At 43.4% G+C, this 144179-nt stretch overlaps 1 protein-coding gene across 1 annotated transcript; it reads left to right on the top strand.

The window, feature by feature from the left end:
- The first annotated feature begins 37057 nt into the window (after nt 1-37057).
- LOC115129515 (protocadherin Fat 4-like) lies at nt 37058-133464 on the top strand. The gene is given in 18 exon segments (XM_029659934.2): nt 37058-42623; nt 91580-91711; nt 95625-95886; nt 96230-96580; nt 100661-101583; nt 102354-102528; nt 115809-115989; nt 116992-117242; nt 117470-121816; nt 123004-123108; nt 123383-123690; nt 125977-126062; nt 126592-126771; nt 127164-127288; nt 127397-127614; nt 128931-129192; nt 130390-131682; nt 131685-133464. Coding segments are annotated over 18 exon segments (14907 nt in total). The 5' UTR covers nt 37058-37517; the 3' UTR covers nt 132287-133464.
- Nucleotides 133465-144179: the final 10715 nt, after the last annotated feature.

Genomic DNA, 144179 nt, shown 5'->3' with positions numbered 1-144179 from the left:
AATTCTCATTGTAAATTCATAACCCCTTGAGTGCTGAATTATTAACTCTAAAATAACAGAAGAAGACATCAAACAATAACATGTCATCTTCAGAAATCTAGGACGTGGAAATTGGATCGTGAGAATTGTAAAACAATGCAGATTTTAATCATTTATAAAGACTTGGTGGAATCGAAGGCCTAGTGATAGGCCAACTGACTGGCCTAGTGATAGGCCAACTGACTGGCCTAGTGATAGGCCAACTGACTGCGGTGGATACTCATAATAGAGTATTAGTTGTCTGTTTCTATGTCTCTCTGACTCCTTTGAAAAAAATAACTGATTTGTCCCTGTGCATTTTGCTTACCTAACCGGCTCATCCAAGAGCTACAAGTTTCACACCTCTCTTTGCTTCCGTACTTTCCCCTTATTAGATCTATGAGATAGGAGCGCCTGTGGAGGAAAAATATATTGTGCAATGACTCTTTTTCATCATAGTGCACTAGCATGTCCCTTGAGACAAACCCAAAGAAGGGAAAAAAAGGATGTTCACAATGAAAGAGCACTGCATTCTCTCTGGGTGCGGAGTGATGCCCTCATGCAATATTTCTGGGTGCAGGGTGATGACATCATACAGAGAGAATAAACTCTTGGTGCTTCACTACACCGTGACACCATTGTTTGCATGGTAATTGACACCATTAGGATTCCTCACATTGCACAAAGGACTAGAACTCATTTACGTAGTGGTTAGAATATGTAAGACATTCTAGTTGCAAAATGGATCTGAATGGAGGCCAACAGGTTGCGGGTTGAGACCTTTGTTGGCCAAAAACATACAGTAATTACTCATATATTACTAGTAATTAGAAATGCATTATGAGCGTTAATGTAACATTAATCATTTGGGCCACAAGGTCTGCAGCACTGCTGGTTTGCATTCTTCCCCACTAATCAGGGGTTGATTCAGACCTATGGCACCAGCAGATTAGACTTTCTGGCCTGCTGGTGATATAAATAAATCAAACCAGGGAGAAATGAGGCATAATAAGTCATTTGATTAGAACTCTTAGAACTGCAGAAGTGATTAGGGGCGGATGGATACCTTAGCTGCTTCTCCGTCCAGACAGTCCCACTTCCTTCCCCTTGCAGTGACCTCCAACTGACCTGGAGGTGACATGGCTATCTGTTGTGTTGCCACACTGCTGCCCAGTTTAACGACTGGTTCAGCTCCCAGCACGTTGTGTTTGTGCAGGCCATAAAGTCTGAGGTCGCGAGCTGCCTATTTTTATAGTTTTCCTGGGACAATGTGAATTTGGTGCCATTTAAAAAGGAGAAGGATGCTGGGAAGGATCTTCACTATAAGAGAGAACATTCGAAAATGTGTGAGAAGACAGGCGACAAAGGTTTTAATGTCTCTTGCATTTGTCTTATTAGCTTAGTCTGACTATCAAGGTTAGTGATGGCTGGAGAGAGACCACCAGGGATACCAGCACCATGGTGACCCTCTCAACAAATGGTCCAGTTACCGGAGAGGCCGAGGTTGTACCAGGCGTCATGCATTCTCTGATTAACCACACACACACGCACGCACGCACGCACGCACGCACGCACGCACGCACGCACGCACGCACGCACGCACGCACGCACGCACGCACGCACGCACACACACACACACACACACACACACACACACACACACACACACACACACACACACACACACACACACACACACACACACCAAGAGGTCAAAGGTTGCCACACTTGCAGAAGTCTTAATATGTTTAACAGAACCTGTGACTAATTTGATGGTTTAACAACCATTGCCTTGCCCTCCACTGGGAGTGAAACTTAAGCATGCCAAATGCCTCTGCAATAAAATTGACATGATAGACACAATGCAATGGAAAATGTTTAGATTCAGTTGTTGATTTGCAATGTTATGTGTATAACACTTCCATTACACCTCAACAATTTAGACTTATCCTCACACTGTTAGGGTATGGAGTGTTAATTTATCACCACCTTAATTCTACCCTCTACGATTCCAAGGCTCCGCACTAGTGTTGTCGGTGTTTTCAGAAACATACAATGATGCCTGCATCGCTTCTCTCTCGTTAACCATGTTTCAACATACCTTCAACAGTGGTTTCAGTGTTGCTGAGGAGATTACACTGTCAGGCCCTCGTAAGGTAGCCATTCACAGGGTGGCATTTGATTTCCCTTCCTCACTATGCAATTACTGCCTTAACTGGGCTCTGTCTGAAGCCTTACCAGGTGCTGTTGGAAATTGTGTGTTTGGCAAGAATTCCATCCGTTCAGGCAATACCAACATTATCGTCTCCCTTCCAGGCCTTTTATGGATCTCTGTCATTGATAAAGGTTATGAAACACAGTTGAAGCCATTGAAAAAGGGCCATATTGAATATTCTAAATGCACTGTTAGGCCATGGATGAACATACTGTATATTGTCATGAAGGTGGCCATGAATCCATGTCATTTTATCTCAGTAGATCCAAACTGCATTCACAGTGTAGGCTACCCATCTGGCCCTGGCACAATACTTCACTGTACAGTGGCGTGAAGAATGGCCTGTTGACAAATGGACCAGGTCTACTGGAGCTCTTCCGTCACTTATTTACCTCCCCCTCAACAGGGGCAAAAGCATGCTGGCTACAGAAAAGCTCGCTTCATGTCCAGATGGCCATGCCATGTCGTTGAATGGTCTCCATTGAGAGTGAAAGAAGGGTGGTTTCTGTCATCTTTCTTGTGTGAGGAAAATTTCTAATTATAAAATGGTGTGTACTCAACAAAACAGTGTTCACCACGTAAAACAGAAAAAGTCATTTTAATTCAAACATGCTTTTCTTTATTATTCATTTAGACTTATTGCAGAACCGATCACCCTCATTTATATGAACCGTCCATTCTGAGTGGGAGAGGACGACAAGGGATAGGGGGGCCTCAAAGCCGTGGAACATAACATGACTACGTGGAAGCCAGAAGAAGTGGCAGAGGAAGTGAGATCCTAGATCCATGTTGTTCTCTCGACCATCTGGAGATATATGGAAGCCAGTCGTATGGCTGTGCTCTGCTGCATAGGTGGAAGAAAGAGAACATATGGCTTGTGAACCTCACCAATGGGGGTCTATGAATGCTGTGATGTCAGGCGTTCAAGCCTACTCAAACATGTTCTCCTGCTCGTTAAAAGAGAGAAGAAGTGGAAAGAGGGTTTAACGAAGGATTTCTCACCGTTGTTTTGCTCTCTGTGGTGCTGTGAAGAGTTAACAAATGCAAATCGTGTTCGTGGATCATTTGATTTCCAGGCTTCATCTAGCTACAAGCCAACAAAATTCCCCGGGAAAAGAGTTAATGTGGCCGAATCTATGTCAAATGCTTCAACTGAAGATCATTGTCATGTTTTGCCACACGATGACCGTTCAATAAGGTAATTGTATCTTAAGCAAAAGCCTAGACGTTTTCCCGGTGTCCACACGTCATTACTAGTTGGCAACATTGTGTCACATGAATGTGGAGCAAGAGGTCACCTCGACTGGAGGAGTGCGTTTAGCGCCAGCGCTGAATATTGACACAGTACAAAAGAAGCCAAGTTTCACCAGCTATCCGTCACATCTCGGAGGCATGTGAACTATGCATGACGAAGTAGGGATCTGTAGGGAGCCGTAAGTGGACGTCGAGCTCACAAGTGTGTATTGTTTAATTACAGCCCAAGTGTGGATGATGGAGTCAGAGGGTGTTTGTTTGACTGAGTAGCCAGAGGACAGTTTGGAATAGCATGACCTTTTCAGCATTGCCAATTATGTTAATGTGTTTTTGTCTATCTGCTTGTTGTATAATTCGGTGTTATATCATGCTTGTTACTAACATCAAAAAGCAGTTTTCCGACTTTGTCTGTAACAGTTGTGAAATTTGATTGAGTCTGTTATTTTTTGTTGTTGTTGAGTATAGAAATACACCCAGGAATTGAGACAGATACACAACAGATCCAACAAATGTTTGATAGTAGCCTCAGGGTTGCCTGTGAGCTGTCCTTGTCAGCGCCGGTCGAGGTTAGAAACTTAACGCTTTCACACTTATTTAGTCTGTTGTCATTTTGTTGTTTACTTTACAGTATGCATACTGATATGAGAAAAAACTCTACATCATAAAATGTGACAGTTGTCAAATAAAAAGGTTATCTCCTATTTTTTACAAAACCACGTTTGGAGAAAATGCGTTATTTATAGAATTGAGTTTGAATTTATGAGGCATTCTCAGTTCAATTATGAATTGAGCCCAACCCTGACGCACGCACACAGGCCGTCACTGTCACAACAAACATACTCGCCCACTGGTAGTGCAATAGGTCAGGCTTCACCTGAGACTGTCCCCTGTGTTACAAAGCGTGGCGAGAGTATCGAATCACCATAATGCACATATATAGATTTTTTTCTAAAATGTTTTGCCAGCTACAGCCCAATAATGTTACACTATGCAGTACCAGTCAAAGTTTGGACACACCTACTCATTCAAGGGTTTTTCTTAACTATTTTCTAACCTGTAGAATAACAGTGAAGAAATCAAAACTATGAAACAACACATATGGATGTAGTAATGGATGTAGTAACCAAAAAAGTGTTAAACAAATCCAAATATATGTTATATAGTAAAGTAGCCACCCTTTGCCTTGATGACAGCTTTGCACACAACGGCTCAGCCGTGAAGTGATAGGCCACACTTGCTCACAGAATGGAACCGCCCAGTGCTGAAGCGTGTAGCGCGTAGAAATCCCCTGTCCTCAGTTGCAACACTCACTACCAAGTTCTAAACTGCCCCTGGAAGCAACGTCAGGACAAGAACTGTTCGCCAGGAGCTTCATGAAAGGGGTTTCCATAGCCGAGCAGCCGCACACAAGCCTATGATCTCCATACGCAATGTCAAGCGTCGGCTCAAGTGGTGTAAAGCTCGCCGCCATTGGACTTTATGTTCTCTGGAGTGATGAATCACACTTCACCATCTGGCAGGCCGACGGAGGAATCTGAGTTTGCGGATTCCAGGAGAACCCTACCTGCCCCAATGCATAGTGCCATCTGTAAAGTTTGGTGGAGGAGGAATAATTGTCTGGGGCTGTTTCTCATGGTTCGGGCTAGGCCCCTTATTTCCAGTGAAGGGAAATCTTAATGCTACAGCATACAATGACATTCTAGACAATTCTGTGCTTCCAACTTTGTGGCAAAAGTTTGGGGAAGGCACTTTTCTGTTTCAGCATGACAATGCCTCCGTGCACAAAGCGAGATCCATACAGAAATGGTTTGTTGAGATTGGTATGGAAGAACTTGACTGGCCTGCACAGAGCCCTGACATCAACCCCATCGAACACCTTTCAGATGAATCGGAACGGCGACTGCGAGCCAGGCCTAATCGCCCAACATCAGTGCCTGGCCACACTAATGCTCTTGTGGCTGAATGGAAGTAAGTCCCCTCAGCAATGTTTCGACTTCACAATATGTGTCCTTTTTCTCTATATTTCCTACATACAGTATTTATCAAATTCTTCAGTATGCAGGTATAAAAGTAGTCTTCAGGTGGTCTCTGGATACATGCCCATCAACCGTAGACAGCAATGAAGCATGTCATTGGCTCACTAATAGGGGGATCATGGATGGCTGTATAATGAGAGCAGAGTCCTGTCAGTGGCCGTCTGCAGGCGTCCTTCCCAACCTGGCTTGCAGCAGTACCACCCAGCGCTGTCGAAGGCTCTAAATCTCCTCTGCTGCTCTGCTGATGAGCCAAAGGCGTCCATCTCCCACAGACAAAAGCTATTAGGTTTCCACTGAATCCCCAGTATACTGGAGGACAGGAGTTTGCCTCTCTCCATCCAGCTCTGAATCAAACTCCATCCTGTCAGGCAAAGGGTGGTGTGTTTGTGTGTGTATGTGTGTGTGTGTGTGCGCGTGCGCGCGCTAAGTTCATAGCCATTAAGGGCATTCTCTGTGTTCTGTCATTTCACTATTACGGACAGTAGACAGAAGTAGGGCAACAGGAAGCAAAACATTTTTGGCCAAAAACACTGGTCTGGCTTACAGGCAGAAGTAACGTTTTTGGTTTGGTCCAAAATCTGAAATGATGTATCTCCGAGAGTATTTTCTAGGCCAGTACTGTAAGCCAGAGTCATAGCAAAACACACTAGGCCTGTAAGGAAGCAAATCCATCTTGGCATTTCTCTTCCTGCAACACCAGCACAAAGCCTTACTCTATATGTTCTTGTCCACTCTAATTCTTGCATGTCTAATCGGTTCCAGAAGTTCAGAAACATCTGCTGTCAGAAGTTAGCTGGTGTCAAACTAGGCTGGCTGCAGTGAGTATCAAACAAAACGTCCGAGTCGAGATAAGCATGGTGCTGGGAAATGAAGAGCAGTAGAGGTCCACCAGCTGACACATTCTCGATCAGAAGGACTGGGCTGTAAACAGGGGTTAACTAATTCAGATCTACTGATAGTGTCCATGAGAAACGCTGCAGCTGCCTCCTCATTGAGGTTGTTCAGAGGGAGAAAAAACATGTCTCTTAACGTTAGACGCTAATATTTGTTGAACATACTATTTTTTACATGGTACGGGCAAAGCATCACATAGATAACATAATACAACATATGGGCAGCACACCAGAAAGTAATGGACCAGCTTCATTTAATTAAAACCTCTACAGGATCGGTGGGTCCCCCGCGGGACAGTTGAGCTAATGTAGGCTAATGCGATTAGCATGAGGTTGTAAGTAACAAGAACATTTCCCAGGACATAGACATATCTGATATTGTCAGAAAGCTTAAAATCTTGTTAATCTAACTGCACTGTCCAATTTACAGTAGCTATTACGGTGAAATAATACCATGCTATTGTTTGAGGAGAATGCACAGTTAGGAACTTGAAAAGTTATAAATAAACCAATTAGACACATTTGGGCATTCTTGATACAAAATTTTGAACAGAAATGCAATGGTTCATTAGATGAGTCTAAAACTTTGCACATACACTGCTGCCCTCTTGTGGCCAAAATCTAAATTGTGCCTGGGCTGGAATAATACATTATGGTGTTTCTGTTGCATTTCAAAGATGATGGTACAAAAAAAACACAAACAACTGTTGCTTTTTTCTTTCTAAACTCAGATACAAAGAACATCCCTTTTTCAGGACCCTGTCTTTCAAAGATAATTTGTAAAAATCCAAATAACTTCACAGATCTTCATTGCAAAGGGTTTAAACATGGTTTCCCATGCTTGTTCAATGAACCATAAACAATTAATGAACATGCACCTTTAGAACGGTCGTTAAGACACTAACAGCTTACAGACCGTAGGCAATTAAGGTCACAGTTATGAAAACTTAGGACACTAAAGAGGCCTTTCTAGTGACTCTCAAAAAAACTAAAAGAAAGAGGGTCCTTGCTCATCTGCGTGAACGTGCCTTAGGCATGCTGCAAGGAGGCATGAGGACTGCAGATGTGGCCAGGGCAATAAATTGCAATGTCCGTACTGTAGACGCCTAAGGCAGCGCTACAGGGAGACAGGACGAACAGCTGATCATCCTCCCTGTTGTAAGGCAGGTCCTCACCAGATATCACCGGCAACAACGCCGCCTATGGGCACAAACCCATCGTCGCTGGACCAGACAGGACTGGTAAAAAGTGCTCTTCACAAACTATTCACGTGATAGGGTGATGGTCGGATTCGCGTTTATCGTCGAAGGAATGCCCATTACACCGAGGCCTGTACTCTGGAGAGGGATTGATTTGGAGGTGAAGGGTCCGTCATGGTCTGGGGCGGTGTGTCACAGCATCATCGGACTGAGCTTGTTGTCATTGCAGGCATTCTCAACGCTGTGCGTTACAGGGAAGACATCCTACTCCCTCATGTGGTACCCTTCCTGCAGGCTCATCCTGACATGACCCTCCATCATGACAATGCCACCAGCCATACTGCTCGTTCTGTGCGTAATTTACTGCAAGACAGGAATGTCAGTGTCCTGCCATGGCCAGTGAAGAGCCCGGATCTCAATCCCATTCAGCACGTCTGGGACCTGTTAGATTGTAGGGTGAGGGCTAGGGCCGTTCCCCCCAAAAATGTCTGGGAACTTGCAGGTGCCTTGGTGGAAGAGGGGGTGTAACATCTCACAGCAAGAACTGGCAAATCTGGTGCAGTCCATGATGAGGAGATGCACTGCAGTACTTAATGCAGCTGGTGGCCACACCAGATACTGACAGTTTTTTAAATATTTTGACCCCCCCCTTTATTCAGGAATACATTTCTGTTAGTCACATGTCTGTGGAACTTGTTCAGTTTATGTCTCAGTTGTTGAGTATTATTATGTTCATACAGATGTTAAGTTTGCTGAAAATTAAATTGCTCCTACCCTCTACTTTTTTGAACATTTTGTTAAAAATCGCGCAACATTTCAGCGCCCTGCTACTCATGCCAGGAATATAGTACGTTCATATGGTTAGAATGTGTGGATAGAAAACACTCGGACGTTTTTAAAACTGGTTAAATCACGACTGTGGCTATAACATAACGTGCGTTACATCGGAAAGCGCAGGAAAACCTGATCACAGAAAATGGAAATAAATATCCTTGCGCCACTTCCAGCAATTGTTCACAGTGAGCCGAATTAGATAAGACCGAGGATAAGACCAACTCCCACAGCATCCCCATGTTGTCTAGAGTCTTGTGAATTGAATCATCTTTGATTCTTGGTTGAACCGAATCAGGGGAACCACTTACCTCCAGTCTCCGCCCAGATCATTTGGAAGAGCTCTCTCGTGAAATTTTTTCCAAGACGACAGCTAATGATTTTTACATCGCCTCCTGATGATTTTTATCGCTTATTAACGTTTACTAATACCTAAAGTAGCATTACAAACGTATTTCGAAGTGTTTTGTGAAAGTTTATCGTCTACTTTTTGAATTTTAAAAAATGACGTTACGTTGTGAAATCGCTGTTTTTTTCGCTTATCACACAGTCTACATATAACGAAATCTTGGCTTTATATGGCCCGATTTAATCGAAATAAAGACCCAATAGTGTTTATGGGACATCTAGGAGTGCCAACAAAGAAGATGGTGAAAGGTAATGACTGTTTTTATTTTATTGTGCGGTTTGTGTAACGCCGAAATGCTAATTATTTTGTTTACGTCCCCTGCTGTGCTTTTGTGTTGTAGTGTATTGGTGCATGCTATCAGATAATAGCTTCTCATGCTGTCGCCGAAAAGCATTTTAAAAATCTGACTTGTTGCCTGGATTCACAACGAGTGTAGCTTTAATTCGATACCCTGCATGTGTATTTTAATGAACGTTTGAGTTTTAACTAATACTATTAGCATTTAGCGTAGCACATTTGCATTTCCAGAGCTCTAGTTGGGACGCAAGCGTCCCGAGTAGAGGGAAGAGGTTAACGCAATTGACAGTGAGAGGACGTTTCATTTTTTGCTGAGTTTATTATCTTTTACCAGATCTAATATGTTATATTCTTCTACATTAATTTCGCATTTCTACAAACTTCAAAGTGTTTTCTTTCAAATGGTATCAAGAATATGCATTTCCTTGCTTCAGGTCCTGAGCTACAGGCAGTTAGATTTGGGTATGTCATTTTGGTCTAAAATGTCAAAAAAGGGGCGGATCCTTAAGAAGTTTTTAAGCTAGCTAGCTACTTATCCCGCCTGCTGTGTACCTGAGTCCTATCTTGCTCACTAGCTAGGTAGAACCCAGTGTCCTAAAAGTCTGCCAAACTACTGCCCTCACCAACAGCGGGAGCGAAGAACACTGTTTACCGTTGTCCCAGCTAGCTAGTTATCGTTGCCTCTTCTTGTGTGGGATTTATCATGGTTGGTATCCAATGTTATGGTGCATTACCGCCACCTACTGTACTTGAGCACCCCTGCCTCTAGCCTGTGTACCTGAGTCCTAGCTTAAAAATGGACCAATAGAGTATAAAGAGGGGCTCCTGCAGATGCAGGAATGCCCGAAATTGCTGGAGGCAATTGCACACTTCTCAAATTTCTAGGCAGGACGTCAAAATTGGCATATCCCAATCCCATGTATCCTTTGCCGATTAGGCTATCCCATAACACCTGGCGGCGCAGCAAAAATGCGGAAATATTTTCCAGAAGAATAAGGAATAACTTTGTGAAATGTAAGCAGAATGCGTATTTGTTCACCAAATTATGTTCAAATTACTTTTGTATGAAATTTGAATTCAAATGTTGAGCAAATGGTGTTAATCAGCCCGTTCCCAAGCTAGCTAGCTAAGGCAATCTCATTGTGAAAATTGGCTTTTTACAGATGAACAACTAAACTAACTAATCAGAGTTTCTGCAATGTGTCAATTGTCAAGACCCGGACAGTTTTTAAATCATGAATCAGTGAACTTGCTAGCCAGCTAAAGACATATAGTAAATCGTTTTTCCCCCATTTGTTTTCGGGGACTAAAGTCGGCACCTGATCGCCTTTCACACTATTGCATTAGGTAATGCATTTAAACAACATCTGATGAAAAGCTTAGGAAATGCAGGCAGCTGTATTCTGTTCAATCTAGGCTTTCTAGCCAAGTTATTATTTGTGCATTCTGTTGATGTGTCTGTTTTACTAGCTGCATGCAGTGTCTGTTTACCTAGCTAACATTAGCTAACTTTCTCTTGCCACTTTCCCTTCCCCTATTGTGTTGCAAATCAAATCAAACTTTATTTGCCACATGCGCCGAATACAAGTGTAGACTTTACCGTGAAGTACTTACTTACAAGCCCTTAACCAACAGTGCAGTTAAAGAAGAAAAAAATATTTACCAAGTAGGCTAAAATAAAATGTAATAATAAAAAGTAACACAATAAAAGTAACAATAACGAGGCTATATGCAGGGGGCACCAGTACCGAGTCAATGTGCAGGGGTACAGGCTAGTTGAGGTAATCTGTACATGTAGGTGGGGGGGGCAAAGTGACTATGCATAGGTAACAAACAAACAGCGATGGTATGTTTCAACCATGGATAGTTCGTTGGTGATGTGGACACCAAGGAACTTGAAACTCTCGACCCGCTCCACTACAGCACCATCGATGTTAATGGGGGCCTGTTCGGCCCACCTTTTCCTGAAGTCCACGATCAGCTCCTTTGTCTTGCTCACATTGAGGGAGAGGTTGTCGTCCTGGTATCACACTGCCAGTTCTCTGACCTCCTCCCTATAGGCCGTCTCATCGCTGTCGATGATCAGGCCTACCACTGTTGCGTCGTGAGCAGACTTAATAATGCTAAGGATCAGCATGGCAGATGTGTTGTTGCCTACTCTTTCTTACCAACTGGGGGCGGCCCGTCAGGAAGTCCAGGATCCAGTTTCAGAGGGAGGTGTTTAGTCCCAGAGTCTTTAGCTTATTGATGAGCTTCGTGGGCACTATGGTGTTGATCGCTGAGCTGTAGTCAATGAACAGCATTCTCACATACGTGTTCCTTTTGTCCAGGTGAGAAAGGGCAGTGTAGAGTGAGATTGAGATTGCGTCATCTGTGGATCTGTTGTGGCGGTATGCAAATTGGAGTAGGTCTAGGGTTTCCGGGAGGATGCTGTTGATGTGAGCCATGACCAGCCGTTCAAAGCACTTCATGGCTAATGATGTGAGTGCCACAGGGGGGGTAATGATTTAGGTAGGTTACCTTCGCTTTCTTGGGCACAGGGACTACGGGTGTCTGCTTGAAACATGTATGTATTTCAGACTCAGTCAGGGAGAGGTTGAAAATGTCAGGGAAGACACTTGACAGTTGGTCTGAGCATGCTTTGAGGACACGTCCTGGTAATCCGTCTGGCCCAGCGGATTTGTGAATGTTGACCTGTTTAAAGGTTTTGTTCACATCGGCTACCGAGAGCGTTATAACACAGTCATCCAGAACAGCTGGTGCTCTCGTGCATGTTTCAGTGTTGCTTGCCTTGAAGCGAGCATAAAAGGCATTCAGCTCATCTGGTAGGCTCCCGTCACTGGGCAGCTTGCGTCTGGGTTTCCCTTTGTAGCCTGTCATAGTTTTCAAGCCCTGCCACATCCGACGAGCGTCAGAGCCGGTGTAGTAGGATTCAATCTTTCTCCTGTATTGAGACTTTGCTTGCTTGATGGTTCGTCTAAGGGCATAGCAGGATTTCTTATAAGCGTCCGGATTAGTCTCCCGCTCCTTGAAAGCGGCAGCTCTAGCCTTTAGCTCGATGCGAATGTTGCATGTAATCCATGGCTATGTACGTACAATCACTGTGGGGATGACATCATCGATGCACTTATTGATGAAGCCAATGACTGAGGTGATGCATTCCTCAATGCCATTGGATAAATACCGGAACACATTCCAGTCTGTGCTAGCAAAACATCATCTGACCACTTCCGTATTGAGCTAGTCACGGATACTTCCGTGGGGAAAGCTTTCTTTGCATCTCTTTGCGTGGAGTAAAGGTGGTCTAGGATTTTTTCCCCCTGGTTGCACATGTGACTTGCTGGTAAAAATTTGGTAAAACTGATTTAAGTTTGTCTGCATTAAGTCCCCGGCCACTAAGAGAGCTGCTTCTGGATGAGCATTGTCTTCTTTACTTATGGCCTTATAGAGTTGGTTGAGAGCGGTCTTAGTGCCAGCTTCACTTTGTGGTGGTAAATAGATGGCTACGAATAATACAGATCAGAACTCTCTTGGTAGATAGTGTGGTCGACAGCTTATCATAAGGTACTCTACCTCAGGCGAGCAATACCTTGACACTTCTTTAATATTAGACATCGCGCACCAGCTGTTATTCACAAAATAACACACCCCCACCCTTCGTCTAACCAGGGGTAGCATCTCTGTTCTGCCGGTGCATGGAAAATCCAGCCAATTCTATATTGTCTATATTGCACCATTCGAGTTGGTGTTACTAGTTCAAATTAGAGGCTAAATTATTTTACTCTTACTGTAAACAACTTGACCAAGCCTAAAAATATGCAAAACTGTTAACAAAACGATTGAAACTTAGTAAAGGTAGTTGTGGCTTCAGCAACTTCAACCATCACTGAAATTTGAGCAGTGAAGTGAATTTCTCTCCCCTTGTCTCTGCTTGTTCCAGGTTGAAGGACATCCCACCCTGACACCCTGTAGATGTAAACAACTTGTTGTGAATCTCGCCGCCACCAGGATAATCCCAGGATATTACTCAGGAATGTGCACCAACATCACAAAGTTAGATAGAAATAGATTCACCCATGTTATTGTTTATCATGCAGATTTGTCAGGACATTGTAACTTATTAAACTCATTCTAAAATACTGACATTATTTCTGTCCCAGGGATTGCACGGTGTGCAAGTCTTCAATTTTAACCACAATTAGTTGAATTGGGTGTTAGTGAAGGGCTAGAACAAATACCTGTTAACTGCTGTCCTGTCTATTAAAAGAAAACTGCTGGTAATGATAAAATTGTGCCTCATGTACCGAACAAGCTTATGAATGTTCGAGGTTGATCTCCTTGATGTACCTCACTTGGGAATTACTTATTTTGTGCAATGGACTGTGTTTTAAGGACTAATGCACAGATACAGGAAAATCAGTTCAAATTGTTTAATTTCTAAAATAGTTGGTCTCCACATTTTTCTGGTTTTGAGGCTTGGGTATCTGGTGACTGCAGTTCCGAAGCGTGCTGCTCAGACCAATGCACTATGGCAGTTCACAATGCTCTTGCAAGCCGTGAGAATACTTGATGACACTCGATGGTATGAGGTCGGTTGTTTTGCAGAGCCTTCCCCAAACCATAGCCCCCTAAGGACGATACTGCATTGTATAGCCCACAAACACTGCTTCCAGCTGCTCCCTGGCAGCGATTCTAAATATTAAAAATGAATTCTCCTGCTGCAGGACTATTTTCCTCCTGCAATGAAATGGGTCATATTAAGATCCAACATCTGTAATGCGTGACTCATGCCTCTTTGATGTCTATTTATGCAGATCGTGATCTGGTCTTGCCAGTCTGTGTGATCTATATTTCCATGCCTAGAATTGTATAATTGCAGGCTATGCTGTTTCTATTTTAGATGCCTCTTTAAGCCGTGATGGCCCAGGGAGAACAAATGTAGACCATGCTGTAAAGAACCACCCAAACTGACTGAATAGGGAATATACTGAAATTACTGTACATCAAAACACAGCTTCAACATAGAAATGTGAGAGTGCTTTATAGTGATTGAAATCTTTGTTGGCTGCCATACATTCTAAATCTTTTCAGTATTGCCATTCAACCTTGGATGTGCCTCAGCACGATGTTTGTTTGGACTACATGGGAGAGCATTTTTAATGGTTTACCCACTTGGCACAGACATCATTTCCATATCTAGTTTTGATTTACATTTGGTTGAGTTGTCAACTAACATGAATTCAAATACTTATGGTAATATATATATATATTTTTATATACATGTAAGTAGAAGTTTACATGTATATAAAGTAGCTATAACTATATGTCAAGAATCAACGAACATCAGTGTAGTGGTAGTAATACATTTAATCTATAATCATTTTAGCAACAACATATGTGTGTGGGGGAGCAGTAGTTCTTAGCCAACAGTCTTATGGCCGGGGTTAAGAGTCTGTTGGTCTGAGCCTTGATGCACCGGTACCGCCTGCTGGATGGGAGCATGGAGAGCAATCCATGTCTCGGATGGCTGGAAATGTTGTGATTTTTTGTGTGTCTTTCTCAGACACGGCCTGAGAAAGAACGTCCTGGATGGCTGGGAGATCACCCCCAGTGATGCGCTGGGCAATCCGCACCACCCTCTGTAAGACCATCGAGGGCTGTGCAGTTGCCATACTAGACGGTGATACAACCAGTTAGGATGCTCTCCATGGTGCAGTTGTAAAAGTTCCTAAGGATCTGACAGGACATACCAAATTGTTTCAGCCTTCTGAGGGAGAAGAGGCACTGCTGTGCCTTCCTCACGAGTGTGCTGGTGTGAGAAGACCATGTTAAGTCCTCAGTGATTTAGACACTAAGGAACTTGAAGCGCTTGATCCTCTCCACTGCAGCCCTGTCAATGTGGATGATGGTGGTCTCTGACCTCCCCCTGTCTCATCGCTGTTGTCATGTCATCAATAAACTTGATGATGGATTTGAAGTTGTGCATGGCACATCATCTTATGTGAATAGGGAGTACAGGAGGGTGCTAAGCACACACCCCTGGGGGGGCCCGGTAGGAAGTCCAGGATCCAGTTGCAGAGGGAGGTGTTCAGTTCCAGGGTCGTAGCGGGACTTCTTGTACGCTTTTGTGTCCACAGCCGTAGCCCAGGGGTTGGCTGCGATTGCCCTGTGATTGGTATATCTGTCCTTCAGCTAAGCGCGTACCTCTGACTTCAACTGTATATGAACACATGTCTACAGCCAATTGCTGGCTTCCAATACAGGACGTTAGTATGAGCCTCCATATCAACATTGCCTCCGATTGTACTCTATATAGAGAATAAAACGTTGGCAGTATCCAGGTTTTTCTTCAGACACCCTGCTATAACTCTTGTTATGATAAACAGTCTTGGTGTGTCACTGTCAGGGAAGATTTCATTCAGCTCCAAATCTCCCCTGGGACCTAAACAAATCTTCATCTTTAGATTTCTACTATTCAGCAAGTTGTTTGTGTTTTCCACCACAAACGGATCCAATTCTTCTCAGAAAACCGCTCCAGGGCATTTGTCAGATGAACATTCAGGAATCCCATTGTTGCAATGACATGAAACAAAATTCAAATGCCCTAATGTAAATACATGGCACTTTATCTATGTATTATGTATTATTCCCCTTTATAATGAGCCATAAAGTCAACAGCATCTAGTGAAAAGCCATTGGAATACTAAGGGAACAGGGTTTGTATTCTAGAGCCTACACCTGCTGCTCTTTGCTGAGCTCCATCATGAATGAGCCGGACTCAGACACCACAGGACCAGGCACGTACTGTAGAGATGAATGTACATCTCACACAGTGCATTATCAAGGCCAAACCTCACTCGATTGAATTTCAACTCGGCACTCGCTGATAGTGTCTGTCAGTTTTAATTGAGTTGTTTAGTATCTTCAAAATGGCAATTTAATCCTGGTCTGGATGTGAAAGGCTCGAAATGAGGAGCCTGGCCTAACTCACCGATTAGGAAATGAGGTATCTCAGCTATGTTTTAATTGGATATAATTATAATTACGGGCTGAACTCTTAGGGGGGTCAGGGGATTAACATTTTTGTTGAGCATTTAATTGAAATGGTCACTCTTCGTACGTTCACACAGAGAATAAGTCTAAATTGATTGTGGAAAACAAACAGAACCTTAATCCTTCTTAATTATACAATACTTCTAAATAAGATATTGGCCAGTCAATTTGATTCAGGGCAGTTGCTTCATGCGGTGTTATTCTCTGTGACAGAACCACAAGGCTTTTCCTTTCAAACTGGATTGCTGGTGCAGGATGTTAGCCATCTTATTAACGTGGCGTGTCCAAGCAAACAGTGAATTGATCCCACCACTGCAACCTCCCCAACACCCCACCGACACCCTCTCCCTCACCTCGGGGAAATGTAATTGGCTGGGTGTCAGGTTTGCTTACACTCCTCTGTGGGCTGTGGTAGGTGTATATCAGCTGAGAATTAATAGCACACGGAGGTCAGCCCATAATCACCCTGATGAATATGGAAGAGGACCCTTTGGGTTTACACGGGATGGCTGCCAAAAATGATAATGACCCCCTTTGTGCCTCTTCTGGGGTCTATATGTCCTCATCTCAAGGTTGGGACTGACACACAGCCACTGGCTTAAGAGGAATGGACACTGTTGCCTTTTAGTGTAATCTGTTGTTCGCCATTTTGTTAATTTGCTAAGAAAATGAAAGATACCTACCTGTAACAGAATGTGTTCATAAAAGTATTAGCCATGCAAATCTAATGACTATCTCATGGTCGGATGAGCGAAGTGTCACAGTCTATACATCTCTCATCACAGGTTGCGAGGAAAACTGTAGCATACCAAAGTGGTGTGATCAGGGGTCATCCATTTTTCGGTTGATTTTGCCTAGCTACAGGTAAAGTAGGCGGCTGTGCCAGATCAACTGTGAGTTATACGGGCTAATTAATGTGGGCGGCGTGCTGTGACAGGCTGAGCGATGGTGTCTCTGGGCCCAGCCATTCCCCCTTATCTCCATCAGCCACTCCTGGCCACTCATCAACTTCAGCCTGCTTATTCATGCACCCAGATGAGAGATATATTAGGCTGGGTGAAAGCGGTCACAGCTGTCCCAAATAGCTCCATGAAGATACTACTTAGCTGCTACCATGCCGTCCCTCTGTCAGCCATTTTGAGACGTTGACTTGTTGGAAACTAGAGGGCTGGTCAAACTGGCTAGACTTCTCCTGACCGGGTAAACGGTTAATTTCCTTCCAATTCTGCAACTTAATGAGGTGAATTAGAATTCAGTTTGCTTGCCAGCCATATTCACATATTATATTGCCTTCACTCCGCTCCAGACTATCAAGAGAAACATTAAAGATGTCGAGGTCAGCACCTGCATGACCCACGTCGCTTTCCATTTGAAAAGTATTCTCAAGGAGAATGTACCAAGCTTCAAAGTCTGACAGATGAGACTCTGATGGGAGAACTCATCACCTTCCACTCTGATTAGGGAATGAACTTTATGAAGTATATGGCTGCCAATGTCAATAAATGATGCACCGAGGAACATGACTATAATCAATATTATCAGCTGATGGAAATGGGGCGTTTGAAGGGCTAAGGTAGCACAGTATGTGCACCAGTGGATTTACTCTAGGATAGCTTCAAGCCAATATTGTGCCAGTGAGGAAGGTTATAGACACAGGAGAATCATTTTGCAGTAGTTGACATAACGTCAAAGCAGTTAGGTGACATGCTGCAAAAGTCCCCATGCTCTTTTGCCTAAGAAAAACATGCATTGGTACCATCTTCTTTTTTTGTGTCTGGTCGGAAACATATTCTCACTGTGCTTTCGGGGGTGTCCCATCTGACTACTATCACATGGCTTGGTATGTAATTAGCTCTGAGGAAATGAAAAAGCCTGGCCCCCATCAACAGATGAGATGCCCTGTCAGGGTCGACCACACACAGGCCTCCACCACCCCACCCAAAACAAGCCCTAGTCACACTAAACATGGTTGCTTTTTTGCTTATGTCTCCCTGTTGTGATATTTCAAAACACTTACTCTGTCAATTATCAACTGAAGTGTCCTTGTTGCTGACTATACTGAACAAAAATATAAACTCAACATGTAATGTGTTGGTCCCATGTTTCATGAGCTGAAATAAAAGATCCCCAAAATGATCCATACACACAAAAAGCTTACTCTAAAACTGTTAGTGAGCATTTCTCCTTTTCCAAGATAAACAGTCCACCTGAGAGGTGTGGCACATCAAGCAGCTGATTAAACAGCATGATCATTACACAGGTGCACCTTGTGCTGGGGACAATAAATGTGCAGTTTTGTCACACAACACAATGCCACAGATGTCTCAACATTTGTGGGACCGCACAATCGGCATGCTGACTGCCAGAGAATTTAATGTTATTTCATAAGCCTCCTCCAATGTTTTTTTTGAGAATGTGTACGTCGAACTGGCCTCACAACCGCAGACCAAGTGTAACCACTCCAGCCCAAGACCTCCACATCCGGCTTCTTCACCTGCGGGATCGTCTGAGACAGCTGATGAAACTGTGGGTTTGCACAACCAAGGAATTTCTGCACAAACAGAAAACATCTCAGGGAAGCTCATCTGCGTGCTCGTCATCCTCACCCGGGTCTTGACCTGACTGCAGTTCGGCATCATAACCAACTTCAGTGGGCAAATGCTCACCTTTGTTGGCCACTGGCATGCTGGAGAAGTGTGGTCTTCACGGATGAATCGTGGTTTCAACTCTACCGGGCAGATGGCAGACGTCGTGTGGGCTGATGTCAACATTGTGAAGAGAGTGCCCCGTGGTGGCGATGAGGTTACGGTATGGGCAGGCATAAGCTAGGGACAACGAACACAATTGCATTTAATCGATGTCAATTTGAATGCACAGAGAGATCGTGACGAGATCCTGAGGTCCATTGTCGTGCCATTCATCCGCAACCATCCTCTCATGTTTCAGCATGGTAATGCACGGCCCCATGTCACAAGGATCTGTACACATTTCCTGGAAGCTGAAAATGTCCTAGATCTTGCCTGCATACACACCAGACATGTCACTGGATCCATGCGCTAGATTGATGTGTGTGACAGCGTGTTCCAGTTCCCGCCAATATCCAGCAACTTTGCACAGCCATTGAAAAGGAGCGGGACAACATTCCACAAGCCACAATCAACAGCCTGATCAACTCTATGCGAAGGAGATGGGTCATACTGCATGAGGCAAATGGTGGTCACACCCGATACTGACTGTTTGTCTTATCCACCCCCCTACCTTTTTTCTAAGGTACTGTATCTGTGACCAACAGATGCATATCTGTATTCCCAAATCAAATCAAATCTTATTGGCCACATACACGTGATTAGCAGATGTTACTGCGAGGGTAGCGAAATGCTTGTCCTTCTTGCTCTGACAGTGCAGTAATATCTAACAAATTAAACAACATATACCCAATACACACAAATCTAACAAGGAATGAATTAAGACTATATGCATTTGGACGAGCGATGTCAGAGCGGAACGGACATAGATGCAGTAGAATAGTGTAGAAAACAGTATATACATATGAGATGAGTAATGCCAGATACTGTATGTAAACATTATTAAAGTGACTAGTGTTCCATCCCTTAAAGTGGCCAGTGATTCCTAGTCTATGCCTATAGGCAGCAGCCTCTAATGTGCTAGTGATGGCTGTTTAGCAGTCTGACGGCATTGAGATAGTAGCTGTTTTTCAGTCTCTCGGCCCCTGCTTTGATGCACCTGTACTGACCTCACCTTCTGGGTAATGAGTTGTGCAGACCGCACCACCCTCTGGAGAGACTTGCGGTTGCGGGTGGTGCAGTTGCCATACCAGGCGGTTATACCTGTAAAAGTTTGTGAGGGTTTTAGTTAGCCTCCTGATGTTGAAGAAGCTCTGTTGCGTCTTCTTCACCACACTGTCTGTGTGGGTGGTCCATTTCAGTTTGCCAGTGATTGTGTACGCCAAGGAACTTGAAGTTTTCCACCTTCTCCACTGTTGTCCCGTCAATGTAGATAGGGGGGTGCACCCTCTGCGGTTTCCTGAAGTCCCCGATCATCTCCTTTGTTTTGTCGACGTTGAGTGAGAGGTTGTTTTCCCAGGCACCACAATCCCAGAGCCCTCACCTCCGCCCTGTAGGTGAATTCATCATCGTTGGTAATCAAGCCTACGTGACTTCCCAGTCATGTGAAACCCGTAGATCAGGGCCCAATACATTTATTTCAATTGATGTATTTCCTATGAACCGTGACTCAGTCAAATCGTTGAAATAGTTTTGCTCAGTGTAAATTATCATCTGTTCATTTTCACAGCAACGAAACAACCCATGAAGCCAACTGATCTTGAGAGCATAGGAAATGAATCTGACATCCGTAAATGATCAAATAAAAGTTCTACATATGATAACCATGTCATGTCTCCATGTTTGATTATGCAATATTCATGTTACAGGGTGGCTCTTTATTCAGCTACTCCAGTAACAACCAGATTGGCACAGCTGTCCTTTTCACGCAATTATCTATTCAACCGCTGTTCAACTGTTCGAAGTCTCACCTGCTCTCCAGTGGCTACAGCACCTGGAATTTTCTTTCATCATGCTACACAACTTGGTATACCCCTCCAACTCACCGTCGTTGTGTTGTACAGGAACAATGAACTTGAACGCAAAACCGCCTTTTTCCAAACAAGCCCATTTTAGGGCTCGAAAAATGCCTTAATTCTTAGTGTCATTAATGACTATTTCATCAACCTATGGATCAAATATATTTTACAAGCAGTTCTCTTTGCTCTAAGAAGTCATGTGTCCTCAACAAAAATGTATTTATTCAAGTATCTAGAGTCAAAATCCTTTAGCGTGTTTAGTAGGCTGAACGTAAACATATCAGACATACAGCTCCTTTGAGAGAGGAAAAAGAGCCATTCCAATAAATCACTCATCTGTATCCTCTCCTCGTCCCTACCCTCATATGCACAGAGCACACAGTAGCCTTCCTCTGGGAAATAAAGGAAATGCTAAGAAAATGAAGACGTCATCAGGTGTGCTCTCTGTAGATCAGGCCAGTACCATTGCTTTGGCATTATTTGTACAAATATGTATCTTTCTTTTATGAACCCCCCCCCCCCCCCCCAGCTCATTCTACAGTGCCCTCAGAAAGTATTCATACCCCTGGATTTATTACACATTTTGTTGACATACAGCCTGAATCAAAAATTTAATAAATTGATTTTCTCTCTCTCACGCATCTACACACAATACGCCATTATGAACAAGTGAAAACATGTTTATAGAAATATTTACAAATGTATTGAAAATGAAATACAGAAATATCTAATTTACATGGACACAGTAAATTGCGAGCTCACAGAACAGGGCTCCGGGCAGCCGAGCGGAAATGGAGGAAAACTCGCCTCCCTGCGGACCTGGCATCCTTTCACTCCCTCCTCTCTACATTTTCCTCCTCTGTCTCTGCTGCTAAAGCCACTTTCTACCACTCTAAATTCCAAGCATCTGCCTCTAACCCTAGGAAGCTCTTTGCCACCTTCTCCTCCCTCTTGAATCCTCCTCCCCCTCCCCCCCTCCTCCCTCTCTGCAGATGACTTCGTCAACCATTTTGAAAAGAAGGTCGACGACATCCGATCCTCGTTTGCTAAGTCAAACGACACCGCTGGTTCTGCTCACACTGCCCTACCCTGTGCTCTGACCTCTTTCTCCCCTCTCTCTCCAGATGACATCTCGCGTCTTGTGACGGCCGGCCGCCCAACAACCTGCCCGCTTGACCCTATCCCCTCCTCTCTTCTCCAGACCATCTCCGGTGACCTTCTCCCTTACCTCACCTCGCTCATCAACTCATCCCTGACCGCTGGCTACGTCCCTCCCGTCTTCAAGAGAGCGAGAGTTGCACCCCTTCTGAAAAAACCTACACTCGATCCCTCCGATGTCAACAACTACAGACCAGTATCCCTTCTTTCTTTTCTCTCCAAAACTCTTGAACGTGCCGTCCTTGGCCAGCTCTCCCGCTATCTCTCTCAGAATGACCTTCTTGATCCAAATCAGTCAGGTTTCAAGACTAGTCATTCAACTGAGACTGCTCTTCTCTGTATCACGGAGGCGCTCCGCACTGCTAAAGCTAACTCTCTCTCCTCTGCTCTCATCCTTCTAGACCTATCGGCTGCCTTCGATACTGTGAACCATCAGATCCTCCTCTCCACCCTCTCCGAGTTGGGCATCTCCGGCGCGGCCCACGCTTGGATTGCGTCCTACCTGACAGGTCGCTCCTACCAGGTGGCGTGGCGAGAATCCGTCTCCTCACCACGTGCTCTCACCACTGGTGTCCCCCAGGGCTCTGTTCTAGGCCCTCTCCTATTCTCGCTATACACCAAGTCACTTGGCTCTGTCATAACCTCACATGGTCTCTCCTATCATTGCTATGCAGACGACACACAATTAATCTTCTCCTTTCCCCCTTCTGACGACCAGGTGGCGAATCGCATCTCTGCATGTCTGGCAGACATATCAGTGTGGATGACGGATCATCACCTCAAGCTGAACCTCGGCAAGACGGAGCTGCTCTTCCTCCCGGGGAAGGACTGCCCGTTCCATGATCTCGCCATCACGGTTGACAACTCCATTGTGTCCTCGTCCCAGAGCGCTAAGAACCTTGGCGTGATCCTGGACAACACCCTGTCGTTCTCAAATAACATCAAGGTGGTGGCCCGTTCCTGTAGGTTCATGCTCTACAACATCCGCAGAGTACGACCCTGCCTCACACAGGAAGCGGCGCAGGTCCTAATCCAGGCACTTGTCATCTCCCGTCTGGACTACTGCAACTCGCTGTTGGCTGGGCTCCCTGCCTGTGCCATTAAAACTCCCTCCCTCTCCCTAAAACTCCCTCACGACGCCAGGACAGCGGAGTCAATCACCACCTTCCGGAGACACCTGAAACCCCACCTCTTTAAGGAATACCTAGGATAGGATAAAGTAATCCTTCTCACCCCCCCCCCCCTCCCCTCCCTTAAAAGACCTAGATGCACTATTGTAAAGTGGCTGTTCCACTGGATGTAATAAGGTGAAAGCACCAATTTGTAAGTCGCTCTGGATAAGAGCGTCTGCTAAATGACTTAAATGTAAATGTAAATGTAAATGGACACACCTACTCATCTTTATTTTTAATATGTTCTACATTGTAGAATAATAGTGAAGACATCAAAACTATGAAATATGGAATCATGTAGTATCCAAAAAAGTGTTAAATAAATCAAAATATATGTTATATTTGAGATTCTTCAAAGTAGACACCATTTGCTTTGGTTAAAGCTTTGCACACTCTTCGCATCCTCTCAACCAGCTTCATGATGTAGTCACCTGGAATGCATTTCAATTAACAGGTTTGCCCTGTAAAAAGTTCATTTGTGGAATGTCTTTCCTTCTTAATGCATTTGAGCCAATCAATTGTGTTGTGACAAAGTAGGGGTGGTGTACAGAAGATAGCCCTATTTGGTAAAAGACCAAGTCCATATTATGCCAAGAACAGCTCAAATAAGCGAAGAGAACAGACAGTCCATCATTAATTTAAGACATGAAGGTCAGAACATAGGGAACATTTCAAGAACTTTTAAAGTTTATTCAAGTGCAGTCGCAAAAAACATCAAGTGCCATGATGAAACTGTCTCTCATGAGGACTGCCACAGGAAGGGAAGACCCAGAGTTAACTTTGTTGCAGGGGATAAGTTCATTAGAGTTACCAGCCTCTGAAATGGCAGAAATTGCAGCCCAAATAGATGCTTCACAGAGTTCAAGTAACAGACACATCTCAACATCAACTGTTGAGATTGTGTGAATCAGGCCTTCATGGTCGAATTTATGCAAAGAAACCACTACTAAAGGACACCAAAAATAAGAAGAGACTTGCTTGGGCCAAGAAACATGAGCAATGGAAATCTGTCCTTCGGTCTGATGAGTCGAAATATGAAATTTTTGCTTCCAATCGCAGTGTCTTTGACAGACACAGACTTGGTGAACAGATGATCTCTGTATGTGTGATTCCCACCGTGAAGCATGGAGGAGGTGTGGGGGTGCTTTGCTGGTGACACTGTCTGTGATTTATTTCAAATTCAAGGCACACTTAACCAACATGGCTACCACAGCATTTTTCATTGATACGCCATCCCATCTGGTTTGCTTTTTATTTATTTATTTTACCTTTATTTAACTAGGCAAGTTAGTTAAGAACAAATTCTTATTCACAATGATGGCCTACACCGGCCCAACCCGGATGATGCTGGGCCAATTGAGCGCCGCCCTATGGGAATCCCAATCACGGCTGGTTGTGATACAGCCTGGATTGGAACCAGGGTGTCTGTAGTGACACCTCAAGCACTGAGATGCTCAAGCACTGAGACCGCTGCGCCACTCTGGAGCAGCTTAGTGAGACTGTCATTTATTTTTCAACAGGACAATGACCCAACACACCTTCAGGCTGTGTAATGGCTATGTGACCAAGAAGGAGAGTGATGGAGTGCTGCATCAGATGACCTGGCCTCCACAATCACCCGACCTCAACCCAATTGAGGTTTGGTATAAGTTGGACCGCAGAGTGAAGGAAAAGTAGCCAACAAGTGCTCAGTATATGTGGGAACTCCTTCAAGACTGTTGGAAAAGCATTCCAGGTGAAGCTGGTTGAGAGAATGCCAAGAGTGTGCAACGCTTTCATCAAGGCAAATGGTGTCTACTTTGAAGAATCTCAAATATAAAATACATTTTGATTTGTTTAACACTTTTTTGGTTACTACGTGATTCCATGTGTGTTATTTAATATTTTTGATGTCTTCACTATTATTCTACAATGTAGAAAACAGTAAAAAAATAATTAAATAAAAACCTTTGAATGAGAAAGTCTCTAAGAGATTCCCACACCTGGATTGTGCCACATTTGCACATCATTTTTTTCAAAATCCTTCAAGCTCTGTCAAATTGGTTGTTGATCATTGCTAGACAACCATTTTCAGGTCTTGCCATGTATTTTCAAGTAGATTTTTGTCAAAACTGTCTTTTTGTTAAGCAACTCCAGTGTACATTTGGCCTTATGTTTAGGTTATTGTCCTACTGAACGGTGAATTCATCTTCCATTGTCAAGTGGAAAGCAAACTGAACCAGGTTTTCCTCTAGGATTTTGTCTGTACTTAGCTCCATTCTGTTTCTTTTTTATCCTGAAAAACTCCCCAGTCCTTAACAATTGCAAGCATACCCATATAATGATGCAGCCACTACTATGCTTGAAAATATGGAGAGTGGTACTCAGAAATGTGTTGTATTGGATTTGCCCCAAACATAAAACTTTGTATTCAGGACAAAAATGTTAATTGCTTGTCCAATTTTTATTGTAGCATTACTTAAGTTCCTTGTTGCAAACAGGATGCATGTTTTGGAATATTTTTTATTCTGCATGGTCTTCCTCTTTTACACTCTGTCAATTTGGGTTAGTATGGTGGAGTAATTATGCCTAACTATGCCTAGCTAAATAAAGGTTACAAAACAAATACAAAAACAATACAACTAAAATGTTGTTGATCCATCCTCAGTTTTCTCCTATCACAGTCTTTAAACTCCAACTCACGTAAATGTGAAAGTCACCCAGTAAAATGACCTGGGATGCCCAGGAATATTCTCTTGATAAGTGCGTGAATTCGACAATTTTCTTGTCCTGCTAAGCATTCGAAATGTAACGAGTACTTTTGGGTGTCAGGGAAAATGTATGGAGTAAAAAGTACATTATTTTCATTAGGAATGTAGAGGCGTAAAAGTAAAAGTTGTCAAAAATAGTAAAGTACAGATATCCCTCCCAAAAAACAACTTAAGTAGATTACAGTACTTTTAATTAAGTACCTTACACCCCTCCATCTACCAATAGGCGTCCTTCTTTGAGAGACATTGGAAAACCTCCCTGGTCTTTGTGATTGTATCTGTGTTTGAAATTCACTGCTCGAATGAGCAGCATGTGTGGGGTACAGAGATTAGGTAGTCATTAAAATATCAAGGTAAATACTATTATTGCACACAGAGTAAGTCCAAGCAACTTATTATGTGACTTGTTAAGAACATTTCTACTCCTGAACTTATTTAGGCTTACAAAAACAACGGGGTTGAATACTTACTGACTCAAAACATTTCAGCTTTTCATTTTCAATTAATTAGTAAAAATTCCAGTTTGACATTATGGGGTATTGTGTGTAGGCCAATGGATTTTTAAAATATTTTTTATTAATTTTAAATTCAGTCCTGTAACACAAAAATGTCAAGTGTGCATACTTTCTGAAGGCACTGTATACTTCCTGCGTTCTACACTATTGACTGAGCATCTAGAACATCTGAGTTGATATCATAGTAAATCTCACGAAAAATACTGTTGACAAACGACAACATCAGTTTCAATTAGCTCACAGTTTTCACGTGTCATATCATCATATGTTTCGGTGCATTTATTAAGTATGTGTAAACCCCAAACTACGAGACAACTGCAACCACAACATGTCAAGGATGGTTAATGGATGATTGGTGAATTATGAGATAAAACTTTTTTTTAAATAATAACTTAACATTTCTCGGATTGTAAAATGGTATCCAATAAAGGGAACTGTAATTTTATTTCGACGTTCTGATTTCCTCCCTCTATGAGTTAACGAGGAGGGCGGTCTATCGAGGCAGTTTCTACTACTGCACTTATACGTATTGATCCTCTTCAATAAGTACTTAAAGATGTGTCTTTGAGGCAAGATGGACTCAGGAAGCTGTGGGTTTGACATGGACGGGCGGAACTATTTGCTGTGACTGATGAGACATGTTAGCGAATTAAATAACTGCTGGGAGAGATTCGATAGATTGGTGGCAGCTAGGTCAGATGAGAGTAAAACAACATGTCTGTCCGTATTAATGTCTTATAGGATGTGTGTATAGGTGTGTGTGAGAGAAGCATAGCTGGTGACATTAGCAAACGTGATTTCACTGACAAGTGTATTAACTGGAATATTGCAGAATTGATCAAAGGAGACATTCATTATTGGTAAAGAGGCAAGAGAAGGCCTTTACATCATAGGAGCATGTACAGCATCCTTAGTCATTTTATTCCCTGTGAATCGACTCCTTGACAAGACAGTTGGTGTTATAGCTGAGTGTCAGTTATAAAATGGGCTCTGTTCTGATCAAATCCAGCTGTTTGCTCGTCTCTAGTAACAGGCGTGCGACATCAATCTTGCGAAAGGACTGAAAAATCGGATGCCGTTAGGGGCTGATTTAAGAAGGGAAGTCTTTGAGCAGCTGTCTTGCCCGAGGTACGTGCTGCTGAGTACTGGATGGGCAATCCTTGACAAATGAATAAATGATTTGTGCATCTCTCTGTACGCAGCAGTCGGGAAGCCTTTGCATATACAAACTGACACACAAGTGTCCACAATGAAGCACCGCAAGAGAGAAATAGTGGATGCTGTGTTGTCCTAGTCAACCACCACCACACACACACACACAAACACACACACACACACACACACACACACACACACACACACACACACACACACACACACACACACACACACACACACACACACACACACACACACACACACACACACACACACACACACACACACACACACACACACACACACACACACACACACACACACCATCCAGTTCATTTAGACCACTCTCCATCACTCTGAAAGAGGAATGCTTTTGGCAGCTATTTGAGTAGGCTTGAATCTGAACATTTGACATTTAGTGAGATAAGAGACAAAGGGAATGTATGTGCTGTTGTTTTGAAATGAGCACTTTGTGCTTGCTCTGCCATTGAGTAGATTATTGCTAACACTCTACAATGTAGTCCTGTAGTATGGGCCTGCACAATGGATATGTGAAATTGTTCTCTTCAGATAAGGAACAAAATAATACATTCTGTGTGAAACAGAAGGGAGTTTGCTAATATGGTAGTCCAGTCCAAATGTATGTCCTTTTGAATAAAGACATATAGCCCACCTATAGCGCAGAAGGAATATCAATTTTGCTTTCCCCCTACACCTGTTAACTGTGTTTGATTCCTCCAATGTTTGAGGATGTTAAAAAGGAACATGAGCAGGATAAAAGGTGCACTGTTTGATATCTGAATAGTTACCTCTGTTCACGCTGCCTCCGGACATATGCACCTGGCATTTCATTACACTCTTTTAATAGATGGGCTGCGTTTTCTCTCTCAACCTTAGGTGTTGCTGCCATGCTAGCAGAAGTGCAGAGGTGTCACATTGTTGCGCTGAGGGCAGAAATTATCTCTACACCGGGTTCCAGAGACCACACAGTCTTGTTCACCAGATTCCACTTGCAGCGAAGCTGGTTTTGATTGACACCTGAACCTAGTGAGTCACAGGTAGCCCGGGTCTCCCTTGGTCGTCCACACAAAGACAGCCTCAGACTGCGGTAAGGTAATCCGACAGCCATCTACCCAGCCTCCCCTTCTCTCCTCCTTGCGTCACCACCACCCCGCTCACCTGGGCTGCCAGCTGACCTCAGGCTATCTTAGTCACGGAGGGCTGACAAACACACACACACACACACACACACACACACACACACACACACACACACACACACACACACACACACACACACACACACACACACACACACACACACACACAGAGGCAACTGCGAGTCATACACTTCAGACAACGCGTGTCTCTCATCGCTCCTCTTGACAACACGAGAGATGCAGGTGACTTGTCTTTCTGAGTCCTCAATCAAAAAGCTCTGACAAATGTTGATGCCCAAGGACCCGCACGACGGCCTTAGGGATGAAAGAACACTTTCCTGCTATTCACAGGGGCCACTGTTCCTGAATACTTTATCATGTTTTGTGTAAACAATGGGAAAATCTCTCCTTTAATTAGCAAAGGAGCCTGATTTGCCTTGATGACAGTTGGCTCAATGGACCTAATTGTGAGTAATTTCACAGAGGAAAAATGAGTTGCTTGGCTGATGACCCGAATGCGTCTATTTTACACAATTATGAACTCTCTGTTCTCTGTAATGGAAAAATGATAATACAATAGTGTTTCTCCGGAGTACACCATCTTGATAATAACCCACATCCTTCTTTCACAGAGTGAAGAAAACAATGCCATGAGTTCAACGCTAGTCACTTAAACAGTGATTAAGTCACTTAATCGACTCCCAAAGGCAAATGTTGTAGAATGGCAACACTGTATCAGAAGATATGCTTCGAAGGACATATTTTTGGCCATTTGATTTGTGTGGTCTGGTCAGATTGCAATTGCTAAAATCCATGTGTGGGGTAACAAGAAAAATGCTGACTATAAATGTCACGGTATAAAATAAATAAAGAGAGTCACACACACTATATATATATATACATAGAAACTCCTAGTAATTTATTGAGTAAAACACCAACGTTTCGGCATCACTGTCTGTGCCTTCTTCAGGGTTATGTCATGAATGCTTGAACCACAATAGTGTGGGGCGTGTCAAGGTATAAATGTCACGGCAACAACCTAATAAACAGGTAACAACCTAATAAACAGGTAACAACCTAATAAACAGGTAACAACCTAATAAACAGGTAACAACCTAATAAACAGGTAACAACCTAATAAACATAATACTAGGATTACATTTCACCAGTAATTACATACTACACATACTGTACAATATTGGCATTAACCTACGCTGACATATAATGCTACACAAACCCTAGTCCCTCAAAAGAAGTTTAATAAACAAGGGATCATTTACTGAGACTCCATCGGAGCAAATATGATAAACGTCCTTGTTTCAAGAACAATAGCTGAAAATCAAATGTATTTATAAAGCCCTTCTTACATCAGCTGATGTCTCAAAGTGCTATACAGAAACCCAGCCTAAAACCCCAAACAGCAAGCAATGCAGATGTAGAAGCACGGTGGCAAGGAAAAACTCCCTAGAAAGGCCAAAACCTAGGAAGAAACCTAGAGAGGAACCAGGCTATGAGGGGTGGCCAGTCCTCTTCTGGCTGTGCCGGGTGGAGATTATAACAGGACATGACCAAGATGTTCAAATGTTCATAGATGGCATTCATATTTCCCAACAGTTCATAATGCACACACTAATGTAGCTACATATCAATATGCAGATGTTTATCAAAGACGCACAACAAGAACTTACATCCGATACTTAGTACTATTGAAGCGGGACATGAAAGCTGAATTACTATGGAAAGCGCTTTTCTTCAACAGCTTTATTATTACAGATTACAGCTGTATGAAATGAACTATGAAAATAGTGCAGCGAGGTAAGATATCTTGCTGCATCACTGAGGCGTGAAGAAGCATCTGATAGAGCACAGCTGTTTTCACATTGTTGGACATGAAGAATGGGACTGAAGATACACTCAAGGCAAGAGGGTCTACACCTTTGATCAAAGAGATTCTGTACAAGCAATGCATTCAAGTGATTAGAGGGTTTTGTGTTTGTACAGTGACATTGAATCGCAGTTTAGGGATTTTTCCAAGGAATGTGAGAGAGATAAAATGAGATTTGTTACATGATACCCATCTGCGTTATGGTGGGAGTATTGCCCCCAAACCAAATGAATTTTTTCACATACAGGGGTGGAAATGTCTCTTCAAATTCTTATCTGTTTTCCAAACGAAACAAAACAGGCTGTCATTAGCATTGAATTATATTCACCCAGATTCACCTTCTGAACCTGTTCCGAGTCACAGTGTTCTCCATTAGCTAGTGAAGTCAGTCTGTCAACGTCATTTAGTTCAGAATAGACATGAGGTTGTTCAACTAAGCATTCAGCCTTATAGCCGCACTCTACAGTATATAGCTTTTGGCAGTCGTAGAGACAGATTTTGTGCACACAAGTTCTCTATGTCCAGGGGTTTGTCCCTATGTCGACAAACATAAAGTGAAGTTAAAGAGGAGGAAGCCCTCACAGAGGCCATTATTGCACCTTACCCAGTGACTTCTGTGGAGCATGTATTTAATTAGAGACATGACAAGGAGGACATGAGGGAGTTCAAATGCACAAGTTTGTCATCTGAAGTGGAAATCACACCCTCACCACAGGGCAGGCTGAACACATTAGCCGGGGGTCGGAAATTACAGAACATCTCCCAACCTCAATGGAACTCTGCATGCGCTTGCCAAACTCCTGGACCCACTTCCTGGACTCACTGAAACTCCTGTTTCCTTCACATTTGGGTAAATAGAGGGCTTTGTCCAGACATTATTATTGGCTTATTGACCAGAAATGTGATATTTATTTTGCTTTGTACAGTAGCATGCCAAATTTGATCTTATTAATTGATTTCTATCCTAATGGCACTTTTAAAGTTCATGGGATGTTGGCAGAATGTCCCGTTCATTCTATCTTTTAAAAAATGTGTTGGGTTGCAGTACATTTGACACCGGTGAAAATCCAAAAATGCTTACATGGTTGAACATGGCTCAGTGGAGTGCCTCAGGGATCAGTTCTTAGCCCAGCGCTTTTTCACTCTGCCACCAGTGAGGATATGTGATCACTGAATCAGGGGAGACAGATCAAAGGATCCTTTCTTTCCTATGAGACTTGTGTGCTTGCCCCCACAGTCAGCACATTAAAATAAGGCTCTTGGGCACAGCTTTTCCATGGGTGTAATATTATCAAAGATATTATATTCCTCCTCGAGAAATATGTAATGCATTTGTTGGGTGATTGCAGAACTGTGGGACATTATGAAAAGGAAGAATGGTGGAATAAAATGAAGCACAAAATTACATGAGGCAATATTTGAATTATGTGAAGGCTTTTAACCATCATATGACACACATAGAAAAATATGAATTACACATTTGAATACTGAAAAGGTGGAAATATGGACACAAACAACACAGCGCTTCCATCTGGGTGAGAATGAAATATTTCAAGCTCACTGCCGTTGATGAATAAAAAGTGCTGTGAACACCAAAGGTGCTGTACTTCTATCATCAACAGTTGAATTGTAGACATAATTGCTCAGACTTCTACACTATAACTATAGCAGCCTTAATCATAACCTGGTCCCCTGCCACATTTCAATCAGAACCGAAACGCAGCGTTTAGGTTACAATCAAAGATTTGTATGTGTCATTAAACAGCCCTAAAAGAAAACCCCTTAATGCAATATCTTATTGGCAAAATGATGCCCTCGACTTGGCATACTACAGGTCCACTGCAGTTTTCTTCATATCAAATATATGTGGTAGTGGAGGGTAAGGGTGGTGGTTTATGACACCAAGAACTAATTTGTATTCCTGCAAAGTAAAGCATTTACGAGCTGCGACGAAGCCTGAAACCTACTTACAGATGGGGGAAAAAAGATCCCTTAAAAATCGATTTACATGTCTCCTGCCGATCACTCAACATCTCCAACAACTGATTCAATTTGCAGATACACTCCTCAAACAAAATGAATACACATAAAAGGAAGCATTATCACGCTCTCAACTGGATTGAGAATACCGGGAAGACAATGTCTCTCCATGTACCAGCTCTCCGTGTACAGTTTCTCGTCTGTAGCGCCTACTGTGAGGTGCCTTTGAAAATGTCACTTCCTCCTTCTTTTCCGTCCCATCGACTTTGTAATACAGTTCCCATTCGTCTCATTATCAAGCCACTAGCCCCGTTTATTCCTGCGTCCTTCATTCTGATCTTGTCCCCGATTATGTCCTGATCGTGCCCGTTTTTACATCAGAATCAGTTCACAGTGTGTCTCTCAAGTGTCTACACCTGTCTAAAAAATGTGGGCACAATCAAAATGTGGACAGGATCAGGACAAAGGACATGTTGGAACGTGTACTTGGTCACTGGGAGCTGCATACATTAGAACTTGAACATGACACTCGGTAAAGCTAATCCTTACGCTGCACCTCAGGTTTTAAAAAAAAACTGAAGTTCTACTTAGGGTTTGAAGTTTGAAAGGACATCCAACGAGTCCATATTATCCACCCCCAACATGAGTGTGAAATGGATACGTGCTTAAAGAACAGAACCCCACTCCAACTGAGGCAATTTGTCACTGTCCTCCTAAATCCTTTGAGGCTGGCTTTAAAGTTTCAGAGTATTATTCAAAGGGATAACATACTGTGATCTGTATAATCATTGTCATTATCTTATCTTGAAATGTGATCATTCTTGTGAACGGAGCAATTAAAATTACATTTCTGTGCATGGGATGGAGGCCTGATAAAGATGACAAAAACATTCCAAGCACACCACCCTCTCCGTTATTGTTTGTGGAAGCATGAAGTTGTTTTGCATGGTGATACAATGGCGACATCTGGTGGGTAAATGCAGACATAGTGATTTAAAAAAAATACATATATATTTAACTAGGCAAGTCAGGTAAGAACAAATTCGTATTTACAATGACGGCCTATGAACAGTGGGTTAGGGGCAGAACAACATATTATTAAATTGTCAGCTCTGGGATTCAATCAAGCATCCTTTCGGTTACTGACCCAGGGCTCTAACCACTAGGCTACCTGCCGATTTTGGTACGATATGGATTTTCTTTAAGATATGTAGGCCTACATCAAGGGAGATCTACTAATCAATAACATTTATATATGAATGGACACTAAGGCTCTTGCAACAAACAAACAAAACTCTATACATTTCCATATCTCCTCCAGTCCACAGAACAAATGTCTGTGTAATGTTAGACAACACAAGTGGGATATCTCTCCAAAATATGACCACGATATTGTGGCTGAGGATCTCTTATACCCGCAACGCACATGTATTCCACCGAGTTGGTTGATTGACATTCACACGTACAGTATATCCCGGTGCTGAGACCCGCTAAGCACAACCGGCCAGGGAGATGGAAATTCATGGTCGTGCATACGCAACGGGAGAAACAGAGCTTGTTGGGTAACAGAAGGCCCTTACATTCTACTTAGCAACGAGGGGTCCGGGGGAAAATCCCTGATAGAGCCTGGATGACAATTTAAAACCTGGAGGCATGGTAAACAAATACAGACACGCAATAGATCCACTGTCAGCGTTAGATCCTTGCCATTCACAAACGGATTTGAAAAGAGGGACTGCTGTTTCACTGGCTCGCACTTCCTGGTTGTACAACAATCTTTTTTTTTGTCATACAGTGCTTCAAAAAGTCAATTAAAAGGACTTTCACTTGAATTTATTCGGCCGTTGCCTGAATAATAAAATATATTATTCTACTGTGCAACGACTGTGTCTACTTAAAGACTGAGTTGAAAGAAATCCTTGAAACTATGTTCCATTCATTTGAATGGAAATACTGTGAATATAATCTTATGAACAATACATTTGCACTTGTATCTGTCGTTCTCCCATTGAGTTAACTCCTCGCTTTCATTCCCGTTCTGTCTGCAGTTTTCAATGAGGCACATGTCTGTTTTGGATTACGGCACTCTTTCATCCTCTCATTGACTGCTGCATTTGATCTTTATTACTGGGCCTTGGCTTTACAGTATGTTGACAGATTTTACGATTACATGTACTGCAGGGTTGTGCTCATGCACCTTTAAAAAAAAAGGAAACAGGCTACAGTATTCCAGTCCTTGAGGGGGTCCAATGTAATCAGATTAAGGGATTTCACTTTTGATTCTGAGACGATAGCTGGAGAAACATCTGTTTTAAGATGTCTACAAATATGGTGGTAATGTGTTTCGATTCAATACCCATGACGATCAAACAAATTATCACTGTGATAAGATGATATTGCCTGTGCTTTTCCAAAAAAGTACACAATGAATTGTGCACATTTGGATTGAAAAGTCACAGAAGCCAAAGTCAACGCTCAAATAACAGAATCTGCATGTTGCTGAGGTGTTTAAAAGCATTTAGCAGCCAAGAAATGTAGCCAAATAGTAATATATATTGCCAAAGGAGTACATTTTTGTTGGTTTGTACACTGAGCCATCTGAAGCATTTCTGCTAGGCCGAATTTCCAATTCTACTATGTTCCATTGAGGTCTCAACCATTTTGGATTGAGATGTATTTTATATTAAGAAGGGGGATCACACATTTTTGCGTTTGGAGTTGTTTTTTTGATCGTGGACTAGACTCTGATTGGATTTTAGACTAACTTATTTATTTTAGATTTGAACTTTAGGAACTTTATTTTGGACTCAATTTTTTAAATTTTAATTGCATGTTTTACTTGTCTGAAACTCTGATTTGTGACAATATGCTTCTTTTGCTCTTCATAACACTTTGTCTGTCTTGTTTTTGTTGCTCTAATATTGACACAGTATTTCCTTGAACTTTAAACTTGTAACTCAGTTTGAGATCCAATCTGATTGTTACAAGAGGTACGACTTGGGTCAATGGGTCATCTGGTTTTGAAGACCCATATGGATTGAAAACCGGCAACTCTGAAGTAAAAGATGAACACATCAATCCGAGCTAAAAATGTTTTGCATAAACACAATAACAAGATGATTTTAAAAATATATAAAAACCATCCTGCAAGCTTCAAGCTTAGCATAATCAAGTTAACTGGCTGGCTGGCAGGCAGGAAAGACAGCGTGGGAAGCTAATCTGCCTTGATACTGTTCGTCTCTGTCTGTTAGGCTATTGGAACACTGAATGGGTGCGTGCATTGGCTGTCAGTCCATGCTGTCCGTGCCAACCTTCCCCTGTCTGTAATTCAATTAAGATGGTTGAGTCATGTCCTTTCTGATTCTGCTGCACAGCGATGTCCTGATCACGACCTCATTGTGCAAATGGTCATTGGTCACATACGACTGCCACGATTGAGCAGACAGTTATGGTTCAAAATTAAATGTTTTAGATGTCATTCAGACATTTTGAAGATATATTTAGTCACTGACAAGCTCATTTTTTAAATTAATTTAAAAATCGGTTACACACCATTTACGTGTTGGTCATTGTCATTAATCTATTGGAGACATCTATTCCGTCACTTAAGAATACAATTTGAACGTTATTAACCTGCAGTATATGCGATATTTTATCTGCATTTTGCCTTGTATCATCACCCATAGGTGGAGTATCATTGTCCAAAACATTAAGGCTGCTTGATGATTAAATTAAGACACTAGAGGGCGCAACGTACCCATATGTAAAATACACCTCATAAGAAGACACCATGACACTGATACATTTCCAAATTGCAATCCTGTTTCGCATTTTCATCGTTAGGAGTAACAACAAACATAAAACCGTTTGCGATGCATTACGAACATCTCTGTTTAAAACGTGTGACAATGAGAAAGGCTATTGGTAATCTTTCTATTCAGAGTTTTAAACTAGATACCTTTCTAATGAACCTGGCCTAGGGGATTTAAGTGGGTAAATACATTCCAGGTTGAAACCTTATAGGCTGCATTTGTTATCAAGTTACCGGAACGTGATAAAGTCAGAACAATGTAAGAAAATGTAGGCCTACATTTAGGCTACTTTGATGAATGACCACATTTTGAAGTAACTATATTAAAAGGAAATACATTTTTTTTTAAAGACAATACTTCTACAACACATTTTAAGTAGACCTGTGTTGCAGTTATCCTAAACCTGTCACCTGTCTCACATGCCATAATGACTGATATTTGCTTTGATTGACGTTCCCCTCCACAAGCCACGACAAGGGCTCCGGTTTACAATAGAAAGGAATGGCAAGTAGGGCGAGCAGAAGCACTGTTATCCAATGGGATTACAGGTGGGAGGGAGTTTGCCTAACTCTAGTTTTGTTCTAAATTACTAGGGACCTAAGCGTATGGCTGAAGCTCCTGCACCGTTATTCCATGGGACATTGCATTGGTAGCCTACAGCTGAGATATTTGTGCCTGGCTTTCCGTATTCTATCAATACAATTATTGAATTACTTTAAACTTTTGGATACACTTTTGACAACTGAGAGGAGATATTCACATGTATGTTTCACTTTTGTATTTCCTATGCATCGGGAACTTTATTGCGCAAATTAACCATCCCGAATTGCCGCTCACAGATGCGTTTTGCTACAGGGGAGCGCAGTGGTGAAACTTCATTGACAAGCAAGGGGACAGAGCACTGCAGATTAATTTACTACATCAAGATATTCTAACACGGGACAAAATAAGTCCTACTTCAGGGTACTCAAACTGTGGAAATATCCTTAATCATCGCTGGAATTATGAATAATTAGTGCATTTTTGGAATACAATGCTTTAGTGTTGGCCAAACTCAAATAAAGTTGATGCATCTTCGTCATGGACTTTTTCTAATAAAGGTGGACTGGGATTTTGACCATGGCGTTTACAGGTAGGGGCTTAGGCCGGTTCCATTTGATTTTATTAATGCTATGGACTTTGTCGCAATATTCTTCATCCAGTCAAATCCGTCAAGAGTTTCGGGTATTGGAGGAGCAACCGATTGGTACCTACGTGGGGACGATAGAGACGAAGCCCAGCTTCGCCTATCGCTTCAGTGAAAACCACAAACTTTTTGCAATTAATGGCACCACTGGAGTCATTTACACCTCCTCTGTGATTGACAGGGAAATTTTGCAAAGTAATGTCATCAATGTGGTGGTCCTCTCCAGCCAACCTACTTATCCTACCGAAGTTAGGATTGTTGTACTGGATATAAATGATAATTCGCCAGTGTTTCCCGACTCATCAATTGTAGTTTCGTTTAAAGAAGACGCCAGCAGTGGCAGACAAGTGATTCTGGACACCGCCACAGATTCAGACATTGGGAGTAATGGAGTGGATCACACCACCTACAGAATAGTGAATGGCAACGAGCAAAGGAAGTTCCGTTTGGATATTACAGTGAATCCTAGTGGAGAGGGGGCATTCTGTCACCTAGTTTCAACTGGAGGCTTGGACAGGGAAGTAACTCCCTTTTTCCAACTCTTGATTGAAGTAGAGGACAAAGGAGACCCTAAGAAGTTTGGGTACATGCAAGTAAATGTAACTATCCAAGATATCAATGACAACCCCCCTATGTTTGATCATGATCAATATCAAACAAGTGTTTTTGAAGATACGGCAGTGGGTTCTAGTGTTCTGGAAATAAGAGCATCAGACCGAGATGAGGGCGCAAATGCAGACATCAGGTACTTTTTAGATGAGGGAACACCTTTTCAAATCGACCCCAAAGCAGGGACCGTCATTATAAAAGAAAGTTTGGATTATGAGCGTAAGAAAGAATACTCTTTGACTATTCATGCTATGGACAACGGGGTACCTTCTCTGTCAGGTAGGTCAGAGGCCACTATCAAACTACTGGATGTCAATGATAATGACCCAGTTGTGAAGTTTAGATATTTCCCCACCACATCTAAGTTTGCCTCTGTTGACGAAAATGCTCAGATTGGTACAGTGGTAGCCTTATTGACAGTCTCCGATTCCGACTCGCCCACAGCTAATGGTAATATATCTGTCTCAATATTGGGGGGTAATGAGCAGAGACACTTTGAAGTGCACACTTCCCCAGTTCCCAACCTAAGCTTAATCAAAGTGGCTAGTGTTCTAGACAGGGAGCGCATTTCCTCCTACAACCTGACTGTGTCGGTATCAGACAATGGCAAACCCATGGCCAGGTCCTCTTTTGCCAGCCTGGTTATTTTTGTGAATGATATCAATGACCACCCGCCCATATTCCAGGAAGCCCTGTACAGAGTAGATATCAGTGAAGACATTCCAAAAGGCAGCTACATTAAAGGGGTCTCTGCAACAGATGGCGACTCCGGGCAGAATGCCAACCTTCGCTACTCCCTGGTGTCTGGAAACGGTTTGGGCTGGTTTGCCATCAGTGAAAACAGTGGTCTGGTTACCAGCGCCGCTTTGTTGGATCGGGAAGTAGCATCTGAAATAGTGCTCAACATCAGTGCAAAAGACCAGGGGCTGCAACCCAAAATGTCCTACACTAAATTGATAGTCAACATAACTGACGTGAATGACCAAGTGCCCACATTTACACAGAGCACGTATCATGTGTCCCTGGTGGAGCACTCTCCAGCCGGTGCTGAGCTCCTATTGTTGTCAGCGTCAGATGATGACCTTGGAGCCAATGGAACTATCCGGTTCTCTTTTGACCCGGAGACCCCGTCTAATGTACAAGAGTTGTTCCGCCTGGATGTTGTATCAGGCAGGTTGAGCACAGCCACAGAACTGGACAGGGAGGACCAGGGGAGTTATTTACTTTATATCCAGGCTACAGACTCCGGTTGTCCCCCTCTCCACTCCATTGGTAAAGTAAACGTCTCCCTGAGCGATATCAATGACAATAGGCCAGTCTTCTACCCAGTCCAGTACTTTGCCAATGTGAAAGAGAACGAGCCCTCTGGCTCATTCGTAACCACTGTATTAGCCACAGACCCTGACCTGGGGAGAAATGGCACTGTAAAGTATATCATAACTGCTGGAGACACATCTAAATTCCACATTAATAGCAACTCGGGTCAAATCACCACCCAGGTGCCGCTGGATAGAGAGGAGAAGACCGCCTACCAGCTGCAGGTGACAGCAGCAGATGGCGGTGGACTCCGTTCACACACCCAGGCCATCGTCACCATTAATGTCATAGACACACAGGACAACCCCCCTACCTTTAGTCAGAACGCCTACAGTTTTGTCATGTTTGAAAATGTGGGCATTGGCACAGTTATTGGCACTGTAGCTGCCACCACTGTCGATCTGAATTCAAACATCACATATTTAATCACCTCAGGGGACCAGAGGGGGCTTTTTACTGTCAGTAGTGCAACAGGTCAAATCAAAGCATCCAGTCCGATAGACCGAGAGGAGCAGTCTTTTTATCAACTCAAAGTCATTGCCAGAGGTGGGGAGGTAACAGGCGAGGCCCTCGTCAATGTCACAGTGAAGGATTTAAACGATAACGCGCCCCATTTTATCCACGCCGCCGAGCATGTCAGTGCAGTGGAGAACTGGAGCACAGGGCACCTGATATTCCAGGCCAAAGCCTCAGACCCTGACGAGGGCACCAATGGCATGGTGCTCTATAGCCTCACGCAGAACCCCAAAGGCCTGTTCCACATCCATGAGAAACATGGGCTTATCACACTGACCGGGCCACTGGAGCTCACCACCAGCTCCTACCAGGTGGAGGTCCTGGCCTCTGATCTGGGGGTCCCCCTGCTCACATCCCGTCTACTGCTAACAGTCAGCGTGTACGACGTCAACGACAACGCTCCCGTGTTTGATCAGCTCTCGTACGAGGTCATTATTTTAGAGTCTGAACCTGTCAACAGTCGCTTTTTCAAGGTGGAGGCCACTGACAAAGACTCCGGCCTGAATGGGGAAGTGATGTATGACATAGTTGGCGGGAACACAGGCGATGTATTTGGGATCTTTCCGGATGGCCAGTTGTATATTAAAGCTGAGCTAGACAGAGAGGTACAGGACAGATATGACTTAGTGCTTGTGGCCACAGACAGGGCAGTGGAGCCACTAAGTGCCAGTGTCAATGTCAGTGTAATTCTAGACGACGTGAATGACAATCGTCCCCTCTTTAACAGCACTAATTATCTGTTCCACTTTGAGGAAGAGCAGAAGAGAGGGTCACTGGTAGGGCGAGTGTTTGCAGTGGATAAGGACTTTGGCCCCAATAGTGAGGTCAGGTACACATTTGAGACTCCACAGCCCAACTTTGAGCTGAACGCCATCACGGGGGAGTTGACCAGTACTCTGCAGTTGGACCGCGAGTCTCTCATGAGACAGAGAGGCGCCACAGTGTTCAGCTTTACGGTCATCTCCTCAGACCAGGGGCTCCCCAAGCCCCTGAGAGACCAGGCCAAAGTGCAGGTTTACATCCAAGACATCAATGACAACCCGCCCAAGTTTACCAAAGACATTTACCAGGCCTCCATCTCCGAGTCGGCCCAGAACCTGACGCAGCTACTGAGGGTGTCTGCCGTCGATGTGGATGAGAGCAACAACGGACTGGTCCTCTACCACATCAAGGAGGGCAACGAGGAGAGCCAGTTCACCATCGACCGCAGCTCTGGACAGGTCACACTAGTGGGAAAGCTGGACTATGAGGCGACGTCCTCCTACTCGTTAAAAATGATTGCTGTGGACTCTGGAACCGTGCCCCTCTCCTCCTCCTGTATGCTCAGCATTAGCATACAGGATGAGAATGATAACTCCCCCTCCTTCCCCAAATCTGCCATAGCTGTGGATGTTCTGGAGAATATGAGGATTGGAGAGCTGGTGGCCTCTGTGACAGCCACGGACTCTGACTCGGGTCATAACGCTGACATAACATACAGCATCACAGCCACAAACAACCACGGGACATTTAGCATTAGCCCCAACACAGGGAGCATCTTCCTTGTGAAAAAGCTGGATTTTGAAACTCAGTCTTTTTACAAACTGAATATCACTGCGAGAGACAATGGGAGACCACCAAGGTCCTCAACAATTCCTGTGGTCATCCATGTCAGAGATTTCAATGACAATCCTCCTATATTTACCCCCGGTGACATTTTTAAATCCATTCCTGAAAATATGCCCCTCTCTGCATCAGTAATGACAATCACTGCTCATGACACAGATGCAGACATCAACGGACAGCTGGACTACTCCATAGTTCAACAGACACCCAGGGGAGGTCACTTTAGCATTGACCCCAGCAGTGGGCTCATAAGCACAAACAAGGAGATTGACAGAGAGTTCTCAAATCTCTTTGAGTTGACAGTTAAAGCCACCGACCAGGCAGTTCCTGTGGAATTCCGGCGCTTTGCCTTGAAGAATGTCACAATATGGGTGACAGATCTGAACGACAATGTCCCCACTTTCGTTTCCCAGAATGCTCTGGTCGCAGAGTCCACCATCGTCATCGGCTCCATTCTCACAACGGTGGTGGCGTTCGATCCTGACGAGGGCTCTAATGGCGAGGTGGAGTATGAGCTGGTGAAGGGAGACTCGGACACGTTCATCATGGACCGCTATAGCGGGGATATCCGGTTGGCTTCCCAGCTGGTGCCATCTTGCCTTATCTACAGCCTGACCGTGTCGGCCACCGACCACGGCTCGGACAGGAAGACCTCCAGGACCGAGCTTACCATAATCCTCCAGGGCGCCGATGGGCCCGTCTTCTCCCAACCCAAGTACATCACCATCCTGAAGGAGGGCCAGCCTCCGGGTACCAACGTCATCTCCCTGGACGCCTCCAGCCCCAGAGGCTCAGCTACCAAGGTGGAGTTTTTCATAGTGTCGGTCCGCGGCGGCGGCAAGGCCGTGGGACGCCTGTTCACCATAGGCCGTCATACTGGAGTGATCCAGACCGCAGCCGAGCTGGACCGGGAACAGGGCTCTGACCTCTACCTGGTGGATGTGTACGCCATCGAGACAGACGCCAGTCAGCCCAGGACACAGAGAGCTGAGGTTAGTAGCCTGTTTATTTCTCTTCACTTAATAGAGTTCAATGGCTCCTTCGCATTGTGGTCGATTGCTGCCAGACAGCATAAATTGAACCCGTACAGATGTTGAAGTCGTTTAGTGGGATTAAATGAAATGAGATCAAGTTTTCGACTGGAAAACCCAGGAGTGAAAGGAAAGTGTCCAAGTCACACCTAGTCTACCTAGTGCATTCGTACGCACATGAATTACATTCCTTCTTTTTTTTTTTTTTTTTTTTACTATATTGCTAAAAGTTCTGTGTTACATTACATCTTAAATTGCCTTGGACATAAGTAGGCCTTGTTTTTTTGGCAAGATAATTGTATTGTTTCAGTTCCAAAAAAAGGGCTGGCCATAACAATCCGTCTAGCGTTTTGTCTGTGTTTTCCGGGAAAGGGCCTGCGTATCCTGTGTTGTTGCTGTGCTCGTGCTGTTATGAACTTTGATATTCTTATCAGTGAATAAGAACGACACAAATCCAAAAATCGAACACCTTTTTTTTGTTGCTGCTCATTGCTGGCGTTAATCAGGCTGGGTTGCTTCTTATGATGGGCTTCCATGATAAATTGTTCTTGGTTTCTATAGATAGTAATAGAACACATAATGAAAATATGCGGATGACCAGGTTCAGTATTACGTTGGTGTTTGGAGCCTGAGGCTGTTTTTGTTTAAGGATGGTCCTGTTGTACTCTCCGCTACCACTGGGCCAGGCTCTGCAGGAAACAAGTGACCATCAAAATTGGGTGACCTCTTAAGACTCTGTGAAAAGATTTTTGGGAAGAGGAGAAAGGGGGAAAAATCTGGAAGACTGAAACCTAAGCTCTCTATTTCGTATGCATTATGTGATGCTGCACCTCTTGGGCTTCGTTTTAACTTTCCGTTGGGGATGGAGTTAAATTCTCTGAAGTTGAGCGCTGAAACCCGAGACCCAGTTTTGGGTGGCTAAGCTCTAGCCACCCCTCAAATGAAAAACAAATGTGATTCTATAGACTGTATATGTGTTTTGGGAAATTTCAACTGGAACCAAGAATTCATGTTATTACAGGCTTGATGACACAGGTTTATAAATTGGAGTTTTCTGAGTGCAACCAAAAAGGAGCCCACTGCTTCTTTTGACAGTTTTTGTGGATACCATTTCAACCATTACAAATACTGAAATTGAAATCCAATCCAATAATAGGTGATTTGGAGGCAAACTCAGATATGATTCAAATCAGAGATTATTTGCAAAGAATTGCGCTGTCATTTCACTTAATGTTAGTAGGGTCAAATGGGGATGTCAAATGCTCTCTCACTTTGCCTGCAGCACCACAGATACGGATCTCTTCAATGGAGGAAAATAATACACGTCACATTTCTTAAGTTTTCCCTGTACAAGTCCTGTTCTCAAAGTCCAGTGAAGTTTTTCACCTTTTCAGTCGCCTGAGCGATGACTTTAACATACCCTATGACTGTCACACTCTATTGTTCATTCTTAAGTGTAATAGCTAAAGCCACTTTGATGGTTTTAAACGGACTTTCCTTTCGGTGAAATGGCCTTTTTCGATTTGCCCTACTTTAAAGCAGTCTCAAGGTACTGCTCGGCAGTGTGACATAGGAAAGGCTAAGGTTTTGGGCTTAAACTGACACATTTAAAATCAAAACGTAATATTTAAGGGCCCTTTCAAAAGGGTCTTCGTATTGATTGTAAAAAAAATGTTGACCATCACTTTTCTTGTGCTTTGCATCGTGTACAATGTTTAGGAAATACTTAAACGGAACAGAATTCTGTTGAGTATGCCTTATCAATGATTGCTATCATAAACAACCTGACATGGCGCTGAGCTTGCTATGAAACAGAAGTTGCCACTGAAACAGAAGTTGCCGCTGACTTGTTTTGGAAATGCCTCTTGGTATATGATTAAGTTAGTATAAATACCATTGATTGTTGATTGGTTTCCGTCTTTTGGGATTTGGAGTTGGCTTTGATAGCAGAACATGATGTAACAACCTGCTCTAGCTCTTAACCTGTCAGCCAATATTGTTCAGGGTGTCTGGCCCGCTCTCTCTTTCTTTCTTTCACTCATTCTCTGAATCTTCCTCCGTCTGCCAACCCCCCCCCCCCCCCCCTCTGTCTTTCTTTCTTTTCATTCTCTGGCTCTTCCTCTCCCTCCCTTACCCTCTGCCCTCCTCTCTCTCTCTCCTCTCCCAAAACCACTCCCTCTCCAGCTCCAGCTCAATTGTTTTATTTTGCTCCTGGTGAAAAAGAATGGAGCTTTTAGGAGAGAGCCTGAAGTGCTACATCACTTATTTCCCCTCGAAAGCATTGTTCCTTCTGGAAATAAACACTGCCGACTCACAACAGTCCTTCCTTTGTTTTGCCTTCACAGATATAGTGTTGCTCCCCTCTGGCATTGGTTCAGTGGGCTCTGTTGTCTTATGGTCTGTGCCAGCATCATTCACTGACAGATTTAGGGTTGTGTATGGGACCCCCTCCTTTCTGACAGAGGAATAGGGAAGTGGGAGTTGGAGTGTGGGGGGGGGGGGGGGACTTGGGAGAAGTTTCGGATCATCTCACAGACTGAGGAGGGGAGCATCAGCATTCTGCCCTCTTTAGCTCCCTCAAACTTTCTGTCCCCTCCCCCCCCTCCCCCTGCAAGGTACATTTTGTCCAGAAAACTAGCCACTCCAAAGCAAAATTAAACAAAGCAAAACCGTCTACCCTCTTGTAAGCGATGAGACAGTTGGGGAAAGACAGTTTATTTATGTTATGCTGCTGTTTTAAGCAAGCTTATTGGGCGTTAAATGGATTGCGACTCAACGTAAATGCCTTACCATGGTTGGCGTCACTGCAAATACTCTGAATACTTTAGCTGTGTTCGGTTTGAGGTTGCCTGGCACAATGGAACCAATGGAATAGACAAAGTACAAACCCCGTCCACCTGGCTCTCCCGGCAGGCTTGGTCAAACGCTCAACGTATTTGAAAGAAAACAAACGCTATTTGAACCCATAAACTCCTCTACCTTGAACCCTGAGGAAATGTGAGTAGGGCATTAGTGGCCGGTGGAGTGCTTGATGTAGTGTAGAAGCACTATGAAACACAAAACCTCTACAGGCAGGTCAACAAGGTAGAGCGAGGGCTGCGCTGCCCTGATACCATACGATATGCTTGTTGGCGTGGGGGGGATGAAGGGTTTCTGAGGCGAGCGAGACAGTAAATTCACTGGGTAAATTGGCTGGATATGTGTTTTGTAGCGGCCATCACCAGGGTTCCTCACAGCCTTCGTGGAGTTGATGCATATGTTGGTCCTCCCATGGTGGTCCCGTCTGAGGTCAAAGTTCAGACAGGCCAACAGAGGATTCTCTCTAAGTGCCTGTGTCTTTTACGAGACAACCTATAAACCCTTCCTCACATGCATGCAGCAGGAAAAGCAGACACACACACACACACACACACACACACACACACACACACACACGCACACACACACACACACACACACACACACACTGCCCTATTATTTTGTTGTTAATGTTCACAATTAAATAGCTGGATTACAAGGCGCGAGGTCAAGTTCACACACAGTATCTTCCATGCCAGGACAGGAACACTCCAGTTTTCATGCTACCACTTTAAAGCACTTCCCCTGGAAGAATGACTCTAACTGTTACAATATCAATGCTGATACAGTGATAGCATCGTGGGGCACGTCCGTGGCTGTCTCTGTCCAGAGACCTCACTTGTTTTCTGAAATGTTGAACTTTTTGTTTCTCTATCTCGCCCGGTTTCAAAGCTAACGGCCACATCTGTCTGTTTAGCCACAATGATACCCTCAGGGCTCAGGTTGAAAAACAAGGCTGTGGGGTCGTTATCCAGACCATGTGTCACTATGTAGGCAAGTTGTGTCAACTAACGTCATGACACCCCCCCCTCCCCTCCACAATATTCCCCCTCTTTTCCTATTCTTTCTTTCTTCCTCCCTCTCTCCCTCCCGTCTCTCTTTCACTCTCTCCCTCTTCCTCTACAGTATATACAGCATAATATTTGCAAACAAATCAGCGCATCAAACAAATATATATATATATATATATATATATATACAGTGGGGCAAAAAAAGTATTTAGTCAGCCACCAATTGTGCAAGTGCTCCCACTTAAAAAGATGAGAGAGGCCTGTAATTTTCATCATAGGTACACTTCAACTATGACAGACAAAATGAGAAAAAGAATCCAGAAAATCACATTGTAGGATTTTTTATGAATTTATTTGCAAATTATGGTGGAAAATAAGTATTTGGTCAATAACAAAAGTTTATCTCAATACTTTGTTATATACCCTTTGTTGGCAATGACAGAGGTCAAACGTTTTCTGTAAGTCGTCACAAGGTTTTCACACACTGTTGCTGGTATTTTGGCCCATTCCTCTATGCAGATCTCCTCTAGAGCAGTGGTGTTTTGGGGCTGTTGCTGGGCAACACAGACTTTCAACTCCCTCCAAAGATTTTCTATGGGGTTGAGATCTGGAGACTGGCTAGGCCACTCCAGGACCTTGAAATGCTTCTTACGAAGCCAGTCCTTCGTTGCCCGGGCGGTGTGTTTGGGATCATTGTCATGCTGAAAGACCCAGCCACGTTTCATCTTCAATGCCCTTGCTGATGGAAGGAGGTTTTCACTCAAAATCTCACGATACATGGCCCCATTCATTCTTTCCTTTACATGTATCAGTTGTCCTGGTCCCTTTGCAGAAAAACAGCCCCAAAGCATGATGTTTCCACCCCCATGCTTCACAGTAGGTATGGTGTTCTTTGGATGCAACTCAGCATTCTTTGTTGAGTTGAGTTTTTACCAAAAAGTTATATTTTGGTTTCATCTGATAATATGACATTCTCCCAATCTTCTTCTGGATCATCCAAATGCTCTCTAGCAAACTTCAGATGGGCCTGGACATGTACTGGCTTAAGCAGGGGGACACGTCTTCACTGCAGGATTTGAGTCCCTGGCGGCGTAGTGTGTTACTGATGGTAGGCTTTGTTACTTTGGTCCCAGCTCTCTGCAGGTCATTCACTAGGTCTCCCCGTGTGGTTCTGGGATTTTTGCTCACCGTTCTTGTGATCATTTTGACCCCACGGGGTGAGATCTTGCGTGGAGCCCCAGATCGAGGGAGATTATCAGAGGTCTTGTATGTCTTCCATTTCCTAATAATTGCTCCCACAGTTGATTTCTTCAAACCAAGCTGCTTACCTATTGCATATTCAGTCTTCCCAGCCTGGTGCAGGTCTACAATTTTGTTTCTGGTGTCCTTTGACAGCTCTTTGGTCTTGGCCATAGTGGAGTTTGCAGTGTGACTGTTTGAGGTTGTGGACAGGTGTCTTTTATACTGATAACAAGTTCAAACAGGTGCCATTAATACAGGTAACGAGTGGAGGACAGAGGAGCCTCTTAAAGAAGAAGTTACAGGTGTGTGAGAGCCAGAAATCTTACTTGTTTGTAGGTGACCAAATACTTATTTTCCACCATAATTTGCAAATAAATTAATTTAAAATCCTACAATGTGATTTTCTGGATTTCTTTTCTCATTTTGTCTGTCATAGTTAAAGTGTACATATGATGAAAATTACAGGCCCCTCTCATGTTTTTAAGTGAGAGAACTTGCACAGTTGGTGGCTGACTAAATACTTTTTTGCCCCACTGTTTATATATATTTATGTAAAAAAAAAATATATATATATATATATATATATATATTTTTTTTTAACATAAATTCAATAGTCAATAAAGAAATGTCATTGGTAATGAACGCTCTGAGCACCACATTAGGTCAACTAATGTCGACCAAGAGTGAACCTCAGACGACAGACTGGCCAAACGTTTCAAAACGGTCTTCAATAATCATTCTCCTTTCTCTGTCTGCTGCCTATCTCTGCTGTTTGACTCGGTCGTCTTCCGGAGAGAGAGCACACGTTTTCAGTTGGAATAAGAAATGAATGTGGCGGGAGCTCCAAAGAGCTATCATATGGCCTTTTTTATTTTTAACTACATTTCTCTGGTTCTGTGGATTTGATTGTCAGGCCTCATCACTCCTCGCATATGTGGTCTGAACACAGAGGCTGAGCTAGTATCAGGCCCACTGGGGGACGCCCTGCTGCTTTGGACTCTGGGACAATTGATCAAACAACAACAGGACCGGAGGCTTAATGAGTTTGTTCTCTTGACCGGAACCTTGATGAGAAATGCTCCTATCGAGTGCACAGGAGGTTGGCGGCACCTTAATATCGGGAGGACGGCTTCTTGGTAACGGCTGGAGTGGAATAGGTGGAATGGTATCAAGTATTTCCCCCCCAGAAGCCTCCACTGATTTGATTGGCCAGCAGTCCAGGAACTCCGTTTTACTGGGTGACTTTGAGTAGAATGTCTTGACTGGCTTTCCGGCGTAGGTGTTACAGGTTGTTAGCATCCAGCCGACATAGAAATGGGTTCATGCTGATAGGCTGTCGTCGGGTGTTGTTTACTTTATTGACGTTGCATTCACGTTAGTATTGTGTAGTACTAGGATCTACAATATCTAGTCATCTACAATATAGGTATTGTAATAGCTGTGCTGCTCAAGTCCACCTAACTTGCCTGGTCTATGAAGGAACGGTTCAAATTCGTTTCCAGCAAAAAGATTCCACTACTTAGGCTAGTAAAAAGTTAGAGGAGTCAGACCAAGAGTGTGCTTGGGAGATTGGGAGGAGGGGAAAGTCGAGAGGGGAGTTGATTTTGGCACATTTTCACTGCAGTAATAATGGATCCCAGCTACGGAATGATTTGTTCTACACGTGACTCACACACACACACACACACACACACACACACACACACACACACACACACACACACACACACACACACACACACACACACACACACACACACACACACACACACACACACACACACACACACACACACACACACAACACACACCAAATGTATCCAGCTCCCCCGAAGCCTCTATTGTTTTCTCTGGACAAAAGTACACCGCAGCAGTACCTTTAGGCACATCTTCATTTCATCTGGAAAGAAAAACGCTTTCAGGGATTTCGATTTCCAGACCCTATATCACCACCCTGTATCATCAGCACCAAGTGACAGACCCTATATCACCACCCTGTATCATCAGCACCAAGTGACAGACCCTATATCACCACCCTGTATCATCAGCACCAAGTAAAATTAAAGGAATTGCAGGAAACGGGATGTGCTGGGGTTTTTTTACGCGCCCTCTCTGCAAAGTCTAAACCCCCTCCTCTTTTCTTTAAGCCTGCGGTTAGCAGAGATGACCCCAAGGCAAGAAGGCTATCTCCCACAGGCAGGCAGATTGTTGAGGAGCAGAGAGAGAGAGGAGAGAAAGGAGGAGGAGGAGGAGGAGGAGGAGGAGGGGGGATTGAGGTTTGAGCTGTGGGAGAGGGTCAGAGCGAGCTTCAGCACCGTCAGGCCTAGAAACAAGGAGGGATAGATTGGCACCAGAGAAGAAAGTTCACGTTATTGTTGTCTTCCCTCTTATTTGATGAGTTTTCCATCAAGAGAGGGGGGAAAAGTGCAGAGCATACTGTATCCTGGCTGGTCAAACGGTTTTGACGGGAAGAGTGATTTATGTTTTACCTGTTTATTTTCAATTGTGTATGGCGTAGTGTGCGTGTGTGTCTCTCTTAGAGTGCCTCGAAGCATCTCTCTAAACTCTGGAGAACACTTTTTTTATTAGGTTTCATTATACATGCACACCAGCGTGTAACTGAATACTTGTGCCTTGTTTGGCACTTGAAAAAAAAGAGGAACTTCTCTTGAAACTATGTTGGCCTTTTCATATCATATCTTACATAATGCAGTATGTTCAAAGTGAACTGAATTGAGCAGGCAACTTTGGCTCATGAGATATTTTCAAATTCCGACCAGCTATTCTCCCAAAACAAGTTTGTGGTGTCCAAGAGTTACTGAAAAGGATTTGCTTGCGTTTTAAGGATGGCAGCACGAGTTCCATTCAAATAGTCTCATCTACATTTTTCTAAATCTAAACAAATGTATTACATTTGCACGGCAACAAAAAAAACTTGCTTTAATAATAAAACAACACTTTTGTTTACACAATTCCAACAACTGAAGTCTCCAGTTTGAGAGAGAAAAAGAGCTCTCCTCTTTAGCTGGCCATTTCGGTGAGTGCGGCCCCCTCTGGTAGGGCTGCCTAATTGAAAACATCTGGGTGTACATTTTTTGGGGGGCAGCGATGTTCTGGCCAGCCAACGTGACTCAAGCTCGCGTTTTTGATTGGGTACCTGAGCAGCTCTCTCTGAGCTTTGTTGTCAGGCAAAAAGTTCTGCTTTTATTAAACCGGACGATATCTCAAGGAGCCATGGGAAGCGTTTAGGGACACAGAAACAGTTTCTCTGGTTTCGATTACACGCGTTGACATTGTGCAAATGTTACCCCCCCCCTCATCTGTTTCTCTTATGCAAATCGCTGGAGTGGCCTAATTAGACCAGCTGTGCTGTATCTGATTCCTTTGCCGTAATTTAGTCTCACGTTGAATGTTGTCATATTTGCCATTTAGCTGTGTGCGTGTGTGCAGTTGTGTGGTTAAGTCAAGAATCCCCTGTATTTTGGCCAAAGGTGCCTACATTGTCCAACAAGCAAAATGGAAAATATGCTGGCTACTTCATACTGAAACACTGTGTTCTGATACCCCCCTGGTGATAGGGACGTCCTCATGAGGTTTGCTCTTAATGGGAGTAGCTTCCCTGAACATCATGCACTGTAGTCATGCATTAAAAGTGACCCCATACAGTATGTACTTCGATCTACTCTACAGGTCTGTGCTGAACTTGCTCTGTGGTAGAACCCACAGCAAAAACCTACAACTCCTGGTGCATTGAATTTGTATCATTTCTCTGCAATAGAGCTGCCTCTCCATTGGAGCCAGGTGATTTATCAAGATCAGGCCAAGAATGGGATTTCCTTCCATATTTGTTCCTCTACCGTATAAACAGACACATACTCCCATTGCGGTTGAGTCTTCATTCCGCGTGTTGGCGTGAAATGGATTACGTAAAACTTTTCATTAACATGATTCTGGTCACACATAAATGAGAGGGAGACGTATGTGTTGGCTCAGTCTTGGTCTGATAACGAGTTAATTCCCTGAGGGAAGGTGATGAACGTTCACACCGCAAAGGGTCAGGTTGCCAGTGAACGTAGAGACGTTTGACTTGCCCTTGGCAGAGCCTGCAGAATTTACAGAATTAGCGGAAGCAATGTCCCTTGGCAGCTGAACCACTGCGCCAGCTGTGTGTGTGTGGTCATTCTTGCATCGTGTGTGTGTGTGTGTGTGTGTGTGTGTGTGTGTGTGTGTGTGTGTGTGTGTGTGTGTGTGACATGGCCCTACAGTGCTGGAGACCCTGACCTCCCCATGGCGTCTTTATGCATCTGAGACGTGTGACAAGGCTGAGACGCTGTTTATAATGATGTGGTTATTACGTCCCATCACGCCTCGCTGCAGGCCGGCCTATGAAACAGCTCCGTGTGCTCCTTTTGTCTCTGATTGGTTGCCCATGGAGCAAGTAACCTTGTCGTACGCACATCACATTATGCTCATACTCAGGCCCAGGTGCTGGGCGGAAACGTTCTGAACTTTATAAAGATCTACTCCTTATACATTGCCGATGTCATCGTGACATGTGTTTCAACTATGTTGTTTTCTTTACGGTTGCCTGTGGAGGCATTTGCAGAAGTTCCCTTTTCGATTGAGTAAAATCACAGGTTTTTACACCTTTCTAAGTCTTCAAACCTTTCAACATTGTATTCTGAGTGTGTGACAACTTAAAGTATTACAATTGTTTGTACGTTCTGTAGATTTAATCATTGGAATGTGTGTTACTGCTAGGTTAGATAGCGCACACGCTAGGCAAGTTATCTCAATGTTATCCCCTGGTCGCTACTCCATATATCATTCATATTCATTGGCTGTCTATTTCCGAGTATGAGGTCTGGCCACAATAGTAAACGCACATCAGATTCAGATGTATCTTTAAAACCTAATATACCATCCTACTGTCAAGTTTCTCGTAAGCAGGCCAACAAGTGGTTGCCCTAGCTTGATGTCTTGGCATTATCGGTCATATGGAGTCAATCAGAGAAGGCTCGTGTTTTTCCCCCCTCTGTCTGTCAAATGCCCTGTCTGAACCCTGCAGTAGGTTTCATAGCAGCTTTAAAGACACTGTGCTGTTTGGCATTAGAGCCATTGGGGACTGTGGTGCGTCTTAAGGTCGGGGATTGTAAACGTGCCTCTACTTCTAAGATTTGCAAAAACTAACACGGGAAATGTTTATCAGTGCTAATCTTGGACATGTGTTTTTGACTATGCTGTTGTCGTGATGTTTTTTCACCCCGTTCACTTAGTCAACTGAATAGGACTTTAAAAGGAATTGTGACATGGACCTACAAAAGCATTCGGTACGAAACTCTGTTGCAATGTAGGCTACTACAATGTTTGGCGAAGTATAAATTATGCAAATATTATGCAAATATTATGCAAAGAACAAGCAGTGGATACAGTAGCAACCTTCCACCTCATTTTAGATCCACTTATCTTCAAAAATACTTATTTTTCCTGCTCATTAAGCATGCCAGTCTTCGGATATCCCATTCATATCATTATTACATAAATTAGCCTCTTGGATCATTATCCTGTTGTTGTTGTTGTTGATGTTGTTTTTCCACTCCGCATACATCATTTCGAGTACCACTTTAATTAATTTCTTACCCGAATCAGCTCTAATAAAAATAATCCCAGGATGATTCATTGAGGGTGGTATGATTAGGACAAGCAGCAAAGATCAGAAGCTCTTTTTAGCACCAATGTTAATTCATCCACCCCCCTCAAACCCCCACCTTTTCTCTCCATAGCTTCATAATAGTCAATTCCGCGGTCTGGTTTTTATTCTTAGCGATCACTAGACCTCCATCGGAGTTGGACGGAAATGAGGCTGGCTCTCTCCGTCGCTGGGGATTTGCTGGTCGGATGGATGGATGGATGGATGGATAGAGACTCATCTGGAGGTCTCCTCTCCAGGCCTGTGGCTCGTAGGCCATTGAGAGGAGATTACATAGCCCCAGCCGGTGGTTGTAAAACGCCGGCCGCCCTGGCAGACACCAAACGGGACTCACAGGAGTCCTTTCAAACATCACTATTGTTAGCCAGGGATTATGCCTTGAGTTGTTATCCCATTTAACACTGTAATGGTAGCTATTTTCTGCTTAGGATCCAGAGATTGTTGGGGAGCAGAACATTCTGGAATGTTCTTGAATCATTTATATGTCATCGACAATCTGTAAATAAATAGCAGGATGAGATATTCATTAGTCGTTATTTTGTTTCCAGTTATAGACCTCAGTATTCCTGCTTGTTTTCCGCCAAATCCAATGAAATATGTTTTATTTGTAATATATGATAATATCGACTGGCAGTAAAACATTGTAGAATTAGCTGTAAGTCTCTTACTTGACATAAGAAGACCTTGTTTATTATTCTTAAAGCAGTGGAAATGGATAATTTGCTTAACTCCAGACTGAAAATGGAATTCCTTAGAAAGTCAAATTCTTGCCATTTTCAGGGTAATCATTTTTTTCTCTCTCAAAGTGAGCTATACGACTCTCTTTCTTTCTTTTTTTTTTATTAAACTGCCGTCAACAAGGCTTTTCAAAGTAATGCTCTTAGCAGGTCATTAAGCTTTTTGAGAGCTTTTCTGTAAGTTTGCCCAAACACTAAAACCCTGTGTCTTTCACTTCTGATTAGTGACACTTTAATAAAGTCGTTTAAAGTTCAGTGGACTGAATTTCCCACCTTTTTCGAATGTTTCTATGGTCACAGGGGAACGACCTGCATTCAGGCATCTATGCCATCTTTTAAATGCAAATCCTTTAAAAGTAACTGTGTAATTCTGTGTATTGGGGACTCTCCCGACTTGGCTGCGAGAGAAAGTGTTTTTTAGATTTTTTTTATATAAGGCAACCGCGGCTGTTTTTCTTTCTGTCTTCTTGATCTGACAGCAATTGACTAAACCAGCCCTTAAAGCGTGACAAAAGCTTGGCAAAATCTTTACATTTATTTTCCTTTTTTCACTCTCACTGCTGCACTTTCCTTGGTCGGCCAAAGGTAGACAAAAGCTGTCTCTCTTCCACTTGATTGGGTCGTAAGGCTGAAGTGAATGTTTGGTTGAAAATCTTCTTAACATTCCCTGCATTTAGTTTTTCCTCTTCTGGGGAAGCCAGGAAGACTATGTCGAATCAGCCACAATCAAATCATTTACGGTGAGCTCACAGAGAAGGAATTAATGCATTTTATATTGGTTCCCTCCGTTGGAAATGATGGCTGTCATCCACTTCACAAGGGGAGCAGGGAAGCAGGTCATTGACTTGATTTTCATGGGAAGGCTGGTTCGGCCATTCAGGGCCTGATAGGTCCAGTATTGACAGCCTCGGAGAGGGGAGGGGAGCACGCCGCCTTCATTGTACCATGGTTTGCTGATGAAAAACAAGAGAGGTCCAGAGACAAAGCGCTCAATGGGAACAGTAGCCCCTGTGTCCCCGCTTCTGACTGCTGCCGGGGCTTGTGTCTCCCATTCGGCTGAAGTGCTATTTCCCCCCCCCCCCCCCATTCCTTTTTCACTCACTCTGTCAAGTGGCTGCAGAGGTGTTGCAGTCGCTCTCCCTGACACTGAGTGCAGAGGTTGTGTTTGCCTTCCTCATTTATAGGGAACTTGGCATTCTTTAACGAGGTTGTACTGTTCTCTGGCTAGACTAGCCGTATGTGTATCAGTTCTTCTTCTCAGACACTGGCACTAGTTTCCATGGAGTTACTGTTAGCCACCGCTCACCGTGGCTATACTATAGTTTGGGTTATCAGTTCAGGTTTATCAGGCCAGACTTTGAAGTTAAGTGGTGGCTCTGTTTAAATACATTAGTTGGCTCGGGGCTGTGGGGCAGGACTTGCGATACATGAAATACTATCTAGTAAATGTTTTGATGTTTTAGGAAGTATCTTTATCTGATAACAAGATAAGGGTTACATATATTCTCTAATATCTCTAATATACATTGTAGGCAATCAGAATTACTTTATTATTGAAAAATACCTTTTTATAATGGTGTACAAACTCGATACAATTGCAAGAAGTTGGTCTACTCTTCTCACAAATGATCGGCTGCATGCCGTTTTCTATTACCAAAGCTGCATCTTTGTTCTTGTCAAACAAAGATTAGGATAATGGTGTTACAGTAAACAAACGGGGAGAGTTCTGAGATTATAGAGGATGACAAGAGATCACATTATTTATTTATTTTGGCGGTGGGGTTTAAACCGAAGGGCTTAAACCTTGTGTTTTTTAACTGAGGAGGATAAATAACCATGACTGTGTGGGATGAACTCTGACCCTCCCTGACAGGGCTTCCGACCTCTCGGGACACTCTTTGACCTTTTTAGTTCTCTGGCCAACCTGGGAAACTGCCCTTCCCACTAACAACCAATCAACACAGACCCTATTCCCTTGCTTCCCTTTCACTCATTTGGTTAAAGTTATTACGACCCAACTGATAGCAATTAGAGGCCATTCAAAAAGTCACATTTTCAAAGAGAAATAGTTTGGGAGAGAACATACCACATACTATTTCAACATCCTAGGTCCCTGTAAGATTTTTTACATCTGAGGATCACAGTGGCATTGTGGACTTGAAGGACACTGCCACCCCCCCTCCCCCCCCCACCTCCCACTCCCACTCTGTCTAAGAAGGGGTTCTTTTGAAGTGTGGATTTTATGGAGAAGTGTTTCTCACCCCCCCCCCAATCTGTCAATTGATGTATTGAGCCTGGCTTTCAAATGGCGATATAGTTATCTCTATTTGGTCGTGAGCTCTTTATCATAATATACTGTATAAGGGAGTGCTTCTGTCTGGTATGGAAGGATTTGAGAGTGCTGGTCATGTGCTGGACTGATTAAGAAGTTGGTGGTGACCCAAGGTTAAACCCTCCAGGGGGAGGGGGAGGGGGGGGGGACACACGAAAGCAGAATGAATCAAGCAGTCCGAGGGAGAAGCTAAAAATGGGTCAAACCCAAACTGATCAGGAAGATGTGAAACTTCCCAGGACACGAGGGATTCCTTTTACCTTCCACCTTCACTTTCCTCGCTCTGTCCATTTACTTAGAAAAAAGGGACTCTGTTTTAGATAATACCATTCAAACTAAACCTCAAGCCCCTTTTGAGTTATCAACGAGGCCCATTTTTCTAAACACTATTACTCTCTTCTCATCAAATTCCATTAATCGAAGATCACCTCTCTTTTTTTTTATCCCTCCTCCGGCTATGGGTGTAATTCAAGTCACAGCCGGGTTGTGTTCGTAGCTGTTTTATCTCCGCAGACGATTTGGACGTCCTGAATGGTGACAGGTTTGCCAGCCAGGCTGTTGCGGTGCAGTGCGTCTGTATTGAGTCTAGCCTGGTTTTTTTCCTCCCCTTTTCCAGTGTCTGATGGGAGTCAGACAAGCCAGGGCTTGAGTAAGTACAGAGGCCAGCTCTGTGCTCAGGCGCTGCCCGCGCTAGTGGCACAGCCTGGGACGGCCCAGATTATGTGTTACCGGGCCCGAGATGTCACAAGGTGATGGGGGCTTTTGTTGCCTTCCAAGGGAAACTTGGTCATTCTTTTGCACTATTCATTATCATCAGCATGAGGCGAACGAACAAAAAGGCCAAAGAGAGAGCATCATGGACGTGCAACCTCTGTGCAACTGCAGTTGACATGCTCATTCATTTTTTCCATTCATTTTGTTGTTACTGGCCGTAGACAGGGGCTCAGCTAGGAGCTCTTTTTTGTTGTTGCAGGATTTCCGCTTCCTTTCTGACAGTTAAATGAGTACTGCTGTCCTTCCTGGCAATGCATTGGCATTAAAAGTAATTGACCCGTTTTGATGGTTAACGCGACCCAGCTGAGCGACGCTTGTTTCTGCAAGCAGATGTCACGGTATGTTGCGTTTCATTTGGAAAAAACGTGTTAAAGGCTGGTTTATTTGAACTTAAATCGTTATCGTCAGAACTGGATCGGAAAAACTTATCCAAGACAAAATGGAACTATAGAGTCACCTTTTTACTGTGTCTTACAACACAAGGTTTACAAAACCCGGCATTATGCGTGTTGTGTAGCAAAGAAGAATACGTCTCAACGCTGTCTTCATGAGCCGTTTCTGCCTTCCAATAAGCACTGAAAACCTTGCAAAATGGAGGCACTGTAAGTGGAATTCATTAGTGACTTTTCCCTAGGAGGCCCTTCCCCCTAGCCTCTCTCTTTGTCTGTTAAAGTGAATGTCTTGCACCACGGCCCCTGTGCCCTGGCACGGGCTCGCCAAGCTCTCTCAGGTCCAACAGGTAATTCCCAGGCATTTCCCCCCCTTGTTTGGCTAAGGGAAAAAAATGCTCAGCTTCATCCCTGTGTGTTTAAATCATCAACGGAACGGGGGGGGCGGGGGGGGGGGGGAGAAGGAGGTTGTGGTTGCTCTGCTCAATCCTTAATGCTCATTACTTCATTCAGAAAGGACGTATCCATCCTGGGAAATGTTTCAAACTGAGACATGGCGAAGAAGATCTAAATGGCGTAGTCTTTTTGATGTCTGTCACGATGCACTTAGCTCTTGGTAATGGGAATACGGTTTACACAGACTGGAAAATGTATGCGTTAATCGCCCAGCGTTTCCATTTGGATTCTGTGTATATTTAGAAATAAACAGTACTTTTGATACAATCAGGCCTATATCTCTAAAGCACTGAGATGGATGACCACTCTTAAACAAAATAGCATTATTAATCCGACCAAAGGCTCAACGTTTTGTTTACAGGATCCCTTGATGGTCCATCCGTTTTGCGAGAACCGCTCATGCCGATTTATCTCCTGGACTGAACGTCCCCCACCCCATCGCAGACACACTTTCACCGCAAAGAGAGGGAGAGTGCTCTTCCTTCAGTCTCCCGGTCATACAGATACTATAGATACTTGCACCACCACAGTCTTGGACACTCTCTGTGTGGCGGCAATTGTTTTACCTTACGACCACTGTGTGTGTTTGCGCATGTGGGATGCATATGTTTGTAGGATGTGTGGCGTGTATGTACGTGTGTAAGGCGGAACAGCAGGGGTCCTATGGGCTATGGCTGGGATCCACCCGGGGGCCCGGTGGTGAGAGGAGGATGATAAAAGCTCCTTGGTGACACTGAGCCACCGCTTTCGAGGATTTCCAAGGCCTTGAATGGCAACTGTGATAATGCAGGGACAATCCTGCCCCGGTGGTCCCCCCCCATTGGCACCCCTTAATAACTATATTAGTAATTAAAGGACAGACCCCCGCGGACCCTCCTCTCGCCTCCGGGAGACACACAGCTGTGGGAAGACTTTATCCCGTGTACCACTCCCTCCTTTTCTCTCCGTAACAGATAACCCATGCACAATAGATAATGTCCGTTTACTGTGATAATGAATAAGTGCACTGTTTTCTTTCAGTCAACTTCAGTCATAGATTGGGGAGTGTTTATGTACGAAGGGGGGTGGTGGAATGAAATATTGAAATTGGGTGTGAGAGTTGATATCTTCAACCCCCTGTTTCAACACTCGGAGTCACCATGAGCGATGACCTCTTTGGCCCTAGGGGATATTTTGTGGAATTGTGGGTAACATTCTTTCAATATAGTAACTTGAACAATTTTAACGTGGGCTAAATCTGCAAGGGGATCACTCGCAGGCTTAATGCATGCTCAGGCTGTTGTGTAAGTCTACCCTGTTGCACTCAAACCCCTGGTAAACGTCACGTACATTAGCTGTGTGAGCCAAAGTGCGTGTCTAACATTACACTCATGGTGACCCCTTGGCTTAGTCTCCGGTGAATAACTCTCTTGACCAGTCTTTCCCCTCGTGTCTATGTCTACGTAAGCTAAACAGTCTCATTTAAAAACAGTCTCACTTTTATGGGTGTAGGGCCTTCATGTCTCTACTTGTCTGGTTGTCGCGATACGGTTCAAGGATACATGATGTGTGATTTTTGGGACATTTTCTTTGAAAAGAACTACGACTTTAAAAGCTGTTCTGTCGTCAGCGTCAGGGGGATATTGTCATTTCTCCTCTCTGTTGCTCTGACACTTTTCGTCCGCGACCCAGACCCTTTCACACACTCCCCCCCATCCCTCCCCACCACCGCTCTGGTCAGCGAGAGTTAGAAGTTATGGATGAGCATACTGATTATGCTGACAAGCCCCCTAATAGGAACAGAGGATTCTATCCTCCTCCCCTGGGCCCGTGATTGGGTAGGGGAACAGGGATGACAAATAAAAGCTGAACTCTTGAATGGCAAGGTTCTGCTTCCCGGGGTTCTGTTTGCAGCGTGGACCCCAGAGGCCATAGCTCTGCCGCCCAGGGGGTTGTCAGTTACTGATGGCACTGTTGTTGGTTCCAGTGTGAAGGGGGCCGAAGAAGCCCCCACAATCCTGCTTGTTAAATAGCATGAATTAATGAAGTGGAGGAGCTGGGAACTTCCTACCCCCGAGCAACAAAAAAAGAGCCACTTCCTTAGCATTTCTATGGGCCCCCAACTTCTTTTCATCCTGTCGGTGTTTTTTTCCAACCCCAAACTTTTTCTTTTTTTTTAAGTCCTTTAATCCTCGGGATTTATGCTGGGTGGAGAACGGTAACTGATAAGCAAGTTCTCAGTAAGCACAAATAAAACCGGGTCTTTTTGCAGAGGGAGTCGTATGTAAATGCTAATGTGAACAGTGGTCATGGCTAACGGCATGAGATGAAAGAAGGCGCCGATGAGATTTAGTGTGTTTCTATTTTTCAACCGTACACAGCCAACTTCATACTCCTAACCTATTTTGCAGCTCACTAAATGTTCATGCTCAAACTTTAGTTTTAGGTTTTGTTTTTTGTGTGTGCATGGTTCTGTGGTACGCTGGACCACAATCCAAGCATCTTATGGTCATAGTCAAAACAACTGCAAAACTTATGCCCATGACTCTCAATAATACATTTAAGTTGCTGTTGTAATGCTAGGAGAATTAAAATGAGCCAGGCTCTGTAAGAGATATTCCCATGGCACATTGCTCTCTTTTTTTATGGCCATCTTGCTTTCTTAATTTACTTTATTTATGAAAGTCCTTACATTTTACTTGGCAGTTTGCAAGTTTTATGTAACTTATGAGCTGGGGTCCTAGACACCTGATTTACAGACAGGCAAAGACCGTGGAACACTTTTATAGAACTGTAAACTGGTCCAATGATGCTGATGGATTAGACTAGCAGCAGACCATCTTCAGTGTAGAGCTTGACACAGACCTGGTTGATTTAGTGTGGATTTAATGCAGTCAGTATCTAGCACACAAACTATCAGGGTGGCAGGTAGTCTAGCGTTTAAGACCGTTGGGCTGGTAACCGGAAGGTTGCTGGTTCAAGTCCCAGAGCTAACTAATTTCTCCTGTAAGTCCCTCAAACTACAATGTATCACGCACCAATGTGGTACTTGAAGGAAGAACACACGGCTCAACCAATTCTACCACCCCATTTAAAAAAAAATGTTATTTTGGTGTCATTTTTATGAAGCTGGATTGGCCTGAGAGGCTGTGACTATGGCTGACGATGGCCTGCCACAATGGCCCCAAGTCAAAGGGATAACAGAACAGAAGTCCTGCAGTGAATCAGTCCAGTGCAGACCCAGGCGCTGGACAGATAACACAGATCCCTTTGAGGTAATGCTGGTTGGCCGCCAGAGCCTAATGGGATCATGTTTATACTTTGGGTTTATCTCCCGTTTTCGACTGCGACGACCCTCCGACGTACAAAGGCTGGAATTCGCCTCGTAAAGCGGATACCGTGCAAAGCAAAATAAAGAAATAAATAATCACAAGGTCGAGGGAGGGGGAAACAATGCTGCACGCATGGGACGAAACGCTCGATTGGTATCTCGCTCTGGACACATACACATGCACACACCGTGCATTTTGCCATGGCGAGGGTTGTAAACATCATCTGAGGCTCACATCGGTTCCGCTCTGGCAGGGGAAAACACTTCTCCAAGTTTCAGACGCCGATTGCGAGCCGCGATAAGGTTTCTATTATGCTTCCTTTACGAGAGCGCTCTCTAACTGATGTAGACGAGCGGCTGTCTGGCTGCACCAATTTCTAAGGCGCGCATTAAGTGCAGCCATCAAGCAATTATATGCTGTAGAAGGATTGCCTTCGTGCTACACTGTACAGCCATGGTTTGTTAATCATGTGTTATTTCAAGCATATTAACTCTTCTTCCAGTACCCGACGAAATAGCTTGATCTGATACCAAGCAAATATTCAGACTGTAATATAACTGTAAATGATACTACGCAAAGATACAAACTTGTGTGCACATAGGCTATGCAAATTTTCCATTGCAGTGTTCATATCCATCCATCCAACCCACTCCCTGGAACCCATGGTGTCACCTCAGGCTGAAATGACAAGTAAGGCAATGGGGTCTTGCCCCTGGACAAAGCACTGGAAGTGACCAGCTCAGACTCCACACAGACTTCCCCGTCTGGCCTGTGAAACTAGACTCTGGCCATTATATCCTCTCTGTTTCTCTCCAGGCTCCCCCGTGGTCTCTGTCTGACTGCCCCCCCCCCCCCCCTCCAACAAAGACCCAAGGAACTGCAGGTAGCGATGCTTTGCTTCCCCTCAAAGCCCTCGCTAAAGCAGGGCCTTTTTAAAAGGAAGCCTCATTGAGGCCTCTTTTTAAAAAGGTTATGAAATTAGTCAATTAGAATCTGCACAGGGAAGATAGAGACAGAGCGAGGGAGGGAGAGAGAGAGGGATGGAGGAGAAAAGCCTCTCTTACTCTCCCAAAGCCCCAGCATGGATTAATCACCCTGTCTGGAGAATGAATGGCCGCTCACATCCCCGGGCCTGTTATTTACAATTAAGTAGTTAGACAATAAAACTCACGCCGCAGAGTCTGCTCAAGCCCTGCCTGCCAGCTCTCTCTTTTAATTTTTTTCCTCCCTCACCCTCTCTTTCTTTCTTTCTTTCTTTCTTTCTTTCTTTCTTTCTTTCTTTCTTTCTTTCTTTCTTTCTTTCTTTCTTTCTTTCTTTCTTTCTTTCTTTCTTTCTTTCTCTCTCTTTCTCTCCCTCTGACTGGCATTCTGACTGCCGAGAAGTAACAGAACCCGTGGAACCAGATAATGGGGCGAGGAATGTCCCGGGCCTTTATGTTTTGACTTGTATACCTTTTTTTTGTTGTCGTTGCATTTACTTCGAGCCCTGTAAAAGTCACACACCCTTGTGCACACATTTCTACTAATACACTCCTCCTGGTAAAGCTCGAGGGAAGGCGGTGTCAGAAGGTGACTGGTGTCAGACATGCAGGGTCAGTCTAATCCCCCTGGAGGGAATCAGCATTTACTACAAAACAAATAACAGGAAAGCAGGCCGCTCTGCAACATTTCCAACAATCCCAACCGTGGTATTTCTCCCGCCCCTTCTCTCCTTTCTGTCTCTGTGGTGACGCTTATTTTTAGGACTTCCGTAGACTCATATCCTTGTTGTCAAATAATGCACGTCTCAAGGTGTGGTCTAGATGCTTTGACAGGAGGCTGCATTGTACATTGTTTATTGTTTTATCCAGTGCGATACAGTTTCATAGTCTAAAATGGCATAGAAATCAAGTAGTTATATGATGTAGTGTCAACATACTCATCATGGGCAACCCTGAAATAACGAAGACACTAGAGGGACTGTATAGTGAACCCCACAATCTCAGACTGGTAGCATTGGTTACAACATGAACTAAGTCAAACTCACTCCTGTTTATTCTCCTGATTTGGATGCAGCTTTGCTCAAATTAGCATCAATAGTGGTTTCATTATTCCATTTGTTTTCATGTCAGAGGTTAAGTGTGGCATAGTGCGTAACGCAAATAACAAGTGTTACACTTGTGGAAAATGACCAGAATGTACTACCCTGTAATTTGGAATCCCCACACTCAAGACAAATGAGTATACCCTCCTTGATTAACTGGCAGAAGCGAGTTAATTCTTCTCTCTGTTTATCTTACTCTAAATGTTGTTACCAGAGGGCTCACTCGTCTCGGTATTCTAATCATAATACGAAACCCAAAAGTTTTTTGGGGGGAGGCCTAATGTTTCATACTTAAACATAAAGCAACATTGGACAATGTCATCAAGCTTGAAATAGACGGTCGCTGCTGGCAAAGCGGAGGCGGAGAGGGTTTGGAAAACTGATTACAGGCCTTAGATTTGAGCCCACTCTTGACCAAAGAATCAACATATTCAATGTATAACGTTTCAGGAATAGAAGGAGAGAAAAAAAAGAAAAAAAGGGGAAAAAAAGAGAGAAGAAAACGTTCAACAGGAAATAGCATCACTCTTTTCGATTGCCAGTCCAACGGTGTTCGCCAAGAATAACAACGAGGGAGTCTGTAGTTAAGAGGGAGAACTCCTCGCTGGGGAAAAAAAAAAGAATAATATTATAGCCTTTGTTGAACTCCACCAAGAAATGTCTCCTCCTTCTGTCGCGTTCTCAATCACGATGGCTCCACTGTGTGAAATGGTTGTGGCAAAGCTCCGTTTATCTAATCTTTTTCACTTACAGAGTCTAGAGTTACCTCTTAAAAACCATATCTGCCATCTTGTGTGTTTCAGAGTTAATGTTTTACAATGTGTGTATATTTGACCTCGGTTTGACTTATAGAAGAGTAATTGCACCTGTAAACAATGGGGAGTGGACCTGGGGGAGAGAGTCAGAGATAATGCAGACTTCTTCTTAGACTGAGAACTCAGATTAGGTGGAGGAACCATGTTGAGAGATCCAAATTCTGTGTTGTCTTACGGAATGGTGTTTTGGATCGCTGAAAAACATTTCTAGACTACAAATGATTCTCAGCGTTCCCATTGCGGCCTCGAGTGTTAATAGATTTTGTTATTTGGATAAATAACGTGTACAGCGTTGTAATGGACAGAAGTTGTACCCAAAACAAGCCAAGCATAACTTTGAGGTATGACGGTCATTGGCAAACATTCACCGCTGTGTTTTATTCCACTTTGGGTAGAGACTACAATGGATAGTGATGAACTTTGGTCGAGGCTTCAGAAAATGATCTATTGGCCAAAGACAAATGTCATGACTGCTTCTTTTACAGTATTTGCCATGGCCAAACTATAATGAACACCTGCAAAAGACAACGTCTTCATATCCTTTTCCAGCACGTTCCACCCCATACAGTAGGTGAAATCACCATCACCATTCTCCTTCCCTCCCTTGCTCCATTGTGCCTCAATGACATGTCTCCGTTGGCAGTGACTAGACACAATTCCTTAGTTCGCCAGAGTTTCTAGCGGCGTGGAGTCTATTCTAAACACAGAAGATGGAGGGGAAAACCGAGAGCCGTTTTCATGTCTAGTCACTGCCAACGGAGACATGTCATTGAGGCTGCCAATGCTCTAAATTTGTAGACGGAGGCCTCCGTTTGGACAGAGTAGCTGTCTCGGACCGGATAAGTGATGGATCTCTGCAAGCAGAGCTGACGAGACAACGTGAGCTAGCTGGACCCAGGTTAGAGCGGAGAAACGCCATATATCACTCCCAGTTAAAAAAAAAGAAAAAAAAAACGTTTTCTTTTCCAAACACAGCTGGCTCACTGAATTTGGCTTATTTTTTCCCTTCCCTCACATCCCTTCTACAAAAGCAAAGACCCAGTTGGATAAATGTTAGCATCCCACCTGAAAACATTCAGTGGAGCGCAGAGGGAGAGGACGATCCAGTATGGGAAGTATTATCGTCCGTGTCCACCTGCCTAACACTTTTTGACCTCCTGATCTGTCAATTACTACACAGTAGTCTAGAGTTTATGTGAAAAGCTCCGAAATGACATTTTCGACAGATAATGGTATTGTTATGGTCTTAAGACCATCTTCCTCTAACTGTCCTCCATATTGGTCTCTCTCTGCATGTTGCAGTCGGTTCAGAGGACCTATTTGATGCGCTTAACACATTTTTATTTTCTCACACATGTCCAAAGAACATGGCGTAAGTCTCTCCAGATGTCCCATGTTTGCACTGCATCCATGAACAGAAATGACATAAGCCCGTAATTTTCACTGAGACAGATTTTCGCCAGACCAAGGGTGCACTATTACGGCGCTATGTCAGTCAGCAAAGTGTGTTTCTCGCAGTGAGGTGTGTGTGTGTGTGTGTGTGTGTGTGTGTGTGTGTGTGTGTGTGTGTGTGTGTGTGTGTGTGTGTGTGTGTGTGTGTGTGTGTGTGTGTGTGTGTGTGTGTGCGCGTGCATGCGTCTGCATGTTTATGTGCGTTTCACAGAGGGACACAGCTGTCTTGGCCTATGTCTTGGAATGAAATTGATACCGCTGTGTCTAAATGTGCTTGTATCACTGCCTCTGGCGCTATTAATTGACAGAGTTTGGCAATGTTCGTGACAACAGCTCAATCCAACAATTTGTGTGTAGTAATCACTAATAGACTTTTATTCATGAATGAATACAGTCACACATTTTCCACCCAGAACCTTTCGCACACTGCGCCTTTGTGCACCAGCAAACAAACAATTGCTGAACCTCAGTGCTCACATGCGTCTCAATTTTCTGGTGTTTATTTCCTACAAACTTGTTTGGCCCTACATTTTATGTCCGAAGTAGGTATTTGTCTGAAGCCGAAAAAGAAAGGCAATTCACATGAGCACCTCAATTCCTACTCCACCCATGTTCTACCAAGGTTTTCCAGCACATAGCTTTGAACTACTACAGTAGCTATGTTGATCTATTGTACTTCGAACAACGTTGCTTAGGATTCAAGCCTTCTCAAACAGCCTAGGATTCAAGCCTTCTCAAACAGCCTAGGATTCAAGCCTTCTCAAACAGGAGGCGCTCCCACAGCAATGTGACTTGTTCCGCTTGAAAGTTAAAGTATTGGACTCTTCACACACCACACTAATCCCATTCCACCACTTTTTCATTTTTTATTTTATTTTATGAAAGCAAGCTTTGCTTTTATACTTACAAGACCATCATCCTTGATTGAGCGAACTGTTTTGCGGTGGTGTAAAGTACTTAAGTAAAAACACTTTAAAGTACGACATAATAAGTAGTTATTTGGAATAGCTGTACTTTACTATTTATATTTGTGTCTACTTTTACTTAACTACATTCCTAAAGACAATAATGTACTTTTTCCTTCATACTTTTCTCTAACATCCAAAAGTACTTGTTACATTTTGAATGCTTAACAGGACAAGAAATGCAATTCACAAACTTATCAAGAGAACATCCCTGGTCATCCTACTGCCTCTGATCTGGCGGACTCACTAAACACAAATGCTTAGTTTGTAAATGATGTATTGGAGTGTTGGTGTGTGCCCCTGGCTATCCGTAGTATATAAGTATATTTTAGCAATTACAATTACTTTTGATACTTAAGTATATTTAAAACCAAATACTTTCAGACTTTTACTCAAGTAGTATTTTACTGTGTGACTCACTTTTACTTTAGTCATTTTATATTAAGGTACTGTATCTTTGTCAAGTATGGCAATTGGGTACTTTTTCCACCACTTTTGTTTTGTCTTTTGTGTAGTCTTGTAATTATACAGGACCAGTCAAAGTTTTGGACACACCTACTTATTCCAGGGTTAATTTTTAAAATATATTTTCTACATTGTAGAATAATATTGAAGACATCAAAACCATGAAATAACACATATGGAATCATGCAGTACCCACAAATGTGTTAAACAAATCAAAATATATATTATATTTGAGATTTTTCAAAGTAGCCACCCTTTCCCTTGATAACAGCTTTGCACACTCTTGGCATTCTCTCAACCAGCTTCATGAGGAAGTCACCTGGAATGCATTTCAATTAACAAGTGTGCCTTGTTAAAAGTTAGGGTGTGGAATTTCTTTCTTTAATGCGTTTGAGCCAATCAGTTGTGATTGTCAATATTATGGCAAGAACAGCTCAAATATGCAAAGAGAAACGACAGTCCATCATTACTTTAAGACATGAATGGCAGTCAATCTGGAAAATTTCAAGAAGTTTGAACATTTCTTCAATTGCACTCGCAAAAACCATCAAGCGCCATGATGAAACTGGCTCTCATGAGAACTGCCACAGGAAAGGAAAACCCAAAGTTACATCTGCTGCAGAGGATAAGTTCATTAGAGATAACTGCACCTCAGAATGCTTCACAGAGCTCAAGTAACAGACACATCTCAACATCAACTGTTCAGAGGAGACTGTGTGAATCAGGCCTTCATTGTCCAATTGCTGCAGAGAAACCACGACTAAAGGACACCAATAAGAAGAATAGACTCGCTTGGGCCACCAAGAAACACAATCAATGGACATTTGACCGTTGGAAATCTGTCCTTTTGTCTGATGAGTACAAATTTGATATTTTTGGTTCCAACTGTCGTGTCTTTGTGAGACGCAGAGTAGGTGAACGGATGATCTCCACATGTGTGGTTTCCACTGTGAAGCATGGAGGAGGAGGTGTGATGGTGTGGAGGTGCTTTTCTGGTGACACTGTCAGTGATTTATTTAGAATTCAAGGCACACTTAATCAGCATGGCTACCACAGTATCATGCGCCACCCATCTGGTTTGCACTTAGTGGGACTATAATTTGTTTTTCAACAGGACAATGACTCAACACAATTCCAGGCTGTGTAAGGGCTTGTTTGACCAAGAAGGAGAGTGATGGAGTGCTGCATCTGATGACCTGGCCTCCACAATCACCGAATCTCAACCCAATTGTGATGGTTTGGGATCAGCCGGACCGCAGAGTGAAGGAAAAGCTGCCAACCAGTGCTCAACATATGGGGAAACTCCTTCAAAACTGTTGGGAAAGCATTCGAGGTGAAGCTGGTTGAGAGAATGCCAAGAGTGTGCAAAGCTGTCATCAAGGTAAAGGGTGGCTAAATGAACACTTTTTTTATATTTAGATTCGTTTCACTTTTTTGGTTACATGTGTTATTTCGTAGTTTTGATGTCTTAACTATTATTCTACAATGTAGAATAAAAATAAAAAATAAAGAAAAACCCTTGAATGAGTAGGTGTGTCCAAACATTTTGGTACTGTAAGTATTCAAATCAAATGTATTTATATAGCCCTTCTTACATCAGCCGATATCTCAAAGTGCTGTACAAAAACCCAGCCTAAAACTCCAAACAGCAAGCAATGTAGGTGTAGAAACACGGTGGCTAGGAAAAACTCCCTATAAAGGCCAGAACCTAGGAAGAAACCTAGAGGAACCAGGCTATGAGGGGTGGCCAGTCCTCTTCTGGCTGTGCCGGGTAGAGATTATAACAGAACATGGCCAAGATGTTCAAATGTTCATAAATGACCAGCATGGTCAAATAATAATAATCACAGTAGTTGTCGAGGGTGCAAGAAGTCAGCACCTCAGGAGTAAATGTCAGTTGGCTTTTCATAGCCGATCATTAAGAGTATCTCTACCGCTCTTGCTGTCTCTAGAGAGTTAAAACAGCAGGTCTGGGACAGGTAGCACGTCCGGTGAACAGGTCAGGGTTCCATAGCCGCAGGCAGAACAGTTGAAACTGGAGCAGCAGCACGGCCAGGTGGACTGGGGCCAGCAAGGAGTCATCATGCCAGGTAGTCCTGAGGCATGGTCCTAGGGCTCAGGTCCTCCGAGAGAGAGAAAAAAAGAAAGAGAGAGAATTAGAGAGAGCAAACTTAAATTCACACAGGTCACCGGATAAGACAGGAGAAGTACTCCAGATAACAGACTGACCCTAGCCCCCCGACATAAACTACTCAGGAGACACTGTGGCCCCATCCGATGATACCCCCAGACAGGGCCAAACAGGCAGGATATAACCCCACCCACTTTGTCAAAGCACAGCCCCCACACCACTAGAGGGATTTCTTCAACCACCAACTTACCATCCTGAGACAAGGCCGAGTATAGCCCACAAAGATCTCCACCACGGCACAACCCAAGGGGGGGGGGGGCAACCCAGACAGGAAGATCATGTCAGTGACTCAACCCACTCAGGTGACGCACCCCTCCCAGGGACGGTATGAAAAAGCACCAGTAAACCAGTGACTCAGCTCCTGTAATAGGGTTAGAGGCAGAGAATCCCAGTGGAGAGAGGGGAAGGCAGAGACGGCAAGGGCGGTTCATTGCTCCAGAGCCTTTCCGTTCAACTTCACTCTCCTGGGCCAGACTACACTCAATCATATGACCCACTGAAGAGATGAGTCTTTAGTAAAGACTTGAAGGTTGAGACTAGAGGTCGACTGATTAATCGGAATGGTCGATTTAATTAGGGCCGATTTCAAGTTTTCATAACAATCGGAAATCGGTATTTTTGGGCGCCAATTTTTTTATTTTTTTTTATTTATAGATATTTTTTTACACATTTATTTAATCTTTATTTAACCAAGCAAGTCAGTTAAGAACACATTCTTATTTTCAATGACGGCCTCGGAACGTTGGGTTAACTGCCTCGTTCAGGGGCAGAAAGACAGATTTTCACCATGTCAGCTCGGGGTTCCAATCTTGCAACCTTACAGTTAACTAGTCCAACGAAATAACGACCTGCTTCTCTCTCGTTGCACTCCACAAGGAGACTGCCTGTTACGCAAATCCAGTAAACCAAGGTAAGTTGCTAGCTAGCATTAAATGTATCTATAAAAAACAATCAATCATAATCACTAGTTATAACTACACATGGTTGATGATATTACTAGACATTATCTAGCGTGTCCTGTGTTGCATATAATCCGACTGAGTATACAAGTATCTAAGTATCTGACTGAGCGATGGTAGGCAGAAGCAGGCTCGTAAACATTCATTCAAACAGCACTTTCATGCATTTTGCCAGCAGGTCTTCATTGTGCGTCAAGCATTACGCTGTTTATGACTTCAAACCTATCAACTCCCGAGATGAGACTGGTGTGACCGAAGTGAAATGGCTGGCTAGTTAGCGCACGCTAATAGCGTTTCAAACTTCACTCGCTCTGAGCCTTGGGGTGGTTGTTTCCCTTGCTCTGCATGGGTAATGCTGCTTCGATGTGGTGGCTGTTGTCGTTGTGTTGCTGGTTCGAGCCCAGGTAGGAGCGAGGAGAGGGACGGAAGCTATACTGTTACACTGGCAATATTAAAGTGCCTATAAGAACATCCAATAGTCAAAGGTTAATGAAATACAAATGGTATAGAGGGAAATATTCCTATAACAACTACAACCTAAAACTTTGTACCTGGGAATATTGAAAACTCATGTTAAAAGGAACCACCAGCTTTCATATGTTCTCATGTTCTGAGCAAGGAACTGAAATGTTAGCTTACTTACATGGCACATGTTGCAGGTCTCTCCAGAGATGTTCGTTCAGGTTCAAGTCCGGGCTCTGGCGGGGCCAATGCATCCCTGCATTGTCGTGTCTGTGTGCCTAGGGTCATTTTCCTGTTGGATACCTCTGGAGCAGGTTTTCATCAAACATCACTCTGTACTAAGGCTTCCGTCTGAAAGCGAAGGCTTCTGTTTGTCACCACCATGGTGCCAGGTTCCTCCTCCGAATGCTAAGGCTTGGCCACTCTACCATAAAGGCCTGATTGGTGGAGTACTGCAGTGATGCTTGTCCTTCTGGAAGGTTATCCCATCTCCACAGAGGAGCTCTGGAGCTGGAATTATGAAGGCCACTGTGTTCTTGCAGACCTTCAATGCTGCATACATTTTTTGGTACCCCTCCCCAGATCTGTGCCTCGACACAATCCTGTCTCGGAGCTCTATGGACAATTCCTTCCACCTCATGGCTTGGTTTTTCCTCTGACATGCACTGTCAACTGTGGGACCTTTATATAGACAATTTTTTGCATTTCCAAATCATGTCCAATCAATTGAATTTACCACAGGTGGACTCCAATCAAGTTGTAGACACATCTCAAGGATGGTCAATGGAAACAGGATGCACCTGAGCTCAATTTTGAGTCTGATAGCAAAGGGTCGTAATACTTATGTAAATAAGGTATTTCTGTTTTTTACTTTGAATACATTTGTGAAAATTTCTAAAAACTTTTGCTTTGTCATTATGGGGTATTGTGTGTAGATTGATGAGGAAAAACATTTATTTAATACATTTTAGAATAAGGCTGGAACGTAACAATATGTTGAAAAAGTCAAGGGCCTGAATATTTTCTGAATGCAGTGTGTGTGGGTGTGTGTGTGTGTGTGTGTACACTACCATTCAAAAGTTTGGGTTAACTTGTTTTTTAAATAAAAGCACATTTTTTTGGTCCATTTAAAATAACATCAAATTGATCAGAAATACGTTGCAAACATTGTTAATGTTGTAAATGACTATTGCAGCTTGACATGGCTGATTTTTAAAATGTAATATCTACATAGGCGTACAGAGGCCCATTATCAGCAACCATCACTCCTGTGTTCCAATGGCAGGTTGTGTTAGCTAATCCAAGTTTATAGTTTTAAAAGGCTAATTGATCATTAGAAAACCCTTTTGCAATTATGTTAGTACAGCTGAAAACTCTTGTGCTGATTAAAGAAGCAATAAAACTGGCCTTCTTTAGACTAGTTGAGTAAATAGTACCTGCAAAACGCCAGTCTCAACTTCAACAGTGAAGAGGTGACTCAGCTACAATAGTCATTTATAACATTAACAACGTCTACACAGTATTTCTGATCAATTTGATGTTATTTTAATGGACAAAAAATTAGATTTTCTTTCAAAAACAAGGTAATTTCTAAGTGACCCCAAACTTCTGAGTGTGTGTGTGTGTGTGTGTGTGTGTGTGTGTGTGTGTGTGTGTGTGTGTGTGTGTGTGTGTGTGTGTGTGTGTGTGTGTGTGTGTATTTGAGTTAGGTGGGTGCAGAAAATACTCTGAAAACGAAATTGCTAACGACCCTGTTAAAAATCCAGGTATGTGGTTCTCGGTAACAGCCGGACGGCTCATGACGAGAGTTGGAGATTGTTTTGTGTGCCTCCAATCAAGTTGTTTTTCAAATTTCCATCGACACCGCTGTCATATTGGCAGAGATATGATAGGTATATTTCAGCTTAACATTGAGCTTCAACCAATAATATCAGTAATGAGTGTATCTCGAAGGCTTCCTATGTATGCCGCTTTCAAGGTGGGTGCTTTTGACAATTCCATTCCCCGTCTGGCTGACCTTAATCTGGATTAGTCGTTTCCTTCCTTGGATTACTGTAGTAGCTTCCCATTTAATTGAACAGCATGTTGTTTATTGAGTTTGTATCAAGGTATTGCAAAGAGCCAACAGCTGCATAAGCTTTCAGAGAAAGACGAGGTAAGCCACTTTATGCAGTTTAGCCATCATATTAAATCCATTTAATGCATTTCAGGCATTATATTAGGGTTTGGCGGTATCCAGATACTCACAATGTCATACTGTACTTCTCTCATTCTAGGATTTATGGTATTACTGGTTTAGTACACAAAGGGGAGCCAAAAAACACAAAAAAACACCATTGGTCGTCTATTACCAGAATGCTAACAAAATTAGTACAAGTAATAGCGAATTTCCATGGAGGCTGCTAGCGCAAATGAAAATAAACAAATTGCAAAGAAAGGCAATCCAGCTCATAAAGTTATACATAGGTAGGAGCTACCGAATGTCATGTTTGGTGAGTTTGGACAATGTGAACAAGAGACATTGTCAAATGAACCAAGTTTGGACACATGCTTGTCAGAAGGAAGAACAGTATTGGCTCTGGAGCAGCATGTGTACACGCTGTGTCTGTGTGTAGTCTTGAGTTGCTAGGGAAACGGGCCTTCCTGCTCTGCTCAAAGAGGACAGAGGAGGGAAGAGGAGCAGACAGACCGAGAACAGAGTGGAGATAAAACGCAAGGAAACCAAGAAAGCAGTGGCAGCTTTACATATAACGAATCCAAATGGCTTTGAATTCTCAAACACGGCAGAAAGATAACACAACATGATGCCCCGTCACCTTATTAAATTCAGCCACTTGGCCTCCCGAGTGGCACACTGGTCTAAGGAATCGCAGTGCTTGAGGCGTCACTACAGACCCGGGTTCGATCCCAGGCTGTGTCACAACCGGCCGTGACCGGGAGTCCTATAGGGCGGCATACAATTGGCCCAGCGTCGTCCGGGTTAAGGGAGGGTTTGGCCGGGAGGGGCTTTACTTGGATCATCATGCTCTAGTGATTCCTTGTGGCGATATGGGCGCCTGCAGGCTGATTTCAGTCGTCAGTTGAATGGTGTTTCCTCTGACACATTGGTGCAGTTGGCTTCCGGGTTAAGCGAGCGGGTGTTAAGAAGTGCGGTTTGGCGGATCATGTTTCGAGGACGCATGACTCGACCTTTGCCTCTCCCGAACCCGGAAGTTGTGGGGATGAGACAAGATGGAAATTGTGGAGAAAAAGGGGAGAAAATACCTAAAACAATATATAATTTATGCCACTTACTTAAACAACTAGCAAGTTAAACTTCAGGGTTGCGTAAAACGCATAAGAAATATCTTGCTGCATTTGCAAACGCAGATCTAAAATGCTTCTTATTGTCATTTCTGCTCGGCAACTGACAGATTTTGTGCTTCAGTTGCACTTGTACACTCGGATGAGAATTCACGAACAAGCATATTATCAGCAGACATCGCTTGGACTATTGTCCAGTACGTTTCAGCGTAGCCTACTTTTCTCCTGGAAATTTGAAAGATTAACTTTAGTCATAACATTAGGATATGTAGCTGGTTACCAGTGGTCTGAAGTCATTAAGTAAAAATACTACTTGAGTAGTTTCTTGGGGTATCTGTACTTTACTATTTCTATTTTTACTTTACTATTTCTATTTTTACTTACTTGTATTTCACTACATTGCTAAAGAAAATAATGTACTTTTAACTCCATACACCTAAAAGTATGCATCCCTGGTCATCCCTACAGCCTCTGATCTGGTGGACCCACTTAACACACATGCTTCGTTTGTAAATGATGTCTGAGTGTTGGAGTGTGCCCCTGGCTTTCCTACATAGGATCATCAGCTAGATTCAGCCACAGGTCAATTTATTTTTGAGCGAATGGCCGGCACATAATTCTAAATAGATCTTTAGACTGCATATTGACCGCATGAAGCCTAAAGAGATATACTATTTGACCAATGTAACGAGTGCGGTGAGAGTTGGGAAGCAAATCAAATTTTATTTGTCACATACACATGGTTAGCAGATGTTAATGCGAGTGTAGCGAAATGCTTGTGCCTCTACTTCCGACCATGCAGCAATATCTAACAGCAAGTACAGGGAGTGAGTGTTTTAATAAATAAACACGAAACACAAACAACGCACCGACATGAAACAGAGTCAATAACACCTGAGGAAAGAACCAAGGGGAGTGACAGATGTAGGGAAGATAATCAAGGAGGTGATGGAGTCCAGGTGAGTGTCATGAGGCGCCGGGTGCGCTTGACGACGGTGACTGCAGCCTGATGACCTAGAGTATACGTGACAACTAAAGCATCATTTCAAACCATGATTACATTTGGGGACATTGACCTGCGTCGGGTTCCGTCTTTCAGATGGGACGTTAAAACGGGCGTGCTGACTCTTTGTGGTCATTCAAAATCCCAATGTTAAGGCTAAATTCCCAACCTGGCCATATTTCCATCATCGCCACCTAATCATCCCTTTCATTCCTAATTGGCATATGTCACTCCTCACCTCTCTATATGATAGCTGATGTTTTGCGTTCTGGGACAAACATGGTTGCCGTGCATCACTGAGGTGGATGAGGTGAGTTTCCCCCTGCTATGTAAAGTGCTTTGAGTACCTAATTTGGTAGAAAAACATGATTTAAATCCAATAAATATATAATGAATTATTACTATTTGTATACGATCACATACGGTATGTCCCTCTAAGCGTGGGAATAATTGGGAACCGAGTTTCAAAAATTTAAATAACTTGGAGCTGATTTCCTGGTGTTTTTACAGTCTTTAAAGTCCAACAATGAAAATGTTAAATAAATCGTATTTTTCAAGAGTAGGTTTAGTATGCAAACCTTCGTAATAATACGTTGTCGTTCAGTTATGCAAACCTCCTTGTCAGCATGTAATGAATAACCTTTCCATATTATTTCGATGCATTACCAGCTCCTTTTGTTAAACCAAGGATGAAAAAAACCAGGCCCTCTGTTACTGTTGTGAAAGTGAAGGTTTTTCTAGGGATATCCCAAGTGAAAGCAGAGATCTACTAAAGTGGAAAATAGTATTAGGGTTATTAAAGAAGGGAAGGGGATGAAGAGTAAAAGGGAAGAGGGGACACTAATTAAGGAGAGGAGGGGACAGCTGAGGGAAAAAGAGAGAGGGAATAGACAGGAGAAAAGAGGGTTTGAGGACACAAAAGGCGAAAGGACCAGAAATAATGAGAAGGGTTAAGAGGGGAGGGGTAGAGGGGAAGGAAAGAGAAAGGAGGCTAGGGGACGAAAGAGGAGGAGGGCCCATGTAAATGTGTCTCTGGGCCTCCCTCTCCCTCTCCCTCCCTCTCTCCTCTCTCTCTCTCTCTCTGGCTAGTGCCAAGTAGTGGTTTCGGGCTTTGCGTGCCGCGGTGTGGGGGAGGTGGAAGTGGTGATTGCTCCTGTCTTTGACTAGATCAGATGTGACACTGTTAGCTCTTTTACCCCAGCGCATCTCTTATTAAACCCTCTGCCCTCGACTGATTGACAGCGACCAGACGATCGGATTAAACAAAACCTTTTTTTTTGTGTTTCCTCGAATGAATGAAGTGCAACTTTCTGCTTGTGTCTCCATCTTAGTGTCCATAACTTTGTGTTAAATAGATATTAATATGGTGTTAATTGTTGCAAAAGTCATTTTTGTGTCAGTACAGTCATGGTTGTAACGTGACATGAACATGGTAGCCATCTTTGATTTGGAGTTTTCTCACAGTATCTCAAAAACCTGTTTTTTTTACAGTAAATAATGTAGGGGAATACCCCAGCCTTTGTCCAGCCTCTAAAGACACATACTTTATTTTGTCTTATCTTAAGACCAGAGACTAAACATACCTCACAAAGGTTGGGGGCAGACAATAATTGGTGATCCTTTGTGTGTACTGCCGTGCAGGTTGAGTAAATGTTGAATTAATAAGTAAATGACCGTGGTCCATTTGTTTGTGTGGGGCGTGTACATAACAGTGCATGTTGGGATATGCTTTCTCTGTATCTTGGATTGCATATCCCAAGGAACATTCTCTGTCATTGTCATTGATAATGACTTTCCGTATTTGTTGCCAGACTAAACAATTCCTTCATTACTAAACACAACTTTATTTATTAGTGACGGATTAGCCTCCCCGCTACGGAGTCACCAGAGGGAAAATTGGAATGAGTCTTTTGTTGTCTGAAGATTTCTGCTCAAATTCTCTGTAAACCACAAACCATTCCTTTTGTGTAGTTTGTCTACATGCTGAAAGAAAGGGGGATGTTTTTGGTGAATAGCAATACAAATGAACATAACCAGTCCCCCATCCCCATTTTCCTCCATCCTCTGGAAAACTGGAGAATGGAGGAGTGGACGCACAATAGAGACACAATATAGATGTCATGGTCGGCATTGAAGGTCAACTAACAAATGACAGCATTTCGCTAAACGGGGGTCCTGACCCCCAACTACCCAGGAGCTCCCACAATGCCACTGCTCCAAGGGATTAATCATCACCTTCTGACCCCCTGAAGTGACCCCAAAACCCCCCAGGAAGACCATAGGTGTTATGGGATGATAGCAAAGACATAGCGAGGAGAGAGGTAGCCAGCTAAAGCTCAGTGGGAACGTATGGAACGTATGGGTGGCTTCCTCCCCTAAGGATTGTTCTGTGGGTTTATGAGTTCACAATTAATCGTCTATATACGTTTCTTGAATGGGAATTGAGATCGATTGTCTTGGGGCCATTTGGCTGCAGTCAAGCACGCCACGAGACAAAACAGGGTGTCTGTGAAGCTGGATCTTTTTGAAACGTTTCCTTTTTGTTCCTCAGACAGGCCCAAAGGGAAGCCCCTACAGCGGTAGTGACCAAGTCGGCTGAATGTATGCCAAACTCAACATGCTAACGAATGCTAATTCAAATAATCCAACATTTGGCTTCTTAAACCGTGTTTTCTGGTTTGAAACCGGTCCAATTGAGTCTGACATGTTTATTCTAAACAGACAGTAATTATATTTACCTATTTCACGGGTTCCTACAGGACATGGTGTACATGATTTATTTATGCTATAGAGACAGTGAGCCCTTCATGCTACAGACAGTACATCAAAAGGAGAGTCCTTCAAATTAGGGTTACTCAGAATAATTTAGAATGGATGGTATAGTGTAGTGTTTCAGTATGTGGAAGATGTGCATCGTGTCTTTATAAAAACAAGGATTTACATTTTACAAGGCTTATGTATAATTAAAGTTATTGATAGTACTAAACAAAACAAGATAATGAAATGCACAGGCAACATGATGGGGCCGTATACATTTGAATCCGGTAACGATTTCTCCGTGCTTTGAGAGCTCCTCTTTAGCCAGTCAATTGCTTTCCATGCTAGCATTCACTGCGGCTGATGTGCATACAAATGGAAAGTTAATCAAGACGGATGGTATTCCGAGCGAGTCCGTCTTCATGATAAAAAAATATTTAAAAAACAAGTGAACATTAAACATGTGAAGCTTACAAATCTTCCTTGTGAGGGAGGTTGAAAAGCAGTCTTCAGTGGATAGGAGAGACTAGCTCCAACCCTTAGTCTGTTGCTATGAATGGTCTAGGTGGGGGGGGGAAACCATCTCTTGTTGTCAAGTTATTTGGCAGAAGTCTTTTTTTATATATTTTTTTATATATATATATATATTTTACGCAGCCTCATGTTAAATGCATCAACATTTCTCTTTCCTTTTTTTTGCACCTCTCAAAATGTCTTTGGATCAGGCCATCTTGCCAAATGTTTCCTGTCAGGTTTCTAAATGACCGACACAGATGTATGGGACACGAAATGAATGATCGCTGCATGGCCACGGAAGAGGAGAAAGAAAAAAATAGGTTATTCTTTTGGATCAGAAAGGACAGTGTGGGATTTTATGATCGAAGCAGTGTTCAACTCGCGCTAGCTCTTCAGTCGTAGCTGCAGTAGGAGACTAATGTTCCCTCAAACAAAAATCTCAACCCTCAGTGCACATTTCTATCTGCAGTTTTGTCAAAATGCAGTTATCGACATAGCCTTGTTCCGTTCAATGTTCTGTACCTGTGTAGTACTCTAAGTACCCCAATTGATGATGTTAAAGGGGAAATGAATAAGTACATTAAAGATATGTACCCATTTGATTCTTACAAATGGATCATGAGCTTCGTTCAACTGTCGTACCCCATCAGAACACAAAATATAATAAGCTTGTTCTACTTCCATGTTTGTTAAATGAAGCAAATGTAAGACTGTATTGCCTAAAAACATGGTTAAAACTACAATGTTGATATCATGGACGGTCAATCCATGCATCCATAGTTCTGTCTTTGAATTTGAGAGTGGTTACCTTTCTTTTTACTGAGGGGAGAACACTTTTTGTATTGTTTTAACTGCTGATTGCCACTTTAAGTTCATAAGAATACTCGATAAAAATTGCTGACACCATTGAAACAGTGAGGGTTCGGGAACTTTCAAGCCAATTATCTCAGAATCATCTTTTTGCAGATATTACCTTAGTGTCCCAAGCTCTCGATGTTATTACTGCTGTGTGCAACATTAGTATAGTGTGAGAATACTGTCACACATGAATGCTATGTACTTCAGTGGTATTTCTTTACCAAAACGTTAGCAGCCTGTCTCTCAGAACTATATTTCATCAACAGTTACTACAACCCATTTGTAGTGGTGGAAAAAGTACCCAATTCTCATAAAGTATAGATACCTTAATAGAAAATGACACGTGAAAGTCACCCAGTAAAATTCTACTTGAATAAAAGTCTAAAAGTATTTGGGTTTAAATATACTTAAACATGAAAAGTAAATGTAATTGTTAAAATATACTTAAGTATCAAAAGTAGAAGTATAAATCATTTCACATTCCTTATATTAAGCAAACCAGAAGGCACCATTTTCTCCACTCCAACACTCAGAGATAATTTGCAAATGAAGCATTTGTGTTTAGTGAGTCCGCCAGATCAGATGCAGTAGGGATGACCAGGGATGTTCTCTTGAGAAGTACGTGAAACGGACCATTTTCCTGTCCTGCTAAGCATTCGAAATATAACGAGTATTGGTTGTCAGGGAAAATGTATGGAGAAAAAAGTAGTCAAAAATATAAAAAGTAAAGTACAGATACCCCCAAAAAACTACTTAAGTAGTACTTTAAAGTATTTTTACTTAAGAACTTTAAACCACTGCCTGTTCGTGTCTAGTAAACACATAAAGGTGCATGTTTATGTTCTTGGAGAAACTGTTGGCCAGAGAGTGTGTGTGTGTGTCTGCTCAGTCCGACCTCCCTCTAAGGCTGTTAAACAGTCGGGGAGCTTGGAGTGTCGCCGGCATGCACAACCATTCCTGATTAGGTACCGACCATTGTTACTGTTTTCTCGGTTTTCACATAAACAGAGGCTGCAGGGGGTTCCCAGATCTGTTCTCACACAGAGTTGGTCCTGTTTTAGATTTAATCACACAACACACACACATACACATTAATGCACACACACACACACACACACACACACACACACACACACACACACACACACACACACACACACACACACACACACACACACACACACACACACACCCTCCATTCACCCGTGTAGAATAAAATGCACACAAGACTTCAGTAGGCTGTCCTTCCTTCCACCCACCCCAAGCCCTTGTCCCTTTTCACCTTCTCAATCACGTTCTGTTAGTGGACCATGGAAAGGTCATGAGGTCAACTCTTGCCTCCCCTGGTGCCCTCGAAGCCTCATCAGGGCCCTTACTTTTTTAATGACCTTTTCTTCCTTAATATTTTAACAGAGTGATGTACGTCACCGAAAAGAAATAAGCAACCTCTGCAGATTTGTCTGTCTTTCATGCGTAGTTTGGCCAACTCCAGATGAGCATATCACCAGTGCCTTTTCTGCTCCATGTGCCTTAAAGTTGTACACATTAATCACTGGTGGATAGCTACTATTAAATGGATGCCGGAATAGTCTTTAAAGCCAGGCCTTCTCCTTCCAGAAGACTTGGAGACCGACTTTGGCTTGAAAGAGACAAGCCTTGTATCTGTATCCCTTAGATTTAGTAGTTCTCTTGTTGAAATCCCCTGGGTTGAACTTCAAACTGCAAGCAGGGGCACTCAGTATTATCTTCCACTCTTAAATATTTATGATGACTCTGAATCATACAAATCACATCAGTTGGCAATGGAAAAGACAATTGTATTGTTCTCTCGTTCTTTCTTACCAGTCAGAAATAGTTTTTTTGTGAGTCTTTTTAAATGATAATTTAGCATAGTGTTTTATCAGCCCTATTTTTACTTGATTACCCCTATTTCCTGCATGCTCGACGTGGTTTAAATGCAGTAATGGACGGTAATGGTGGATACGCTGTAGTGATAAGGCCATAGACTCACGCAGGGCTTGTAGCTCCAAGATGGAGATGGACTCCTGTAACGGTCTCTGTCCGTTTTGTCAAAGCATACTTTTCGCAAATCTTGTTTTACTTCTTTCTTTTTTTACCTCACAGTTCTCTCTTGGGGAGAAATGAGGTGTGCTTGTTTGATGTTCTTAAATTCTCTCAAACCTTTTTTTTTATATGTATAGTAGTTAGTGGGCTATGGTGGTTATGAGGATAGCTTTGTATTGGGCTGGAGTCTTGAAGAGGTGAACGTTGTCTCTCATCTGTTCCATTAGCTCTGCTATAGCTCAACTAATAATTCAACTTTCCACCCAACTCTTCCTGGTATCAGCAAGAGGGAAGAAATATTACCACATTAAATACAACGACAATTCATCATGATTTGTTTCAAGCGTTTATGTGGGGAGATGTCAACAACGAGTCCAGCAACTCCGTGAAGAATACTCTGGTCCAAACAGACTGTGGGTTATTAGTTTTGCAGGGTTATATATTCCTCCTGAACACATTGTGGGTGACCTTGCTTGACAGAGGCTGCAGGGGGCTTGGAGGACCAACTGTAGACAAACAATCTTTTAGCAGTACTCCTTTGAGAGGACTGTGATCCCATTTATTAAAACCACTTGTCCGGCATTGTCTCTCCTCCACCCGTTGGTTTCATAAGAACTAGGTGCTTTGTGATCGTTTGCAGGCACTCCTATTTTGTTTAGTTTCGTCTCTGCGTGTTTTTTTTCTGGCTGGAGAAGATTTGGAAGCTCGGAGGACAGGACCCTATCCTGACTTCTCTCCGGCACTGTTCGTTGGGGTCTGGCAGTTTTCCAGCTTTGTCTAGCTTTTCCCGAGCACATTCCCCATCCCAGCACGGTCAAATTCTCCTCTCCAGAGCACACACTGCCGACTGCGGTCAGGAAGATTGATTGTTGCGGGGGCTTTTGTTTGACAAATCAAGCGGTTCAATGATTGCGTATGTGTAAAAAAAAAAGCAGGTGGATCAGATAATTTATACCTGATCCCATTGCCTTTAATTTTTTTGCTTACATTTCCTTTTGCTCTTAAAAACGGAGACTGGAATGGTACTTGGAGTTCTTAAGCCAGCATCACCATAAATCTGAGGCCCAAAAATCCCTGACGTTATATCTAAACAGTTAAATGAGTAAAGGAGAGATGGAGAGATGGGGAGAGAGAGAGAGAGAGAGAGAGAGAGAGAGAGAGAGAGAGAGAGAGAGAGAGAGAGAGAGAGAGAGAGAGAGAGAGAGAGAGAGAGAGAGAGAGAGAGAGAGAGAGAGAGAGAGAGAGAGAGAGATAAAGATGGTCTTTGTAAGCGAGTCTCAGGAGCCCCAGGAAATGAATAATGTTGAATGTGCCGTTATATCACCCCAGTCCGCCTTTACATTTCTCTGAGCTATAGCAGGACATTCATCAGACTTGCACGGATCATGCCATACGCTTTTCAGATTAAGCAATGCAAACATAGACATCGGGCCTGGGTTTTTTCTAGAGGGTTCATCCATTCCTCGTATCAGGAAGATGACAGATCCCTTCAAACAATGCAGTGCCTCTTAAATACTACTGGATCTTATGGAAGGGTATGATTTTACCCACGCATAGGGTCGCTTAGAGCTTCGGAAGGTTTATCCATTGTATGAAATGACCAACTTTGTTTGTATAAGTGTCCTGGTAGACCTTAGTGATGGGTGTGGTATAGTTAGAAGGTCTTAGAGTTACTGAAGTGAATGTGAGAAGCTCCAGTGAAGGCTCCTTCCTCTCCCTCTGGGAAACATGGCAATAAATTGGATCCCTTCTCTGTAATGTGTTTTCCTGGGGACTACTTGTCACATAGAGCAGTGGTTCCCCAACTTTTTCACTCAGGGCCCCTCCACCAGCATTGGGGAACGTCCCGCACCACACATTTTTGCAGGTTTGGAGCTTATTTCTTGCAATACTACACATTTTGCCATGTCTAATGTGTGTTTATGTGATATTTGAGGGACTCAAAAAAAAGGAAAAGGAGAAAATCGATAGCTGACATGGGCTAATTGATCTGGACATTTCTGACAAGTTATAAATGTCTCTCTAAGGTATGCAATAACTAACATGAAAAGAGGAACTGATGATGCACTATACAATTGCACCTTGTGCAATCTACTATTGCAACTTTTAAGAGTAAGTTTAAAGCTGGACTGAGTTTCTTTAAAAAATATATATTACAGTACCATTCAAACGTTTTAGAACATCTACTCATTCAAGGGTTTTTCTTTATTTTTACTATTTTCTACCTTGTAGAATAATTGTGAATACATCAAAAGTATGAAATAACACATATGGAGAAACCAAAAAAAGTATTAAACAAATTCAAATGCATTTTATATTTGAGATTCTTCAAAGTAGCCACCCTTTGCCTTGATAACTGCTTTGCACACTCTTGGCATTCTCTCAACCAGCTTCATGAGGTAGTCACCTGGAATGCATTTCAATTAACAGGTGTGCCTTGTTCAATGTTAAGTTGTGGAATTTCTTTCCTTCTTAATGCGTTTGAGCCAATCCATTGTGTTGTGACAAGGTAGGGGTGGTACTGTGTACAGAATATGTCCCTATTTGGTAAAAGACCAAGTCCATATTATGACAAGAACAGCTCAAATAAGCAAAGAAAAATTACAGTCCATCATTAATTTAAGACATGAAGGTCAGTCAATCCAGAAAATTTCAAGAAGTTTGAAAGTTTCTTCAAGTGCAGTTGCAAAAGCCATCAAGCGCTATGATGTAACTGGCTCTCATGAGGACCACCACAGGAAAGGAAGACCCAGAGTTACCTCTGCTGCAGAGGTAACAGACACATCTCAACATCAACTGTTCAGAGGAGAATGCGTGAATCAGGTCTTCATGGTCGATTTGCTGCAAAGAAACCACTACTAAAGGACACCAATAATAATAAAGAGCCTTACTTGGGCCAAGAAACACGAGGAAAGGACCGTTGAAATCTGAGATTTTTGTTTGTCTCTGTGAGACGCAGAGTAGATGAACGGATGATCTCTGCATGTGTGGTTCCCACCAATGAAGCGTGGAGGAGGAGGTGTGATGATGTGGGGTGCTTTGCTGTTGACACTGTCGTGATTTATTTAGAATTCAAGGCCAACTTAACCAACATGGCTATTACCCCATTCTGCAACGATCAGCCATCCCATCTGGTTTGCACTTAGTCCCACTATCATTTGTTTTTCAAAAAGACAATGACCCATCACACCTCCAGGCTGTGTAAGGGCAATTTGACCAAGGAGGAGAGTGATGGAGTGCTGCATCAGATGACTTGGCCTTCACAATCATCTGTCCTCAACCCAATTGTGATGACTTGGGATGAGTTGGACTGCAGAGTGAAGGAAAAGCAGCCAACAAGGGCTCATGTGGGAACTCCTTCAAGATCGTTGGAAAAGCATTCCAGGTAAAGCTGGTTGAGAGAATGCCAAGAGTGTGCAAAGCTTACTTTGTAGAATGTAAAATATAAAATATATTTTGATTTGTTTTACACTTTTTTGGTTACTACATCATGTGTTATTTCATAGTTTTGATGTCTTCACTATTATTCTACAATGTAGAAAATAGTACAAATTAAGAAAAACCCTTGAATGAGTAGCTCTGTCCAAACTTTTGACTTTTGACTATATATATAAATGTCTTCTGCCAACCCCTCGCGCCCCCCTCCCAGTGGAGATGCCCCACAGTTTGGGAACCACTGAGATTGAGGACCCAGTATTAATCTTTCCCAACATGCTCTCTGTCCGTACGCCAGCTAACTTCAAGGCCCTATCCAATGATTGGCCAAATGTGATTGCGGATAAATGTCGTTTCACTTCAAATAAATAGTGCATTCTGCCTATCATTTTTGTCTAATCATTTTTTTTTATAGAATCAGCATGTTTTAATGGTTTTAGTGTTGAGCTCATTTTCTGGCATTTACAAACATTCTTTGTATTCTTTTATTTAATTCCGAGCCAACGTCTGAGTAATTTCTTGTAATGGCTCGTGATTTTGGCCCTATGCTATGATGAAGTGTTACAGTAAAATAGCTCTGGTGATCCAGGTTTTGACACATTAGTTCCAAGTACTCTGCTGCTACGAAATCCTTTTTTGGTGATGCAGAATGGAATTGTTCAATTTTCAAAAGGCCAATAGATAATTAGTGTCGGAAGTTGATACTTCCCCGAACTTTCACCTCAAGTCGTCAACAAGGTCTAATGACACATGTTATCATTTTGAAATGATTATTCTCTACACGAGACGCACCCTTTTCCATTTTTTATGATCACATGAACCAGATTTAGCTTTCCGACATGTTGCATCAGAGGTTATAATGTGTTTTGGTTTTGGAACTCTCTCTTAGAAAAGAGACGATACTTTGTTGATGTTTCATTTACTCTGTTCAAGTGGAGTCTTCGTGATCACAGCAATGAGTAGGAGAAATTGTGTCGTGTATTACCTCATCTTTAATGCAGACCAGCATTGAGTTCATTAATTGGCGCTACCCACTGGTAGGAAATGCTGACTGACTCAGTAACTCACTAAATATGTGCTTACTATAGGGGGTCATGTTCAAAGACTGCATATCGTTCCTCCATGACCCCCCCATCTCCCCATCTTCGTGCAGTCATCTTGGCATGACTGCGAGTATGATTGGGGGAAAGAGTATGCCAATCACTGCTAGTGCTTCCACCTTTTTAAAATAGGAGGCCGATAATAAGGGAAAGGGTATGTGCACCGGGAGGGAGTGGCCGTTTCAGTACATTCTGTCACTGTTAGGGGAAGAGAAGTGAAACAGTTGGGAGTGTTCAGTGTCTGCAGCCTGAGCCTTTTGTTTTGCTTGAAGATATGGCTTGTTGAGACGGCACACTGAGTTTGTGAAGGGTCTCAATCCCACAAATGCCGGTTCCTACTACCAATGGATGACGTGTGTGCAATTCCTCACTTTTAATTGGAAGAGGGCTGGAAGATTTTGCCAGGAAGTTGAATGCAGTGGTAGATAAGGAGGACATGGACGATTTTTATGAATGAAATCATCTAGGGGTATATACAGTCGAAGTCGGAAGTTTACATACACCTGAGCCAAATACATTTCAACTCAGTTTTTCACAATTCCTGACATTTAATCCGAGTAAAAATTCCCTGTCTTGGGTCAGTTAGGATCACCACTTTATTTCAAGAATGTGAAATGCCAGAATAATGGTATAGAGAATGATTTATATCAGCTTTTATTTCTTTCATCACATTCCCAGTAGGTCAGAAATGTACGTACACTCAATTAGTATTTGGCAGCATTGCTTTTTAAATTGTTTAACTTGGGTCAAACGTTTTGGGTAGCCTTCCACAAGCTTCCCACAATAAATTGGGTGAATTTTGGCCCATTCCTCCTGACAGAGCTGGTGTAACTGAGTCAGGTTTGTAGGCCTCCTTGCTCGCACACACTTTTTCAGTTCTGCCCACAAATTTTCTATAGGATTGAGGTCATGGCTTTGTGATGGCCACTCCAATACCTTAACTTTGTTGTCCTTAAGCCATTTTGCCACAACTTTGGATGTATGCTTGGGGTCATTGTCCATTTGGAAGACCCATTTATAACCAAGCTTTAACTTTCTGACTGATGTCTTGAAATGTTGCTTCAATATATCCACATACTTATCCTTCTCATGATGCTATCTATTTTGTGAAGGGCACCAGTCCCTCCTGCAGCAATGCACCCCCACAACATGATGCTGCCACCCCCATGCTTCACAGTTGGGATGGTGTTCTTCGGCTTGCAAGCCTCCCCCTTTTTCCTCCAAACATAACGATGGTAATTATGGCCAAACAGTTCTATTTTTGTTTCATCAGACCAGAGGACATTTCTCCAAAAAGTACGATCTTTGTCCCCATGTGCTGGAGCAGTGGCTTCTTCCTTGCTGAGCGGCCTTATGTCGATATAGAACTAATTTTACTGTGTATATAGATACTTTTGTACCTGTTTCCTCCCGCATCTTCACATGTTCCTATGATGTTGTTCTGAGATTGATTTGCACTTTCGCGCTAGGAGACAGAGTGCGTCTCCTTCCTGAGCGGTATGACGGCTGCGGGGTCCCATGGTGTTTATACTTACGTACTATTGTTTGTACAAATGAACGTGGTACCTTCAGGCATTTGGAAACTGCTCTCAAGGATGAACCAGACTTGTGGAGGTCTACAATTTTTTTTGGAAGGTCTTGGCTGATTTCTTTTGATTTTCCCGTGATGTCAAGCAAAGAGGCACTGAGTTTGAAGGTAGGCCCTGAAATACATCCACAGGTACACCTCCAATTGACTCAAATTATGTCAATTAGCCTATCAGAAGCTTCTAAAGCCATGACATCATTTTCTGGAATTTTCCAAGCTATTTAAAGGCACAGTCAACTTAGTGTATGTAAACTTCTGACCCACTAGAATTGTGATATAGTGAATAATAAGTGAAATAATCTCTGTAAACAATTGCTGTAGAAAATCACTTGTGTCATGCACAAAGCAGATGTCCTAACTGACTTGCCAAAACTACAATTTGTTAACAAGAAATTTGTGGAGTGGTTGAAAAATGAGTTTGAATCCAACCTAAGTGTATGTAAACTTCCGACTTCAACTGTAGGCATCCCACTCACAGTATCTTAGTCGATTTGACAGACTTTTTGAACAATTCCTGTCAGATAAGAAATCCTCTGGCCATGTTGCAGGCGTAGACAGGCTTAGACCCTGGCAAATAGTCCTTGATCACTTAAGGTATCATAATCGACAGCACTCGGGAGCCGTTCGGCCTTTGAATCATTCATGTCAGGCATAAATAATGGAGCCTATCAGCCAGTTATAGCAGCTGCAACTCGAAACAGTAGTGGCCTGAAACACAATCTTTTCCCCTGTAAACTAATGTGTTTCACCTGCACCACACTGGGGCGTCTGGGCCTGAGTGACAGGTTGAGCAAGGGAACTAAACTCATTCCTCCCTCCCTCCCTCCTGACCTTGCTTCCTCTTCCTCCGATGAAATGTTTCACCAAGCCTCTTTGATATCTCTCCCCCAGGGGAGCTTGGGTAATGTAAACTATAAGCGCAAGGCGTAATTATTTCTCATAACCGCACTTCTTCTCTAATTAGTTCACTCCTCAGAAATGGGCCGTGCATTTTTTTGCACATCAAGAGGACACGGGTTGGAAGATAAATATTCATTGTTTGTTGACTTTGCCGAGTCCCTCGGCTCTGGAAGTGCTGTCGTTTTCCGTCTTGTTTTTACATGGTACATAGCGCCCCGACCGGGATGGCCGGCAAGGCCCCGCGTTAAATCTGAATCAGGGTCAGATCCACCACATCCTCATCCCAGACAGAGACCACTGAACAGCCCTAACCACTGATTCAGGATCAGATTAGTAAGCGGTCACCGTGGAGACACGTTGTAATCATAGGCTTATGAAAGCTGCTCTTGGTTTTGGACAGTGTTAGTACGTATTCAGACTTTAAAAAATGATTTTCATCTGGCTGGGAATGAAAACAGTTATAGAAAAGCAATTATAGCGCTTAAGTCATCAATAAGAAGATTCTCAATTCAATTGCCATACATGAATCCCCTCTCTCTCTCTAGGCGTCTCAATGGCTTTCCTACTGGGTCACCTTTAATGGACTGCCGCGCTTGAAAAGGGTCTGGATGTTGGCATTTGTTGGTAGTTCCAGCATGCTGCTTGTTTCAGAGTGGATTTGCAGGAGCACGTGAGGTCTGTTTCTCCTGTCAATGGCAGGCCTGAATAGACTCCTGTATCTCACCCCTCTTGGTGGTCCTGTGGCCTTGAAGCTCATTGTCTGCACGGTAAATGCCTGTGAGGGGAAACTTGGGTTGGTTAAAAAAAACTCAGCCAGTCCCATTGTGGACGTGACACAGCTGTTCCTTTCCCCATTTCCTATTGCGCCTCAGCAACCCACATCAACCCGCACAGCGGTAGAACCAACTGGAGGACTGAATAAGACTGAATAGGCATGCTCAGGAGAAAGCAACTCGAGGTTGAGTTTTTATGTCTAGCGAATAATTACCATAATCACTGTCAACATTAATGGAGATTGCAACGCTGGAGAATTCAAACCTGGCTTTTTATAGAAGCCCTAAACAAAAATGCAAAGGCAAATGTCTGTTGTGATTTAAAGCAAACACTGTTTACTGGCGTTGAAATGCATATTTGGGTTAGGGGATGAGATGTGATTGCGGAGTATGAGTGGAAAGGCAGTATTCCTGGGCTAGACACAATTTGACACCGTAATGTGTAGGTCTCTTATCTTTATTTATCTTTCTCTGTTACTCTCTGTCTCAGTCTGTCTCTCTGTCTCTCTCTTTCTCTGTCTCAGTCTGTCTCTCTGTCTCTCTCTGTCTCTCTCTGCCTCTGCCTCTCTCTCTCTGTCAATTCAATTCAATTCAAGGGCTTTATTGGCATGGGAAACATGTGTTAACATTGCCAAAGCAAGTGAGGTAGACAACATACAAAGTGAATATATAAGGTGAAAAACAACAAAAATGAACAGTCTCTTCCTCTCTCTCTCTCTAATTCTCTCTCTCTGTCTGTGTCTCTTTCCGTGTCTCTCTCTCTGTCTGTCCATCTCTCTCTCTCTGTCTGTCTCTCTTTGTCTTTGTCTCTGTCTGTCCATCTCTCTCTCTCTCTGTCTCTCTCTCTGTCTTCTCCATCTTTTCTTTGTCTGTCTCTGTCTTTGTCTGTCCGTCTCGCTGTCTGTCTCTGTCTGTCTGTCTGTCTGTCTGTCTGTCTGTCTGTCTGTCTGTCTGTCTGTCTGTCTGTCTGTCTGTCTGTCTGTCTGTCTGTCTGTCTGTCTGTCTGTCTGTCTGTCCGTCCGTCCGTCCGTCCGTCTGTCCGTCCGTCCGTCCGTCCGTCCGTCCGTCCGTCCGTCCGTCTGTCTGTCTGTCTGTCTCTCTCTCTCTCTCTCTCTCTCTCTCTCTTGTCTTTGTCTGTCTGTCTCTCTCTCTCTGTCTATCTCTCTGTCTGTCTGTCTGTCTGTCTCTCTCTCTCTCTCTCTCTCTGTGTCTATCTCTCTGTGTCCGTCTCTCTCTCTGTCTCTCTCGGTCTCTCTTTCTGTCTGTCTCTCTTTCTCTGATCAAATGAGGTAGATGCAAATACGAAGTGTGTCTCCAGGCAGTAGTTAGACACTGTCTGTACACTGTGTAGACTAAAGTAGGGTTTGGCAAGGGTCCACAGATCCTCAAAAAGTACTGACTGGTGGGCATCACCGGCTGGTATGGCAACTGCTCGGCATCTGACCGTATGGCGCTACAGAGGGTAGTGCGTACGGCCCAGTACATCACTGGGCAAAGCTTCCTGCATCCAGGACCTATATACTAGGCGGTGTCAGAGGAAGGCCCAAAAAATGGTTAGACTCCAGTCACCCAAGTCATAGACTGTTCTCTCTGCTACCGCACAGGAAGCGGGACCGGAGCGCCAAGTCTAGGTCCAAAAGGCTCCTTAACAGCTTCTACCCCCAAGCCATAAGACTGCTAAACAATTAATCAAATGGCCACCCAGACCATCCCCTTGTTTTACACTGCTGCTACTCTCTGTTTATCATCTATGCATTGTCACTTTACCTCTAACTACATGTACAAATGACCTCGACTAACCTGTAACCCCACACATTTACTCGATACCGGGCCCCCTGTATATAGCCTTGTCATTGTTATTTTAATGTTACTTTTTATTATTTTGTACTTTAGTTTATTTGGTAAATATTTTTCTTAACTCTTTCTTGAACTGCATTGTTGGTTAAGGGCTTGTAAGTAAGCATTTCCCGGTAAGGTCCACACCGAATTGTGCATGTGACAAATACAGTTTGATTTTGATTTCAACTGAATATGATCTGTCCGATTTAGAATTCTAACCGTGAGGTCTATGGTGTGTTCGAACACACAACTGCGTGGTCTGGATGGAACTGTCCCAGTCGAACGCATTGATAAGTCCATTCTACTCTTGGCACCGGACTAGCGTTGATCTCTACAGTGCACCCGGTGTCAACGTAAGACTATGTATACAGTATGTGAATATGAAACACGTGACATTTCAGCAGCTCTCCTCTCTCTGCAGTGTTCTGAAGAGGGGTAGAAGCAGGATTTGACCCCTGCTGGGCGCGTATCTGTCAGAAAAGCCGGCTAGGACGTGTCGCAGTGAACCGACCGGCTATACTAGTTGTTTCTGTTCATGGGAAACGGTTGTGTTCTTTGTTTCCCTCCAGGTGGAAATTACGCTCCAGGACGTCAATGACAACCCACCTGTTTTCCCAAACGATCTTCTTGATGTGACCGTCGAAGAGAACGTCAGCGACGGCTTCAAGATAATGCAGCTAACAGCCACAGACGCAGATGAGGTAAAGTCTCCCAGGATTGGCCTTTAAAAAAATATATGTATTCTGTCTGTTCCTTGTTTGAGTACAACTCTGGGAGATACGTTCCCTCTGTCCCCTTTACACAGCGATACCATCGTTATCTCTGTGTTACCATCAAAATGTGTTTTCTGATGTACATTATGACTAGTGTGTAAAGACAACCAGGGCTTAAGGGTGCATGGGTGGCGTACCTACACGTACAGCGCCCAACCTCCCAAATACATTCCAGTGCTCTTATCTGCGTGTATTGACCTCAAATCTGGAAATGAGCTGATGTGATCCTCTGTTGGGGGATTTTCAAAGAGACAAAAGAAAGTGGCTGCAGGAAGATTATTTTTCTTCTTCTGATACCCATCATTATTTTTCAGTCCAAGTCATGCGCTCTGCAATTCTCCTACCAAGTATTTGACCACAGCTTGAAGTTCTCTTGAAGCAGTCGGAGAACTTTTGCTTTCCCCCTCTCTCATTCTCACTCTCACTCTCACACACTACACACTACACACTACACACACACACACACACACACACACACACACACACACACACACACACACACACACACACACACACACACACACACACACACACACACACACACACACACGGCCCCCAGTGATCGTGAGTTTTGACGTTACCTCAGAGGGGCCACGAGTGTCACAAAGCCCTGAGGAGAGCGGCTAAAGATTGTCTCCTCACACCGGGCAGATTGTCCCTCCGCGGCCTCTGTAGTTCACATTACATCATTGGCTTCGCCCTCGATTAGAAAAAGGCTCCATCTTTCGCAGCTTAGGCAGGATGTGGACATAAAATCCAGCACTGAGCGAAAATCAGGCCCTCCCAGCATCTCCAAGGCCTGCGGTTACTCAGCCCTGCCAATGAGACAAGGGAACTGAATGGAAAGAACTGGGGCCATTGTGAGGAGGGATTAGTGTGTGAGAGAATATGGACTCATACTTAACGTTAACTTATGAGGCCACACGTTTTTATTGCACAGCTGTTACCTCACCAACCTCGCCAGTTAGAATGTGAGACAAATCATGCACAATCCATTTCTGGAATGGTCATTGTATTCGGAATATAACATTGACTGTAAAATCCTAGATTTAGGTCAATATTTTGACTAATAGGGCATTTTAAGGGCATCATTTGAGTACATTGTTTTGGACTCAAGTGAACTTGACCTCAGAGCTCTGATCTTGAAGGATGTGATATATGGTATCGAATTGGACGGCCGGTGTCTGTGCGTTTCCTTCTCACTTTTTCCTCATAGTCAAAATCAAAGGAGAAGAAGGACTTGAGCTGCGTTTCAGTAGTATCGAATAGCTTCCTTGCCTTGCTTCCTCTCCTTCCCGACCACTGATCCGAAAGTATCTTCAGGGAAAAGCAATATGATGAAACCTATCCAGTCCTTTTACCTATTATGAGACAATTATAGAAAGGAAAAGGCACTGGATTAGAGTATTGGGACGCAGCCTCGGACGAAGTAGTTGCACTCCGATATGATCATTAAACAAACTTCGATACAATATGGACTTACTATGGCGAAAGAGACGTTTATCCAGAACTTAAAGACAGAAATGAATAGGTCACTAAATAGTAGGAACATAACATTTCGGTTCCAGCTATTTCGGTCCAGATAGGGCCGGCCAATTTCTGCCCACATCCTAACGCAGGAAACTTAAGTTGCCCTGACACTAAGCGTACGGAATGCATTCGGGCCCGATTCAGAAAGCCACATGTGTGATCCATGGAGGCGTAGCCAAGCGCAGCAAGCTGTTGGCCAGCTGACTGGCTGATTTCAGACATCATAATGATCCCATCCAATTTAACAGTGCTACATGTGGGATTCATGTGTGAGCGTATTAAAATGCTGTTTCTACGCATCCGTTTTTTTGCTACACCCATTTCCACCCTGGGTTGCATTCAGTTTGGAAAATTTAAAAAAGGTGAGCGCTTTGCTCGCTCCCATAGTGGAGGCCTCTCTAGGAGAAGAAGAGAGAGAGAGAGAGAGAGAAAAAAAAAATCACTTTTTGTCTTTTTGTGGAGAGAACATTCTCGTTTTAATAGCATTCTGACATAGTGGAAAATATGCAGGTACCAGGAGCGAGCTTAACTAAGAAAAGTATCTAGAACAATGGGTGCTAAAGAAGCAAAACAACAGCGGAACAGCCAAAAAGACTGTTGAAAATACAAAACGAGTGTGACTGAAGTGGGTTGCTACAAGACACCGTTACTGTGGCCTTGAATGATGCACCCCGAAATGTAAATATACGAAGACTCATTTCCTAAAACAACAGTTTCCGAGTACATCGTTATGCTACATGTACATCATTAGATTGATGCGTTGTAAATAGGACCATTAGTACACATCGCCTCTCAACACGTTACTGTGAGTCAGACTTAACACCTGTGTTGTGGCTCAAACGGCCTCTAGTCGTGTTTCAGGAAGCTCAGTCTCCCGACAGCTCTATGAGCCTCTCACCTTCCCCTGAGCTGCTGCTGCTGAAACTCATCTGCTAAATGAGTTTCCTTGTGCCCAAGTCTGGCCCGGAACCCTGCTCTTTAATTGGTTGGTCCCCCCCCCCCCCCCCTTCTTCCCACTGTGCCTTGGGATGGCTGTAAACTAGTCAAAGTCTTTACTAGGGAAGGTCAGGGGAGCGGTCAGCATCAGGGGGAGACGATGGACCCCCTACTCCTTTCCCCTCTCCTCCTCTTTTCCCCTGTCCTCCTCTCTCTCCTTTTGAATCCTATACGATAATTAATTGGCAGACGAAGGGTGTCGGGTTCCGTTTTTGCAGCCCAGGTGGCTGATGGGAGTCCCAGATCCAGCATTCTGCAGCCTGTTGGATAAAAAAAAAAATCAAAATTCAAAACACACTCTCAGGGTCTGAGGATGGGCTCTCTGGAAATGAATCTAACTCACAATTATGGGGTTTTGTCCTTGGTAAACTAGTAATAAACTGTAACTACTTTTTATTGTATATTGGCAAGATCAAAAGTATACATGAAATTAAAAATGCTTTTAGCTTTTGACCAGTCGAAACTAAAGACCTCTGTTGAAAAGTAGTAGCTTTTGAAGTGGACCCCCCCCCCCCCTCACTTAGCATCAGACATCAGGAGATGGTGGTCTGCTCTGGTATTGTCCTCAGCGCCAACCTAAATGCCAAGATCTGTCGCCGCTGTTATTGGGTTTTCATATCGCGTTCAGTCCTCTACTCCAATTGCAAAGGACCGCTATGGCTTTCACATGTGTACTGGGTTGTACTTGTCTAAAGTATCAAGGGATCTATTAGTTGCATTTATAGAAGAACCCTATAGCCCCAGAGTTCAAAGCGTAAGGCCCCAAGAGAATACTGCCATTCAGCTCCTGTGAGTTTTTTTTCCCTCACCAGTATGACCATTGTATTCTGAGGGGAGCATGCTAACTGGAAGCTACAACTACAATGTTGTAGTGTTTAAAAAATAATAATATTTCACTCATTGAGATGTATAGTATTAGAATGTCTACTCTGCATTTATCCCTAGAATAAAGTATTTGATTCAAGTGTGAAAGCAAGTAGTGGGTGGTTGTGAACATGAATTTCACTCTCACTAAGATTCATCATATGATGTCCCTCTCCCTTTAGGACTGAACAATGACTAACCCTATGTTAATCATAAAAGTCTCACGTTAAAACTTCATAATATAGGGGCGGCAGGTAGCCTCGTGGTTAAAGCCGAAAGGTTGCTAGATCGAATCCCCGAGCTGACAAGGTAAAAATCTGTCATTCTGCCCCTGAACAAGCCAGTTTAACCCACTGTTCCTAGGCTGCCTAGTTAAATAAAGGTCAAATATAAAGTCTATATGGCGTCTTTATACTCTTAGAAAGAATAATTCACGTTTGTATTTCTCCAGGGTCCTAATGCACTGGTGACCTACACCATCATCAGCGGTGCTGATGACAGTTTCCGGATCGACCCGGAATCGGGGGACCTGATTGCCACCAAGAGGCTGGACCGGGAACGTCGCTCCAAGTATTCCCTGCTGGTTCGAGCTGACGACGGGAAGCAATCCTCGGATATGAAGCTGAACATCACCGTCAGTGACGTCAACGATCACACGCCGAAATTCTCCCGCGGAACGTACTCTTTCGACATTCCCGAGGATATGGCGCCAGGTAAAAGGCTTACTGTCACATGGCGTTGCTTGTTGACTACCAGGTTATTTCATGCTTACTCAGATTGTGAAAAAGGGTCCCAAATGAATTCCTGCGAAACGTTATGCCATTCCTCTTGAATGCCATGTGTCTATCCAAAGGGCTTTTAGTGCAGGACATTTTCTAGTTAGCTAGGTCAACAGGGAATCAAAATGTGGCACTTTTGAAATATGAAATATGTATTTTTTTCCCCAATATGGCAGTTGAAGGGGTTGTTTGGCAAACGTGAGGGAATCCCAATCCAGCCATTCAAAAAGCCCTCTCAAATCCTCACTGTCTGACTGACTGCATATTGACTTGTCAGGCTCCATCGTGGCGGCGATCCTGGCCAGTGACTCGGACTCGGGGGTGAACGGTGAGATCACGTACTCCCTGGAGGACGACGACGAGTACAAGACCTTCCTGCTCAACCCCGTCACGGGGGTCTTCAACGTCACGCGGCCCCTGGACTACGAATCCCAGCAGTACTACATCCTGACCGTGAGGGCCCAGGATGGCGGTGGTCAGGCCAGCACAGTCAGGGTCTACTTCAACGTCCTGGACGTCAATGACAACCCGCCCGTCTTCAACACCACCGCCTACAGCACCTCGGTCACCGAGAGCCTCCCCCCTGGCTCCAGTATCATCACTGTAGGGGCCAGTGATGAAGATGATGGTATGTTTGTACTTTGTGTCAGTTGCTAATGTCCACAAGTGGGTAATTTGTCACAGCAATGACGTCAATGGATGGTTCACTGAAAACACTATAAAAGCCTGGCCTTTGAGGAACCCCCATTCGAGACAATTATGCCTCTTTTGGAAGTGAACATTCTCACAGTCTAATAAATAAATGGCATATATGCTATCAGGAAAATTATCCTTTGGTTGTGTCTATGAAGGTCTTAGGTAACATTGGACTACGGAAATACAATTATTTCAAAGAACGTAACAGTATTTTCATTAGATTATGTTACTGTAGGTTATATGGGAAACTAAAAAAAAACACTAAAAACACCACAATTCAAAGGTTAAATCCATCACAAAGAAAACATCATTTAATTTTGGCAGGTCTTAAAGGGGCAGTGCAGTTAAAAAAACGTGAAATCCCCCCCCCCCCCCCTTTTTTTGGGATGATATTTCCTCTCTGAGGTCGAAATAACACTCTGAAATTGTGAAAACTATGATAATGCCCTTTTAGTGTAAAAGCTTTTTGGAGAAAAAAAAATGCCTTGGAATTTCATCCTGCTCAGGTGGAATGGAGTTTTTGTCCCACAGCAAAAATCACAATCTGATCTGATTATTCTACATAGAGGTCCTAAAATGACTGATTATTATCATTCCTAATTCTATGTTTTTCTTACCAATGACCAGTCATCTTTTATTTTCATGTGTATCCTGCTTTGAAGGGGTAAGGGGGGGGGGGGGGGGGGGGTAGGCCCTAGAGTCTAGACAATTCTATCTGGGCTGTGTATGTCAATATATTTACAATTGTATCAACACGCCCACACGATCAAACAGAGTATTTCAATGGCTAAGGAAGCTCGGGGAAATAAATGATCAAAATATATTTGTTATTTTCATGAGCAGTTATGATTTAAACATACAAAGACTGCATGGGGGCTTTGAGAAACATGGGAATAGGACATTTTAGAAGAACAGAGTAGCATATTTTAAAGTGGCATTCGGCAGTTAAAACAATAACAAAGCATTCTAGCAAAAACAAAACAGGGGGATGGGGCTGGAGAAATGTAATCACTCTCAAATTCAAAGACTATGGATGCAAGGACTGACCATCCACGGTATCCAAATTCTGTTGTTAGGCTATACAGTGTTTGTTTACATTGTTATTATTTATTTTTTGGGACGAACATTGGAGTAAAACAAGCTTATATGTTGTGCTCTGATGGGGTACGACAGTTGATGTCAGCTCATGAGGCATTTATATGTTATCTTTTTCAAGAATCAATGGGGGCACAAATTTTTTTTATCCAAAAATAGATGTAGCAACTGCTGACTGCCCCTTTAAGTTGAATTACATCACTAGTATTTTCTGACGCATGCTCATGTGTGGAGCGCATGGAACAGCGGTAATTCTTGGAAATTATATTCTGAAATAGAGCTCACCTCTTGAATGTTGGCATTTGACACAGGTAAGTGTTTTAGGGATTGCAGAATCTGCTCTTTATTATGCTAATTAGACCTCAAAGAGTCTTACCTGCATTTAACTCTGTAGGAGGATTAGAAAAAGTGTATTTGAGGTGCTCTGTTTTCTGCCACTGTGTCAATTCCAAGCAGCGCCCATCTCTTCATATACAATTTGACAATTGATAATATATATTTTCTTTCTTTATTTAACTTTGTTTATTCAGGGCAGCCCAATTGAGTCCAGGGTCTCTTTGTCAGTAGTGCCCTGAGAACAAACCATTGACAAATTGTCACCCATCAGACAATTGTCAATTTATTATTGGGCACCATTCAATCCACATAGCGGATGTTCAGAGTTACAGCGTGATGATTGACAGTTAAAGGCAATGGTCCCGCTTTAGCGGAGACTGCATTCACGATGAACACTGAATGTGGGCGGCAGGTAGCCTAGTGGTTAGAGCGTTTGACTGGTAACCGAAAGGTTGCAAGATCGAATCCCCGAGCTGACAAGGTAAAAATCTGTCATTCTGCCCCTGAACAAGGCAGTTAACCCACTGTTCCTAGGTGGTCAAGAATTTGTTCTTCACTGACTTGCCTAGTTAAATAAAATTAGAATATGTCAACTCAATCTGAAATTCCCTTCAAATTTCAATCGTTTCGGCTATACAGATTGAATAGAGCCTTTATCCTTACTAATATTATATATGTGAAACAGGTGTCGATATAGTTTAGGTTTAGTTTCGATGGGCGTGCAGGCGGACTGCCCGTGACTGAATGAGGGGCAGAAAACAATGACCTGTCCTCTAAAAACTGCAAGATGTTAAGATTCTAAGAAGGACCGTGTGTTATATAGACGTATTTATGAAAAGTCAAGGGCTGAGGGGGGCATGTTTTTAAAAATGGCAGAGTAATTAAAAATGTAAATGAGTTTTGTGTCCACATTATGGTCTCGGCTTTTGTAATGTTCACATGGTTTTCCAGCATGTTGGTCATTGTAGCTGTGTTACAACATTTTGCGGATGCAATTTCATCCACTCTAGGGGGAAATATATAAACCAACATTGCATATACAGTACTATGCAAGGCCCGCAACTCTTTTTGCATGACATCAACACCTGTAATGATAATGCTGTGATGATAAGGCAGTTCACTAAACAAAATATTCGCCATACATTTATTTGACGTCTTTATTTCCTGTCACATTAGAATCACATTGTGAAATATGGTTCATTAGGCCTATAAGTGGCTTTGAGGTATTCGTCCATTTCAGGTGGTTACGGTTAGGCTGCTTCATGCTATTATAACAGCCCTTACCGTCCCTCTCCGACTGCAATTACCGCTCCAACCAGACCAGGCCTAATGTGGTTACTGTAACCCACATTCCTGGGGCAGAAAGAAGTCTGTCTTGTTTTTTCCCAACGTCAGGCTTCCTCTCTTCCACTGTCCACTCGCTCACATTGACCCTCACTTTTGATTGTCAGTGTTTTCTCAATGTTCTCTCTGTGTTATCAGCACCACTAAACGTCATTGTTAGCACTTCCTGAAGTTCCTCCATCCTTGACCCCCTGTAGACGTGGTTGTAAACTGGGGACTTGGCCTTTTGATAAGGGATTGCTTGTGTACAGTAAACTCAGCTGGAGTGTGGGAAGGTGCCAGGCCGCTCTCCACATGAATACCCCAATGACTTGAATTACAGCCGCTCAATTTAAGTTCAGTTTTCCCCGGCTCCAGGGGAGGACTGAGGATTAGACTAGATTTCAAGGTCTGATAGTTTGCATTTGTGCAGTTACTGTAGTTAATGATGTAATTGAAATGAATGTTTCGATTGTGAGGAAAATCTGAAATTATAGAATGCGGTGGGCTTTCAGTAAAGGAGATGATTTTTAGTTGCTGTGCTGTGTCTCACGCTGCATAAAAGCATTGTCTGTTTGGAGGAAGAAAGTGGAAGGCTGCTGAGCTGCAGTTGTTTGTGTGAAGACAATTTGTGGAAATGCATGTCGATAGCAATTATAAACTGGGTGGTTCGAGCCCGGAATGCTGGTTGGCTGACAGCCGTGGTAGATCAAGCCTTATACCATGGTTATGACAAAATATTTTTACTGCTCAAATTACGTTGGTTACCAGTTTATAATAGCAATAAGGCACCTCGGGTGTTTGTGGTATATGGGCAATATACCACGGCTATGGGCTGTATGCAGGCACTCCGTGATGTGTCCTGCTTAAGGAACAGTCCCTTAGCTGTGGAATATTGGCCATATACCACACCCCCTTATCGATTATTGCTTAAATATACAATTCTAATCCAGACATACAGTATGTAACAGTCATATCTAAGCAACCCAATATCAGTAGATGCCATTCAAAATGTTCTAGGAACAGCGCAGTATATTACGTGACATGTTCTTGGGTCTATTTTAAAATAGTCTAATCCCACGTTTTCCAGATGAATACTTTGTCTTGAAACACAAGGGTCCATTATACTGTAACGACCCCCCTACCATCAAAAACAGCTGAAGCAAGCACACAAAGCTTCTTCAGAACTTCACATTTTCTAGTACAAGTAACTTCAAGATTACTGACTCAAAATCAATTGCTATTGCTTGCCTTCCAGGTCCGAATGCCCAGCTACTCTACACCATTGCATCAGGAGATCCTCAGGGCCAGTTTGACGTCACCAAGGCGGGGGTACTCCAGACCAGAAAGGCCTTAGACCGGGAGGCCCAGTCCTTCTACAACCTGGTGGTTACTGTCCATGACCTGGCCCTCGCCCCCATGACCCGCTTCACCAGCACGGCCCAGGTGTCCATCATCCTGCTGGACGTCAACGACTGCCCGCCAACCTTCACCTCACAGAAGAGGACCTATATCCAGGAGAATACTCCAGTCGACACGGTGGTCTTCACAGCCCATGCCATCGATGCAGACAGCGGGCCCAACAGCTACGTGGAGTACTCCCTGAAAGGCCCCTTTGGGAATACGTTCAGCATAGGAACTATCGATGGAGACGTGAGGCTGGTGGGCGAACTGGACCGGGAGGAGATGTCGAATTATACGCTGACGGTGGTAGCCACGGATAAGGGCGAGCCGCCGCTGTCTTCAGCTATGGATGTGACAATGCTGGTGCTGGACGTTAACGATAATACGCCCAGTTTCTCGCAGAACATCTACGACATCGAGATCGAGGAGAACATGCTGACGGGCACCGACGTCATCCAGGTGTTTGCCAGCGACGCTGATGATGGAACCAACGGGCAGATCCGCTTCTCCATTGCTGGTGGCAACACCAACTCAAATTTCCGGATTGATTCTGTCACCGGGGTGATCTCGGTGGCCAAGCAGCTGGACCGCGAGGTGCAGTCGTCTTATTCATTGGTGGTCCAGGCGGCCGACCGCGGAAGCAGCCCAAGGGTGGACCGCTCCACGGTCAACATCGTGCTGTTGGATATGAACGACTGCCCGCCGGTGTTCGAGCTCTCTCCTTACTCTGTGAGCGTTCAGGAGAATGTGGGGACTCTCCCCAGGAACATACTACAGGTCAGTGTGGTCTTTCACTTTCAGTCAACCATTCTAAACTGTTATGGTCAAACGTTATTCACATTTCTGGATTGGACTTTTGAGCCATAAACAAAGCACTAATTGATATGCCAGGCCTAAGACCTTCAATGAGCTAATGGCTTAACTACATTTGTAGGAATATTAACCCAATAAGTATGTGTATGGTATCCATTTACAAAAACATCAAGCATGGTGGTCCTGTTTTTGCGAATTAAATAAATTATATATGATACCAATCACTTTTCTTGTTTCACTCTTTTGAGATAAAAAATAATTGCTTAAGAAAATATCATTGGTATATGAAATTGTACAGAGTTAACCTGTTGGACCCATTACGATCTAAAAACCAAATTGAACGAAATTAGTTCTCGAAACTACCTGTCTCCACTTCAGTGAGCAGCCACAAAAAAATGAAGTGCAGTTTGCCTGTATACTGTACAGTACCTACGAGGAAATGAGTCTGCAGCTATGTGGGAACAGCTCCAGTGGGGTGGGTCGCCACCCAAGAACACATCCCTGTGCCAACCTGGCTGTGGCCCTCTATCTGTGCCCCGGCAGGCAGCGCCCATACTGCGCTGGCACTCACTAATGAGTCCTTTCAGTCTCAAGATTTATGCCCAACCTCGCAGCAATAGGAGCGGGGGTTGGGGAAGACCAATATCAGATTTGAATGGTCCCATTTGTCAGGCAATATTAGGTACTGTCATATTTTTTGGGAATCTCTGAAATAGTGTCTATTTTTACTCTAGGTTATGGCGAGGGATGATGACCTGGGTTCCAATGGCCAGCTGAATTACATGCTGAGCGGTGGGAACGAGGAAGGAGCCTTTAGTCTGTCGTCCAATGGTCAGCTGATCCTCACCCAGACCCTGGACCGCGAGGCGCAGGGAAAATACACCCTCGTCATCACGGCAACCGACTCGGGTAAGAACACAGCAGAGAAACCTGTGAGGGGAGGTCAAAGCAAAATCCTCGTGAAAATGTGTCTAGTAACAAGACAACATGAAGATGGATAGCGGCCGCAATGTTTTATTACGTCTCATTGGTGTTCTGAAGTATGGCGCTCCTGTGCAAATGTATACCATATTCAACATGTTAGTGTCTATCATCTCCTTGAAAAGGGAGCATATATCTGGCGAAGGATGAGCGCTCCTCTTTAGGATGCATCTGTGTTGCATCACATGGTCATAGAGCAAAATATCCTGACATAGAACACATATCTGAACAGTCTGGATTTCACACTAGAAGCTACACATTGTTTTTTATCTCCCCCCAGAGTAAATTCATCTAAACATGCATTCTTTCAGGCTTTTTATGTACGCTGAGTGCACAAAACATTAGGAACACCTACTCTTTCCATGACATAAACTGACCAGGAGATTCCGGGTGAAAGTTATGATCCCTTATTGATGACGCTTGTTTAATTTACTTCAATCGGTGTAGATGAAGGGGAGGCGACAAGTTAAAGAAGGATTTTTAATTGAGACATGGATTGTGTATGTGCCATTCAGAGGGTGAATGGGCAAGGCAAAAAAAAAAAATATATATATATATATATATATATTTGTTGTTGTTGAATTTTACCCCCTTTTCTCCCCAATTTCATGGTATCCAATTGCTAGTAGTTACGATCTTGTCTCATCGCTACTACTCCCGTACGGGCTCAGGAGAGACGAAGGTCGAAAGCCATGCGTCCTCCGAAACACAACCCAACCAAGCCGCACTGCTTCTTAACACAGCGCGCATCCAACCCGGAAGCCAGCCGCACCAATGTGTCGGAGGGAACACCGTGCACCTGGCGACCTGGTTAGCGTGCACTGCGCCCGGCCCGCCACAGGAGTCGCAAGGCAAAATATTTAAGTGCCTTTGAACGGGGTATGGTAGTAGGTGCCAGGCGCACCGGTTTGTGTCAAGAACTGCAACGCTGCTGGGTTTTTTCACGTTTGACAGTTTCCTGTGTGTATCAAGAATGGTCCACCACCCAAAGGACATCCAGCCAACTTGACACAACTGTGGGAAGCATTGGAGTCAACATGGGCCAGAATCCTTGTGGAACGCTTTCGACACCTTGTAGAGTCCATGCTCCGATGAAATGGGTCTGTTCTGAGGGCAAAAGGACTGGGGTATGATCCTAATGTTTGGTATACTCAGTGTATATCCTGCATTTGATAGAATAGGGCCCTTCTCTGTTTGTTTGGATACGGTGGTGGAGCTTGTTTTATCCAGATAATAGGTCAGGTTGTCATTCCATAGAGGTCAGTAAATGTGCTGTTAAGTTGGTACATGTGTATCCTTGTCGGAGCCAAATCACATGGTATGGTTAGTTAAGCATATGTTTCTTTGGGCTACTCTGGCATGGTCGTCATGGTCAAAGGGTGGTTCTGTTTCATCCCTGGACTGACCATGTGACCAGCAGAAATGCTGGATATTTTTGACTTGGTGTAGACTTTGGTGAGTAATTAATGTTGAGATTCACTCTCTATACTCCGCGATAATATGCTTGTATTGGGATATTGGATTATAATAAGGGGCTTTCCTGATTGCAAGGTCTGAAATATATATATGGTGTCAGACCTGGGTGGCATCTTGCCCTCATGGTTGTTTTGGAAGTGATAAGGGCTTAAAAGCACAATCTGTACCTTTCATCTCCAGTCAAAATGGTCAAAGTCACGAAATGTAACACAACCTTGCTGATTTTGTTTGATTTGTGACTTACTCTCAAATTCAGAGACATTGAATACTATGATTCAATTATAGACAATTCTAAATGAATTATGGCAATTATTGCGGTCCTTTTTGAATGCTCCACAAGATTATATTACTCAACAAATCCAAAATATTTGATGGAACACTTTAGAAGTTTCCCCATGAAGAAAATATTATGCATGAAGAGGGATTTGAGTAGAATATCAAAATATCGAAAAACCCATAATCATAGTGCAGTCTAAATGACCCTCACATTTTTGAGGCCGAGACACGGAGGGAAATTGTTATCCCATTTACTATCTGGCAGGACATCTTTAAGGTACAGTAGATGTTGAAGACTTTATCCCACGTTATCACTGTCAAGTACAGCTCATTTTAACACTTGCATTTGAACTCATTCTTTACTGCAAGAAAAGGAAAACGTTTTTAAAAAAGTAAATACTTAGTCGTTTTTTAAAGTATTTTTTTATTGCACATTCCAGAGCTAGCCTTCTTGTCAAATCAATGATGTCTTTGGGTGACACACAGTAGGCCTAATAATAGTTGTGTCGTTGAAATATGGTTGATGTGGATCACGGATCATGGAATGAATTCCACTTATTTGGAAGGGCTTGTGTTGCTGCTCTATCCTGCGGCTGCCACTGTTCCAGGGCCTGTCTGAGGGTTTCAACGAAGGTAAACTCGTTAACCAGTGGCTGAGTGGAGTTTCAGGCCTGACTCTGTTGAGTGAAATCTGTCATGAAATGGATGGAAACAAAAGAGCTCTCTGGTCCTGGTTCTTATAATGGTTCCTGGCTGGGGAGCAGGGAGTTTGGCACGCTCCTGTCATTATTTGGAAATCTGCGCTCCGGCATGAAATGTGGCACAAATACAAGCTGCATAAAGGTGTTTTACAAGGAGGCTTGTTGAAGGGAAACTTGAAGATCAGATCCGCTTGCAGTGGAAAGTTGTTGGCATAATTTCTGAGGGAAAAGTGTGACCAAAAAAAGAGAGATAATAGAACTGTTGAGTCCCAGGCAACTGTAATAGCTATATGGGGCAAACATCTGGGATCAACTGAAGGAAAATCCGATTTGTAACCCACTGCCTACCAGCATACCTGTACAAGTAATTCCCCCACATAGAAGGCTGTAGGACAATAGAAAATCGTAAAAAGGAGGTACACACGTGACACGTGTACACACACACCAAAAAAAAATGAACATTTAATGTATGACATGTTGGCCTTGTGCATGCATCGTGAACTGTCATAGCATTGCTTCTCACAAAAAAAAATATTTTAGAAGGCCATATGTTTACAGTGCAGTACGTATATTAACTCTGCAGATGTTAAACATCTCCTAAAGTAATTTACATCAAACTATAGCTGTGTCGTCTGCGGGGTTTGATGCTAGCAGTTTCTAACCATCTATATAACGTGAATGTGTTTTCAGAAAGTATTCACACCCCTTGACTTTTTCCACATTTTGTTGTTCAAAGTGGGATTCAATGGATTTAATTGTCACTTTTTGTCAACGATCTACACAAAATACTCTGGAATGTGAACGTGGTAGAAAACATTTGTAAAAAAAAACTATTTAAAAAACTATTTTTAAAAAGTTGTATGAAAAAAATCATGTTTGAATCACCTCTGGCAGCGATTACAGCTGTGAGTCTTTCTGGGTAAGTCTCTAAGAGCTTTCACACCTGAATTGTGCAACATTTGCCCATTATTCTTTTCAAAATTCTTCAAGCTCAGTGAAATTGGTTGTTGATCATTGCCAGACAACCATTTTCAGGTCTTGCCACAGATTTATGTCAAAACTGTAACTCGGCCACACTGGAACATTTAGTGTCTTCTTGATTCAGTGTAGATTTGCCTTTTAGGTTATTGTCCTGCTGAAAGGTGAATTCATCTCCCAGTGTCTGGTGGAAAGCAAATTGAACCAGATTTTCCTCTAGGATTTTGCCAGTGCTCAGCTCCATTCTGTTTCTTTTTATCCTGTAAAACTTCCCAGTCATTAACAATTACAACCATACCCATAACATGATGCAGTCACCACTATGCAATGGAGTAATGTGTTGTATTGGATTTGCCCCAAACGTAACACTTTATATTCAGGACAAAAAGTGAATTGTTTTGACACATATTTTGAAGTATTAATTAAGTGCCTTGTTGCAGACAGGATCCATGTTTTGGAATATTTGTATTCTGTACAGGCTTCCTTCTTTTCTCTCCGTCAATTGTATTGTGGTGTAACTACAATGTTGTATTGATACACCATCCAAAGTATAATTAATAACTTCACCATGCTCAAAGGGAAACTCAGTGTCTGTTTATTTATTTATTTATATTTTTTCCCCATCTACCAATAAGTGCCCTTCTTTGGAAGGCATTAGCAAACCACCCTGGTCTTTGTGGTTGAATCTGGGTTTGAAATTCACTGCTCGACTGAGGGATCTTGAAAATAATTGTATGTGAGGTATAGGTGATGATGTACCCATTCTAAAATATTGTGAAACTATTATTGCACAGTGTCAGTGCAACTTATTATGTGACTTGTTAAGCACATTTTTTACTTAGTCTTGCCCGTTTGCAGTTAGCCTTGTCATAACAAAGGGGTTGAATACTTGTTGACTGAGTCTTAATTCATTTGTAAACATTTCCAAAAACACAATTCCACTTTGACATTATGTGGTGTTGTGTGTAGGCCAGTGACAAAACATCTCCATTTAATACATTTTACATTCAGGCTGTAACACAACAAAATGTGGAAAAAGTCAAGGGTTGTGAATACTTTCTGAAGGCACTGTACATGCATTAATTTAGGCTGTCCATCGAGCCATGCTCCTTTATGAATGCTTATAGCAATAATTATAATGCCCATTAGACTACCTCCTTTGTGTAATGCTGTATGATGTTGGAAGTTAGCTAGTTGTGCTCACCCTCATACTCAAGAATATCTCCATTGCCTTGAGGATCAAGCTGTCAGTGGGGGCAACCGTGCTGGGAGTTGGACTAGTCTAGTGCATGTGCGTGTGTTAAAACGTCCCCGGAGGAACATTGACATGCACGACGTTTGGTCCCGTTTATTAAAGAGGCACAGTAAATCCCCCGGCCCATGCCTGTGGTGGCGGTTACCGTCGCATAGAGATCCCCTCTTTCACATCTCGCCATTAGGGCCGAAGTGTTTTTACTTTTCAGGGCTAAATGACGCCTTCGTAGATAAAGGATTGTAATGGCCATCCCATTTGAAGACAGGATCTTTTATGTTGTTCAATGGCTTCTCATGAATCTGGTCTGTACATTTTCTTAGGTTTCTATACTATGTCCCAGCATAGGATTCATCCATTAGGAATGAGCGGTCTGGTCGTCTTAAAAATGATCTCCATCTTGGATTTATTTCTAGATCCTTTTTAAAAAATGTTTTTTTAAATGTTTTTTGGAAATATCTCTCACCTATGTCCTTACCTAGCTTGACCGCATTAGTGTTTAGCTCCTTAGACTGATTTCAACAGAAAGTGAAGCTGACAAAGTCTTGAGAATGACTGATAAGTAATAGGTGTTGTAAAAGCTTAGCAGGGACCTTGCCAAATCACTGTCCAAATCTTGCCACAATAAATCTTTAATGGGACCATTTCTGAAGTCCTCAGCCATGCAGACTAGTGGCAACACAAGACGAGGCCAAATAAAACATCAGCCCCCCCAAATGAACTTTAACAGACCTGTAACATTCTAGATCAACTCTTAAAAACCAGCGCAGTAATAATGTGGAGGAGCTTTTTCCCTATGCCTCTTTTTCCAATCATGGTTTATGGTCCGCTTAACAATTTCTGGAACTTAATGTTTGTGCAAAATAGCTTTCGTGTCTGATAAGAGTCTTAAAGAGATGGTGTGGGTTGAATAATTTGTGCTCTGCGGCAGCCAGGAGATCCATGTTTTTAAAACTCTGGCTCTCTGTGACTCTGAGCAGGTCTTTTCAACCGTGATCACAGTTTGTGTTATGTGGTCCCAATGCCCCAGGGCAGTGATTGGGGATATTGCCCTGTGTAGAGTGCCGTCATTCGGATGGGACGTTAAACGGTTGTCCTGACACTCTGGTCACTTAACATCCCATGGCACTTGTCGTAAGACTCCAGTGTCCTGGCTAAATTTCCAATCTGGCCCTCATACCATCATGGCCACCTAATCATCCTTAGCTTCCAATTGGCTTCATTCATTTCATCTCCCCTCCTCTCCCCTGTAACTATTCCCAAGGACTTTGCTGTAAATGAGAATGTGTTCTCAGTCAACTTACTGGTAAATAATAAAGAATCAGTTCATCTCAAATGAGCAATTAGCTGCCAAAATAATGCATTGGCATACAATTTATGCCAATAGGCATTAGACATTAGTGGAATAGACAGATCTTTTTCAGTTGTTGTCACTCTTTTTTTACTTTTGGAAACAACAGTCATTGTCATTTGCACTAAGATACATTGGTAAGGTTGTGTTACAATAGAATGGGGGGGGGGGGGGGGACCACTGTACGGGCTTACTGGTCGACTGCAATGTCAGAACCATTGAACAGTTTAGCAAAAACTAAACATGCTATGGTAATAACAGCACAAAAGGAAAATCACTTCATAAACTCTTAGTATGTGCCCTGCAGTAGAAGAAAATGGCAGTTTGTCTGTGAATGGACTTTTCTTGTCTGTCTGTCTGTCTGTCTGTCTGTCTGTCTGTCTGTCTGTCTGTCTGTCTGTCTGTCTGTCTGTCTGTCTGTCTGTCTGTCTGTCTGTCTGTCTGTCTGTCTGTCTGTCTGTCTGTCTGTCACCAAACCCTATCCATAACATATGGGGAAAAGTATGTCAAACCGTTCAGACACGGCACTCCATAAAAAATTGGAAAGTTCTATAACATTTTAGGTATAATTTGATGAATACGTCTGAGATTGAAATTGGGTTTTTGAAACAGGGAGTGGCATGTTCTGTTGTTTTATAGCTGGGAAAAGCCTTTTAATATTCTCTCACTCATTAGCTGTGAGAAAAATCCCTGTTTACTTTGTTACGTCTGGCAAACGCAGTGGTGGGATAGCTCGCAACCTACACACACAGCCTCACCATCCCCATTCAGGAGTGTTGGAGCGGGCGCATTAAAAGGAGCTTTGTCGCAAAGCAACAGGTTCTCAGAAGGAGAAAAATGTCAATTTTGGGGCGAGATGGCGGCCAATTCACTGTGAGTAATGATGTGTTTTATTTACGCCGTCCCAAAAGAACACAATCTAGCTGCAGTCCATAAAGCGTAATTAACCGTTTAGCCTTAAGCTCCCAGCTACAGATGGCTGTCTCATAAATTTACACATTCATCCATCTTCCTAAGTCAACCTGTCCGGGAACTTCCAACTTTAATGAACCCAAGAGTTTGGACAACGATGCTATTCTTCTGATGAAGTCTTCAACAATAGATCACTGGATGATATTGAAGGAAGAGATTATCCCCAGTGCCAGTAAGACATCCAAAACCTCTCTCTTACCACAGCTCAGACTGGCCAATCCCTGGAGGTTACAACACTTCTCAGGGTGTTGCAGCCATTTCCTCCAAGTCAACCCCCTGCACAGACCTCCATGTGTGGCATATGCTCTCCCACCATCTTCAGATAGTTTAATTGTAATTACCTATGTATTTTGTACCCCCTCCAGCCCCGAAAGTATGGCCCATGCCACCTTTTCCAGGGCTAATGTGATTTGTCCACTGGTAATGTACACTAATAAGGTGCTTAGACTCGGCCATATGTTTATGCTAGACATTGCTTACAGGGGAGGGCTTATGGCCGGCTTACAAGGAAAACTGTCTGTGTGTGTTTAAGGCCGAGCAAGCTGAGCAGATGGAACACAGCACTCCCAGTGAGTCTTCGGAGCGTGTTATTTTGAACGCTGACACCTAGGGTTATTTAGGGTTTTCCCATTCGCTCATTTGACCCCACCAATAACAGACCTTTAAGGAGCCCAGGCTCAAATGGAATAATTGCATATTAGGGAGGAACTGAACATCGTTCTTCTCATGACCATTAGGTATAATTTAGAAATATCAAATAGACAGTTATGTTTTGGTCTCAGCTGCCCACATTTTGTCAGTGAACAAGCCTAGGGGAGTATGCTTTACGCTTAAATGGTATTGCTTTTTTGATTGAATTAAAGGGGTGAGGAATCCTCATACTGCGCTTGTGCTTAAGGAATTTAGCTGAGGTGTCGTGTTTCTGCGTGTGAAATGGGCCATAATGACGCAACGTCTCTATCTTTTGTTTTTGTTTTCTCCCGTAATGGCATCTACAAGGTTATCTGAATATCATCAGTCTGAATTCTTCCGTTGGAAAGTAAAAAGTTAACTGTGGAGACAAGTCTCTCGTCAGGACTTAGCTTGGGTTCATCGTGTCTCAACACTATTGCAGAGCTTGCTGACTCCACTACGAGTCTCAGGGGGCAATCTTTGTCTTGGAAACACGGTACCACGAGATGAAATATTTTCTTTACTGATTGAAAGAGCACATTTCTTGGGTCCAAACACCATTTCCTCATGTTGTAATCTTCCAGACATATTTTGATTAAATATATACACTTTGAGCCAGTCAGCGCTTGCTGGCAAAACATTTTGTAATCACAGCAAAGTCCCCCATGTAGCATATACAATGTATCGCTGTGTTGTTGATATGTCCCAGTGTGACGTAAATACTGATGTATGAAAGTGTAATCACCAGGACAGGGGCACGTCGGGTCAGAGCAGTTTGTTTTCCTACACAACCTAAAATGAACCCCTATAGGAGATTATGCAAACGAGTCAAACTCGATTCAAATAGAGCAGAAGTGGTGTCAGATGGCTTTATCTGGTACCTTATCAGGCACCTTTCCAACTGCTCAAGCGTACCCATGGTTCCTGAAGCTCGATTTCAGCCATGTTTAATTAAAAAAAAAAAAAAATCTTTAATCAAGACATTTTTGGGATCATGTCTACCGAAACAGTGTGTTCCTCTAACTATGCACCATGTGATAGATTACCAAGCCTTTTTTCCCCCAGTGGATGTAATGAAGTTAGGGCCTACCCTGGGGTATCACCGGAGATGGCAGGAAAAGACATGCTGCGGTTTCATACTAACTCGTAAATAGTGTCAAATACACAGAACTGCTGGTGCAGCAGGAAGAAAGAGCTTTCTGGGAACACGTTTTGCCTATGGAAACAATACTTTTTTAACCACAATGCATGGCAGCACAACCGGTTCTGCAGACGTCCCGGTGATACTTTCCACCGGCTTTCTTTCCATGGAACAATGATTGCATTTGTCATGTGTCGGTGGGCGAGACAAGGTTTGCTTACAGCCAAACCTGCTGTATGCCTAGCTCTGCCATATCTCTCCTGCCATAGGTCACAAGTGGTGGTAACGTTCGCCATACAAGTCAGCTGAAAAAAAATCATTGACCTTCACACGCTAATGGAGTGAGATTGCCAGATCCCAGTGCAGGCTGTTTGGGTGAGATGCTGATATTTTGGGGTGAAAGAGCTTTCCTTTAAAACTGCATAACCTTCTCGCTGTTTCATTCGGCAGTCACGGTCAAACTAATGGAGTCCAATTATTAACTTGCCTTGTTACCAAATATGGGTGAGAATTAGGAATTTAGCGTTGTAAGTATGGGTGTGGGTGATATCTATGGTCTCTTCCTCCCCTGATTCAATGTCACATAAGCAGTCATGGAACGTTTCCTCCTAACCAAAACCATGCATAATCACCATTATTTGCGTACATGTGCATACCGGCTAAGATATTGTATTCCATGATGACTGAATCTGTGAGCCCACAGAATGTAACGAGAGAGATTTAGAACTATGTACACATTTTGACAGCAGATCCAAGAAACAGCTGCTCTTGTTATGTGATCGCAATGATCCCCGGGAGGTTAAGAAGCAGACTCTGGAGAGAGTAAGATGGTGTGAGACTGATCCACACAGAAAGATGTGGAAAATGCCTTCGTTTGAACCCTGGCTGTCAACAAGGGTGAGTTCAGTGCAGTGTCAGGGTCAGAGAGAGGAGTGTTTCATGGGGTTTAAGGCTGGGGGGGGGGGGGGGGGGGGCTTCCTTCAGGCTTACCCACAGATTAGCTGGGGTAACAGAGTCTGTCCCTAGCGCCCAGCCCCTGATGCGCTGGGCGCTTGGCATGGGGTCAAGGGTCACACAAGTGCAACGGCTGCTTCGGTTCTCCGGTGGCGTGGCGGCAGGCCGAGTCTTTCTTCTCTCCCGAGCGAGTAAACAGGTTGTGAATTCACATCCTACCAAAAAAAGTGAAAGGTTTGGACGGAGGCCAAAAGTATCCCACCTAAAAAACAAAAACACGCTGCTCCAACCCCATTGTCTTCCGTTTTTTTCCCAAAAGGGGAACAATGCTATTGCACTGCAGTGGCTCCACTCTGACCCTCAGGGGCCAATTCTATGTGCTGGGAAAACATGCACCCACCTTGGCTTCGGAGAACACGGTGTATTTCAACTGAACATGTCTGCATTGCACTACGTCTCCATAGGTTAAACAGATATCCACGCTTCACTCAGTTAGTGACTCGGAGACAAACGGCAATTGGATTTTAAAGCCGTTAAAACAGTCGAGGAGCTGCAGACCAGAACATCCTTAGCCGGCGACGTTGCAGGGCTTCTCGCAAGTTGTCTGTCAAACAGAGCTTGCCTGATAACATTGGCTCAGCGTTCGCTACCTTAAACTAATACAGATACTGTCTGACATGGAATGCTGCTTAATAACCTCCTTGATTAAGAGGATCAGTTGTAGAGTGACGGACATTTTGATCTGCTTCAATCAATCAATCAAATTGTATTTGTCACATGCTATGTAAACAACAGGTGTTGACTAACAGTGAAATGCTTACTTATGGGTCTTTTTCCAACAATTCAGAGTTGGAAATAAAGATTTCAAAAAATACCAAATACAAATGTAAATAGTGACACCAGGAATAATACACAGTGATTTAATGAATAACAATAACGAGTAAAAAATAATATGGTTATATACAGGGAGTACCCAGTACCGAGTTGATGTGCAGGGAAACAAGGTAATTGAGGCAACTATGTACATATAGGTAGGGGTAAAGTGACTAGGCAACAGGATAGATAATAGACTGAGCTGTAGCAGCAACGTAGGTTGTGTGTGTGTGTGTGTGTGTGTGTGTGTGTGTGTGTGTGTGTGTGTGTGTATGTGTGTGTGTGTGTGTGTGTGTGTTTAGCGTCAGTGTTCATGTGTGCACATGTTATCTGTGTGGGCTTATGTAGTGTGTGTTGAGGTGTCAGTGTAAGTATGTGTGAGTGGAGTCCAATGTATGAGAGTCAGTTTAAAAGAGGGTCAATGCAGGTAGTCCGGTTAGCCATTTGATTAGCTATTTAGCAGCCTTTTTTAGCAGTCTTAAGGCTTGGAGTTGGAAGCTGTTCAGGGACATGATAATTCAGGGCCTGGTGCATTGGCACCACTTGCCATGCGGTAGCAGAGAGAACAGTCTATGGCTTGGGTGGCTGGAGTCTTTGAAAACCATTTTGGGCCTGGTATAGAGGTCCTGAATGGCAGGGAGCTCGACTCCAGTGATTTACCGGGCCGTACTCACCACCCTCTGCTTCCATAACAACCCGCGAAAACAAAAATGATGACTCATTCCTGTTAATCTCATCACGTTGTATGGCATTGGGTCCCGCGTCCTCATCACGTTGTATGGCATTGGGTCCCGCGTCCTCATCACGTTGTATGGCATTGGGTCCCGCGTCCTCATCACGTTGTATGGCATTGGGTCCCGCGTCCTCATCACGTTGTATGGCAATCACATCGCACCGCTACTAGGCAGTTTGCTGACTCATATGTTTTGATACTGGTGCCACTGGTTATGTAATTGAATGAGGACAATCCAACTTAATGATATTTATAGTATTCAGTGTTCCATGCATTTCATTTGGGCCTTGGGGGGGTCTTAAAAAATCTATTGCCTTTGAATGAGCGAATATGGAAGCAAAGGCTGCCTTATTTTCTACTTTGAAACACCTTCCTTGAAATGATGCACTGTATGATCATAAATTACCTTGTCATATGTTCCTTTCAAAGTCTAAGGCCTATAGTTGGTAATAACTACAACATTGTGAACATGGTCTACTTTTCTGAAGGGACAACAACGGATGACTCATCTTTGTAATGACTCAACAGTATAAAGATTAGAGCTTGTGGTTTCTGAGCCCGGTATTTTGGGATAAAAACCTGTTTACTTTTTCCCTGTGTATGTATAATTTATTTTGTGCTGGAATGCATTTTTTGTTTGGGGCGTTTAACTATTTTAAGTGTGTTTGTGCTAACTGCTGTGCTAATCGTTGCAGCTGGATGCATTAAGAATTGAGTTGAATCTGCAAGAATTAAATGCAAGTTCTGTCTTTTGAATTATTTGGAAAGGATTGTTTCTCACAGGAAGGTTCTATGACAGCAGATATCACCCCACCGCTCATTAGCTAAATATAAGGCTCTTCACTGGACCATAATCCCTTAGTCATCCCAACGAGCAGATAAGTGTTAGTTATGTGGCAAAGAGCTTATGAGCACATGTTTTGAACGATCCTGATCTGTACAAACCAGGAAAGCCCCTCCTGGCTCTAAGGGATAAACTCCATCTTGTCCCTCTGCGTGAGATTCTGGAGTCTCTTGATGTTTTGATTATGCACAGGTTCCAGACCAAGAGAGATTATTCATGGTCACTTTTTCCAAATGTTTTTGATTATATTCTTATTAATCTGTGCCTCCGCACATTATGCAAGGTTCAAGTATTTGATGCTATTAACAGCTGAATATACATCTGCATGTGAGCCGCGCATTCATTGGTAACACTTTAAATTATAACGTGCTATCTAAAGAAGGGTTTGTGAAGTGGCACTTCAAGCCAGCAGATGTTTGAATCTTTTAGAATCTCTGCATTGGAGTTCGTTTTCATCTGCTATTGATTTAAATCCATCCCTCAGGGCCCAGAGAGCCTTATTTCGTCACTCGCTTGGGGAAAGAACGGTTAGATTTCTGCTGAAAATAGCATTTTCTGTTCTCGAATTCCACAGAGTAACTCACCGAGTGCTGCTTGCCTCAAAATAGATACTAGTACCTCAGCAACCAGATTGAATCTATGATATGCAAGACCCCAGGAAGGACACGTTCTAAAGATTCTGTTTCAGAGTTATTGAACTCTTCTGACGTGTTTTGTGTTGATGTGGCAGTATGGCTCAGGAAGTCGGACTTGTGGTGACCGAAGACGTTTGCTGGATTAAATGCAGGGATCTTTTGCTTGAGTCCCTGAAAGGACATAAATTGCTTCAGCATGTAAATGATAAGCCAGCACAATAAGTCATCTCATATGGTACTTTGTTGGTCTGCACTTATCCCTTAGGTCTTTCAAATAAAGCTCTTGGTCTTTTGATATGCTCTCATTCCCTCGTTCGTTTTTTTCTCTCTCTCTCTCCTTTTATGACCAGGCTCTCCTCCCCTGAGTGGAACGGGTACGGTCACCGTCCTGGTAGATGACGTCAATGACAACGTCCCCATGTTCACCTCGGCCACCTTCCACACCACCATCCCCGAGGACGCACCCACCGGCACCGACGTGCTCCTGGTCAACAGCTCCGACGCAGACGTGGGCCTCAACGGTGTCGTAAGGTACAGTCCCCCACCCCATTCCATCCCTAGGGTCATAAGCGGGGCTCCTGTACCCCAAGCCGAACATTTGATTCGGATCCCCCCTCGCCCTGGTACCCCCAATGGGGAGGCGCAGAGGGGGTACGTCAGTTTGTCCCACTTTCCCAAAACATCATAATGAGGATGTTAATTGGCTATGACAGAACTAGTATCAGGGTTTCCATGGGTTCTAGGCCTTAATGGAGAGCATAACCAGTTGCCATCAGTATTAGTTTCCATTCTCACAGCCCATTAACTTGGGCTTTTTTGAACTTCTGCTTCTGGACTGTCTGAACCACTTCTGGTTGTAGACAGCTTGGTTGTCTGTGGTCCCAATAAGTCTGTGTTCCATCTGTGTTCACACTTTATTCCATAATTTGTCCCCATTTTATAGGAAGCGTTTTCAAAATATGTGCTCTTGTGAGCTGTTTGAATTAAAGCCTCTTGTGAGAAGCATCAAAACACAGGAGAAAATGGAATGAGATACAATATTAAGATGAATACCTTAAGATTTGGGTAATGCTTGGCCAATACATTATAGATGGTGCTTTCATCAAACAAAAACCACAGAAAATGTATTAAGTTATTTTATGTCTGTGTTTTTCAATGAAATATACTCTCTGCCTCTTTAAAGCTTAAAACAGTGCCCTCCGTAGGATTATTTTGGCAATGCTGATCAAGATATTTGAATCTGGGCATTTATAGGCAGTAGAAAGCTTACCAGTATGTGCTGCATATTATCACAATATCTAATGTAATGTATGTAGGAAACTGCTCCTCCTGGCGACAGTATAGTAACAGTATTAAGATTGTATTGACTAAAACTAATGTTCAAATATTGTCTCGAAGTAGTGTATAACGTATATACATATATGTTCCATAGAAAATAAATGAAACATCTCATCTAAAACCATGCTGTACAAATCCTGTACATTTCCCCACTGTGTGTTACTAAAACGTGTCCTCTTCTATGTATCCCTACAGTTACAGTTTGACTGGAGGCAACGGTCAGTTCTCCATCAACCCAGCCACAGGCCAGATCATCACCAGCTCCCTACTGGACCGGGAGGCCAGAGCCAACTATCAGCTCCTAGTTGTGGCCACAGACGGAGGGCAGCCCCTGGGCACGTCCAGCTCTGCCACTGTGTCGGTGGTGGTGGCAGACATCAACGACAACCCTCCCCATTTCCACCACCACCCCTACGTCACACACATCCCCGCCTTCATCTCAGCAGGTGGGTTCAGATTTTATTCATGAATATTCATTTCAAATATTCATGTGCTTACAGTATATGTCTAATGATATTATGCTTGTATAATATGTGATTATATAACTAAAGTATCAACAGTATTTATTTGACCTCCTATGAAATTATTACTTTTGTGGAAAATATTGATGATTAAGCATACATCTGCTGTAAAAGTTATTCTGAAGCATTTGGTCTCATTTTGTATTTTTCAGGCAACTTGGTATTCGCTGTGACAGTGACAGATGAGGACGCGGGACCCAATGCTCAGCTCCACTACTCTCTAACTGGCCGCAACTCAGACAAGTTCAAGATTGACCCCTTAAGAGGAGCCATCACAGCCAATGAGAGGTTGACAGGCAGCTCGGAGGTTACCCTCACTGTCCGAGTGAAAGACGGCGGAACCAATCCCAAAACAGACTTGACCACCGTGACCGTCCGGTTTGTGACTGGGGGAGACTTCCCTGTCATCAAGCTGAAGGATACTACTTTCACATTCCCAGAGAGCCAACCCACAAACACGATCATTACCACAGTGACCGGGTCCTCGACACGTGGCGGGGCCCTGTCATACTACATCGCCAGTGGAAACCTGGATAATGCCTTTCACATCGACCAGTTGACTGGAGAGCTGTCAATCAAACATTCACTGGACTTTGAACACATTCAGAAATATGTGCTCTGGATTGAGGCCAGGGACCAAGGATTCCCCCCCTATTCCTCATATGAGAAAGTGGAGATCACAGTGCTGGATGTAAACGACAACCACCCCGTATTTGACAGGGAACCATTACATGCAGAGATACTGGAGAACCTGTCCCCTCAGCGGGTGCTCATTGTGTCTGCTGTGGATCAGGACAGCGGCCTTAACGGCCAGCTGGAATACGCCATCATCGACGGCAACAAGGAGAACAGCTTCAGCATCAACCGGGCCACTGGTGAAATCCGAACGACCAGGCCTCTTGACAGGGAAAAAGTAGCTCAATATGCCCTTAAAGTGAAGGCCACCGACCGTGGCAACCCTCCCAAAAGCACGGCTGTTAAAGTCCTGATAAACGTGCTAGATGTGAATGATAACGCTCCCAGGTTCTCTAAGATCTTTAGCGCCACAGTGCCCGAAATTGCCCCAGTGGGGTACACTGTCACCAGGGTTACAACCACAGACGAGGACGCAGGTGCTAATGCCATAAGCAAGTATTCAATCACAGACACAAGTCTACCGTTCACTATCAATCCAAGTACAGGAGACATAACAATCAGTAGACCTCTCAATAGAGAAGACACTGACCATTACATTGCCAAAGTCTCTGCCCATGATTCTGGCTGGACAGTTAGCACGGATGTCACAATATTTGTAACAGATGTCAATGATAATGCCCCCCGATTCAGTCGGCCATCTTACTATCTGGACTACCCTGAACTTACAGATGTGGGGTCACTTGTTACTCAGGTGTCTGCGGCAGACCCTGACGAGGGCTTCAATGGCAAAATATTCTATTTCATCAGATCCCAGTCAGAATACTTCAGAATCAATTCAAGCTCTGGAGAAATCTTTATCAAACAGCATTTAAAGTATAAAAACTCAACTGGCAGTAACATAAACATAAATCGCCATAGTTTCATAGTTACTGCTTCAGACCGTGCTCCAAAGCCATTGATGAGTGAAACTACAGTCATTGTAAACATAGTAGATAGTAATGACAATCCACCCAAGTTTGAATCGTCTAGCTACTTTACACCTGTCACTAAAAGCGTCAAAGTTGGCACCAAACTTATCATGGTCATAGCTCTAGACAAGAAAGATTTTGGCCTCAATTCTGAGGTGGAGTACATAATATCAGGAGGGAACAGCTCTAGCAAGTTCAAACTGGATAAGCAGAGTGGATGGGTCACTGTCGCCGCCTCACTCACCTCAGATATGAACATGGTGTTCCTCATGGATGTTACAGCCAGAGACAAAGGCAACCCCCCTCTGACTGCTAGAACCACTGTGAAAGTGGCGGTCACTGAGGAGAACCACCACACACCAGAGTTCTCCCAAAGCCAAGTCACAGCTACCATACCGGAGAGCCTTGCTGTGGGGACAGCCATCAGGACTCTCTCTGCCAGGGATAAGGACAAAGAGATGAATGGGCTCATCGCATACAACATCACTTCGGGCAATGACAAGGGCCAATTTGCCGTGAACAGTAAAACAGGAATCCTGTCTCTGGCCAATCATCTGGACTTTGAGGAAAAGCAAAGATATGAGCTCAGAGTGACAGCCACTGACGGGGGATGGATCGCAAAGACCAGCTACGTCATGGTTACAATCCATGTGACCGACGTGAACGATAACCCACCTATATTTGATCCTGATGAGTATTTCCCTGTGGTACAGGAGAACGTTCCCAGTGGCACCACAGTGGTGAAAATGAATGCCACAGACAGAGATTCTGGGCCCAATGCCGTCATGGCTTACGTGATCCAGTCTTCAGACAGTGACCTCTTTGTAATTGATCCAAACACCGGTGTAATCACCACCCAGGGTTTCCTGGATTATGAGGCCAAGCAGGTCTACCACTTAACAGTGAAGGCCTTCAATGTCCCAGACGAGGAGCGCTGCAGCTTCGCCAACGTCAACATTCAGCTCAAGGGGGCCAATGAATACGTTCCCCGCTTTGTCTCCAAGCAGTACTACTTTGAAGTCTCTGAAGCAGCTCCAAGAGGCACAGTGGTGGGAGAGGTGTTCGCCAGTGACCGCGACCAAGGACATGACGGAGTGGTTTACTACCTAATTTTTGGGAAGAGCAGAAGAAAGGGCTTCAGCATCAACAGGAAAACAGGACAGATCTATGTCACAGGTCCGCTTGATCGTGAGAAAGAGGAGAAGATCTCCCTCAAAGTCCTGGCGAAGAACGCGGGAAGCATCCATGGGGCGGATATCGACGAGGTCTTTGTGAACATCACCATCCTGGATGCCAATGATCCTCCTGTTTTCAGCCAGGAACTGTATGATGTTCAGATCAGTGAGGGTCTCTCCCCTGGCGGCTTGGTCACCTTCGTTAGTGCCCAGGACTCTGACTCTGTCCCAAGCTGGAGCAGATTCTCTTACTCCATAGTCTCAGATTTCAAGAAAAATGTCTTCAACATCAACCCCCAGACTGGCCAAGTGTCTGTTGCAGCTGAGCTGGACAGAGAAACCACTCCTCTGTTCAGCCTGACTCTGCTAGCTGTGGACTCTGGTTCACCCTCGGCAACTGGAAGTGCAACCCTGATCGTGAATCTGGAGGACATTAATGATAACGGTCCTACTCTGATGACGGTGAATGCAGAGGTCATGGAGAACCAGCGAGCTGGGACAGACGTTGCAACTCTTACCTCAACCGACCCAGACCTTTCACCTAATCAAGGTCCGTTCTCGTACAGTCTGCTCAGCGCCGGTTCAGCCAACAACTACTTCGGCCTCAGCCCCGCTGGAGTGCTGACCACCAGTCGAGAGATCGACAGGGAGCAGATCAGTGACTTTTACCTCTCGGTGGTGATCAAGGACTCCGGCGTCCCTCAGATGTCCTCCACCGGAACGGTCCACGTAAAAGTCAGTGATCAGAATGATAACCCGTCAGAGCCACGCTCAGTGGAGATATATGTCCACTATTTCGGAAACATGTTCCCCGGAGGGTCCCTCGGGGTTGTGAAGCCCCAAGACCCAGACATCCAGGACAGCTTCCATTGCTCCTTGACCCCTCCTTCATCCAGTCTGTTCACCATCCCAACGGGCACCTGTGATCTCAACTCCAAGGCCCGCTCAACAGACGGAACATTCGAATTAGCTGTCCGGAGTAGTGATGGTGTCCATGGCTCTGTCAGCAGTAACGTCCGCGTCTTCTTCATGGGGTTCACCAACGCCACTGTGGACAACAGTATCCTGATTCGCCTCCGTACCCAGGGGGTCACCACCTTCCTCACCAATCACTACCTCAGCTTTGTTCGCATCGCAAACTCACAGCTGGCGGGGCTAGGCATTGGAGTACAGCTGTATGGTGCGTTTGAACTCAACAACCAGACTTTCCTGATGGCCGCCATAAAGCGCAGCCATGGACAGTATGTCAACCCCAGTGGAGTGGCCACCTTCTTTCAGAGCATCACAGAAGTTCTGCACAGGCAGTGCGGGGTGCAGGTAGACTCAGTGGATCATGACCCCTGCACACGTAACCCATGTCAGAACGGGGGCAGCTGCAAGAAGCGCCTTAGCGTGGGGCCAGATATGAAGACAGAGGAGAGTGTCCCGGTGATCCTTGTCACAAACCACCCCCTCCAGCCATACGCTTGCAGTTGCAGACCAGGGTACGCGGGGGCGCTGTGCGAGACAGATATAGACGAGTGCTTGCCGTCCCCATGCCACAACAGTGGGACCTGCCACAACCTGGTGGGGGGATTCTCCTGCACCTGCCCCGAGGGATTCACGGGCATGGCCTGCGAGAGGGACGTAAACGAATGCCTCTCCAACCCCTGCAAGAACGGGGCGCTCTGCCAGAACTATCCCGGTGGCTTCAACTGCCTCTGCAAATCCGGCTTTGCAGGTACTGTACAACGCCTTAGGAGTCATTTGGATTTTATGAGCAACACAACCACAGATGTTCAGCTAGGCTCAAGTATACACACACTGCACATGAATCCTGCTTGTCCAAGTAAAGTATTTGCCTCCAAACGATTGCAAGAGGTGTTGTAACCCTAGCATACAGGCCTGACTGCCAAACATTTTTGGGTTTTACGATTACTAGTTGGGGGGTATCAGCTTTGATGCATATCATCTTGTCATGTTTACTTTAATAAAAAGGATGATGCGAAATTGAACCCAGTAAGGGCCTTAGTCTCATATAGACTCATATTCCTCTCCATGTATTTCTTTCTACAGTATTGCATATTTGAGATGTTTAAGGTTCTTTCTATCTTTCTGTTGGTCAAGCATTTAGAGGTTTAATATGTATTGAAGATTGCTCTCCCTAATTTCGAAAAGTGAACGAAATAGTACTAGCCACTGTGTAAATCACCCCCTCCCTGCTTGAATGTAATGCTAAGTTGATGATATGATGAATAAAGTAATATTACTCTTAGTGAAGGGAGAGCACATAGAGAAGCAAAACGAGAACAGTAGTTTGAATCATGTCTGTTTGGTCAGCTGCTGGCTGTAGTTGCTGAAAGACATTTCCAATGATCAACAGCAGATGTTTTGCCTTTTTTACTATGACCTTAACAAATGACCACAAACCTTTTGCGTTTCATCAAGACAAATGGCCCTCCTGAAGAATTGCACCTATTGACATACAGTAGTTTGCATGCCCTCACGTTGAACTCCACACTTCCTGTTTTCCCTGCCTGGTTGTGGTGAAAGAATGTATCTCCTTTAAACTATTTGTCTCATGTTGCAGGAGTCAGTACCTAAAAATACATGACGCTGCAGGTCATTGTCAGTCTCGCCCCTTGCATACCTTGTTCTGTCTGTGTCTATTAATATTTTTTTTTCCTTAAGTCATCATATTTTCATCATGTCTCTTGGCCCCAGAGATCCAGTAAAGAGGCTATAGTTGTCAAATCTATATATAATCTCCCAATTTATTACTTTTTCACTCATCTAAGTTTCAAATAGATTATCCTAAGTTTGCAATAGCATAGACCCCCTGTGATTTTAAGTCCCCCCCCCACACACACATTTTCCTTTGTCATCCCCACCTCGTTCATTTGAATTTGTGTTGTTTTGTGAACCCAGGCAAAACGTGTGATTCCATCATCAATCACTGTGAGTGTAACCCATGTTTTAATGGCGGCTCCTGCCAGAACAGAGTGGATGGATATTACTGTCATTGTCCATTTGGTGAGTATTAACGTAGGGGCAACTGCTAGATGATTGAAATCTATCTGGATTGGCAAAAATGATTGTTGCTATCCCCATTGTCACTTATTGTATGTCTCCATGTCACATTTATTCACATGTTGTCGAACTGTTTCTCTCTTCTTAGCATGATTAGCGTTAGCCTAGGATGGCAGATGGCAACAGATTCCTAGCTATGTGCTGATTTAGTAGATGCAGCATGGTGAATTATTCATGACTTCCCTGTTTGATTTGTATTCATTCCTTTCGTCCTCAGGGGTCTTTGGAAAACACTGTGAACTCAACAGCTACGGCTTTGAGGAGCTGTCCTACATGGAGTTTCCTAGCCTGGATCCCAACAATAACTACATCTACATCAAGTTTGCCACACTGAAGAGCAACGCTCTCCTCATGTACAACCATGACAACCAGACCGGAGACAAGGCGGAATTCTTGGCTCTGGAGATCTTTGAGGGACAGATGCGCTTCTCGTTTAACTTGGGTAGCGGGACCTATAAACTAATGACCATGATAAAGGTTGCAGATGGACAGTTCCACACGGTTATTGCAAGGAGAGCTGGAATGGTGAGAGTCATTTCTATGTTATATATATGGCTGTACCAAGATGTCTTTATTTGGTTTTGCACCATAAACGGTTGGGAAAATATATTTTATTGTAAGTTTTAATGGTTTGATGGGACCTTAATTGCACAAATGTAGAGGGGAAAATCCTAAAGTCACCAGATGTACATAGAAGATTAGTTTATGATTCAATAGCAGTTATGACCTCCTGAGTTTTTATAGCCGAGAGCCGCGTCCACATTTGGCCTCGTCGTCTTTTTTTGCACCATGAGATGATAATTAAACTGCCCACACAGTGGTAGTTCTGTATGGGGTTTTCATAGTTTGTAATTATATTTGATTGCTTGTTGTGATTTACAATATAACCTCCAGAATAGCGTCAGACACTGAAATTCCTTGTATTTGAATCTAGTATTTTCTCTGCCAGTTGGCGGGGAGAGAAAAAATCAGCAGCCTGTCCAACGTTTTATACTGTAAGTCTCCTGCTGGACATCAGATCTGTCATTTCTCACCCTGCACTGGGATTTCATAGGAAACTGGTAAAATCGTTAAATTGTCCGCTTTGAGATGTGCAGAGTGACAGAATGGAAAGGTGTGACAGAATGGCAAGGTACACAACAGGCATTGAGAAATGCGATGCTGCCCTTACTGCACTGCAAATATTACGGGTAGGTTGAGGAATGACCATGTTGAGGCTCTTAGCCGAGCTAGAAGAATGGAAGCAGAGCGGGCACGTGTCGTGCCTGAAGTGTCAAGTCCCTGAGGCGGTGTAAAGCGAACCTGATCAGTGTGATTGGAGAAGGTGATGTGGGTCATTGAGGTTGTCCCTTGAAGGCCTTTTTTCCCCCCAGATCCTCCACTTTTGGATTCTGAGCAGATGAAAACCAGACACCGTTCGTAGTAATGTATGACGCACCGAGAGTCAAGGACCCTGTTGTTTAGATGAGAAGCATATTTTAGATCACCCTACTGAAATCGGCACCCCAACAAGCATTGTTTAATTGTTTATACTCTGTTGTTATAGCTTTATTATTACAGCAATGGCAATGAGAATAGTATGACCACTAAGTTAAGAACACTAATGTAGTTTACGTTTGTTATACAGTCCTGTCTCAATTTAACTGCAACAATTGTGGTCTCATTCTTCTCAAGGCTATTTTTGCCTTATTTCTGTTTGTCTTGTCATGAATGAGAGTGGTTTTAGGCCTCACATAAAAAAAAATCTACAACTGGTTTACACCCTTTAGCATCTACATTCAGTTGTTTTCCTCCTCAACAAGTGTTAAACTTGACCTTTTCACACAAATAATCCAACGATAGTGTGTTTCTGTAGACAATGGCATGTTTCTGTAGTGTTCAACAGCAGCCATCTTTCTGGATTTGTCATCTAGAAGGTTGGTCATGAGAAAATGATGCTGTCCAGTGACATCACTGATTTCGTTTACCCTGTTTCATACCTTGTTCCAAGTTAACCAAACAAAAATAATGCTCCTGGTATTTTAATTTTTTTTCAAAGGGTTTTTCCTTGAGAAAAACCCTTTTCCAATCGTGTGAGACACTTGACAGTGTGTGTATGCTGCGGTTTGGCTGCAGGGACTTTGATCTGAGAGAAAGGCATTAATAAAATGCCCATCTGGCTCTGACGTGTAGGTCTAGCCCTTCAACAATAGCGACAAAGCCCAGAGACAAATTACTCTTGTTTCCCTTGTTGCTTTTTCGCTTCGTAAAACGTTTCTGTGTTAGCAATTACCTCAGGAGACCGAGAAGGGGAGGGGGTCACGCTCTCCGCCATCTCTTGGATGATTTGTGCTCACGCTCCAAGCAGGCCGCTCCGTGTTTACCTAAGATCCTGGTGTAGGTGGAGCATGCTGTCATGGTTTTTCAACACGTTCACACACTTTCCTTTTCTCTTGCCACCTCTTTTTTTCCCACATCAGTCAAGCTTCAGAGACACATAGGGAAAGTAGAACAATTATTAGCATTGGCTAAGGGTGAAAGTCATATCTTAAGGGAATCTCAGATTAATATTTAAGTCTACTGTACCTACCATCTTCATAATGATGGTTTCAAATACGGTATGCTATCAAACGACATTGATTGTGACGTACAAAATCAGTCATGTGGTTATCTGTAAACTGGAGTGCTCGTCTGAGTAAGATATGACCGTCTGAGCTGGTACAACTATCAGGAAGGAACAACGTGTGTGGTGATTTGTTGTGTGCTACTACAGTATATGTACTGTACAGTCCAAGGAGAATGACGTGTGTGTCTGCTCCCCTCATCATGCAGGCTGCGTCCCTGACAGTCGACCTGTGTGGAGACGATCAGGAGCCAGGCTACTGTGCTGTGAGCAACGTGGCTGTGCATACTGACTGGTAAGAACACATCAAGTAGAGCTTAGCACACACCCTGGCAGAGTACACACAGAAGAGAATTTGGGTATAGAGGAAGTATTTATTTCCATATGCAAATGTTCATAGTATACGGTATCTATAGTAATGAGAGAGAAAAACAGGATTCCATTTGAAGCTGTTTACTTTCAGAGTGGCTTACCACCTTCAATGTATGCAAATATCATCATTAGTCACTATCTAAACAATGCGGCAATATCTCAAATCGCTGCAAAGAATGGAACAATCTGTGGGCACATCCATCACCTTGACTGTTCTCAATGAACCCTTGCATATCCAGCTAGCCTAGTGTAAATCATAGTGTATGTAAACACGTACATGGACATCACTTGTACCGTTTAGCATTGTGAGAGGCTCCGAGTGAAAAGCCGTCTGGACCCAGGGGGGTTGTATGCGAGACTCTGTGCGAGCGATCTGGCAGATGAGGAATGGTCCGGGAAGGTCATTGTCATTGTGAGAGGTGCTGACCTCCAGCGGCTTCTCCTTCTCGCAGGATCCTGGACGTTGGGCCCAACAGGCTCTCGGTGGGAGGCGTCAGGTCAATAGAGCCTGTACTTCACCGCCGCGGCCAGGTTGCCACCCACGACTTTGTGGGCTGCATCATGGAGTTTGCCGTCAACGGCCGCCCGCTGGAGCCCAGTCAGGCCCTGGTATCTCATGACATCCTTGACAGGTCTGGTTCCCTCCCTCCCTCCTTCTCTTCTTCTTTTCTGTCTTTCCCTACACCCCCTCCATCCCTCTCAATCCCCCTAAAACCCCAAACTCTCCCAGCAGGATATCTGGTCATTCTCTGAAGCTCTCAACCCTCAAGAACAGCTGAAGAGCCATCTTTGATATAAATAGCAGATGTACAGTTTTTTGAAATAGTAATCGTAGAATGGAAATTCTTTCTCTTAGTTGGTTGTGAATAGTGTCGAGGATATATCTTTTAATATGCTAATTCCCTGGATCTTTTATGTTTTTTTTGTATTGCGGGAATCTCATCTGCCGTGTCCTATTGAGGGCCGGCTGTCCACCAGGGGGGCAGACTTGTGTGTGCCTGTCTGACTGTCTATTTGTTTGTAGATGTCCCAGACTGGAAGGAGCCTGCACAGCCAACCTCTGCAGACACGGGGGCACCTGCATTGACTACTGGTCCTGGCAGCAGTGCAAATGCATGGAGGGCTTCACCGGAAAATACTGCGAGAAATGTACAAATAATTTGGAGGGGAATTTTGTCATACACTTCTGAATTTGACCATTACTCAGAAGGCAGATGGTATTATTTTCTTTGACTTGTGCTTTTCATTCTTTCATAGACATCACGGCCGACACGGCTCTCTCACTGGATGGGACTGGACGCCTTGACTACGCCATGCGCCAGAGCCCCAAACGGGACATCCTGCTGCGCCAGAGCCTCATGGGCTTGACCTCTGACCTCTCTGGGCCCAGCAGCCTCAAGGTTAAGTTCCGCACCCGCAGCAAGAGTGGCACCCTGCTCCACGTCCAGGAGAGCAGCAACTACACCACCATCAAGGTAAAGGAAGTCTCCACGGTGCGAATACTGTATGCATGCAGAGATGCGCTTCTAGTGCTAATGTGTTTGTCTGTTTTGCTTTTCCCAAACCATTCTGAGGTTTCTATACTTAGATTTCTCACTCACACGCGTTCATTTGTGTCTGTTTCTCCATCTGCCACTCGGTCCACACTTAAACATGTCACACGTATGCACAATCCTCCCTTTTAACCCCCACCCCCTGAGTCAAAGCTATAAGGGGATCTGTGTCTTTATCACCTCCTCTCATTACCCTTACATATACGCTACTTCATTCTGCTGATATAGAGTTCAAGGCTTTGACTGATCCGGGGCAGCTGTCCGAGGGCCCAAGCTCTTATTCATCCTTTTCCTTTTCACCCCAGTCCACTTCCTTTCCCTCTAGGACACACCGGGTCTCTCTGGTTGTGTTTTCCGGTGCAGTGCGTGTCCCCCCAGAATCCCCCCTACCATTACTACTATACGGCCCAAAGAACAATATTGAATGTACTGCTTGACCCCCAAAAAAAAAAAATATATATGCATAGGGTATAAATAACGTGATGTAAAAGAGATAAGTTAAATTGGTTCTCCAGATCTCGTTTCCTGTGTTTTTGGCTCGTGTGATTTTTTTCTCTCTTCCATTTCCAGATTTTCGTCGTGGGCCTTTAAAATCAATTCTTCCTGAAGCTACATACTGTTGCTGATGTTTTGTTTCTTTGAAGGGGAGGCAAAAGAGGTTACTTTTCCACTTTAGGCTGAAATATATGAGATTACCATATACAATGCCTGGCACACTGTCATTTTGATTAATTACTTCTATATGATTCACTCTGTTGCGTATGGATATAGTTTATGCATATTGAAGGTAATAGTATGACCGTTCCTGCATACCTAATATGATCATCATAATAATAGCTGGTTTACTGGTATTTGGCATATGCAACCTTTACCTCTGCCCTGCAACAGTCGTCGTTGTAAAGGAAAATGTGTTTTCAATCAACGTAACTGGTATAATAACGGTACTGTAAATTAAATAGATTATTAGTATTACAAAACAAGAACAGCTCTCCAACTGAAACAAAACATCAACAACATCTCTGAGTTGGGAACTATCAGAGCATACAATCACTTCATCATGCTTATCACATTTATCCACATCTCCTTCTCAACAAACATGTACAATACAGTATCAGTCTGTCTGCCGGGCCTGCATTCCTGTCTGTCTGTGTCCATCCGTCTGTCCAATCCATCCGTCTGTCCTCGTCTGCCTATCTGTCCATCCATCTAACTCAGTCTCTGTCTTTTTTCCCTCCCAGCTGAAGAACGGCAATGTCCACTACATATCTGATGCTGGTGTGGGGGGTAAGGTGGAGAGGACCCTGGGAGATATGGTCCTATCAGATGGCCAGTGGCACGTCCTGCAGGTCTTCAAGAACGGTTCTTCAACCTCCCTCCACGTGGACGGGGCACTCGTCAAGCTCATCCAGCACCCCACGCAGGACTTCGGGGGTCTCAACGTCCTGACCATGTCCCTCGGTGGAGTCCCCTCCGGGCCCACCCAGCAGAAAATTGCATCAGGTGAGGTGGTGATGTGTGAAGTTTCTGTTATTGTCATACAGTATGTGTATGGTAGATACCTTTTTCAATTAATATAAGGTCTTCTGTTGAATCAGACCATATTAGGTGATGTTGCAGTCCTGCTCTCTGGAGCAAGTGTAAATTGTGTTTTATTTGACATTGGACAAATTGTAGAAGAGAGTTAATGTTGCTCTCTTTTACAGATCATTTCTAGACAATAACTAATGTGAAAGTAGTTTGATTAGGTGGGGAGCCCTGCCTTTGATGCTTTCATGTTTTCATCTTATTGCCATGGAATCTTGTCTTGGATTAGATCTAAATCAGATCAGATGTCACATATCAAATGTTTTCGGACTTGAAAATAGTTTGGATAGGGTGAACGAGAGGGCTTCCAGGGGGAAGGGATACACCACTGTACATTTTAGACTTTTAATGGAAAGAAAATGACTTTATACTATGGACTAACATGGTAAAAAAAGAAGCAATTTTAATGATTTGTTGGCCTCTTTCACACAATAAGGTAAAGATATACTTCAAAATAAACGTGCATGCCTAAGGTAGGCTGACTTGCCTAGCACGAAGATTATCTGGTCCCGGTTTCTTGGGGCCACACATACACCAAATAGGAACTGACCCTCGCTTAATATGCATGTAGAAGCATTTGTGGTCTGGTGTGCATTCAACTAGTAAGGATCTAATGAATAGAACAAAATGGGATAAATTCAATAAACATGTGTTTACATCTGTGAGGGAACTTTGTGGAGCAAAATGAAAGCGAAGGTTTGAATTAGTCACCAAAACATTTCTTCCAGATGGATGTCTTGAAGCGATACGAGGTCTGAAGATTGTCTGGCATCCACCTCCTATGTTTTTGAAAATAATTACATTGGCTTCTCTCAGAGTTGCCAACAATTTATTTACGCGTTTGAGAATGTGATTTGTCGAGGTGTTTTCCATGAGGACATTTCATTGAGATTTTGGCCGATGCTTAACCAATTTGCCGACTAAACAAAATTCCTCCAGTTCTGATTATAGCTTTCAGTTCCTGTTATTTACAAGTTGGCGATCCCAGCCACTTGGCACATTCTGAAAAGCGCTCAAACTTAATTCTGAAATTATCACTGTGTTGTCTTAATAGCCGTCCAGGAGTGCTTCCTGTTATTTGAACACCTCTTCCTCTCCCTATTCTTCCCACAGGCTTCGACGGCTGCCTGGCCTATGTGAAGTACAATGGGGAAAATCTTCCCTTCAGCGGAGATCACAGCACTGTCACCATCTCTAAGACCAGCCCAGCCGTCAAGATCGGCTGCAGAGGGCCCAACCTGTGTGAGAGCAGCCCATGCTGGGACGGCCTGATGTGCGTCAACCAGTGGTACACCTACCAGTGCCTCCCGCCCGGCGAATGCGCCTCGAACCCCTGCCAGAACCGAGGGAGCTGCGTCCCTGGCCCCCACTCTAGTTACACCTGCGTCTGCTCTGAATTCTACACTGGCAAGACCTGCGAGACCCTGGTGGCGTGCCTGGGGGTTCAGTGCCCTCAGGGCACACTCTGCAAAACAGCCAACAACGGTGGCTTCATCTGCAGCCCGAGCCCCACGGTCACGGAGCTGACCTTGCCCATCTGGGCGGTACCGGCCATTGTGGGCAGCTGTGCCACAGCCCTGGCCCTGGTGGTGCTCAGTCTGATCCTCTGCAACCACTGCAAGGGCCGCAACAAGACCAACGTGCCAAAGGAGGAGAAGCAGCCCAAGGAGAAGAAGAAGAAGAAGAAGAAGAAAGGGAGCGAGAACGTGGCGTTTGACGACCCAGATAACATCCCGCCGTACGGCGACGACATGACGGTGAGGAAGCAGCCTGAGGGCAACCCCAAGCCAGACATCATCGAGAGGGAGAACCCCTACCTGATCTATGACGAGACAGACATCCCCCACAACAACGAGACCATCCCCAGCGCCCCGTGTGCCCCCTGCCAGATGCCTGAGGCAGATATTGAACACTATGACATAGACAACGCCAGCAGCATCGCCCCGTCCGACGCCGACATCATCCAGCATTACAAGCAGTTCCGCAGCCACACGCCCAAGTTCTCCATCCAGAGACACAGCCCTCTGGGCTTCGCCAGACAGTCTCCCCTGCCCTTGGGGGCCACTAGCTACAACTACCAGCCCCAGTACAGCCAGGCCCTGAGGTCCACCCCTCTCAGCCACTCAGCCTGCCCCACACCCAACCCCCTCTCCAGGCACAGCCCGGCCCCCTTCACCAAGCCCTCGTCCTTCTACCGCAACACCCCCACTAGGGAGCTGAACCTGGCCCGCCGGGATGGAAGCCCCCTGGACCTGCACCACAACGAGATAGGCCAGCCGGGCGCCATGTTCAACTACGCCACCCGGCTGGGCCGCCGCAGCAAGAGCCCCCAGACCATGGCGGGCCACGGCTCCCGGCCGAGCAGCCGGCTCAAGCAGCCCATTGAGCAGATCCCTCTGGAGACGGGACCCCTGTGGGGCTGTCCATCGAGGAGGTGGAGCGACTCAACACACCGCGGCCCCGCAACCCCAGCATCTGCAGCGCCGACCATGGCCGCTCCTCATCCGAGGAGGACTGCCGGAGGCCCATGTCGCGGGTCCGCAATCCGGCCGACGGCATCCCCGCCCCCCCGGAGTCATCATCTGAGAGTGACTCGCACGACTCCTTCACCTGCTCCGAGATGGAGTACGACCGGGAGAAGCCCGTGGCCTACAGCTCCAGGGTTCCCAAGCTGTCACAGGTCAACGAGTCGGACGCCGACGATGAGGACTACGGCGGGCGGCTCAAGCAAAGGCGTTACTCTAGCCGGTGGGCCGAGGGCGGGCCCGCTGCACAGGCGCCGATGACGGACCATTACACTTTGCCCCACAAACTGGGCCAGCAAGCCGGGGGCTTCAACTGGGACAACCTGTTGAACTGGGGCCCCGGCTTCGGCCATTACGTGGATGTGTTCAAGGACCTGGCCCTGTTGCCGGAGAACGCAGCTGCAAAAGAGATGGACATTGAGATGAACAGTGGGGACGGGTCAGTGACCATTCTGAATGAAGGGGAGGCCGAGCAATATGTATAAGACTATTTATTACAATCCCGTACAATATGGTATGTTCTCTGAAAGACAAACTAAGACGATGTATATAAGAAGCAGAGAACATTGGACTAGCAGTCTCCATTAATGTCTTTGTGCAGTAAGGCAGAAAGGGACACCTGTAATATTACTTCCTGGAAGAGTTTACCAGTCCTTTCCAGACCTCATACTGTAACTGTACAATCATTAATCTCTTTAAGGTGTCATTATGCGAAATACATTAACACCAAATGGTTGGAACAAAGAGCCTGTGTCTGAATTCAATTTAGGTACTGCAAAGCTCCATTTTATCTTCATCAAAATGTTTCTGGTCTGTATTACCAATAATGCCACTCCTTTGCAAGACTTCTGTTACATTCACTTGTGAGAGATAAGCGATAACGTTGAAACACGTTGCAGGAGAAATTCCAAAGGCCATAGCAATAGAAACCCAGTCCCGATTCTCATTTTTTAAAAGGAAGCATGTGTGTTTTGATCCCACTGCACCTGTAAGCATCAAGATACAGCCCTCGGTGCGAAAATGAGCGCACCACTTTGTTCGCACGGTAATCGAGGCCTGCCAATGTTATGACACGAGCACGGTGACCACTTTCTCTGGCTGTATGTGCTCACAGATGACCGGCTAAGCACTCCAAGACCTAAGATTAATCAAGTCCCTGCCTTACCGACATTTGAGGATGGAGAAGGGGGAGGTTACTGTTGGTTCTGTTGGCTGGGGGTGGGAAGGTTCTGGGGTGAATAGTCTGGGTCACAATCCTCCGAGTTGGAGTGTTATTCGACCAGCCAAAAGGTTTGGACAAGGCTAGCTGATCCATCCTGTCTTGACGTGACCCCCCCCCCTACTAAGACTATGAACTTGTGTACATTTTTTTCATTCATGGGAAATCATGGAAGTTATAGTTGTCAGTGTTTTTGTCCATTCTTTTTAAATGTATGGTTTCTACTTTTTGTACTGTTTTATTAACTTAAGTGACTTAAGCAGTGTTTTATGGATATGTTCACCTGCTCAAGTGTATGTTCTTACTTTCAGGGAAAGTAAGATCGAAGACTTATTTTTTACATTTGTTACGTATGTAACATCAATATTTTCCACTTTTGATAAAACTATAACATGCTTTGTAAATGTAAAAAGCCAATAACAGAATAAAAAGTATTTATTTAAAGGGTCTCTTTCAATACAAGGTGAGCACACCATGCGGTAAGCAATCTCACTGCAATCCTATGGGGGCTGTCTAAAAATAACGCAAACTTAAAATAGGAACCTTTGAGCTTATATAGCAGCTCAATAATGTGGGTGGTAAGGTATTGTATACTCTAAGGACTCTAAGCCTGTTGTGGGCTGAATTGAACAAAACATTTCAAAAGGCCATTGAGTACCTAAATGAAACTGAGCCACGGTGCTGGCAGCCAAGCACAACATCCAGCGGACTCAGCGACGCAGGGCCCTGTATTGCTTTCAACAATTATTTACATCTGGCTTATTCAGCAGAACAATTTTTTCGTAGCCTGGTGATCCGGTATGCAACATGCTTATCTTCTCTGTCATCGAGAAAGAGAGAGAGAGGCCATGAACCAAGCGAGGAGTGACAACTCCAATCTGGTGGATTACTGTGGGCTCCTGGAGAGGTTCTGTCCTGCCGAGGCCAATGTTGACGAAGCCTGCTTGGGAATGCTGTACCATGCTGATGCTGAAATAATAATAACACTCATAATGATAATGACAGCAAGTGAAAAAGAACCTTGAGTAAATACAAGAGAAGATGAATTCAAATGAACCTCACAGCATCTCTCTCTCTACTGTTTGTGAGACTGGCATGGCAGGGTATCAAATTGAATAGAGGAGTCAAAGATTGCGTAGCAATGCACTCCAACTATATGTGAATTAGAAAGGGAGACAAACCCCTATAGGTGAGAGGGAAACAGGGCTGCATTAAGGGAGTATTGTCCTACTAAATAAAACTAGAGAAATGGGTAGACACTGTATACTTGTTGTAGAAGGATTTGTTGTAGTTGGAAAGTTGCCAAAATTGTGTTGTTGAATTGTCTTATCGTAATAATTGCCACTAGCTGGTTATGAAATGGAATTGCTACAGTGTATACCGTATATTTCTGAGGAACATAATATAGAACACTGGATAAACACAGTTAATGTTATTTCAATGGAGTCAAATGGACAAACACTCGTAGGGCTTTATTCAATCCGTATCGCAGAAGTTCAGCGTTACAGCGTGATTGAAAATTAGGGGCTCTCTCCAACCCTTAACGCTGACGCGTTACAGATTTCGTGACAGAAATGTGAGAGATCATTTCCGATTCAGCGTTTACTGTGAATGCCGTCTCCGCGGGAACATTGACTTTCAATTGGGCTTTAACGGCTGAATTTCAGCGATAAAGATTGAACAGGCGATGTTCCCGCGTTAGTGGAGGCCGCGTTCACAGTAAGCAATATATATATATGTCGGCTCAATCTGAAATGACCTTTACATTTCTAACGCGCAATCCGTAACGCTTTCAGAGATACAGATTTAGTAGAGGCCCCTAGTCAAGCACAACTTCACATGATTACATTTGTTAGTTTAGCAGTGCAGGGTGACTTAAGTTATCAACGTTCGCCACATGAAGTTATCAACGTGTCAAGTTAAAATTGGAACAAATTGTTTTCCAAGCGAGCGATAATGACGGAGATGCCAACAAGGCGTTCCTGATGTTCTGTATCTCCCCGTGCCAAAACCTTCTTTGTCTTGACTGAAGGCGCGAAAGGAGCTAGAGGCAATTTCCCATGCAGCTTAGTGGTGAGCGAAACCATTTTAAAGTCAACAAGTGTCATCGAAATAAAACTGCCATTAAAATGCTTCACTATTTTCAAATCCACAAATGTCATCGAATGAAATTGCCATTACAATGGTTTTGATCTACTCTGTTTACTTTGACTTGTCCTCAATGTTTATAAGAGGATGTGGTGTGGCAATATTATTGACTTTCTTAAATCATCCAGTTCGTTCAAAACCCTCCCAGAGCTTGTTTATAAAGATTGATTATTCCTAAGGCTCCGGCGTCATGAGGCACGATGAAACTATAACAGCTTTTCCTTAGGCTTAAATGATGTGGCTTTTAATTAAAAGCATTGTCAGAGGAACATAAGCCTTATTCACTAACAAGACTCAGAGTTGTTGGCTGATCCTAAAATCTATTCTGGGAAGTGGCCTGCCTATCTTGCATGTAGTTAAAGCTCTAGAGGATAATCTACTGACTGGAACATCATACGAAGAGTTTAGTTCCAAAACGCTATATCCATTCACTTTTCACATTTGTTTGTTTTATTATCAGAAATGATTGCTTTTTGGGTACCTGTTTTGTCTGTGAAATATATTACTGTTCTCAGATTTTGAATTCCTAGATTTTGAATGTGTATTAAAATGGATTTTGTTGCAAAACGCTATATGCTGTATACATTGCTTAGCTGGAATAGAATGTTTGTTTCCTGTATACTTTAAATACATAACTCATATTACCTGTATTGATTCATTTAAATAAATTATTTTGTTAAAATATTGACGTCACAAATGTATCATTTGTACCGGTCTTTGCTAAAAATGTGACTATTTGTCTGACTATCAGTGCAAAACAAATTCTCAGAGTGAGGCGTATATGTAGCGTTTTGCAACAAAACATTGATTATTCATCACTCTAAAATGAAATGATCTAGTGATACGTTTCAAACAAATACATGTCTGTCGTTGAACAAAGTGAGGTTATTTAAACAATAAAAGCTCATTTACCAACATTTCCGAAAATGGATATATAGCCTTTTGCAATTAAACTCTTCATTAATGACTATTTTTTTGAGGCAGGTGTTCATTTATGCTTACAGAATCTTAAGGCCTTGATGGATAAAATGGAGGACAATCGCTGGCTCATTGGTGAAATACTTGCACGTGAAATAACAGCAAAAGAGATCTACATAATGAGGAGTGTTCAAGTTCACATCTGCATCAAAGCTGTGTAGTTGCCTTCAGTAGTGTTCCTCAATGCTGTGCATTAACGCAGCCAAGTCGATGCCTTTCAACTGACATGAAAGCATCAATGAAATAAACTGCGGGCGAAGAGAGAAATGGTTTACATACTTTTGTATGTCTGCATCTTTGGAATATAATATATTGTTTCTATGACTTGCTGGCACATTCTCTCGTCCAAAGGGAAGGATTATGTAGGCTTATACAGTATGCAGTGGCGTGTCCAGAGGGTGGCTACGTCCACCCCTGAATTCTGATTGGCCACCCAAGTGCCCCCTACCAGAATTCTGCGATCTGATAGATCGTCAATGAATATATTGATAATTTTGACCAAGACGTTAAAAAAAAGAGTACGACATGCCATGTTGTTTTTCGTGAATTGAAGGAACATTATGAAACACGGATACACACGCATTGGGAAATCATTTTTTACGTTTCTTTTTTTTTGGAAACATTTCACCGGAAGCCTTGCTTCCCTTGGCATCCATGGATACATGCCACTTTGTAGGCCGAACGTCGTGACACTGACACCGTTCGTAATCGGTGTCCCTTTCCATTCAAATGGCGGTGGCACGGTGCGCTGTTGGGATGCTGGACTTATTTTGAGGTAGATGAAGGTGCTACGGCTACTTTGACAATCAGATGAAAACATCATGACTGGTTGTGTTCATGACACATGAAAAGGTCATGCATTTTTACAGTTAAATAACATCTTTACTATAAAGCCCATGAAAAAAAAGATGGTGCACGTGCACGCATAGGAGGTCCCAATAAAATAAAAAAAGTCACGGTAGAATTCACACTCTGGATGGCACTTTCACAAAGTAAATTTACTCCTGTATGACAATGCCCTCATACAAAAATCCTGACCTTGAACGCAAACACTTTAACAAGACTTTTCAAGTTGATTTATGATTTACCTCAACAGGGAAATGTACCAAAACTTAGCATTTAAAGCGTCAAACTATAACAATTATATTGACAAAAATCCATCTTGCATCGATTAAGGTTCAAAATGTTATGGCCCCCCCTAAACTGGTTCTGTGCCACACCTTGGTCACCCCATTCAAAATGTTCTGGACAAGCCACTGCTTATATGCCACCCTCTTGAAAACGCTACCAGAAGCGTCTGATAAGTGCTAAGCAGCAAACATCAACTGGTATCAAACGTCCCGTTGCAGTGCCACTACACGCCCTGTTTCAATCTGCAGACGCTAAGAGGACAACACTTCCCATCTGGTATGAGTTACGACGTTAAACTGCTGGCTCAGCATTTTGTTTTATTTTGTTTTGTTTTCTAATTCAGGGGGATGCTGACTTAATTGCCGCCTAGCTCTCTGTGCTTGGCTAACGGTTGAACTAGTGTCCTGTCCCCTGGGGAAAAAATAACACACTTGTCTTAGATTTGGAAAGATAGTCTGGTTGACATTGATTTGGGGTGAGATAAAGGCACATTTGACTCCAGTAACTATAGTGGACATTTACAGTGCCTCCAACCTAAATGTTTGAGTTCAGAGGTTTTACTCGGAGTCGGCTATCCATCAGACAGAGGGGTCTCCTTCAAGTCATCCATGGTCTCAGCTTCAAGACACAAACATGGAAAAAGTGAATGTCTACAAGCAATGGTCAACAAGTAATCCCCAGTCAGGCCAAAGCCACAGCACATAGCACTACACACACAAACATCTGCATGGGCCAAGTCCTTACACTGCCAAGTATGCATCTGTGGGTGGGTCGCCTATCTAAATGTTTACTCACTCTGCTGGCCACCACCTCATCATATAACATTGAATGCATACTGATAGTCATTCCTCCATTTATGGAGTGTATGCTAAATCCCTTTTCATGGAATCTCTATAGAGCAAAGAAAGACAACTGAGACCAAATCAATGCTGCTACTGGTGCCAAGACCTGCCAAAGTTGGCAAAGAACACAGAACTGTAGAAACTACTCCATAAAAATTGCTTCACAGAGTTCCCTAAGTAAGTCAAGCAATTACTCGGAATGCACTATGGGAATTGGTTTATTTCATTAATCGTTGTGCGAATTGAAAAAGACACGTGTCAGTTATCACACTCACAGGTAGTCATTTCCCCATAACTATTTCCACACTAACAATAGGGAAAGAAGACACCCGTTTTAAGTTGAGGTGCACACAGTATCTTTACAATATTCCCCTTTTTCAGTGATTGTGAAGCCCAGACCCGACAGCTCTGAATTATGTGTTGCTGATTCGTTCTCTCAACTACAGTAAGAAACGTAGAAACAGCTGCCTTCTATGTAGTTACCACATATTTCAGCATGGCTGTTATGTTTATGAAGTCATTCTGTAGGGGGATTTTTACACACAATGACCTGCTGGCCAGCAACTATTCCAGAGGACCTTTTCAGTACTTCCTGTGCACTTGTATTTTATAGACTTGTAGTATTGTACTCTGGATGAGGATCGTAATGTAAAATACCACCACGAATCATTTGTTTCCTGCGTTTGAATTTGACTGCACTGGGTTGCATCCCAAGTTGACCTAATTCTGTACCTGAGGGAATTTTGTACTTCTGTAGTTGTCTACTACTTCATCAGTCCTTCTTTGACAGGCTTGCATGTATATATAGAGGGGGGTAAACAAAAGCCACGTCCAAATAAATGCCTCTCTTTAGTATGGAGGAGTGCACAGACACTTAACAGCCGTTTCAGGCACATACATTTTCACAATAACATTCATTGCCTAATTGTCGGCCTTCACTCATTGGGCATACTTCAGTCGCTCCGTATCCCCTATGGACTTTCCCATGCCCTGTATATCTTTCCCCATGTCTTAATCTTTTCATTCTGTCAAGCGAGCTCTCGGCAGCCTCAATGCTATTTCCAAGGTCTGGGCTTCATGCTAATTGTGTGTCAATGGTTTGGTTACCTCCCACCTACATAATGCACCTTGTTTCCTCAGCTCAAATCTGGACTGGACCATTTGCGGTCTCATTAGAATGTAGGGGGAGACGAAAGAGACTGTATAAGCCATACCCCGAGCGTTTGATGTAAACTACGATACAATAAAAACGTGATTAGGGGTCTTGTTTTTCAGGGAAACGGGTAGCTTAGTTTCGGATGGGAGTCAATCACTGCATTGAATTGGATTGAGTTACTTTTATTTCTCCAGAAGGAACTTCAGTTGGGGCAAGTCAGATAGGATACAGATAAAGATATATAGTAAACATATAAACAGCAACATTCACACATAATGGGGGGGTTACTAAGCTAACAAATGGAAATGTTTTAAGATGGTCATAATATGGATCATTTAGCTATTTGAATTTTAATATAAGGACCCCTATAGGTATATATAAAAAACAAAAACATTATTTGATAAAATATTACATTTGGCCATTACTACTAAAGCCCATAGAAACGCATTGAATAATACATTCATAAATGGCAAATCAGACAGTCCAAAAATAAATCATAAGATACAAGGTTTTGAAGTGTCTATATAAAAGAAAGCTTCTTTTTTTTTTTTTTTACACATATTTAACCATTTTTTTTGTTGGCACAAAACTACTTCCATGATTTGTTTTAACCTTTATCCGTTATCTTCAGACGAGACACTCGTAGAGCAAAACGGAGAACCCCATTGTGTTAGTGAGAGTCTCCTATTCCCATAGTAGGGTCATATTCATTTGCAGCCAAATTGGTTCAGATGCTACAGACTCCTGGTCTGACAAAACAGCGCTGTAGCTCTGCCACTTTCGACAACAGATGCAGAAGGCCTACATAGGCAAATGTGTTGAGACGAGGCACCATGCAAAAGAAAAACATCTCTCTAGCTTAAACGGATGGATTTCCATGTGGATTATGCTTATTATGCTGATTCAATTTACGCACGGTTGAATTAGCATAATTGACAAAAACCCGTCAGTTCAAATGGCAGTGCTGTCATGCAGTTTCTTTTGGCTTTATCCTCAATGACACCTTACAAAGTAGCACAACGACTCTATTGCTAGCAGTGTAATGAAAAGACACAAGAGGTTTTAAGGTTATGAAAATCATAGCTCAGAAGTGGATGCTTAGCCCCTTCCGTGGGTTTAGTGAAAGTACCTCAGTGAAAGGCGCACATAAATTGTGCTAATTGTGTCCACGTAGACCCCAAATTGGCTGTTTTTCTTCAACCATTCGGCACTGAGACTACAGCCACGCACCATTAGCATCTATTCAATTGGAGTTCCTTTGATCTCCGCAGAGGGAACAATGGGGAGCACACAGCGATAGAACCAATAGAAGAGAAAAAACATCATCAACAATTCAAATGTGCCCAATTATTGGACCATAAATAAAAGCCTAATTAGCATAAATTGCTCCCACATTATTGCTATTTTTACATTATATATTAGTTCTTGTTTTTTTTTCTCCGAATTTTCGGGTTAATGTTCACTTTAAACAATTCAACGTTGGTGTAATGTTTGCTGTGTTATCACGGAGATGCTTAATTTCATAGCGAAATAGCGGCCTAATTAAAACTGGTGGGTAAATATTTACTTTACTACAATATCCACGTCTGCTTTTGTTTTTTTGGGACACATAACTCATGCTGTCTCAGTTGCAAAAACCAGATGATTTTGTTTCTCTGATTCATGGTCAGAGTGCTGTCGGCGAGGGCAATTATTACAATATGAAGTTAGGTACTGATTTTGACTCCTATCAGGGAGCCCTCAATGAGACATCAGTGACTATGATGTATTTCTCCTCTGATGTAATAAGCATCGAGGCAATTATAGAATGTTATGATAGAGTCTGTGTTGACTCAATAAATGTTCCTGATTGTAGCTCTTGCCAATTAATTAATGGAGCACAGGAGACCTGACCAAATATAGATATGGAGCAATGGAAAAATACCTCTCTTACCAAGTAGACTAGAAGTAGGTGTGAAGTTAATTGTAGGCAGCTATTGAGATGAATGTGTTCTGAGCATGATGTCATGAGCATTCTAGGAGAGGACAGTAAAAGAGTAAATGAAGGGTTACTTGTTTGGGATGTGAAGATACCCATTCTATTGATTACCAAAATACCATTGTAATAGATGGGTTGTTGTTTTTTTCAAATACAAAAGCCTGTCCAAACGTACATGTCCTCAGTCCACCTCTTGTTTTCACAGACTAAACTACGTATCCAAAAATGGATAAAACAGCTTTGAAAACAGCTCTATTTCCTGATGATTAATTGACCTGGATATCATTAATGATAGGGCTATATTGTTGGCTCTCCTCAAAAAGCGCGGAGAATAGCATTACGTTCTATAAAGACTTCCTTTGACGCCTTTCGGTTGAAACCTCAACCTAAAAAGATGGTCAAATGTCTACTCCCACACAATTAGATGGAGTGAGCTGAAGTTTGAGCCTTTGACTTCCAGTCTCTTTTGTTCTCTTTTGTGGGTTTGGTTTAGTTTTCATTACACACTCCGATTCATGTAACTCCAATTTATAATAACCAGTTCCAGCATGGAAGGTTACAATAATAAACCGTAATTCTTTTCTCAAGTTTGAATGTTTTCCTTGGTCACTGTTGAAGTCACTGTGCCATTAAAACGCCAGAAATGACTTCATTGTGATTTCTATCCAACGTTGGCGGGAAAAAGACGTATTGTTGTCTATTGCTCTACTGACATGATAATTCAGGTCGTTCTGTGGTGTAAAAAAAAAAAAAAGCCTTTCTAAATTGTGGGATGTGTTTAAATGTTGCATGAGGATGTTGAGAATGCATATCATACAGTGCCTTCAGAAAGTATTCACACCGCTTGAGTATTTGCACATTTTGTTGTGTTACAGCCTGAATTTAAAATGGATAAAATGTTGTGCCACTGGCCTACACACAATACCAAATGATGTCAAAGTGGAATTATGTTTTTCCAAAAGATTCCTAATGAATAAAAAATTTAAAGCTGAAATGCCTTCAGTCAATAAGTATTCAACCCATGTGTTATGACAAGCCGTTCAGGAGTAAAACTTGTACTCGCTCTATGTGCACTAATAGTGTTCAACATTATTTTTTAATGACAACTTACTTCACCTCTGTACCCCACACATACAATTATCTGTAAAGTCCCTCAGTCGAGCAGTGAATTTCAAACACAGATCCAACCAGGTTTTCCAACGCCTTGCAAAGAAAGGCAACTTTTGGTAGATTGGTTAAAATACAAAAAAAGCAGACATTGAATGTTCCTGGTGAAATTATTAATTACACTTTGGATGGTGTATCAATACACCAGTCACGACAGAGATACAGGCGTGCTTCCTAACTCAGTTGCAGGAGAGGAAGGAAACCGTTCAGGGATTTCACCATGAGGCCAATGGTGACTTTAAAACAGTTACAGAGTTTAAATGATAAACAATGGCTTTTGTTTTGCGTCAGAAATAAGAGCCAAGAAATAGAATAGGGGTTAGTTAGACCTTGTGTACAGCATCTATGACACTGTTACAGGTTTTGGTTCTTCCATTTATGTTTTGAGGTTGCACTTCAGGACATATAGCTCTTTAGCACGTAGGACGCACCAATTGGTATCACCTTGTTAGTCAGTATGTGTTACACATGTGCTGGTTGCCATCTCGTTAGTTGGAAGGCGTTTCACCTGTGTTGACCCAGTTGCTATTTAAGAGTGGCTGGCCCAGTGCTCCTGTGGTCTGCTGTCCTACCTTTAGGTAGCTCGCCTGTTTTGATTTCTAGAAAAACATTTCTTTGTCTGATTTTCCTGCTCCACCTTTTTTGGTTCGCTTCCTGTCTTTAAGTTTGGTGTGGGTTTTTCTTTTGTTTGCCTTTTCTTGGGCAAATTAAGTGGGCGCCCATGGTTGGTGTCTATTAGGCTCCAGTTGTTGTTGCTAGTCAACTTTCAGTGGACACCACAATGAGTGTATTTCAGAAACCCTTCTAAAAATCCAGTATGTTTTGGTTTTGGTTGTTGGTCAGTGACTCTTTGTTAGTTCCCCCTTCTTTTTGAGCGACATTTTTGGTGGGGAACGTAACAAGCACCTTCAAATGTTTATCAATGAAGGCAAACAATAATGTGAATAAATGAGTCTTAATGCTTTAGTATAGATGTTTAAAGTTCAATGCGTCTCTTGTAGCCGTGGCTGACCTGAAGCTGATCTTCTCAAATCTGTCCCATCGCGATTGCCAACATAAACAGATGACTCTCAAGACATAGTATAGCTCTGCTATTTCAGAAGAGGATGATAAACGCATATCCAATGTGGTACTAAAACAGTAGAAATGACTTAATAATAGCTAATGAGACTCGTGCTATAAAGAGCATTGCTTTCTGTGGATTTTGGTAGCCATACAGGGTTCACAACACTAATGTTAAGGCTTGACTACACAGTTTGGAGTGATGCTTGGTCTTCAATCTGCTAGTCCTGGTTCAGGTCTTCATGTCTCCAGCTGTGAACACTCAGTCGTCCAAACTGCTTATGCGGGCAGCTTTGAGAAGATCCGTAAAACAGCATACGAATAAAATCCTCTCGAAATGGTTCAATAACACAGGTTTTATGGCATGAAAAAAAAGCATCAGTCTTTTGTTAGTGCTGCAAGGAGATACTCTTATCAAAAGAGTACGCTGAGCTATAAATCAAAGACATGGTTATAAAAAGTCCCAATTAGAAACGCATTGTAATCGTTGCACAGAGTTCTAAAGTATGATACAGGGCTAGGAAGATGTACTGTGTGTATGCCTGAATGGTCGCTAACAATGTGAAACCCTTGTTGACGTGTTTATCCTCACAATGCTCCCCTCACCAACTGAACTGTCGAAACGCATTCTGATTCTGGCTTCTCTTGGCAAGGTGAAACAGCCTTCTCTATTTCACTTCATATTTCCCCAGCAACA

This window comes from Oncorhynchus nerka, linkage group LG5 (genome assembly GCF_034236695.1).
Source record: "Oncorhynchus nerka isolate Pitt River linkage group LG5, Oner_Uvic_2.0, whole genome shotgun sequence".
NCBI lineage: Eukaryota > Metazoa > Chordata > Actinopteri > Salmoniformes > Salmonidae > Oncorhynchus > Oncorhynchus nerka.
Note: the sequence above shows the minus strand (reverse complement) of the source record. Positions and strands in the feature narration are given on the sequence as shown.